The sequence below is a fragment of the Durio zibethinus genome, chromosome 25 (assembly GCF_047325235.1).
Source record: "Durio zibethinus cultivar Kanyao isolate XHJ-2024 chromosome 25, ASM4732523v1, whole genome shotgun sequence".
In the NCBI taxonomy this organism is placed as follows: Eukaryota; Viridiplantae; Streptophyta; class Magnoliopsida; order Malvales; family Malvaceae; genus Durio; species Durio zibethinus.
In genome coordinates this window covers 14,796,735-14,906,167 of record NC_143186.1, presented here as the reverse complement: position 1 = coordinate 14,906,167, position 109,433 = coordinate 14,796,735, and the positions used below count along the sequence as shown (strand labels likewise).

Sequence of the window (109,433 nt, the reverse complement as noted above, 5' to 3'; positions counted from 1 at the left end):
ATTAATAATTTTAATTTTTGTTAATAAAAATAAATTAATTTAATTTAATTAATTTAATTTTAAATAATTTGATTTTCAAATAAAATTATTGGTTGGGCCTAGAAATATAAGTAGGCTAGTGGTTTTCTCTTAGCCCAAACTTTGTATAGTGTATTGAAGCCTCTAAGCCCCAAGGTTTTCACTAAGGTAATCCTTTTATATATATATAATCAAATTGGGTTTCTTGTCCACCTAATTGGGAGAAAAAAGAGCCCATTAACTCAGAGGGTAGCCTTAATTTGAGTTCAAAACTTCAAAACCCGGCTCAAATAAAAGCCCCGTAAATAAAGAATGAAGCAGCTATTGGTCAAAAGTTGGCTTAAGAGTCAGCTAAACTATGGACCTACCATTTCCACAGCCGATGAAGAGTATCAACAAAAGGAAAAACATTGAAAAAGATCAAGAAATCAATGGCTTGCTTACTTGCTTGTGGGGCAAACAGTAGACCAAATTTTGGCTGACTGCTGGTGGTCTCAAAGGCATGATGCCCTTAAATGGGCCCAAAAGCTCCTCTAAAATAACCCAAATGGGGGACAAAGGAAATTCTCAAGGAGCTCTTTGTCCTCGTTTCTAGGAGTGATCCAAAGTGTCTGACGAAATTAAAAATTAAAAGCTTATTTTTTTTTTCTAGTGTAGTCCCCACTGAGCCTTTGTTTCCCCAAAGGTTTTGCTTTGTTGATCCCATTATAGCCATGGCATTGAGAGAGCCTAAACAATCAAATAAGTTGGTATTTTTTAAATTTGTTAATTTTAAATATAATAATATATATGAAAATGATATAAAAAATATAAAAATAATATATTTTAAAATTTTAATAAAATTATATTTAAATTCAACAAAAACTAAAATCTATTTCATATTTAATTTATTAAATGATACAATAATTTTTATATTTTATATATATTTAATACAATATAAATATATAAATTATTATCGAATCTAGTAATTATTAGCATTAAGTTAACAATTGTGTGGATAATTTTTAGTCAATATCTCTCCTATCTATGGTCTAAAAAGTTCTTTTTTGCTTTACATGCAAGAGTATTTTTGGGAGGCTGTGTCAACTCATGGAAACAAAAGCCAGTGGGCTTATATGTTTGATTCCCTGTTAGTCAGTGTATCAAACTAAATCTCATAAGTAAAGTTAAGTGGCTACAATTTTTTACTAATATCTTTGATTCAATGTTAGTCAAACTTTGGGCGCCTCATGTTAGCAATTATATAGCTTAAGTTTTTTTTTTTTTAATCAATTAATTATATCCACCTAAATATTACCATCATATTCTTACATTTTCCTTGGTAAGTGTTAAACCAATGAATTTGGTTACTATATATATAATATTAGTACCTTACGATAATATCAATAAGTGATTAATTTAATTAATTAATATTTATTTTCATTAATAAAAAAATTTTAAATTCGAATCTTATCAATAATCGTTTGTTAAAATTATATTAAATGCATAATTTATAACCGTTTATCTTAAGCTGTCAGATATAATAAATCTTATCTAAATATAAGAAATTAAACAACTTATTTATCTTCAAATTTTAAGTATCAAAGTATTTTATGATAATTAAAATACATTGCTTTAACATTAAGTGTGGGATGATTTAAATTAAGTTTTTAAGTTTGAGATAAGAGCTAATGCTTTCTTCAAAAAACTAAAAAAATATTATATGTAATATGTGAACATCGAAAATTCAACCATTACAATAAATTTTTTGAAAAGAAAAATGCATAATTCATTAGATCAAGGTGATTGAGATCATTTGATTGAATTTTAAGCTATGATCAAAGATGAATAAACCTTACTCTGAATCAATTAAGACACACGTTTAGGGAATATCGCACGCAAACAATATTATTACGACACCAAGCTCTCCATGTGCTAGATCAAGCTTGAGTTGGCAAGAATGACTTCATGATTTACACCACCAAAAACTCATCAGAATCACCCAACAAGGGACCCATATCAGTCCAAGCTGTCCCATCTAGACATAACACATGATTCTCTCACCTTGTTCCTATCATACTATGTATCATCAACTTAATATAAATAAATACAAGTATAGAAGCTTGCTCATGCACCCCCAAACTCCCACACAAGAAAGATTAGTGTAATCAAAATCTTCCATGGAAAATCGTAGGAAGAGGTCTAGCTCTGGTGAGATATTCTCCTTCCCTAGCACCCCAAACCAAGATCAAGATTCCGATTTCGATTTCGGGTGTTTTACCCCTGATTCACCTTCTCAAGATCCATACAGAACCTCACCAGCTGATCGTCCTTTCGTCAATGGCAGACTATTGCCACATGCATTTCCTTTACAACCTGCAACAATGGTTGCAGCTGATAACAGTTCCCGTGGGACAAGCAGAACAAGCAGCATCAACAGCAAGGATTCATTTATGTCTTCAAGAAGTAACAGTACTAACAGCAGAAGCAGTTGCAGCAGTGCAAGAACAAGCTCGAGTGACAATTCAGAGAGGAGATTGTTGTACCATAGCAAAATCCGTGCGTGTAATAAAGCAAGCAAAATGGTAACTGCTCAGCTATATGGGGATTCTCAGAGATGGCAGTATATCACAGCAGTGCCTGTTCTGAAACGTGAGGTTTCCAGGAGGAAAAATAGTGGGGTTGTGGCGAAAGAAGCCTCGAGAGCTAAGAAACAAGTTGATCATCATCAAGAAAAGAGTACAACTAGGGGAAGATCAGGGCCTTGCCTGAGATTTGTGAGGTTATTTTTGTTGGCCTGTAGAGAATGTCATGCCATGGAACCTTCCGGGAAACAATGTGGTGCAAGGAAATTTTAGTGTTGGATAATTTATGAATCTATAATTTTTTTTAAATATATTTTCCCAAACTTTTTCATGTTTGAGTTTGTGTTGATTTTGTGCTATGAACATCATTTGTTTGAGATTTTGGTACAATATTTCTTGTCAACTGGAAAAAGAAATACTTTGAAGATATAGATAGTAGGCAAAAGGAAGATCATACTACTGCAGTGCTGGTTTCTCTATGATTTTGATATCATCAATATGTTATGGAAATTCATTGCAAGATCCTAGGATTATCCAGGATTTGTAATAAGCTGCAGGCCTGCAGTAGCTGATGTTTTTGTTTAAAGGAAGATTGGGGAATGTCAGAACCTGCAATAGCTGATGTTTTTGTTTGAAGGAAGATTGGGGGATGTCAGAGTGTCCTGTTTCTTTTGTAAAAGCATACTTTATAGCACTATATGCCAACCTGTTCCGGCATAGTTTGGGTCTTACAAGCTTACTTAGTAGAAATGGGAAACAAAAAATCACTTCAAATCCTTTGGGCAATGAAAGTTCACAGATTCAGGAAAAAAGATGATATTTAAATTCAGAATTTAATTCAATTAATTCGTACAATTACTCTTAAGAAGTGACGTTAATAAATTTAATATTAAAATCTTAACTCCTACAACTTGTTCTCTTATTTCAAATTATGGCTTCTTTTATATAAAAAATATGTACTCTAGTTAAAATTATTATTATTACCTCATTCAAATAGTAAATTAAAACATAAAGGCAGCTGTGCCTAAGGTCCTGAAGCCAGCTGATTTGAAGTAGCATCCATCATTCAATTTTTTTTTATCAATGGTTCAAACTTGGCATTCAACATTATTTTGGTCATTCTTAGAATAGTAGGACTTGGATAGACCTTTACTTTTAAACTTAGACCCAGAAAAAATGGTCTAGAAAATGCAGGTATAGACGACAGAGCAAATAGCTTGTTTTACTTCTTAAATTAAGGTGCTTGAGTATTTTAGCTTCAAGTTCATTTAATATCGTGATGTAAAAGATTTTTAAACTGTCACAATTGTATTTAATAACTATTAGAATCTTAAAAGTTTAATCATATAATAATATCACAGTATGACAAAAATCCCTCTCATTATATTGTCTAATGAATGCTTAATTAATACATGATACCTTGCACTTTGAGCAGAGTCCGAATCCAAAATTACATTAACGATGGGCCACTGAGGTGAAATGGAAGTTGGGCTCCAAAATACCTGAATAACAAAATAAGCTCAAAATGAAAGAAAACCAACCCAGGAATAAAAGTCTGGATACGAAGGAAAAAAGACCCTGAAATCTGAACAATATAGCCAAAGCCCATAAAAGTGAATGACAAAAGGCAGAAGGAAGGGAATTTTCCTCTGCCCAGGCAAGGCAACCAGTGAAGCGAGTTTACAAATTAAGAGGACTTGGGAAAACTTGGAGCAAGGCAACTTAGCAACATTCCATTGAAAACAGGTAAGAAAGAGGATGTTTGATTGTTGATTCGATTGGATTTTTATTGTTGAGTATTAGAATTGAGTTTAGTTAGGCTTGAACCATGCCAGTTTTGTCGTCATCCCAGTATGATCTTTTGATCAATCTTTTGTTTACATCATTGTGGGTGTTGAATTATTGGTTTTGAATTTTTTGTTTGATATGTGATCTTCCGGGTTCCTTTTTGTTTGGTTAGTGGGAAAACATTTAGGAAAAGAAAGCTGAGATGGAGATGGCAGGTGTAGGAGGAATCACAGAAAGGAGAGAGATGGATATGGATGTTGATGAAATGGACTCTTTGTTTGAAGGGATGGTTCTTTTTACACCATCCCAGTTGGTAGAAGACCATGAGCAAGAGCAAAAGCAAGATCTTTATCAACCTGAACTCGAATCACAGAATTTAACACAGCAGCAGCATCAGGTTCAGGAGCCCCTTGATGAGAATCTGTTCTCTGACCTTATTCTTCAAACCCCACTTGATGAGCCAGAACCTGAACCCGAACACGAACCAGAACCAGAAGCAGGGCCTTCTGCTACTGTGTTCTCTAGGCAGATGTCTTCTACTTATAGAAAGAAAAGGAGAGCTATTGGATTCAGGATTGGATATGGCAGAGATAATCAAATTGATAATAATACTGATGGTCATGATACTGGATTCAGGATTGGATATGGTAGAGATGATACTGATGGTCATGATGATAATCATCCTTCTCTTCACACCAGTAACATGACAAGCACCAATATATCTTTGGCCTCGGACTCAGATTCACAATCACACCGAGTTCAGGCAGAGCAGCAAGAACAAAAACAATCCAGTACTGATGCCGAAGCCCAATTTGAGCAAATCAAGATCCAGATTGCTAATAAACTCAGTCATGCTCATGAATTAGCGGCCTCTATATCTGCAGCTCGCAAGGACTCCATTAGTAGAAGAAGAAAGGCTGCTGATGATCTTCACTTAGTAACTATTAGACTCGGGGACCTTGAAAAGCAATTGGAGGATGCTTGTGAAGCTGAAGATTTTGAGGCTGCTGACAGTATCAATGAGAGCCTTGCAGCTGCTGACAAGGATAAGCAGGCTCTCCTTACTGCTCTTCGAGATGCTGAGGCACGATGCAATGCTATTGATTCCAAAATGCTTGAGGTTCTCAACTGCCAGATTGCTGTTGAGGAGGAGTGTGCCTCTTTGCTCCATCATTTCTCTGAGGTCAGCCATTCAACCATTACTAGTAGTCTTTTTAGATGCCAACCATTTATTGTTTTAATTTTTCTCCGGGTATAGATTGCTCCTTTATGCTAATTAAAGGTTATTATTACAAGTAACTACGTGCTCATTGAGTTATGAGTGGTTTGTATTTCAATTCCTTTCTTCCATTATTACATGGTTCTGCTTTTTGAGTCTGACCCGTACATTCCTCTCCCTCTAGGATGCTATGAGTAATGCTGATCTGGTATTCAAGAAATCAGAAGCACAATCTTCAGAAGAAAGGGAGAAATGGCTTTCTTCAACTGAAGCCTTGGAGTTGAACAAGATAGAATTACAAATTGAGGCACATTTATTAGATGACGCTCGTGCGGTATTCAACACTTCCCTTGACAGCTTGATACAAGATGACAAGAGAGAGAAAGAATTTCTATATAGTCAAAAAGATATATTGAGTGATGAATTGCAAAAGCTACTTGCCTTAGTGAAAGACAAGGAAAGAGAAATTGCCGAAAATGACTCTAAAATCAAACAAGTAGAACAAAGGATTGCTGATGTGGTCTCTGGCTTTCAAGAGATGCAATCTAGCATTGACTCAAAGTGTGACAACTTACTATCTCATCTTTCCCAGATGGAAATAGAGAGTGAAACTCTGTCAAAGAAAAAGGAAGAAATTGACAAGCTTCTCACAGAAGAAGAAGATAGGGGTATTAAGATCAAGGAGCTTGCCAGGATTTCTGTAGATGAAGCAAAAATGTATCAGGAAGTTGTTGGACTAAGAAAAACTTTTCTATCCTCAGTTTTGAAGTCCATGGAAGATAAAGTGAGGCTTGCTAAGACTGAGGAGAAGCTTTCTGAGGATGTCCAAGTGCTTCAACAGGAGGCTTCTACTGCAAGGGTTTCTCTACAGGTTCATTTTTCTTTGCAAAATATAAGAGGGATTTTACTGTATTGATTGTGTTTCATTACTGTATTTTCTTTTACCCCTGCATGAAATTTGTTCCTGGCTCCTTCATCCAATTATCATAGAACTTGACTAACTTAATTAATCAGCATCTTCAATTGATTTTATGGATCTGGTCTTTGATAGCTTCATACTGTTTTTCTCTTTGGAGTCCACAAAGGCTAAAATGCATGGATTCAATCCCTCTTATCTGTTCTGTTTTAAGTATGAAAGAAATTTGCTATATGTTAATGTAAATCACCATCTAGTAGTCCTAGTTTGTCAATTCAAAATTGCAAATGTAGATCGGACTTCTGAGTTCCTGGTGACTGGTCTTGCCTTGGATGAGTGCCTTTTCAACCTGCTGTAAATAGAGAGGCTAATAACTTAATTTCATTACTTAAGCTATAGGTAACCAATTCTTCCTATCAAGCAATTTCAGTATCATGAAAATCAGTGGGATGTTAAACTCCATGATGTTGCACTTAGTAGTTTGTTTCACTTGAATATAGTATGTACTAGCGCACAAGAAGCTTTGGATATCTGTTTTTCTTTCTTTTCTTTTTTTTTCTTTGCCCTTTTCAAATATCAACTTGTCAAAAGGTAAACGCCTGATACACCACATTCTTCCCCTTCTGTGATGCCTGTAATTAAATAAATTTTCCCTCTACTGATTTCAGGAATTATCTTCAACAAAGTCAAGCATTCACCAAAATATATCATCTTTAAAGCAGAGGATCTTTTTCATAGACAAAATAGTTCCAGACCTTGAAGCAGAAAAGAAGGTTGCTGCTGCTTCAAGAAATTTTAAGGAAGCTGCGCGATTAGCAGCTGAAGCAAAATCGTTAAGCATTGAAAGGGAAAGTGTACAAATTGAAATGGACAAAGCAGTGTTAGATCTAGGCAAACTGGAGGATAAGATAAAGGATATAGTGGAGAAATTGCAGGGGATTGAAGGACTGATTTTATCCAAAGAAAAAGAAGTGGCAGTGGCTAGGTTCCAGAGATTACTTCTAATTGCTGGTGCTGCCAAAGCAGAAAGATTGGCTGCTTTAGAGTTGGGTGACCTTGAAGGGGCCAACCTTCTACTTGCAGAGGCTGATTCAGCTGATTCTGAAGCAAAAGAGCTTCAACCAAAATTCAATTTGAAAGAAGAAGAGTTTGAAGATTTACCAAAACACTTCATCTCCCTGGAACTTTTAACAAACCTTGGCCAGAAGAAATTAGCAGATTTAGCTGCATTGTCTGCTGCCTGATGATTCAAGCAGCTTTTGATAATTACAAGTTAAAACCGACTTCAGAATTGCCTTCTTAGATGCAAGATGTGGGTTTGCCATTTTCCCTTATGCAGTTATGCATAATTTCTCAATGCTTCAGCGCCTTCAAAAACAACACAGCACCATCTGGGTTGTGCTATTTGGATCTTTTGCTTGTACTCCATGCCAACCATTTGGATCATTCGATACATGTGGTCACAAGGTACGAGCAACTGAAATTGTCACCATTCATTCATCAACCCCAACGAAGGTTCATTTGGTTTGTTGCACTGGCTTTTGATCTTCTTGTTCATTATCTTCTTGATTCTCTACCCCTAACTGCTATATAATAATGTGTACCTTTTCCTTGGGGGTTTTGTTCTGCCATTTGCTCAATGTGGCTTTGAAAGTTCAAGTTTAACAATGCAAATAGATATTTTGAAGCTTGCATTCTTATTGTTTACAATGCCTGGTGGATTATATATAATATTATATATATTAAAAAACACATCTGGGAATGAGTTTCATGTTTCAACTTAGATCTTATTGCGATAGATTTTTTTGTTGGAATTTGGGAAATTTTGAGTGACCTAAATATATTTAATTGATGATTGACAGGAAAAACTAGAGTAAGGGAATGGGCATGGTGAATCTTCAGGAAATTGTGTTGGAGGCCAATTCAAGTGTTTGAGAACCCCCATTGCTTCAGAAATTATGCTTCTAAAATGGTAATCAAGTTTGAATTTTGTATATTGGTTTTATATGATGATTATAATTCTATTTCTCTATTCCATTTTTTAATTCAAATCTTTGATGTTGCTAAGGTCAATTTTTAAAATTTCATATGCCTCTTTGGAATCAGTTTTCATATGTATTTTTTATTCTGTGAAAATTGATTCCTGAAAGCAATATGTAGCATGACTTTAAAGGCATCATAGTGTGAAGCATCTGAAGTCAGTATAATCATTTATACAAAAGAGACTTGTAGGCTAAAACCTTCCAGACTACATGAACATCATAGGGCTCACCTGTCAGCCTTTAAGCTCTTAAAGAAAGAAGCAATAGAAGATTCTTGAAAAGCATTTCTAGAATTCTACTCCCTGTATCATCCATCAATAAAGCATGTTGATTCTGCACATGATTCCTTGACCGAATAGCAAAATCTATATCGGCCTTGTTATATTAGCATTATCATGAACACTAATCTAAGGCTGTAAAGAACTGGAGCTGAAAAAAGAGATGAAAAAGTATCATGCAAGCATTTACTGCAACTTCATATGTTTTTCCAAATTATTATGATTTATAATATGCTTTCGATCAAGAGCCTTTGTGATGCCTCGAATTTGGCATGTAAAGAGTATACTTTCATTGAAGTGTGCATTAATCCATAGTAAATACAATTCCTTCCCAAATCATTATATCAAATTAGAAATTCTAATTGTGAAATTTCTATTTTGCAGGGGCGATATGGAAATGCAAGATCTGTGTCAGTTTCATCAACAAACAAGAGTGTGGGAAGTTTGTATTTTGGGTGCAATATTCATGTCAACTTGAAAAAGAAATACTTTTGAAAATATTTACCAGGCAAAAGTTATGATTTTTAGTATCATTTATTTTGTTATGGGAAATTCAGTGCAATTTGCAAAATCCTAGGATATCCAGGATTTGTCATATACAGCAGACCTCCAACAGGCAACAGTTTGTACTATTTTTTGCTGAAAAGAAGACTGGGGAGTGACCAACTGTCTTTAAATCCCTCAATGAATCAAGGTTCAGTACATCAGGTAAAACCGACCTGATTTTAAAATGATTGAAAGGCCCCTCATTCAAATAGATTATTTACAGTTCAAGAATATGAAAATGTTAAATTTAATTCAATTAGTTTATATAATCAAGTCATTCTTTTTAAAAGGTGACAATAAATTTGGAAATCCAATCTTAATGTACATAATCTTTTATTTACAGCCTTTGTTATATAAAGTTCAACTAAATGAAAAAAACATGTTTAGATTCAGTTATTTGTAAAACCAAAACATTGACGGTGGCTGTGAGAACTAGCATCCAATCCAACAAATTTAGATCATTGTTTTTTTTCCCTCTCTGTTTTCCTTTTCTAAGGAAAGAAACATACATTGGCATAGTCATACATCTAGGAGAATGTTATGCAATCTCAACTATAGTTTACTAGTTAAAAAATAGAAGGTGAACTTATAAAAAAGGGTCTGAATTAACAATCAAAACGTCATTGTTTGGACAAAACCATTAAGATCTGCAATGTTTTCTTTTATGGAAAGTGGAATAATCTCATGCTTGGAACCGAAGTAACGACATGTCTGGCTGACATTGTATATTGAAAATTCAAATGTCAATATTCAAAGGAAACCTAAACGGAAAAACTTGCGTTAGGAGGATAAACTACAACAAATGATTAGAAAAGTTCAGTTTAATGGATTAGAGAGACAAACGTAAAAGGACATGAAAACAAACACAGTAATTTCAGCAACAAAGAAACACATAACCTTAAAGTAAATACAAATTATCACCCTTTAGTCCCCTCTAATACAACCCTTCTTAAGTTTCATTCCAAGAAGGTTTCCATACCATCATCAGTGTATATCCCTGCCTCGGAGTTCCTGTACTCCACAGGTCGGTGCTGATGATGATCCACAGAAGTTGAAGATGAAGACGTAGCCATTCTTGCAGGTAATGTAAAGCTCCTCTTAAACTTGTTTTCCATCTTCATCGAATTCTCCGGATGACTATCCAAGCTCAAGAACTCATTGGGGTTTGCACCGGCATCTGAATGTTGATTAGAGTCTTTTCCTTCAAGAACAAGTGGATGGTGATTTTGGTCTGCTTTGTTTCCTAAGCTCTCGGGGTTAAATAAGAGCTTGACATCTTCGGTTCGTCCAGTGAGAGCATTGAAGAAACTTAAGCCATTAGGCCATTTGATGTCATTTTCATGTTCACCCATCATATCTTCCATTCGGGTTTCAGATGAATGAGGCATGAGAAACATGTGGGTCTCATCTTTGGCTTGTGGGAATCCAAGTCTAGCAGGGTTCTGGAAATTAGGTGAAGCAAGCATTGGAGTCACTGGCGGAAGTGGCCTCTGGCTCCAGTTGAAGAGTGGAGGAGGAGGCCGGATTGGAACCGCAGACTGCCTTGAAGGAATTGTAGATGAAGAGGAACCGTTTCTGTTTGACGAAAACAACTGCGAGAGATAGAAACCAGACTGATAGCCAAGAGATTCAAAGGTATGCCTCATTCTTAGCACAAAATGGAGGTCTTCAGTTATCTGGGGATACACACAGCATCTCAATAATATCAAAAATCATCAAACAATTTCAGCTATAATATGCATTCACTTTGATCTCAAAAATCAACGGCCAAAAATTAAATTTTCAAGAGCTACTTCACGGTCAACTAAATAACTAGAAATTACAATCCTTAATATCAGACTCACAATCTTGCAGGAACCCAACTGGAGGAGACCATGGCCAGCTTGAATCACAGCAATAGTCTGGTCAAGAGAAATCAAGAATCACCAAAGTAATAATGAAAACATACCAGAATAAGACTAAAAACAGTGAAAAATGAGTTTGTTTCTATTCTGACCTGAATGCCTGACTCAAATTGATCAGTCCATTCAGGAGGAAGCTGCAATTAGATAACAACAAAGGAGAAAAGTTGCATCAAAACAAATAACAAAACCATGGTATAATTGCCTTACACCAAGTTTTCCATTAACAGATACTTGATCATTGAACCCCAAACTTCAAAATAGGACAAACAATTGAAATTTAAAGAAAAAAATAGTGAAAAAAGAAGGGGAAGATAAAGATGGGGTATATGACATACAGCATCAAAGGAACTCTGCCAATAATTGGAGATATTGGGTTCACATTCTGTTGGTTCTTTAAATACCCATTTATGGCACTTATCTGATGCAACCTTTCCCATTAACCTGTCCATGAAATAAGATTTCAACCAATCAATAACACAAATAAAGAAACCAAAAACAAATTTATTTTTTCAACTATCTCTTTTCATGCAGAGAAAGAGTCTGTCAGGGAGGGACAGAACTGAAAAAAAAAAAAAATTAATAACACCTACCCAGCACCCACCCTTCTCCATAATTATATAACTGAATGGACATTTTGCTGAAAGCTTTCCTCACTGGATCTTCTACATCAATCTCTTCCAAACAATCTGTAACTCTTCCCCGGCAAAATCCATCTTCCCACATCAACATCCTTCACCATGAAAAAAAAAAAATCAAATTTTGCAACAAAATTGAACATGAATTTACTAAATTTAAAAATGAAAATGCCTCTATAGCACAAATAAACCAAAACCTATTTCTTAAATTTAATTACTAACTCAAATTTCACTCAAAATTTCCCCATCACTAAATATCCAGATTTCCCCCGTTTTCTATCCCCTGTTTCTGCAAGGAGACAAGTAGCGCCTATCTTTTTTTACTGATAAAATGCAAAGAAGTGTAAAGGAAAAATGAAAACAAATAAGTCAAAATGAGGGACTAAATAATCAAAAGTTTGTAACACTTAAACCCTTATTTTCCTCTGTTTACCCAGGAAACAAACAAAAGTTGTACTTACAAGCTGCCGTTATCATCTCCAACCTTGCAACCATTACCTCCCCTCACTCTCCTACACGAAAACAAAGAAACCCAATGAAGTAAAACAGCTGAAAAAAGCACGAAACTTGAAGAAAAAGAGGAAAACTTTAGTAAGTGATAATCATATAAATTAAAAAAAAAAAAAAAAAAAAGAAAATTTGGAGATTTTGAAGGGGAACAAAAAAAGAAACATACGGGCGAGGACGTATGGTCCAGAAGACAGAGTAAGTCCAGTCTGAGTTGAGACAGACGGCTCTAAGTGCTTCATGAAGGGCCATCATCCCAACAGCTTCTTTGCTCCTATCTGCTGAACCTGAGCCCACCATCTCTCTCTTTCTGCCCTCTCTTTCTTTCTCTCTATATCTATATTTATATGAAAGAAATTATATGTATACCCTTTTTTTCTTTTTTCTTTTTTTCTCTAAAAGCATGCAACTTCCTTTCAAAACACACACACTGCTAACCTTTGCCACTTTCAATTATTTTGTGTTTACCTTCTTTTTCAATTTTTTTTCTCTTTGTTCTGACAAACACTTTTTCTTTGCTCTGCTAATCTCAAGCACAAAGCAAAACTCACTCTCCTCTTTATCTTTAGTACTATTCCTTTTGTTTGTCCCCCAACCAAACCAACTTTCTCTCTTTGTAAGAAACAAGACAAGCAAAAGAAACAATGGGATGTTTTTCGTTTACTTTTGTGTTTTGGTTTTTGGTCTTGATTGCTGTTGTTGTTTAAGGAAATTGGAAGTGAGAAAAATATAGAAGAGCTGGAACAGCTTTTATCTTTGTTTTTTCTCTTTCTTTTTCTTTTCGTTTCTTTTCTTTCTTTGGAGGCTCAAGTTGGTTGAATGTGAGCGTGGGTGGAGCGTGCAGAGGAGCAAAATTAAAAACTTTAAAAAATGGAAAATGGACGGCGGTTGTGAATTTTGATGAGAGGTGAGAAGGGAACAAAATCACGTTGTTGCCCTTTGTATGTGTTTGGAATTTCAGTTGAGGAGCGTTGTAAGGGAGAGTTAGGGGTAACTATGGAGTAGCTAGTAACCTGTTTCTCTTATCACTCCTTTTGTTTAGGGTAAATGAATGGGTCAAGTCCATGTAACTAATTTCAACTACTTTTCTTTTGCTTTGTTTTTATTTGGGTTTAAAACTTTTGAAAAAAAAAAAAAGTTATTCTTACCTGTTAGTAAGATCGAAATATAAATTCATATTATTATTTGAATAAATGAACGTATCATCAAATTTGATATTTAAAATTTATAAATTTGAGAAAATTTAGACATATAATATTTTTTTAATTAGGTATAAAGTTGAGTAAAGGGAATTTAAGGGTAGATAAAAAATTTTGAAAAAAAAATTAAACTATAGATTTCAAATACAAAAGTTTAGATAAATTTGATATTTAATTCAATTAATTCATATAATTTATAGAGTTAATATTCTAAATAATTCTTAAATTATAATAAAATTTTTAAAGTAATATTTAAATTATGAATTTATTAATTAATATGATACTAAAAAAATTGTTTACACATTATGTGTATCATTTGAAAATATTTATATTAAAAATGAATATCATATTAATCAATTGATTTATAATTCAAGTATTATATTAAAAAAATTTTAAATTTAAATATCATATTAAACATTTAACTATAGCTTATGAAACATTCATAACATTAATCTTTATTTATGAAAGTAATATTTAGCAAATTTGTTATTCAAATTACAATATTTATAATCTCTTCTTTTATCTTAAAATTATAATCTTTTTTGTAAAAAATAAATGTAAGAGTTTTGATTTTATGGCATCAATTCATAATAATTGTTAATAATATTCTGATCTAATAATTTGAAATATGATATAGTAACATAATACGAAAATAATATGAATAAATGACACAAAGATAATATGATTTAAAATTTAAAAAAATCGTAAATAAATTTAATAAAATCAAAAAATTATATTTTATGTTTTCGTATTGACATAAACTGTAACATGTAATTTCGTGTAAAATACAATACAAATATAATATTTTATACAACACGATTACATGAATTGTCAAGTCTAATAAATTTAACGTATCTTAATTACAACTCCATAATTTTATGAACCTAATTTCATGAAAGATTGTAATTAAATCATATAAAAATTTCATGAATTTTTATAAAGCCTAAGTTTATGAGATCAAAATTTTAAATATAACTATGTGATATGAAATTTATATAAAATAATGTGTATTTTGATATATAGGTAAAGAGATTTTTAATTGGCTATAATTATAAAGATTAATTTGTTTACTTTCATAAGAATGTTTGTAATTTTGAAAATTTTGTGAAACACCTTCTTGGTTTTTTTTATTTTCAAAATGATTAGAATGTTGATGCAAGTTAAGAAAGTTTTTGGTGAGAAAAATTTTTATTTGGATTTGAGATAATTTGATTATCATTGTGTAATTAGGCTAACAAAAGTGAATGCAATAATGGGATAATGGTGAAAGTAAATATCATCATGATTTGATTTTGTTAATTGTGATTATAATATAAGCACAAAAAAAAAAAAAAAACAACTTATCACTCTTTCACTAAAGTAGACTATGAATAGAAATTCATGGTTAACTTTTTTTGGCGGAAAATTAGGATTGTATTAAACAAAATATTACTATTTTTTTTTCTTTTACCTAAAAATCACTGTTTTTGTTTTTTATGAAAACAAACTTTAACCCAATATCTTTGGCCTTTTGTAAAATTGATTTGGATTATGATTAGCATTTGAAACTGTCCTTAACAACAGTAAAAATGAGTTCAAAAAATATATACCAGCTTAAGCTTTTGGCTTTTTTTTTTTTTGTTAAAGTAAAAATTTTAAAAAAAGTTTTACTGAAAGGTTTTAATTTAATTTCATAAAATTATGTTATGTGTCAAATACAATTATCAATGAATTTATAATTGAGATTTTATAAGAGAATATTTGTCAAGGAGTGTTTTTTTTCATAATATGATAAAAAAATATTCAAGTGTTACTTGAATTTAATTTTTTTATATATTGTAAGAACATATTTTGTAAATTAATTCGTTGCATTCAAGATTTTATTTCCCTTTTTTTTTTTACAAAATTGAATCATAATTGATAAAAAAATCTTTTTTACCAATTAAATTAATTCTTAATTAAAAATGAAATTTAAAAGCCATGCTCTTGTATTTATAGGTGTTCATAATTCGTTTATAATCAAATTAGTTGATCGAATTTATTTATTTATGTTAATTGATCGATTATCGAATTAATTTTAATCGATTATTAAAAATAATTTTTAAAAAAATTCAATTTTTGGTTAATTTAATTTAAAATTTGAATCAATTAAAATATTATAAAATTTATATATAAAACTAAAATATATAAAGTTATATATTTCATTTTATATTAGAGTTTTTAATTTAATATTTGAATATTTTTATTGAATGATTTTATTTGATTTATTTCACATATAAAAAAATAAGAATTTAAATAAGAATTTAATTTAATATATTTATTATTTAATTAATTAAAAAAATAATCAAATCGATCAAATTAATTTTAATAAATTAATTTTAAAATTAAATTTCAATTTAATAAATAAAAATAATTTAATTTTAAATTAATCGAAAGAACATCTCTACTTATACCATGAGAATTAGACTAGTTAGTCACCTAAAAATGAAGTGAAAAAAAGGTTTATTTTATTTTATTTTACCACCAATCACCAAAATTTTGTTGTTAGGAATTATTTAATATTGTTTATTTAATATTATTATAAAAAATTAAATAAAAAGGGTTAGTAACCTGAAAGAGCATGGGATGGCAGAGAATCTTTACTGGTCAAAAGTGATAGGAGATGAGGTGATGTTCTGAAGATCGGATTTGGATTAATTTTTTTATTTTGTCAGAATTGCAAGGACATAACTTATTCAGTACTCATTAATCTTTTGTACGGCTTCAGATAAAAAAATATAACTCATTCACTTGAGCACCCACCCCTTACTTTCTTGCTTTTCATCATTTTTGCCCGCTCCTAGCTTACCTCCTAATTGAGTAAATTTAATAATTTAAAACATAATATGATAATAATATCATTTAAATTTTTAATAAAAATTATATATAAATTTAATAAAATTAAAAATATATATTTTATATTTTTATATCAATATAAATTATAATAAATAATTTTTATATAAAATATAATTTAAATATAAAAATTATTATTATTTATATAATATAAATATTCGAATTATCAAACTTATAACCAAAGCATTTCAATACTTAAAATTACCCCCTTCTCTTTTTTTCATCATTTTGGCATTCATTATCAATTACTATTTCTATATTTAAAAATTTATTAAAATTTAAATTTTGGTCCCCAAATCTTTAGCCTAATTATTAAAAATGCTTAAAAAATATTAAAGATTTAATTTCGAATTAGATCTCTTTTTTTATTATTTGTATTAAAATTTTATTCTTTTAATGTAATAAAAAAATTTTAAATTTTGATTATTAATTTTTTTAATAACAAATATAGTAACTTCATTAAACCAAAGTAGTATCCAAATTACAAATGTTTCCAAGTAGGTGACTCCAAACATTAACCTGGCCTTCTATGCATTCTAGTCTCACAACATAATGAGATAACTTATTTACTGATCTTCTTACATGGGTGAACAAACGGTTCCCTAATTGTGATGCCATTCTAAGTACCTCCATAGTCAAGGCAGTTCCTTCCCAGTAAGACGCACCAACTTTGTGAATTTCCTGTATCACCGACGCAGCATCTGATTCGACTTCAACTTCCATAAAATCATTTCCCCATGCAATTTATAGGCCAAGCAAAACCGCTTTCATTTCAGCCACCATAGAGCTTTATCTTTTTAAAAATACCATAGAGAATCAAATATAAAATCTAAACTCGAATTGTAGTGATCGTGCATGATGTTTGTAAAATGAATATTATACGAGAACACTGTAGATTCATCAATCATTTATTTATTACTGTTTGAAACTCTTGGTAGAAGTTTTGTATGAGATGAATTATAAAAAAATATAATATAAAAAATATAAGGGTAGAAATGTCTTTTGAAAAGTGTGAAAGGGCGGGTGAGGGACTGAGGGGTGCTCATATCAAATGGGAACAAAGCAAAGCCACAATTAAACTAAATGGAATTTTAAACAGAGGTTAATTGAAAAAAAAAAAACAAAACCACACTAAAAAAGGTGTGCTCGTCAGAGACTGGGAGATTAAGGGGTCACGTGTGCACGTGCCATCGGCAGTGAGTCGGTGCATCGTTTCTCATAAAGAAAAATGAAGCGCACGAATTGCGGGGCATTGCGTCCCCTACCTGCGACATCCTCCCTTCCTCCAACACGCGCTTTTTTTACACACGCGCCACTTGAAAAAAATTCCACTAGTAATTATTTACCTTATTTTTGTCAAATTAAACAATAAATCATTATATTTTAGTTAAACAGTAAAACTAGTCTCTTTATTTTAACGTGTTCAAATTAAATTTTTATATTTCAATTAATTATTTAGATAGTCAAATTGTTAAAAATTTAAACTTTTTTCGTTAAAATTAATGATGAGATATTTTGATTTTTTAACGTAATATTTTTTGTTACATGATCGTTAATTTTATCGATGTATAAAGTTTACATAATCAAAGATAATGATGTCATAAAATTTTTTTGTATATCATTATTTTTCACACCAATTTTTTAAAATTTTATGGTTTATTCTTATACTTTGGTTAAATGTTAGAATTAGTTTTTTTTTACCTCAGTATGTATTTAAATTTGAACCTTATACATTAACTAATTATCGAATTTAAGATTTAATTTAAAATAATATATAAAACTTTAATTATTAATTCAACTATATATTTTTTTCATATTTAGATTTTTTTATATTTGAATTATTAATTGGACTTAATTCGATAAATTAGGTTAATTTCAAATTAAGTTATAAGTCAAACATAAACTAAATTATATTTTTTCTTTATCTTTCTTTTATTTTTTTATTTTGATTTTGATTTTATCATTTTTTGTTAATTTTTATTTTCAATATTTTTGAAAAAAAAAATTAAAATAAATAAAAATTAAAAACTTTAAAAATAACAAAAACATAAAAAGTTAAATCAAGAAATTTGTAATCAACAGGCCAATAAACCCATATACACAATTAACAATAAAAGCAATTATAAATGTTTCATTTTATTCAAAAAATTTTTAGATATTAAATAGGTTTTCGAATTTTATCTTGACATTGGGTTATAAAATCGTTTATGGATCAGTTAGGTTTAAATTGTAAAATTAGATTTTAAACTCAAATTTAAAGGTCAAAAGTATTTTATTTATTATTTATTTTTATTGTTTAGTTAGTAAAAGTCAATACGTTAAAGTTAAAAAAAAAATTAAAAATTGAAAATTAAAAAAATAAGGAAAAAATGAAATTTTTTTGGAAAGATTGATTTGAAAAAATTTTGAGAATTTAACAACAATCGACAAAATAACACAAAAAAATAAAACAAAAACAACCAACAAAAACAATTAAAAATATTTTTTTGTTTAGAAATTCTTTTTAAGAGGTTTTAGGTTTAGAATTTTTATGGCATTATGTTTAGTTTTGTTTTAGATGATGATACAAAATGGTGCTATCGATAATTGATTTCTAAGTATTGACGATTTTTTAAATATTTTTTTTTACAATTGTTGAAAATTTCAATCACTGAATTTTAAAAATCTTATTAAAATATGAGTTCCTTAAATGAAACAAGTAGAGAGAATTAAAAGAAAAATAAGGATGAGAGAGAAGTGAAAGAAGGAAAATTAATAAAAATGATTTTTGTTTATTATAACCGGTTGAAATGATACCATTTTAGAAGACAAGTCTAGTGCAACTAGAGATGGTAGCCCAATTTATCCTTCACGAGTTTCGACTTTACCATACATGGTTGGCTTTTTTTTTTTTGGAAAATCGAGTATCGCCTTGAGTTTTAGGTAAACTCATCCTGACTCGACTTGATAGATATGTACAAAATTTATATTTAAATTTATTTATATAAATATATACACTATATTTTGTATATTTACATTAAAAATAATATTTTATTACTTTTGGATTGGGTTCGAGTATGAAAATAAAAAAAAAATATCAAGTCTGGTCAATTTCGGATATCATATGTATAAAGTCAAGTTGGGTTCGATGCAAGTAAAAACTTGTCATGATCCGTTGCCATCTTTAAGTGCAACTTATATGTTGACACATGCATTGACCCTATTATGACTTAATGTATTTGTATTAAAAAGTTTTTTATGTTTTATTTTAGTTTTATTTTACTTATATTTTACTTATCTTACTTCAAATTTTAAATTTAATAGTTAATTAATGTATAAGGACCAATTTTGAACATATATTATGATAAAATTACTAATTTCACCATTTAACTAAAATATAAAAATGAGTAGTACAATTTGAGAAAAGTTGATGGGAAAAATACTAACATGACAAAAAAATTTACCACATCATTATTTTTATCACATGAACTTAATATGTTAGTAAAATCAACGGTGCAACGTCAAAAAAATCGAAATATTTCGTTATCAATTTTAACAAAAAAAAATAAAATCGTTAACTATTTGATTAAATTTAATAATTTATTGAAATATAAATATTCAATTTAAACACATTAAAATAAATGAACTAATTCGATCATTTAACTAAAATATAAAAATTTATTATATAATTTGACCTATTATTTATTACATAAATTTGAGTGAAAAAATTTTACGTGATTATTATTTTCGAAATAAAATTCTAAAGGAATTTCCAAGAGATATATTTTAAGAAATTAGCTATAAAATAATTTGGATCAAGCTCATATAAAATAGAATTTTTGTCAAATATAAACTTCAGATGAACATGGTTGAACTAAAATAAGAATAAGAATTTCAACACATGATACAATTATAGCAAAATAGAAATATATATTCGGGCCTTAAAATTATTTTTAATTTAAAATATTATAATAGAATTAAGGTTTAAAATTCATGAAATTGGTTTTCCATTTCTTAAAACAAAAAGGAAATAATAAATGAAAAAAATCCAACTGCAATTAGTATTTAAATTGGTGCGTGTCGTCGAAGCGAGTGGAAAGGTGAAGATGGAAAGCATAAAAAACGTGTTGCATCAAACCAAATCCAAGGCTCCGCATTGACCGCCCGAGGCCTCGCTTTAACCCCACGACCGTATCTTTTTGGGTCCCACTTTCATATCCCTTGAAATAAATAAATAAATAAATAATTAATTAATTTTCTAAATAATTTCTGCTTAGCTTAACTCAACCTAACTGGCTAATCCTAATTCCTAATCTCTAATTTTTTTTTTTCCATTCTTAAAAATGGAAAACATTGTTTCGTGGCCCTTCTCAAGTGACTTTTTTTTGTTCATCTTCAAATTTTAGTTTTCTTTAATTTGTTTAAAATTTTAATTTTAGGTAAATGCAAAGAGGAGAGATGAGAATAAAAATAGTGTGTAAATAATTGTAAATTTTAAAAACAAAAAATTTATGTCTTATATTTAGATGATTCAAATGGATATATTTTTATTTTTTAATTTTTCTTAATTTTCTTAATTTAAAAATTTGTAATTAGTCAAGCTAAGTTAAAAAATTTTAAAGTAAGTTTGATAAGTATAAATTTATTTGAATAACTTGAAATGGATTTATTCTTTTGGTAGTAATTTTCATAGAATGAATATTAAAGCAATGGATTTTATTTTGGAAATTACATGGAATTAAATTTAAAATAATCAAAATAACATTCTTGCATTAGAAAAATAGGTGTCATCAAATTAAACCAAAAGCAAGTCAAAAGTCAAGAAAAACATGTATAAATCTTTAAAAATAATTAATTGGGCAATTTTTTTATAAAATGGTCGATATTTGAGATAAAAAAAAAAGAATTATAGTTGTTATGATTGGAATTTCATATTTATTGAATATTATTTTTTAAAATAATTGTATGATTTTTTTTAAATTTTTTAAAAAATATGTTCATTAATTTGTGTCATTTTAGACTCCATGAATCTTTGGATGAAGATTTGATGACATCTTCACTTTAATTTGATATAAAATATTTTTATCAATAAGGGTATGAACAAAAAGAATGTGCATAAAAATATGAACAAGAAGAAAAAAAAAATAAAACAAAAAGTCAAGTTGACCAAACCATATGATGCAACCACAAGTACCGAGTCCAAGTAAACCCTAAATATAGGTGAGAAAAATTTAAAATAATAAAATTTCTTTTGATTTTGATCAACTTGTCAACCTATTTTAGTAAATTAAAACCATTTCATTTGCAATATACAATTCATCTAAAGCCTCCTATGTTTTTGGTCATAAACTCATAATATTCTATGATCCAATTGAGCGATAAATTTAGTCAACCAATTAAACTTCCTTGTCATGGATAGTAGACAAATTAAACTTCATATTGATCTCATTTCAGTGGCTGGCAAGATTCCCTTCTTCTTTCAATTCACTCCCTCTGAGTATTTTTAATGCATTGATTGAAGTTTGCAATTGGAGTGGACATTTCCCCATTTTCACTTTAAAATATAGTATGACATAGAACATATATGAGATTAACTAACCCAACCCTTTTTATACCAAGAAACCATTTTCATAGCAATTCGAGTCTTGTTTTTTTGTTAATATGGTTAGAGTGTCTTCAATTTTTGTTTGATCATAATCTTTTATTTGAAGAACGATTGTAAGGGTTTTCTTTATTATATTAAAATAATACATTCAAGATTTTACTATAAAGGAAAGAGAACTTATTTTGTTATTAATTGCACTGACTCGTGTTTTGATGATAAGTTAGTAATTTGCAAATAATGAGATCAAAACTAACGAAATCAACTTTTTTTGAGAAAAAAAAAAGTAACACTAACAAAATGAGATGGATTTATCTAATTCTAATCAATCTAATTATGATATCATTTTCTTTCTTGATTAAATTCAAAGCTCTAATTAATTCCATTATAAGCTTGGAATATAACAATAGTCGGTTAATTGGTAAGAGCATTAGTCTCGTATCTAAAGTATTATTTAGTAAAAGAGGTAATTCTCATCTGTCTTATATATCCTATATAAGAGTTACGGAGACAACAAATTATTTATCTCGAATTTTTTATAAAAAGAATGTCATTTTTGGTATATATGATGATTGATACAATAAGATCATAATTATCTTATCTCATATTTAGTTTGTATCTAAAGAAAGAGATTGAATTATAAGGAAAATTAAATATTCTCTTGATATAAAGTAATTTAATTCTTTTCATTTTGAGATTATTATTTTTAATTAATGAGATAAAATTTACGTGCCATATTACACTCTTAAAAATTATATTAATAATTTAAATTATATATATTGTAAGGAAGAATAGTTTTGACTAATAAATAAAATTATCATATCTTAATTTTTGTATGCATTAAACACAAAACAAAATGATTATATTATTTAATCTAATATTATTTATAATGTTATCTTATCTTATTCTATCATATCATAATATTGTATATCCATCATACTAGAAATGATTCATATTCTACCTTTAATAGTAGGTACATCACACCTCCAAAATCAAAGTTCAACCTTGGAATTTTTCCATCTTAATTCCCAACTATCAAAAAAGAAAGAAAGAAAAAAAGAAAGTTGATCCTTGCTGTAATGCCTTGAGGTTTTGCGTGCATGTGTTAGGAAAGAGTAGGCAGAATACTCCGATCTCACATCAGACATAAAAGTGGGATTATTGGAGTTTAAAAAATGTTGGAGCTACACACCCTGATAAGTCGGTTTTGAAGGGAGAAGGTAATAGCCACATGACAAGTAGTACCCACGTCAAACGCCTCGAGGGAAGGTAGGGTGGTCAGTTTCTGTGATGAAGACGTCACGAAGTTGAGTGGGAGAGAATGTCAGGAAAGAGTGGACAGGGTACTTCAATCCTATATCGGACATGAAATGAGGAATACTAATGTTTAAAAAATGTTGGCACTGCATACCCTGATAAGCTAGTTTTAAAGGAATAGGGTAATGACTATGTGACACATGCAGTTGATAATGCTTTTGTTTTGGCTACATATGTACATGAAAGTGAACAAAGTTTATAAATTCATAAATTCAATCTCAAATAGTAGACTTTTTAACAACATTTACCCATTTTAGAAAATCCAAAGAAGCTTCAATAACTAATTTTGACCAAAATAATGAACATTTCAAGCAAACAAGAGAAGTGTTAAACTGTTAAAGCATGTGAAACATGATAGGAAAAAAAAAACAAGAAAAATGCACTTGAAGTAATGAAGTATGTTAATATAATCCAAAAAAAAAAAATTACAAAATACTTGAAAAGCCACAAAAAGCCAAGCAAATGAATTTCACGCTTTCTTGACCAAAGCTTGCTTCCAAATCCAAATGAAGATATAGGAATATTTTACGATATATGAGCGCAAATTTTGAATTTCGCATGCAGTTTTATTGGAATATATATTATTACACGTGTCATTTATTATTTCAATTCGGTTTGACGATGTACAATTTCATGTTCAAACATCAAGATTGGAATTTCCCTTCCTCAAATAAAAAAAATCAATTTTTTAAATATATGTAAATTAAAGGGTTATATGGCAACTCTCTAACATATTGGTGGAGTTCAAAAATTATACTAGGAGTATATTAGATAATTTTTATTATTATTTTTTTAAAATAATTTATTAATAATAATAATATTAATAAAACTTGGAAATAATGCATGTTCTTAGCATTTTCAAGAAGTTTCTCAAGTTTGACATTTTAAATAAAATTATTGTTCAATTTTCGTTGAAATGGATCGATGGCACATTGATTTCGACATATAATTTTGGTTCCCATGCACAGGTATCGCAGCATAATCAGGCACTGATGTGTGTCAAAAAACGGTTTCAAGAAGCTCAATTTCTTTCACGAAGAACTTGACAAAATCTGAACAAAAAATCGAAATTCTTCAATCGCCTGATACTTTGGACAATGGCGTTAAGAACACAAAAGCAGTCCATGAGCCTTAAGGAATTTAAGTCACATTTTAAAGATTTAGATCTGATTAGGTCAAATATGAATTCTGCAAATAAAGGAGGGTATCTAACATGCATGTTTAGCGTTGAAAAGGAAACATAATTTCAAAAAGCATGTCCTGGGTCGAAAAGCATATATGCAATTTTTTTTTTTTTTTTGATAATTTAAGAGTAACATAACCCTATATTAAAGGTAAAGGGGGAAATGTTAGGGTTCGAACCTTAGTTTTGATGTCTTCTTTAAAATTATTTTGATCACTAAACTAAACAGTTGAAAATAAGTTAATCTTTTATATGAAAATCGCTATTTAGGATCAATAAAATGAATTATAAATGTTATGATTTAAAATCAAAGTAAGTTATGGGTTAGATTAATTTTTGAAATTAAATAATCTTCCAAAAATAATCTTATGCCTAATACTTTTTTGGTGCAGTGCAATGAAAAAAAAAAAAAACTAGAAAACATGATTACTGGAATGGCTTTTGAACTAATTAATCAATAATAATGCAACCTTTTGAACTAAACCCCCCAAATAGTGAAAACAGTCATGATTAGAATTAAATGGTAAGAAATTATTGCTAACCCTTTTTTGCTCTTTGCATGATGCATCAATCAACAATGTCTAAAATAAAAAATTTTCAAATGTTGGTGAAAGTAAAGAAATCCTATGTTTGTGGGACCTCTCCATTTTCCTTTAATTTAGCCTTGACTTGGTTATGAAGTATAGCAATTATTGATTTCTGATTTCTCTGGACGAACCACTATACAAAATTTGCCAAACCAACCCCTAAGTTTCCAACTTGCTCATCTATTATAAAGAACTCATGATCACGTGAGTTGATGCATTAACATGACACATTAGAGAATCCTACGCCTGTCTAGACAAAAAGCTCTTTCTATGTTAAAAATACAAATAAATATAAACCTTCCACCAAATACTATATCAGTTACTTATGAAGCATGTAACCTCTTTAAAAAAAATGTAATTTTAGGATCCATTTACAAAGACGATTAGGTTTAGTATCGTCAGTGAAAGTCACATTGATCTTTTGAATCTTTTACCTTTTGTATTTTAAAATAGTAAAGATAAGTGTCACGACTATTCAATCTCAAATTTTTACTATTAATGAATTGAATTGGGACGTGACGGTAAAATTAATTGGTTTCGATTGCAATTTATATGCATGTATCCTCCATGATATTTAGAAGATGTCAAGTAAAAATTCTAGTGATATATTTCAAAATTAGTTTCAATTCATTTAATTTAGTGAATGAAAAAAAAATTAACAAGAAAAATAGTTTTATCATACAATAACCAGTATTTAGAATGATAATCTTATATATATGAGGAATATTTATCTTTTCAGTGCCATACATAGTTAAGAAAAATGAAAAAAAAAAAAGGAATCACTTTAGAATTTAGATGGGATTTATAAATTAGTTCACACATTGATGCCATTACAATTATTTAACTACGTATATTTGTTTACATGCTATGAAAATAATAATATGTAGGTTTACGTGGTCACTTCATATCCCTACAAAGTTGCTTAAATAGATCGAAATATTAAAAAAAAAAAGTACAAAGCATAATGTTACACTTTAATGGTTGCTAATGTGTTTAGGAACTCTTAAAACTGTAATTATTGTCGTGAAATACTATGATTGTTCAATCTTAATCGAATAACAAACATTATTTTTATGTATCTGTATGTGTGTGGATGATTAGCTATGGATGAGATTGGTTCAACTATGTTAAACTATACTATATGAAATATAGTATTTAACTTATATAATGGTGAAAATTTTAAATTTTATATATTCATTAAGTTATAATTAATTTAAAGAAAATTACCAAATGGATATGTGATGGTCTTATAAATCTACTTGTAATTAAAAAAACGCCACGATCAATTTATAAATATAATCCTTAAACTTATATTAATTTCATTTTTCATCTTTTTCTTTTATTGACATAAAGGAAATTATAATACTGAAATAAGAGAAAGTATTGTATGTATTGAAATTTGAATTTTAAATTTATTAAATATTATTTTTTAAATATGATTATATAAATTAATTGCATTAAACTTTAAATTTCGCTTTCCGTCTTTTTCTTTCAGCTTTTAACTTCCTCCCTTGCACCCCTCTTGGCCTCCCCTTCCAAGAAATTGCCAATGGAATATATGGAATTTTGGTTGGAATTGAGAGTAAAGACTTAAACAAGTTAATTACATGTGTCACACATGTGAATAGTTAGTAAAGACTTAAAAAAGTTAATTACATGTGCCACACATGTGAATAGTCAATTATAAGTAAAGATGTTAATTAACTAGTCCACTAATACATTCAAGTCAAAATACATCTTAATTTTTTGATAATTAACCAAATTTAGTTTATTAGGTTTCACTAGTTTCCCTTGTTAACTATATTAATGCTGATTGTAATTTTTTTTTTTTAATGTTTAAGGTGTCAAAATTTGAATTCCGATCATTTGAATTAAAAGTTTAATATCCGCACATTTGTTGGCTATGCTAACTTGAATTATTGGTTCCAAACAATATCTATCTTGGAAATTTCATTTGACTTCTTAATTAGTTCCTGGTAGACTTAGGAATGATTTTGTAGTAAATGCAGTGCTTATAATTTAAGCAGCTTCAAGCCATGCACCCTACTGACAACTACAATAATAAGGTAATCGAAAATTTGTATTAGGAAAATGGCAAGTGGGTCCAAGCCCAAAATTAATTATGGATCATAATCATGTTTGGTTTAGATTAATATTTTCCCCTTCCAAGTCCAACCCAAAGAGATTTATTTGAGGGAAAAAAAAATCCATTTCTTAAATTTAGCATCGAGAAAAGAAAGATTGGATAACCCATTTTTAGTCATTAACATGCACAAAAAAAAAAAAAAAATGCAACATATAAATAAGGGTCTAATTAAAACATATATTTGAGTTAGGGGGATTCCAAAAATGAGATGACCAGTTTAAGAAATTAGGATAAGCAACCAAAAGCCAGACATTCTTGACAGGTTTTTTTACCATCAAAGTTTGGAAAGACTAAATTTGGTTGAATTGGGAAATTGTTTTAGTCACATCATTTTTCATTTTTTGGCTCATAATCAGCAGACTAGGTTTGTTTTTTGCTAGCTATTGCTCTCAGATCTTAACCAGAACCAGCCTACTAGAACAAAGCAAGATCTGGCTCATGTACTAGATCTTACCAGACCATCAACCCCCACCAACCAAATTCAACTCCTCAATTGCAATCCCACCAAACTTTTTACATCAAATTCTGATCCTTGAAGCTGTCCATAACCATATAAGTTTTCCATGTTAAACATGCAGAATTCCATTGATTCTCTGCAAATAAGGACAAGAAAATCCATGGAGCATTTAAAATTTTGGTCCATAGTGAGGTGGAGATTTAATTCTCACTCTTTGATACAACAGTTTAATTATCTCACCAAATTTAGGTCATAAGTGTTTTCAATCTCAAGCTACTCTGCATCTATCTTACAGAAAAATTAGATTATAACCCAAGAATTTATTAAACATTTAATTTTATTTAAAATCCTAACTGTCATGAATTATTGTTATTTTTTATGAAAGAACATGTAGGACTTTCAGGGTGAAAATACTTTAATGCCAACTTTTTGATCCAACCTCATGATTAATTGGCTTCACCAAATTATGCTGTAAATTAGATTGGGTGATCACCAAGGATTTTGAATCAATGGTAATCCTACATGAGTAAAAAAAAAAAACCCAATTGTTGGTATTTCATCATTTAATATGTACAAATATACAATGAAGCAACATTACATGAAATATTGGTTAATCAACCACTAAAACTTTTTAGATAAATTCTTTTCAAAAACCAAATATGAGGTTTTTTTTTTTTTTTTTTTTTTTTTATAACAAATGAGATTGAAATTTGAAGATAAAAAAATTTTAGGTGTTAGAAATTTAAATTTTAGTTTTATTGAATATCATTTTTCAATAAAGATTAAAGTTATCATATAAACCATTTAGACTAAATTTTGAATTAAAAAAAACAAATTTTATTTTACTATTATTATTTTTCTAAAAAAAATGAAAAAAAAAGTTGAAAATGAAATGACCCAGTTTGGCCATGGGCCTTGTTGAGAAAATTAATGACCTAATTGGGCCGTCCTACCTCGACCCATTTGAGTGTGAAAGAAAAAGAACAAATAAATAGCAGTCAAAAGGTACGGGTCCGTTTACTCAAATAAAACTCCTTAAAACGCTACGTTTTAATTCATCATGTCATGAAATTAAATTTACGAGTAAGAGGAAAAAAAAAAAAATGCGAAGCAGAGAAACTCCATTAACAAACTCTTTGTTTTTTTCTCTCATATTTCTCGATCTCTTTCATTTCATAGCTCTGAAAATTCCTCTCTCTTGACGCAAACAGAGAGAGACGAACATTGAAACAACGAAAGAGAAAGATCTGCCAAAACCCAACAGGTAAAATAAAAAAAAAACAAATTTTCCAAAAAAAAGGGCATAATGAAACGAAAAAAACTACGTTATTGTTTTTTTTTTTTTTTGTAAGACACGTGGGATTGTTGTGGCTTCACTATCAAAAGAAAGTGAAATTTGTAATGTGTAGTTGTTAAATTTGTTTGTAAGAATTCTTTTTGTTTTTGTTCGCCTGTCACTTAAGCATATCCTTTCTTTCACCTAACAGAAAAGGAAATTTTTTATTTCTGTGTTTTTTTTTTTTGGTTGTCTCTTTGTACATGCTATGCTTTCAGTGTAAGAGCTAATGGGCATTTTATGATTTCAATTTTTTTTGGTAAAAAAGTTTATTTTTTGGTTTTTTAATTGGGTTTTCAGATCTTGAAATGTGGGATTTTTGGGGGAGTGCTTTTGTTTTTGTTAATTATAGTTGTGATTTTTATTGGAGAATATTAATGGGTTTTGTTTTAAATATCTGTTTCAGGGACTGGATTTTTGAGGCTAGTTTTGGTAATTTGAAAATGGCTATTACATTGTAATTGAAGAATGAGAGGAATGTGAATGTTTTGAGGGGCTGAATTTTGGGGTGGCTTTGATCTTTGGTGTCAAAGGTTTTTGTATAGAAATGGCTGACATAGCAGGTTTACAAGAAGCAGCAGGGTCTAGATTTAGTCAGGTGGAGTTGATTGGCAGAGGATCCTTTGGTGACGTCTATAAAGCGTAAATCTACTATTTTGATTTCTTTTGTTATCACATTGCTTGAGTGCATTTGCATTGTTTATTTATATTTTGTTATAAGAAAAGAACTTCAATCGAATGCGATAGTGTTGCTTTAGATTGAATGTATCATGTTGCACAATGTAAAAATTGTTCCTGGTGTTTAATTTAGGAGTTGCTTGGTATTTGATAGGAGTAGATTAGTGGAAAGATGGCAAATGATACTAATTCTATTGTTGAATTGAAATCTTAGAGTTTTAAGTTGAAAATGTATCATTTCCCTAAGATTTGAATATATATATATATATTATATTTAAATATAAAGAAAGAAGGTCTTCCTGTGAAGGAGAAAAAAAAGAGCCTCAAGGGCTGTTGGTTGATTAACTAAGACATAAATTGACTATTAAAAATGTATACGCTTTAATTATGAGTTTGTGGAGACATCTGATAACTTTATGAGCATTGTAATAACTTTATTCAATTATGTTTTTTATTTTGTTAATGCTTATTTGATTCTGCAATGTTTGACCTGTTGGATTATCCTGAGATAGGTACATCACTTTGTATGTGTTAATAATAAAATAGGCTTGGATATGACTGTTGCAAAAATAAAGTACTCGTGTGCCATCTAGGAGCATTGCTAATTTTGATGAACTATTAGAGAAGTGCAAAAGAAGATTCAGTTTTTGTGTCATGTGACGGAATCATGAAACTTCATATTTAAGCAGGGTTTAATGGGTGTGGTCCCTCTGATATTGTTGGCTGAAAGAGGCACAAAACAATAAATTTGATGGATAATCTATCAATGAAATGAAAATTTCCACTTTCCTAACCTATATACACAATTTCAAGATCAAAATGTGCATATGAACTTATCAAAGCTGCTCTGTAAAAATGGATTTGCAGACGTGACTTGTTTATCATGTAAAGAAGTTAATGAAATCATAATATTTGATGATTATTTGATGAAATAAACTTCTTTCTGTGGAAAAACATTATGCTTGTAATCAAAGTGAAGAAACCAGAGGCCTATTAAAGAACTAAACGGCAAATAGATAAACTTCTTATCTTATGGAATTTATTATACATGTGAAATTGTTCTTTAGGAAACCATCTATACAACCATTTAAGATTGAAATTTGCTTTCTTGTTGCCCATATATTACTTGTGATTGGTAAACTGTTTTGCCTTCCTTTGGTGTAAAAGCTACTTGGTGTAGTACACTATTCAATGATTTATTTGGCCCTTGTTATGCAGCAATATTTCTTCTTAGTGATGCAGGATAAAGAGAAGCAGGTCGAAGGCTTAAAACTTTTTAGGACTTTATTTAATTACTTTTATTGTATGAGTTTTATTGCAATCTCTAGGTATTTTAGGGTTATATGTGGTTTTTTGTGTTTATCTTAAGGTTTAGGGTTTAGCTTATAAATACCTATATTATTTCTGTTTTTGGTAGCTCTGGATTATAAAACTATTGAGATTTGGATTCTTAATTTGAAATTTCCTCACCTTTGGTTCTCTTTGGTTTTCTCCATTTCTCCTCAAATTTCCTTTGTTCCCATCGCCCCTTATCTCCCTAATTTCTCATTGATCTTTTTTCTCTCTGTAGTTTCCTTTTCTGTTTAGGAATTCAGAAAAAAGGATACATTAGCATGATTTTTTTTGGTCCACGGTTTCTATTATGTTTGTCTCTTACTTGATGGATTTTGGCAATGAGGCAGCAGCATCTTTTTATTCATTTAGTAGTTTTTGACTTCTTGATTCCTATTAGAGGCAGAATGTATGTGCATATTAGAAGCATATCTGGTGCTTTATCTTCTTTGACTATGTAACTGCTGGTTATGAAGACATCTATGCCAATTTCTTACCAGTAACCATGTTAGATTTGTTGTGGCTGTTTAAATCATGAATCATGGGTTGAAGAAAATGTGATGGATAGCTGATGCCTTTCTTGATTTGCAGGTTTGATAAGGAACTGAACAAAGAAATTGCTATTAAAGTTATTGATTTGGAGGAATCGTAAGTCGATACCTTTGTTAAATTTTCTTCGATTTATTCCTTATTCAAGTGTCAAAAGACAGGTGCTTTCTATGAGCAAGAAAGTCTTAAATATGATCTTCTGTTTGTTGTTCATTTGTTAAGTATTAACTTCCTCATTTGCCTCTTCCTCTCTTTCTCTTGGTCTCTATGTATATGTGTGGGGTTTTCTGGTGAACAACACCACTTTTGCTTGATAAATAAATTAATTGCATCAATAGTTTGTGCATGTTCAGCAAAAGAAATTATATTTCCTTTACCAATTTAATCTCTAGAAGTGCATTATAGTTCATCAACTTGCATGGGGGTTTTAAGATGCCTTGATTTGCTGGCAAGTAGATGGGGCATGTAACATCTTTCATTCACTTAGTGTTTATTTTGCTCTTGGTTTTTTTAGCTGTTGCTTATGCTTGCCTTTGTTTTTCATTCTGCAGTGAGGACGAAATTGAGGACATCCAGAAGGTATTACCTTACTTTCTCATGATCTAAGTCTTTAATGAGTAGATTAGTAGGTTTTTCATATGTTTTGTTTTTGTTCCAGGAAATTTCTGTTTTGTCACAATGCCGTTCTCAATACATCACGGAGTATTATGGTTCCTATCTTCACCAAACTAAACTATGGATAATAATGGAATATATGGCTGGGGGTTCAGTTGCTGACCTAGTAGGTTACCTCTATTACTTGCTCCTGCATGTTTGGTGCATGATATTTGATTGAAGATTAACCAGACAGCTTTGCTTCAATTTACATGAACTCTTTTTTCTTTTCTATGTTCACTGTGTTTTTGAACAAGATATTAGTAAATTTGAAAGTGGCCATAACAAAGATCATTGCAAATGTACCATTATAAGGAAGAAATAAATTTAGAAGTGTCATTGATTAAGAATATGGCTTGAATGATAAGGGATGGATTTTAATATTGCTCTCTGTATTTCTTAGTGAGCCTAAGAACTTGATTTGCTATCTTTTTCCTTTTCACTTTTCTAACCTTATTTTTCACATGTATCAAAGTCTATTGACCTTGAACTTCCATTGCTTTTCTTTTCTTTCTTTTTCTTCTTTTATTTGAAAGGGGGGGGGGGGGGGGGGAGGCAGGGGCAGTGGCAAAGGAAGAGAGTTGTTAATACTGATGTTTAATTTCAAAATATTAATGACATTGCCACTAGTCAACTAAAGTAGGTAATGGTAATTGCAAAATTTTGAAGGTATTGCTGCCATTGTTCCTGTTATATGCTTTTAGCTCCAATTTCAAGGCATTTTGTTAGTAGAACTTGGTGGTCTCTTTTCTGTCTTTTTTATTTTTGTTGTTCTGGTGTCATTTGATTATTTTGGGGTACAACACAAGCACCAATTTCCTCATGTTTCTCTGGTTGCATAAGAACCAGTCTTCGTCTGCTTTTATTTGAGTCGGTGCACTTGTTTATTATCTGATTTGATGCGCTATAATTCCTGAATGACATTTAGTTTTTCTGGAAAGCTAATGGCGATTCTTTATGTACAGCTCCAATCAGGTCCTCCACTAGATGAAATGTCAATTGCCTGTATTTCACGGGATTTGCTGCATGCAATTGAATATTTACATGCTGAAGGAAAGATTCACAGAGACATCAAAGGTTGTTTTTCTTCACTCTCTTTATCCACATAGAAGTTACAAATATAGTTGTCACGTAGATAAGCAAAATTTTAGAACATTCAGTTTTAGACACTTGTATGGGTATATGCTCTGCTTTGAATTATTTGTCTCATTTGTTTTTGGCCTTCATTTAATTTCTTTAAGTGTTGTTTGGATTTAGTGACTTATTCTTTGTTCATCACTGAACATTTTTGCTATCACTTATGGCAGCGGCAAACATTTTATTGACTGAGAATGGTGACGTTAAGGTACTTTTCTTCCTCTCAAATTGGCTCACATTTAGCATGAATTATTTTATAGAGTGGCTATACATATAAAATGGATGGAGGTGCATGCATTTTGCTGTTGGAAGTTAAGTTTATGGCCTTGCAACAGGTTGCAGATTTTGGTGTTTCAGCACAATTAACAAGGACGATATCACGGAGGAAGGTACAGTATTTTGTTTTATTAAGAGACGACTTTTTTCCAATAAGCATGAATGCTCTTTTCAGGCTTGGTTGCTGCATTTTGTTTCCTTTTTTTAATTACAACACCTTTAGTGTCTCTATAGACAAGTCCTTTGGTCGGTGATGGTCTCTCTCTCTCTGCTTCTCCCTATATGATCTTTAGCTGCTAAATTATAACATTATTTTTGGCTTAAGTTTTAATTTACTGAAAGCTGTCATTTGTGCTCTTTCCGTTTTAAAGTGAATCTTTACAAAATTGACATCTAGTTTTTGAAAAAGCTTTCACTTTAAGGTATTTTATGCTAGAATTTAGTTTCTTGAAAACTGGTTGATGGTTTTTAATGCCATGAATTAGAAAAAATGAAAAAATTAGTTTTTAATGTATAAAAGTTAAGGTTTTAGGTGTTCAAGAAAGGAAAAAAGGACATAATGTCTGAATGTTGCAAAACTGAAAGTTGGACATTCAATTTTGAATTGGCTGGGTTCAATTTGGTAATGAGTACAAGTGATTCTGTATCACAACCTTTTTTTTTGGTACTCTCCATTTCTAACTATTATCTGTATCTTTCTATACCATCTAATCTGGAATTGTCTTCTCTAGGTAAATTGCTTTATCAAATGGCTGTTCTAGCATGGTATTGTGGTACTTTCACCATCCAATTGATTTTTTCCCCCAATGTATTTACTGCCACCACGGCCTTGGCTCTCTTAGAAAGAAACTTGAATGATATTTATCACAGGATTAAAATTTGCTTGCACTCCATTTACCAAACAATTGATTATCTTTTTTTAGGCAAACAGTGTTATGAATGGTGTGATTGTCATGTGATTGTCAATGAACTAATATGGTGGACATTGTCAGACTTTTGTTGGAACACCATTCTGGATGGCACCAGAAGTGATTCAGAATTCAGAAGGATACAATGAGAAGGTACTTCTAAAAGCTGTGCTTTGGGGTTTTTTCTTGAGTTTTCTTGTGTGTTACTGCTTTCACTTGCCATTCATCTGCACATTCTCCCCCTTAGGCAAATGTGAACAGCCTGCAATATCTTTGTCTGCTAAGCCTTGTTGAATAATGAGCATTCTATCACTTGGACTCTTTGCTGATACAGGCAGATATGTGGTCTTTGGGCATAACTGTGATTGAAATGGCCAAAGGAGAACCTCCACTGGCAGACCTTCACCCTATGAGAGTTCTTTTTATAATACCTCGAGAAAATCCACCTCAGGTAATCTCAATAGTTTTTGTTATCATGATGAAATTTATGCAAAATGATTTATTCTTATGTTTCTCATTCTCTTGATGGAATGATCATGCTTTACGGTTTAAAAATGTAATCAAAATTTCTATCCTGCAGTTGGATGAGCATTTTTCCCGCCCTATGAAAGAATTTGTTTCCTTATGTTTAAAGAAAGTACCTGCTGAGGTAAGCAATTATGCTTTTACATATCCCTCTATTTGTTTTGGGTTATCTAGTTTTTCCCTGAACTCTGTCAGCTGCCAATTAAAGTGCAACGTTACTGTTGGTGTATTGACTTCTAAAACTATTTTGATGCGTATAACTTGGGTGATCCTAGGTTTATTGGCTTAATTATTTCTGAGTGCTGTAAAATGCATTATGCATTTCATTAATCTGTTCAATTTCAGAGGCGTAGTGCTAAGGAACTTCTCAAGCATCATTTTATCAAGAATGCTAGGAAGAGTCAGAAGCTTCTGGAGAGAATAAGGTACCATCTCGTACTAAGTGTCCCATAATTTACATAAGATAGGAATCTGTGTCTGACAGAGTTTTGAGGTGTCAAAGCACCTTGGAACACACTAAATTATGCTTATGGTGTTAGTTATGTTTCTGAAATGTCATGACAAGAGGATTCTAAGCTCAGAGTATCATTCTTACACTGGTTATTATAGTTAAGATGCTTGTATTTTGTGTTCCTAATAGAGAGCGCCCTAAATACCAATTAAAGGAAGATGCAGAAATCCCAATAAATGGCCCCAAAGCTATAGGAGAGTCAACTGATGCTGTGAAGGTGACAAGAGATATAAGAGGTGAAGAAACTGTTCGAGCTAGGTGGGTTGATAGTGTTAATTAGCAGTACTTTATTGATTTTGATGGGATTCTCAGACTTGTTCTGATCAGCAGTAATCGGGGGAAAACATTTAAAAATTCTGGATGGGACTTCAGCATTGGTGGACCACAGAGCACAGGTACTGTCCGAAGTGCTGTAAAACCTCCTCAAGTTAGAGAAAGGAAACTAGAAGTTGCATATAATCAAGCTATACCAAGACCTCCAGAGAGTGGTAATGCGCTTAATGAATTCCCAGAAGTTTCCTTTGGAAAAGACACTGGAGAGTCATATTATGATGAACATCAGGATAATAACCATGATGTAAGTCTCTCTCTCTCACGCACACACACACACACACACACACACACACACACACACTGCATGCACACAAAACTTGAAGCAATGGCAAACTTTTACCTGCATTGTGCCTTTTGGCATCATAAGTTCTTCCCTTTTGTCCTACGCCCTTAGTAAAATGCTATGTTTCATGGGATGATCTAGGGGCCTCAAAGACTGCTGTTGTTCTGAAATTGGCAAAGTGGAGTTAAACATCTATTAAGTTCACATGTAATGTAGTAATATGATTAAACTTTTTGAGAATTGTCCTGTCTGCTGCTAATGGGGCTAGAAATTAAGTTCACTTAGCTGGATCACCCACCATTTCTGTTAAACTAGAGCCCACCATTTCTGTTAAACTAGAGCCAGTTTCATATAATCTGTTGTTTGTATGAGTCATACACTTCAATAGATGATCCTTTTATGGTAAGATCTTGTGACGCTTTGCTGCTTTATTCCTAGGATGAAACGTCTGTCAGTGGGTCAGGAACTGTTGTCATAAGGTCTCCTAGAGGATCTCGATCATCTGCATTGTTTCGTGACCCAAGCTCTCTTGTAAGCTTCCTTCACTTCCTTCACAGCAGTCTTCACAAAAATATTAAGTAGATAAAGTCTCTGTTGCCTTTCGTGTCCCAGCCTTTGATTTTATTAGATTTCAATGTGCTGTGTAGTCTAGCGGCGCATATGCTTCTTTTGAAGATGCTTCTACCAGTGGAACTGTTGTTTTCCGTGGCCCACATGATGACTCCGATTCTCCTCGAACTCCAAGATCCAGGCTTGGAATTCAAGAGAAAACTTCAAGTGCATCAGTTGAAGATAGTGCAGCAAATCTTGCAGAGGTTGTTTTTGTTTTTCATCTTTCTTGATCAGTTTTATTATGCTCGAAAACTTTTTAGATTTTTCTTGTTTAGTTGTGAATTACAATCAAATGGGCTATAGAGTGTATGTTCCATTGATTAATAAAAAGACATTGATATGTTTTATGATATTTGTATAACTTCCACTTTTAATCTGATTACCTTTGCTATTATATATCTCTAACAAACGCTTGTTGGATGGTTTCTTGTTTTACTTATTGTTTTGAATTCTGTCTACAATCAAATACATAAATCATTGTGTAGCTGGAGTTTTCCTAAAACCTTCTGTTGTATGATGTATTTATTATTGGATACTCAAATTCCTCCTGTAGGAATCTTGAGTTTACCATGTAACTTGAATTTGTTATTAGCTTTTCTAGATACAGAGTGCATGATCATGCTTTCTGTTGAAAAGCTCATCATTTAATATGTCGATTCAGGCGAAGGCTGCAATTCAAGCTGGGTTGAGGAAAGGAAATGCTAGGGACAGGTCTGCACTGAGCAAGATCAATAGTCCTGGGCAGGAAAACAGAAGAAGAGATCAAGTGAGTAATATTTCTGATTCTTCCAGGTAAGCCTGATAAAGAACTAACTTTCAATATCTTCAATGCAGAGCTTTATATAGCTTTGATTATTATTTGGTTGTGTTAATATCTCTGAGTATTTTTATTCTATTCCAGAAGTTCTCGTGGATATTTTGATGCACAAAGTGTATTTCCAAGATCACGCCAACCAAGTGATGAGGAAAATGCAAATATAGCATCATCATCTATACCACTATCCATGTTGCTTATACCTTCCCTAAAAGAGGTGCGCACCACTTGATGTTTAGTTAAGTTTTCCCTTGCATTGCATGTGATAGAGGTAACTTCGAAATTTTCTTCCAATTTAAACGATCTTCAACCCAGAGGCTGTATCAAGATGCTTGTAATGATACAGATTTCTCTATATCATGTATGCAATACTTAGAACTTAATCTTGGTGCTGACTCTCATTCATCCAGATCAAAATAGCTTTATCATAATGAATGATTCCATACCAACTTTAGTGAGTAAGTAATTAATAAAAATTATTTTGTAAAGATAGAAGATGGAAAAATCCAGAACTAAGAGATGGGATATTGAAAATGGTTTTGACTAGTATAACATCGATCTATGCTTGTTTCGATTTAGAGGAGCAACTTAATATGAGTAAAATTGTGAGGAAGTCTGAAAGAGGTGATGATTAAATTAGTACATTAAGTCCTTTCCTGTGCTCTTGATGGAGTGGACCTGATCAAAAGTTTGCATGTTTGCAAGTCTTTAATTCATGTTAGGAGCTTGTTTGTGTGAATTGATACGTTTACTCAAAGCCAGCATCTGGACATGGTTGTACTATGGAGCTGTTTACTGTGACACTTACTTCCATGTCCTGTGTTTACCATATCCGCTGCCAACATTTACCATGTCTGCATTAGATTTGTTTACATGTTAATATTTTGCCAATGCACACAATGTAGGTCATTGCTGATGATTCAGAAGGGTCAGTTCTGCGTGCAGTAACAAATTCTCTCATAAATATGGAGCGTACAAAGCCTGGATCTTGTGAAGTTCTTGTTCGCAGGTTGCTTGAGCGATTGGCAAGGTTAGAAATATATACAGAAAGAAAATAATTTAATTTGTGTCACATAGTATCTTCCCTTTTGTACGTAATTGGTCTTGGTCTTTTAACATAATGAAACTCAAGCGGAGGTGAAATTTTGCAGCTCTAAGGAATCTTCAATGAAAGATATGCAGGAGTTAGCAGCTAGCATGTTCAATAAGGGCAAGACTATTCCTGAAGATACGCAAAACACAAACACGGAAACTGACAGTAGGAAAAAGCAGCAGCATAAAGAACTTCATTCAAATTCCAACTTGAGCCCGCTTGCGAGATTTCTACTTTCTAGGTCTGTTGAAATATTATATTACTCCCTTAGCAAATGATTTTTATTTTAGAGGATGAAGTCCCATTTTTACAATGCACCAAACTGTTATGAAATCTTCTCGTGTAATGCAGATGGCAAAGCCAAACATCTCGAGATCCCAACCCAACTTGAAGGAAAGTTTGAGATTGATTATCTCTGTTTTTTTAGTGTGTTTTTCTTTCATGCATTTGTTTTGATGTACATAACATTGTAAGAAGTTGCGCATTTATCATCCATTATGATGCTTTTTACAATTTTGTTTTTGAGGTGGCAGCATTGATGTATAATTAGGTTTTGCTATTATCACATTATAAGATGTAATCAGTAACATTAATCATTCATCAAAAATAATCTCTTTCGTGTAATCTTGTGAGTGAGTTTGCTTACAGTTCATAGTTTTCCTCTGATAATTTTCTTGAATGAATGGATCGGAGACCTCAGCTACCATCGGTACCTTTTCAATTATCTCGAGTTAATGGGCAACCTTCCATGTTCTAATGAATGAAGAAAGCAAGTTTGATGTGGTTATCAATATTCTCCAGTTGAAATTCAAGAATCAGTTGGTCCAGATATGGCTGCCATTGGCGCAATACTTCCACTTCAGCCACTTACATTCTTGAAACATTTTGAGTAAAAAAGATATGCTTTGATGTATGGTTACCAAGTTCTTAAAAGCATGGAAAATTCTAAAACACATTTTTCTAAGAGTCCTTGCATTTCTCTTGGCTTACTGAGTGATGGTGGGAAGACAACTCAACAGCCTCATTTCATTTCGCGTTGGTTCAATGCGATATAATTCACTGGAGCGAGCAAACCATGAATAAAGTTTCCAGTGCATTACCACTTTTCAATATATAAAGCAATACCAAGCAACATGAAAGGCTGTCTAGACACTAGACCACTGCATTACACTAAATGGTGGATTAAAACTGAACAGCAGTAATTCAATAATACTTGAGCACTAAGCCACGGGCAACATTCAATTATAGCAAGTTTTACACAGCACGCACAGAAAGGGGTTTGACTCTAACTTATCAGGCTGGATGAAAGGAGATTATTTTTAAACAACAAAACTAACAAAGCATTGCCCAAAATTCTCTAATTTGAAACTATAGATAGCAAGCATCCATAATGGTTAGGTACAAATTTGGTGAACAGTATGTTTACATGTTCATATTCACCTCTTGAAATTCTATTCGAGTTCTGCACGTAGCGAATTTTAGGACTTTGATTGCCAAGAATCCTTAAACTGCAATTTCAGAATGAATTTGCCAATATCTGGACAGGAAGGGGGTGCATGAGCTTTCTTGATGGAATGTACAAAGTTAAACCAGCAAAACTTCCACACAGGTTAGAAGAGTCATCCGCATATGATTGATAGAATGCAAAACAAGATCCTTTATCACATGTTTATTGTGTAATAATGCATTTTCTATTTTTCATTTTACATGTGCTGAGCAAGACCAGTCACTTAAGCATCATCCAGCAGATAAGCCATTATCCTCTACGATGTTGCTTTCCTTCCTCATTGAAGAAAAGTTGTTGATCTCTTGCCGCAAAATAAAATCTCAAACTGAGGTTGGCCATCTTTTTGTTCAGTTCAAGGCAAATTTCTATTTCCATCTACCTCGAGAAGGTTGCTTTACTGGAGTAAGCTTCCGAAACGCAGCGTGTAAAATCATAACTACAGGGCACATACAATTATAAGCTGATACAAAATAGACAAACATCAATAAAAGAAAAAAGAATATGGAAAACATTTACCTATATAACTAACGCCAAGGGCACAACATAGAGCCATTTGAACATTCAACCATATCAAAATAATTGCAGTAGCTGCAAAAGATGAGATAAGGTTAATGTTATAAAACCAGAAGAAAATAACTTCTATATGCTATCACTCGCCTTTCCTGCAATGTTTATACGCTTACTAGATAGCATTTTACACCTCCAGAGTCGAAAATATTCATCCAAAACATAATATTTTGACTATAATTCCCAGGACAATCTACCTTTTTGCTCAGGCCCCGGCAAGGGTCGTCTTTTGCGATACAAAACAATGAAACGAGGCATTGAGTCATCAAGTAAGCTCTACATGTAATTTCTACGAGCACAATGAACAATTCTTCTTAAATTCACATAAATTTCTTCTACTTAAGACTGTAGTGATAAAATATGAGAACTCACCACATTGCACTATGCGAATCAAGACCTGTTGAGTGACAGGAAATCTATCCAAACCCCATTTATCACTAAAGAACCTGAAGAAATCCCAAAGTGCCAAACTTGATATCAACCCAACAAGAGCAAGCGGCAGCTGATACCTAATAACAACAACAGAAAACAAGTAATTAAAACCATTGTTTTCTTAAGTCATACCTATCTAAAGTTTTTCTTTTCCCACAAATTTCTCGGGAAACAAACAGGAATTACAAAAAAAAAAAAAACCAATTTACCTTATTCTAGAAAGGAACCAAAATAATCCTCAAAACCAATAATAAAACTTCAAAAATAAATGTAAAGAAGAAAAGGGTTTTAGCTTACAGAGAACAAGCAAAGAAGAGAATCAAAAGCGAGGCATAATTTCGGGCATAACGCTTAACATTCTCAAGAACCCTGAGCCGTGCCTGAGAAACCGATGTTGGAAATGAATAGGACCTAAAATCCCCGAAAAACCCTTTAGTCCACGACGGAGTTTCACCGGAGAAATCGTTGGTGGTGAGCTTGGAGAATGGGTTAAGCGTGAAGAGAGAAAGAAGGGTCCATAATTGAGAAAATAAAGAGACCAAATATCCATAAAGGAAGCCGGTGATTGGAATGGTTATTGTTGAGTCAGTGGTTGTGGAGGCATTAGTGGTGGCGGCAGCGGCAGCGGTCTGGTGGTCATCGATGACGTCGAGGTAACCTGAGTCGCGGAGCCATGATTCGAAGGTGTGATCAGGGACGCTGAGAGATAATGGGTTAGAGGAAAAGACCATTCTTTTTTGGCCTAATTTTTTCCCTTCTTTTGGGATTTTTTTTTTTTGCGGGATTCGTTGACTTATAAATTTGGGATTTTTACATTTTCTAAGAAAGTAAAAATTTATTTGTTTTAATTAAGAGTTTTTATTTTTATAGGGACCTATTTACCGCCATGAATTCCAAGTAAACGTTCAAAAAAATCCCAAAGGTCTTACCTTTGAAAAAAATGTCATTGACTCATTTCTTCAAACACCTTACGTTAACCTCTAACTCCTCTTCAAAAACATTAACCCAAAAGCCAACTATTAATTCCCACAAAGATATTGCTGTAAGCTTTTTAATTCAATGATTCAAATTCTAGGTTTTTCTCACGGATTGAATGGGAAATTAACCTTTTTTTTTTTGGGTTTGTTTAGAATATGTTTTCTGAAGCTCTTACGTACTTTGCTGCAAGTTCAACTACCATGGATGAAGATGACTATGGTAACACTTCTAATGAGGTTACCCTTTTTTTTTTTTTCTTAAAGATAGGATTTTGATTGTAAAGTGTGGGTTTTTTGGGATTGTTTTTAAGGTTTTGTGCAAGAAGAACGAGTGACCAACTTGTGAATTTACTTCTTAATGTGTTTAAAAATAGGTTTTGAAGGATGTTTTGAATGATTTGGTATTTTTTATGCAGATATGCACTGAGTCCATGTTTCCTGAATTTGAAAATGTATATGTATGCTACTCACAGTCTGCTGATTCTGTAGGCTTGAAAGAGATATCAAGTTATGAAGTAAAAACAGGTGAGCTATGTGAATGGATAAAGAAAACTCAGGTTAGTTTACTTTTCTCCTTCTTTGTGGTGTAGTACAATTTAGCTTCAAGGAACCTGCTACATAAAATAATTGAGAAAAAAGTTTATTATTAATTAATTTTAATTATTGTAAGGAGAAAAATAGGAAACAGACAGTTGATTTATGTAAAAGTTAGTGTGAGGTAATGACTCTGATAAGGCTCTAAATCAAGGTATTTTTTTAAGGCCAAGTTAATTTAACATCAATTTAGCTGGTGGTTATCATATTAGTGCAGAAACTAAATTGATCATATTGAGTACTTTACCCTTGTTTGGAATGTATTCAATAATTACTTTAAACTTTGGAGGATTTATTTTTGGATCTTATTTGTTAATTGGTTTATGGATAATTAAAGGTGTTCCCAAATTGGTTTAGATGTTTAGTTCTACTGGTAAACTCTATTTTCATTGATAATATAATTTGATCCTTTGTTTCTATCTGAGACAGGAATCATTTGATCCTGTTGAAGTTACTGAAGCACTTTTGGTTGTTCATGAGTGGAAGACTCCCCCAGTATGGTTTTATCTAATTACCTTCTCTTAAGGTTTTGTTGCAATCTTTATTTGTCATACATAAAGAACTCCCTTCTTTGCCATATTTTCAGAATCTAGTTGGCTTACTTGTGTTGTAATAGGCCTTTAAACCCCTTTTAAGTTAGAAAACATTGCAAATTATCAAAGAATCTATTATAAATCAAAGTTTGTGTATATATGCACACATGTTCATACAAAGTAAAATCTTATTTGCTCTGTACATTGAAGAATATTATTATTTTTTAAAAAGTATATAAAAAACAACCCCTCTCCATGGGAGGTTTCATATAGAATTCTTCCTTGTTTCAACTATGAAAAAAAAAAGAAAGGGTGTGCTGGTGCTGGAGATAATTTGTAGTTTCTTTATTGGATTTCAAAGCTTTTAGATGCTCATGTAAACTGTGATTTGAAAATCATTTTGCCTTTTCTCTTGTAAAAAAATTTAAAATTTCCAAATTAGACTTAGCCTTCTCCAAATTTTGTTGTGAAAAATAACAGTTAAAAACTCTTTTGCAAATTTGGGAATGGGATTTAGATTAACAAAAATATTTCAAGAAGATTTTAATCTCAAAGGCTGTTTTATGCGCATACATCTGGGAGTTTGGTATAGCTTTTCCAAATTCCAAACTGATAATAAGTTTTTCTTGATGAAGAGATCCCTTAAATCTTGTTGAGAAATACAGAGTTCTAACAGATAGAGACATGAATTAAAAAAACACTATAAATAACCATATTAAATATTCTTCCATGCTTTCATTTTCCATTTATAATTTTATATCATTTTTCATGACTTACCTGTATCATCACATCAGACATCTTCATTAGCATTTTATAAGCTGCTCTTTGATAAATTCTTTCATGTCGATACCTTCCTGGCATATCTTTAGCAGGTTTCTGTAGAAATGAAAGTGAAATGGAGTATATACCGAAGTTGCAAAGCAGGCCTGCTAGGAACAAGACATATGGGGAGTAAGAACTATCCGAACTTTCGTTTTGCTCCTTGTAGCTTAGTTTGACTTGGCAGAAAGTTCCAAGCCTTCCTTGACCTTGATACTGTTTATTACACTACAATGACTATAAAAGAGTCTTGTGAATGCAAGATCAGGTGGATTGCCTATGTCTCATTTCAGTTGCACCTGCAAAATGTTCAATAAGACAGGTAAGAAATGATTTTATTTGTGGAATCAAAACAGATACACTTGGAAAATGACAAATTCCAAAAATAAATTTGAGATGTATATTGGAGCTTTACATAGCTGATTGTTTCTTCTTCTTTAATGTTACAATGTCAATGAAACCTTCAACAATGCTACGGATTTGTTCACTCACATTTTCCTTTCTGCTCATTAGTTTTTCAGTGGATGGTGTCTCAACTGCTGAGATTGCATTTGAAAGATCCACTGGGAATGAGAGTAAAGTCTCTTATTCTCATAAAGCTGTCCAATCTGCTCTAACTGAGGTGGACGTATCAAGTGAGAGTGAGACTGAAGTCTCTTACTCTGATTATTGCTCTTCAATCGTCCCTGAGTCAATCTCCAACTCTGAAACTTACAATGAGAGTTTTGGGACATTTGATGGGTATGTGACAGGTTATTACACCGGTGGAAATAGAATTCTGCACCCAAAGATCACCAGAATCTCAAATTCATTGTCATTTTAAACCAGATATGTGTCTAAAACTGATGCAAATGGTGTGTCCAAGATTAAGGGAAGCTTAATATTTTATAGACCATATGATCTGTGAAGTCCATTTTATTTGAAGCTACATGGATTTTGGTCAGAATCTTCTGGGAAGCTTTGCATGGTTGGAATGGGGTCTGCTTACTCGAAAGAAGGTAATCTGGTTACTCCTTCAGCAGTTTTCAAGCTTAGCAATCTCAAGAATTCAAGTGACATCACTACTTTAATTGCTGGAACTTTAGAGAGTCTAAGTTCTAGTAATGAGGTTAACTACTTTGAACCAATTTCCATTATCATGTTTCCTTGATTGAATTATGAGTACACTTTTGATTCCAGAGAGTCTGTGGATGAGTTCTCTGCTGAAAGTGATACTGAACAGAATTTGCCTTTGTGCTTCCAAGTAGAAGTTTTTGCTCAATATTAAGCTTTGTAAATGTATTTAAGTTGCAATACTCGAGTGACTGCAACTATGGAAAGAAGAATTGCCTTCCTTTTGGTTGGCTGATTGGCTATTTGCCTCGTTTTCTGTCTTTTACAAGCATTAGGTGTTCAGAAGTTCAAAAGAGAATTCATGTTTTGGTAGAATTTAGAAATAATAGCCATGTTGGAAACTACCGATCTTTCAATCTTAACACAACATTGATTGGAGAAGGCCGTAAAAAGTAGCTCTGGTATTTATAATACTATTCAAGCTGAGGTATCTTAGAAATTGGATTGTTCTTGCAGTAGTTACTGTTTATGGTACTTAGCATCAAATTTAATGCACATTTGGACGTACGATTTTGTTGTTTACTTATTCCCCATTTTCTATACAGGACTTCGTGGCTAAATCTCTTGGTTCAATCAACAAGGTTGAACCTTCTAAGCTTTTATGTGAACAAGAAGGCAGCTTCAGTTAATAGTTCAAGTTTCCAGACCCAAGGTTATCTTTTGAGTTATTCTCCTGGAGGAGCTAGTCTGCCTTTACCTTTGTTATTTTCACAAGGTTCTCAAAGTAAGACGTGTGAAAAAACTAAGAAATAAATCAGTGTGAAAATTGAATGTATATTGAAAAACTACTTATTGAGAATTATACAAGAATCTTAGGTTTATATACAACTAACTAAGGGTTAAATTAGGAAATTAAATTTTTTTAAAAAACTAATCTTATAATTGAGGGATTGTCTATCCTAATTTTAGGGATACAAATACTTAATTATAGAGATACAAATCTAAATATACAGATTACAAGATTACAAACAGCTGTAAATAAGTGTTTTCCCACAAGACGTTGGCTACTTCGCAACATGGATGGAATAGTCAAAATCTTCCATTTGGTCATTCATTGCGGGCTTCACTGGCTGGTGGTTCAACTAATGGTAGTAATGTGAGTCACTCTGATGCAATGAAGCTCCCTCATACAGTAAATCCAGCTTATTGGGATCATTTTAATTCTGCTATACAGAAGCAAATTGGTGCTTGTAGTTTGTTGCATTCAAATTTCCAACACCTGTCGATGCATTAAATCACACTGTGGTTGTGGAGCCATCCATGCATTGGTGGCCACCACCTATGAAACCAAAATATAGTTTCAATAAGCATAATATCTATTCAAGTTTTCCTGATCCAGTTGATGGTGCTTATATTACTTCTCAAGAAGTGGCAGACATCAGAAATCAGAGAAATGTAAATGAAGAAGATATCCTCAACAAGCTCCAACTTTTTAAACAGTTTGATACTGTTGAAGATTTTTCAGATCATCACTATGCTTCCAGTGGAGCTTCAACAAAGCAGGTGACTAGCTTTTCAAGATATATTGAAGTTTTCATGTTCTTTGTTGTTATGTTCTTAATTGTTCAACCAATAAACTTTTTCTTAATTCTATTTGTGGCAGCCACTGAAGAATTTGAAAAGAAATTTGCCAGGTGAGTTTAAGCATTATATTCTTCTCCGAAAGAATTTTCATTTGATGACTTGTTTCTTTTATCATCCCTTTTAAAACAAATTAATACTGCATACATGAATTGTGACTGAAAATGCACATTAGGTTTTCGATGCAATATTAACAGCTGAGATCTTCTGCTGTGCTTGCAACAATTTCCTCGTTTGTTGATGAAATGTATAAATAATTTGTTTCTTTATCTCATTTTTATCTGTTCAACAGATACTTTTTTTTTTGTTAGGGTTTATGAATCAAATAATTATATTTGATTATATAATTGACATATTTTACAAAGATAATTTTTTTTATGAATATTTTATACAACATCATAGTTTATAAATATTTTATAATTTTTTATGCTTTAACAACAAAATAAGTCAAATTATCGTTATAATAAATTAAAAGACTGAATTAAACACAAAATTAAGAATTAATTAATACATCTTATCATATTAAACTTGTTTAATTTTATTTAAAAAGATTTATTTATATAAATTAAATAGTATAAAGATATATTTATATATTATATGTTACGAGAAGATTATAATTGAAAAGAAAATATTGTAATGAATGAATTTTTTTTTTATACTATTTATTTAAACAATGATTGTTATAATTCATTTATTTTTTTTTATTAATTTTAACCATTCAACATTTTCTTCTTTATAAAAAACTTTCTTTTTTTTTTTTTATTAATATCTATCTAAATATAGCTATTTAATAAATATGGGTTGTATTCTAGGTCCACTCAAGAGTCTTTTGTTATTTTAAGCCTATTAATGTATTTTAGTAATTTTGAGTACTTTGTTAAAATTTTGAAAAAGCGCCAAATTTATCAAAAAAAAAAAAACTGCCCTTAGTAAAATCAGCAAAGAAATTGTACATATAATATCTTGTGTTCTGGTTGCGTTAAAGAAGTTAAGAAAACAATATGGAAAACATTTTCCAATTACAAATGGAATTGACAATCTACTTTGTTCCCTTTTTCTGATCTTACTCCAGCCGATCTTCCTCTCTTGTTGCGTTCTAACACACTGAAACTTATAGATTCTAATTTGCATGTACAAAATTGTGCAGGGTTTATTTTCTATATAGAGATATGGCCAAAAATAAAGAGTCTGAATGAACAAATTGTATTATCAACTTGATTCATAAGAATCTAGTAACACTGGCTTCTTACATAATTCCCATGGTAATCAATTTTTCTATTTTTAATCCTTGTTGAAATAGAATTAAAAAATATCTTAGTAACTTACTGGCATGAATGGTCAACTAATGTTACTTCTTTTCTTACTTTTCCCATAAAGATGAATCCAAAAAAGCAAAGCAATTGGATTTTGTAAGTATGTGAGACTGGCCTTTTAGTTTATTCTTTCTAGGTCACATGGAATAGTATTTTGAAGGGAAGTTCTAACAATATCGTGATTGAGGAACTAGTATATTTCATTTTGCTAATATTATTACTCAGTTATTTTTACATTTTTCTCTCTTCCAAGTCTTGTATTTTTCAAATATTTAAGAATGCAACTGCTTTTTAAACTCAATTTATTTTCATTTTTTGTCAATTAGAGATAAACTTGTTGAAGAAAATGCAAAAAGATTTTATTCATATAGAGGAAGTGGAGTTAACTTTCAATTCTCTCCAACAACAACAATAAACCAAGTTTTATATCACGTAACTCTAGAATTTGCTATATGAAGGACCAAAAAGAATCATGCTGGGTTATATATTCAAATTTTCTTGCGCTACTTATTTTTATCTACTTGCATCAATATATTTTTTGGTCTATCTCTAAAAGTTTTACTTTCTCTTATATCTAGAAGCTTACATCTCCTAACTGGTACACAAATAGATTTATATTTCACATGTCCAAACTATTTCAAACGATTTTTTCTTATTTTTTTCTCAATTTAGATTACTCCTAATTTTTTTCGAATATCTTTTTTTTTTAATTTTATCTCTTCTAGTTCTATCACATATCTATCTAAGTATCCTCATCTTAGCTACGCTAATTTTCTTTTCATATTGTTTCTTAATAGTTCAACCCTTAGTTTCATATAATAACACAGCCCTTATAGTTGTTTTATACAGCTTTACGATTAATTTGAAATGCATGTTATAATCATACAACACACTCGATACCTTTCACTACCTCATCTATCTTGCTTGAATCCTATGATTTACATCATTTTACCCTTCACCACCTTACCTATAATCTTATGATTTACATCCCTTTCTACCTCAGCATCGTTCTGAATTATTAATCCCAAATATTGAAAATGTCTACTCTTTGGTACTATCTCAACATCCAACTTAATTACACTATCATTCATTTCCCTATAATCACTAAATTTACATTCCATATATTCATTTTAGATCTACTCGATTTAAAGCCTCAAGACTCCAGTGTATGCCTCAATTATTCTAATTTCACATTAAGATCATTACTAGTTTCAGCAACTAAGATTATATTATCCGTAAATAACATACATTATAGCACTTTGTCTCGGATATGCCTAGTGAGCTCGTTTATAACTAATGCAAAAAATAAATAGATTTAGTGCTAAACCTTGATGCAATCTTGAGGTAATGGGAAAGCTATTAGTTACACCCCTAGCTGTCCTCACATTTGTTACAACATATTCATGCATATTTTTAACTATATTAATGTACTTTAAAAGAACTAGTTTCTTCATTAAGACCTACCAAAACACTTTTCAAGAAACTCTACCATATACTTTCTTCAAGTTAATAAATGGCATATGTAGATCTTTTTTTTTTGTTCAAAAACCTTTCAATAAAAGTCTCAATAAGTGAATTGCCTCTTGTGATGTGTCTTAGCATAAACCTAAATTTATTTTTGAAAATAATGATCTCATGTCTCAACTTATATTCAATTACTCTTTTCCAAAGTTTTATAGTATAACTCATAAGCTTTTTTCTAGATAGTTTGAACAATTTCATATCTCACATTTATTCTTATATATAGGCATTTTTTAGTACGCCAAATTTTATTGAAAAGATTCGTCAACCATTATATTCCTATTTCACCCAAGCATTTTCAAAGATATTCCATCTAGTCTTACAACTATTTTCATCCTTCTCAAAGCTTCTTTAATCTCATATCTTTTAATATTTTGTTTAAACACCATATTGATATGCTTAAAAGGTATGTTAAGCTTACTTATATCATACTCAAAATTGCAATTAAATAGATAATCAAAATAATCTCTCAATCTTTTTTTAATATCCTTATCCTTCACTAGAACTCTTTTGTAATCGCCTTTGATGCATTTTACATGATTAAGATCCTTACCATTCTTATCCCTCATTCTAGTAATTTTGAACAACTATTTTACTCCATCTCTTGTCTCTAATTTTCTATATAATTCTTCATGGATCTTAGTCTTTGAATCTTTAATAGCCTTTTTGACTTCCTTTTTGCTGTCTTATACTTCATATAACTTGCCTCATCCTTATTGTTCATTAAATTACTACAACACTCCCTTTTTGTTTTAATTGCCGTTTTCACATCTTCATTCCACCGCCAAAATTCCTTTGCACGACCCTTAGATTTTTCTAAGTATCTTTTTAGCAACCCTTTGGATTTTGGTAGAAATATTTTCCCACATTAGCTGTACATCCTCATTAGGCTTCCAAACTTCTTTTACCAATCTATCCCTAAAAGTTAGTATTTTATCTCCTTTAAGTTCCGCCACTTAATACAAAGTTCATAACTCTGACGTATCCTGCTTGATCCCCAAAGGTGAAAGACGTCTAGATCTAGAAATTTATGTTGTGTTGTTCCACTCTCACTTGATATAATTTTACAATCCTTATAACTACTTCTATCCTTTTCCCTCAAAAAAAAAAAAATCAATTTGACTAGATTTGACCCACTTCTAAAAGTCACCAAATGTGATTCTCTTTTCCTAAAACACGTGTTTAATATAATTAAGTAAAATATAGTCACAAACTCTATAATATTATCTTCGGTATCATTTCTTTTTCTAAAGCCATATCTTCCATTCACCCTCTCAAAGTCACTATAATCCTTGCCTACGGGACCTTTCATGTCTCCTCCAATAAACAACTTTTTCTCCTCCAATAAACAACTTTTTTTTCATTTGGTATGGCTCACACTACCTTGTCTAATTCTTCCCAAAATTTTTACTTACTTGATCCAAACCTATTTGTGAGGCATAAGCACCGATGACGTTAACATATGTAACCTTAACATAATTTCGTATCTGGAGATGCTTCAAGTAGTTGAAAGGTACCACTTTCATTCTAATATCATGGATGACCATATGTAACCTTAACATAATTTCATATGGATTTCTACTGCTTTATGGCTGTAACAAAATTGGAAGGCATGGTTATTTTGGCTGTTCTATGACTCCATATTGGTTCTTTCGAGTGAAACTCTAATTCCTTGGGATTTTTAATGTAGATATGAAAAGGACCGTATGCATCCCATCCATAATCTTCCGAATGGAAAAGCTTGTTCATGCTTTGCTCATACAGGTAATTCTCATTACTTTTACTAAGAAATTGTTGCCTGTAATTCAGGTTGCGTAACCTTATGTTCTTGCCATTACAGGCTCAGAAGTTGAAGTTGGATGTCAAGATGTAAGTTTAAAACCAACTTATTCTTACATAGATGCTTAAATTTGACTGGCATTCTGGTTTTTCTCAATGTTCTTAATAAAGATTCTCATTGAACTAGGACATTTCTTGAATTGAACACGATTCTCAGAGTTTTTAAAATCTGCGTTCCAATTGTTTTGATCATTTTAATGCATTCATTGTACAGAAAGGTGAGAACACTTCAAAGTTCTACAGAGTTTAGTTACTGTTTTTGTTATTATAATCAGTGAAAAGCTGTTAAATGAAAGCACAACCTCTTAACAGTTCCCGTTTCTTTTTACCTTCTAATTGTTGGACCGACACGCCAAGCAGTCTTCATAGGCAGTCCTCGTCCGGAGGTTGAGGATGTTCATTCCATACCTAGTCGAGGTAATTGGAACAACAGCAAAATTTTTCATCTTAGTTACAAATATTGCATTTCAAATTGATTCTACAGCAATTAGTAGCCTTGACTTATTTCCAAAATATGCAACTAATTGTCATTTTTTTATATTTGAGATTGTCAATGGTTGAATCTTGATCAGAACTGAGAGTCTCACAGTCTATTAACATGCCACATGGTAGTTGGCAACTAATTGTCAATATAATACCCTATAACATTGCAATTTCTATGATATTGATTTGCATAATAAATTTTTATGCTGGTAAATTCATCCTTTGCGGAGTTCATGCAGCATTCAGGAATCAGTGTTGGATTTTTCATGACCATTTTAATGTTTTAACAGTTAGTTGTCACCACATGACCATTTCTTACCCTTTAATGCTTCACAAACAACAACCAGAGACCAATGACCATATCCAAAAACTATCCTACTCTCTTTTAGGTTTCCCTCACTCGTGAATTTGAGTTTTTCAACAAACCAGCTATAGCCCACCACCAACAAAAGCTAGCGGACAAGGACCAATCCCCAGTTTCTTTTTCTTTTTGTCTTTAGGTTGAAATTGAGCTTTACCTATGTAGCCAAACTCTGAGACTGCTTGCCATGAGATTCTTGATGATAGTAAAGTAAGATAATAGCTGTGCTATCAGCCCAGTCAAATGAGCCACTTAGTGGTATAGTAAAGTATGATTTCAGTTACATTGAAATAAAATAAATACTAACCAAAAAATTTATTTAACTACAGGACACAAGAGCAAGACCATGGGTATAACCTGCACTGATGCCATTCTGAAACCTTGGCATGGAGTGTTGTCTGTAACTCTACTCTATTGACATAAGATGATATATAAGTGCTTGAGCAAGGATAGAAACTGTTTACCTGGAAAGAGAATCAATAGTTCTTGTAATAATTAGTCGAAGCTTAGTATAGAGGTTCAACTTGAAACCAATTAGTCCAACTTGAATATTACGTTTGGAAAATTTTGTGTGAAAACTGAAAACATCTTGAACAATATTTTAATATGAAGTGCTTGAAAGCTGGAAAAAAAATACAGATACATCTGGAAGTAGATTCAGAAGAATTAACAACTTTAATTTTATGAGCGTAAAAGTTATGTTGGAAGACAAAGCCAGAGGGAAGTACTAATAAAGCAATCTAATCAAGAGATAATGAAGATTAAGTCATCTTCCAATTGTTTAATCTGGTATCTTTTGTCATGATTACAACTTTTTCTTGTTACCGTATGTCTGATCTGATTACAGGTGAAACTCTAGCCAGGTTCAAGAAAAGACTATGCAGTGAAAGCAAATTCTGATCTGTGTTAAAGATTGAAGGATGGATGATGAGACCATTGAATTTCAAATTTCAATCATTCATAGAGTTTCTTGGATAAATCTGGTTTTCTAACGGTGAGGCATTAATTGAATCCAGTGATGAACCTCTTTTTGATGATGAAGAATATTCTTGACAAAGTGAGGCATAAATGTTGTAAGCATCACGAAAATTTGTGGCCTATACATGTTGGATGATATGGAAATCGAGGTGTGAAGTAACGGTATGGAAGGAGTAGTTATCAGTCTAATTTGCTATTCTAAGAGCAAGGAATGCAATTATGGAGTATTGTAAACTTTTGGAGGAAAAGGAGGTGTCAGGAAAAAGGAAAGATGGTTTGCAAAGTGTTTGTCAGGATAAGTGGCGCTGTTCAGAGGCTGGGTGGTTGAAAGTGAACTGTGATGGGGCATACTGTGCGAGAACAGGACAAGGGAGAAGCAGGGATAGGGGTGCTATTATGAAATGAAAGGGGAGAACTTGTTGGAGGAATAAGAAAGAATGTAAAGGCAGATTCTGGTCTGCTAGCAGAAGGATTAGCACTCAAAGCAGGAGTAGAATTAGCTGCCGAACAGAGAAATCAAAAAGTAATTATGGAGATAGACTCCGAAATACTTTCAAGAGTATAAATAAAACAAGGGAGAAGCAGGATTGGAGGCTTAGGCCTGTTTTGCAGGTATGGGAACTGATAAATGAAGAGAAGCTGATATTGATAAGAAGGCAAGCCAATAAAGCAGCTGACTAAGTGGCAATATAGTCAAAAATGGGGATGAGTGTAACAGGTTGGCTTAGGCAACCTCCACTCATTGGTAGGAATATTGAGTAGGAATGAACTACCAGCACCACTTGATTGTTAATTAGTTTGAGAATGAATAATTGTTGAAATAGAGTTTCTGTAAGAAGATCTCAGTAGGTTTAGTAAAACATTGTCCTGAGTTGTTTTGATTAATAATATTCTTTTTAATTGGCGAAGAAAAAGTTGTAACCATCGATATCACCAACCTCATCATACGGCTTGTCCATGAAGTCATCACATTGTCTTGGATCTTTTCCGTTAACCAAATTATGACACATTTCTATATATTAGCTTTAAGTTGCAGAATAAAAAAAGTTATAGATAGAGATTGGACTTATCATACATAATATTGAACATACCGCAAAGCCTTCAAGATTAATCACCGTTTGATTTATTTATTTATCTAATTTTTTGAGAAGAATGGTGTGAGGAAGCTGAGGCACATATTGACCAGCCTAACTGATTCTCTGTTTATGTAAAAGTGCCTGGTTTTATATCGAGGAACCTCTCAAGCCAGTTTACAAGGAATGTGTAGGCTAAAACAGTAAAGAAATGGACTCAAAAGATAATTTTATTTTAATGATGGAGAATACAATCAGAAATTAATTTGATAATATGGAAGTGAAAAAAAAAAGGGGAGGAAGGTGAACTTGCATGCATATGTAATAAACATATCTTAAATATATATACTTGTACTAATTGGTCGAATGTTCTCTACTCAATCCGCAAAAGAAATCTAAGATTGCCCAAACAAAATACAAAGTTTCAGCATTGGAATATATATATATATATATATATATATATATATAAAGCTTGAGAAGAAATTAACCCATGTATTTCTAGCTTCCTTGTGCCTACTGTTAACTGGTAGGAGGCTTTCGTGACAAATTAGAACTTCACTATAATTTTGAGCAGGGATGTTAACACGCCTACCACTTTTGTTCTTCAGATTGTAATAAATTAGCTTCATATCAGCAACTGTTACCAACACTTCATCACCATTCTTTGAATAAGTTAAGGGATGAAGAACTGGAGCAAAGGTATCATTTCTAAACCCAGTATAAATGTGTGAAACCGAAAACAGTCTGGTCCGAGATTCCTTCTCTCCATACTTGTTCATCACTCACATAACCACAAATGAAAGCTACAAATCACCTAACCGGAAGGCTACAAATCCAAGAATTCGTGTAATAGTGAATTCTTCCCCTTGATTTCCATCTTAGACTATAAAAAATAGCCTCATGCTCCATAAAATGATATTGAGAAACCTAATCACCTTATAATCATCTTTGGCGGGGTCACAACCAAATCCGAATAAATCTTGTAGCAGTAGTATAAGGGAGGAAATTCTCAGGAACGTGGGGTAAAGTCAGGTTCTCCCTGGTAGACATGTTCCACAAAATAATACTACTATAATCTGAAGTGGACAAGCTAAGTATGCCGTTGCATATACCCAACAATTTAATATAAGTTTTGAATAATTGCTTCAAATCCATGATACGATTATAAGCTGAACTGGACAAGAGCAAGTCTTTGCATATGCCCCGCAATTTCATAATGCAGCGTTTGAATAATTGCTTCAAAGAATAATTGACTTCCTCTACTAGATGTACCAAACTAAGTCTAGTATCTTCAACAATTACAAGGCTGCTGTGACTGTTGGTTTGAGTGGATTGTTTGAGATGGAGTTTGATGAAATTTTGATCGTTTATTAGGAAACGCCATCCCTTGGACACACACTTGAAGCGAAGCAGGCTCTTTACAGGTAATACGCAGAGTATGTCGTTTATTAAATCCTATGGAACGTGATTTGCCATGACACTTTCCTGCTGCACCGTTTCTTGATCGCTAGCTATTGTCTGTTTGTGTTGGGGCATATGTTGCAAGGTGTGCATAGACAAGTGTATATATATAACCCTAGTGTTGCTTCAATAAAGTTGCAGGTTAAGAAAAAAAGAAAAGGAATATACCTAAATAAGTCCTTCAATTTTACTACAAAATTAGAAATAAATTTATAATTTTTTATTACATTTACATGAAATTAAGTCTATAATTTTTTATTTTATTATAATTAAAACTTTGACGGTACAAAATATTTAAATTTTTGTTAATTTTTTAAGTTGTAAAATTTAATTTGTAAAAAATATTTAGTTAAATGAGCAAATGACCCTGCTTGTGACTGTATCAATATGTGGTTGGGGCCTTCATTACTATGCTTTGTCAACTGGGGGAAGCATAGTCCAGAGGTTGTCAACCAACGTATGCATAGCCCTCAGGTTGTGTTTGCTTTCCTCCCATGCGGCAGAATACCGCCAGTATTCCACCTGGAAAGACCTAAAATCTTTTTCAGGTTTAATCTCGGATGGTTTTCTTCTACCTCAGATACTGCTCGACATTTTCTCATACTCTAGAGAAAATACTCTCAGCTGTTCATTCTATGTTGGAACCACCTTCATTCGGTTGCTGCCACATGTGTATGATCTTTACAGCAATCATAACTACATTCAACTTAAGGGAACATACATTTTTGTGAATCCTAGTCAAGATTTTTTCTCCACTGCTTGGGATGTCTGTCTTCCACTGGGACTTCTTCTCTTTGCTGCAATTATTTACTTGCAGCAGCGGTTTGGTGGTATTTGCATTATCCCTGGTAGATTTAGAGAATTGAAAGCATATGAGAAGGTTCCACTGATTGGTGAATCATGATTCCAGAAAAATTCCAGCATGTTAAGTGCTATTTGCAGTTGTTAATGTTCCTCCTTTGATATTTAACACAGCAAAGAAAATAGTAGTAGCTTAACAGGAAGCCACATATCAATGTTAATTTTGAAGTATTATCAGTGAACTGAACAGATATAAATGTGTTTGTTTCATTCCTGTAGGATGTAGAAGCACCAAATATTATTCCGAATCCTGAATTGGCAACACTAGATTGTGTTTATTGCTGCTACGGAGATTGATAAAAGGAGCAGAATGCTTCTTACAGTATGGCCATGCACTCAAGGTAATCAATTCTTGACTATACGGTTGGAACATATACTATAATAAAACCTGTCAATCTGAGTTATCTGTAAACATTTCTAAGCAATGATATTCCCTTCCACTTAGGTCACCATTTATTCTATGATACTGTTGGTTATAATTGATCGTGGATAATATTTGATAAATTTTGGGTTTTATTATACGCCTTCCATGTGCATATTACCTACCTTGTGAATGAACATCCCCTAGCGTACAATAAATCAAGTCAAAGTTAGACCAAACTGTTCTTTGCCAAACTTAAACTGGAGACAACATGAGAGGCAGCCACATAATTTACTTTTCGCTTGTCCTTGCAAGGTCTTCATGCCTATATCTTATTCCATTTTATCAACTCATAGGTGCCTTGACCTCATTTTCGATTATGTTTAATGCAGCTTCTCTATATTATAGATCGATATCTCTCCATTCCTGGACAACACAACTGTGACAGAGATTGATAATTGAGCTTGTTTATGTTGTAAAAAGAAAATAATTCTGACCGGCAGCTGATGGACAGTTTCGTGTTTAGACAAGCAGAAACGAAAAAAACAGTCGGTTCACGAGCTTGGTATCCAATGGGCATTATTAGCTGATGTATTACAATCTTTTTGTCCAGAGTATCATGTTGTTGATAACTTTCAATCTGTAAAATTAGGTATGTGCCTAGTGTATCACTGAGAAAATATGTAACTGAATTTTCAAGGAAAACTTTTGAATTGAAATATGGTCAATTCTGTTGTCCCAAGTTTGATTTTGCTTGGCCATATGAGCAGCAGTTATCAATACATACAAATTTTTAAGCAAATCAGCTAAAATATTATGACACTGAAATGGAATATAGAAACCAATGTTACAAAATATGATGCACCATCTATTTCCCCACTTCTAAAAGCTATAGCTGCTGTAGAAGAGGTCAATCAGAAATCAAAAGGTCTGCTATCATTTACCCTTTCTCAGCGGAAATATTCTTCAACTGATGTAGCAGGCAAAAATTATAGTCATCTGCAGCTCTCAAGTCATCACAAAACTTGCCTCCTTGCGTCAAACCATTAGCTAAACCGTCAGCGCTTGAGTTGTCTCCTAGCCAAAGCAGGGGCTCTCTTAGGGATATAAACCTGGTAATTCACCTGGAAAAAAAAGATTTAACAATATTATATTAACACCTTAAAGAAATCAATAGATCAATGCTGCCATGTTAGGAGATTGATATACAAAAATTTATGATAGGTTAAAACCTAACCTGTACCATTTCACCACCACGCATCACAGACATTGTCTTTTGCTGAAATTGTGAACCATCCTTGGTCTCATCTTCCAGTTTATCTGAGCTGATGTCTCCAGAGGTAGATATTGAAGAAGAGGATGGCTTAATGCAAGCAGAATCAAGGGTATTATTAACTTTACCATCATTATTGCCACACTCAGGAGGTTTCACAGTTTGGGCAGTTCCTAAACCACCCTCATTCACACTATTTTCAGTTACCAACTTAGCTTGAGAAGATTCTAGTGCAGCAGATTCTTGTTTTTGGGTGTTATAAATATGAGGTGATTCCTGTCTTATTCGTGATTTAACAGACTTTGTCCTAATAGAAATAGAAGCTGCATTATCCTTGGAGGGTTTCACAGTTTGGTCAGTTTCTAAAACAACCTCACTCACGCTACTCTTTGCTAGGGAAGGTTCTTGTGCAGCAACTTTTTGTTTTTGAGTGGTGTCAGTATTAGGTGCTTCCCGTCTGGTTCGTGACATAACCAACTTTGACTTATTAGAAACAGAATTAATAGCTTTATTAACCTCTACTCTAGGTAAATCAGCAGGAACCACCTGAGCAGGTGGAGAAGCAACATCACTCCCCACAGTCCCAGAATATTTACCAGCATCATTCAGATGTGATGTCTTCTTATCATTCTTAGGAAGTAGGGTAGAGTCTCTTCTAACTGGACACTGTTTAATCTGTTGACTCACTTGGCTTGCAATTACCACTCTAGCATCATCTCCCATAGGGGTTTTAATCTGAAACAGGTCAGTGTTTACAGAGGAAGGTGTTTTAACATCATCACTCTTATCACTCAGGGTAATTGGAGGGTTTATATTGGTCTGGAGCCCTCCACGAAATTTTCTTAAGTTTTCCAGTGCACGCTGTCTTAAAATCAATTCCATATCATCACCATTAAAACCACCAGTGGCACTTGAAACCTTTTTGTTTTCGTCCAAGGCATCATTTTCCCCAACCCCATCATACCTAGGTTTACCATCCTTGCCACTTTCTTCAACACTGCTTGTTCTGATGTTAGAAACTTCTCCATGTTCATCATCTATGGGCCTTTTTGTCTCAGACACAACATGGGATCGCTGAGGTAACTCCCTCTGGCCACAGCCATCATTACTATCATTGCTTCTGCAGGATGGGTAATCATCATAATCATATACTTCCTCTTTAGGCTCATCAGCATTCAACTCTATGCAGCTTTCATTTTCTCGTTTAGCAACAGTAATAACTGACTTCAGCCGTCTTGAATTGCTCTCCTCCATCACTCCATCCTCAATTGGACAATCACTACCTTCATTGTATCTACTGCAAGAAGAACAACTCCTTGATCTGTCACTATTTTTTTTGCTTCCTCTTTTAACCTTCTCCGGCATTTCGCTACCTTCATTATATCTACTGCAAGAAGAACAACTCCTTGATCTGTCCCTACGCCTTTTGCTTCCTCTTTTAACCTTCTCCAGAATTCTTCCATCTTTCTCCTTCCTTTCCGATCTGCCCCTTCTCTTATCATATCCAATCTCATCACTGCTACTCCTACAAGTTGAGCAACTCGATGACCCACTACTCCTAAAACTCACACTCACATCTCTCCTAGACTTCTTCCTCTTGCCGGCTCTCTTCCTTGTTTCATAACCACCATCCCTCCTTGAACCTCTACGTTTCTTTATACAAGGAGAATCCTCACTACTTTCCCTACCGGAGGACCGCCTTCTAGCCCTCTTCTCACCACCTTTCACATCCTTCCTATAACGAGACCGGGACCTTCGACTTCTATAATCATCCTCCGAACTAGAGGATGAAATAGACACCATACTTCTCGAGTTACTATCACCCGAATAAGAAACAGAATCATCACGTTGACGTCGAAGCTTCTTGGACTTGCTTCTCCTGCTCTTAACCTTATTTCTCTTCCTTGTTTTCGACTACCATGAACAATGCACATACATACAAAATTAAGAACCCATTTTCCGCCGAACTCTTTATTCAAAGATTAAATGTTATTTTTTTGTTATTACTAACAAAAGGGTCATTCAAAAACCAAACGAAATCACCCAATTAAGTACACACTAAACCAATTTTAAATTTTATAAGAAGAAAATACAAAAAATATCAGTCCAAATTTCTCAACCTTCAGTTTCCTAGTGCCAAATAAGCCAAAGTTTAAATTTTCAATCATCCAAGTAAAATATACTAAAAAATGAGCCTAAAGATCTCACCTTTCCTTGATGTTCCTAAATTTTCTAGGCATCCAAACAAAGGGTAAATCTTTAAACCACTCAACTATAAATTAAAGGGAATAATTGACCAAAAAATTAACACACAAAAAACCATAAAAAATTATTCACATTTAAAAGAGAGAAAGAAAAGAAAGTACCTGGGACGAATTTTTGGAACGTTTTTTCTTTAAGGAAGACGATTTTCCCATCTTTGAGTTTTTGCTTTTTCTCTATCTTTTATCTGCAAAGAAAAAAAAACCCAAAAAAGTAGAAAAGAAATCAAACGAGAAAAAAAAAGATTTATTGATGACAAATTAAAGGGAAGAGAAGAAAATTGGCAGACAGAAGAAGATGAAAGCTGAACTTTTTTTTTTTAATATTGTCTTTTTGGAAGAGTTGGGCAACCGGCAACCTTAATAACCGATAAAAACTCGTTAGCTCTTAAAACGATCAACCGGCTTGTCGTTTTTATGGTTCCCGTAAAAACCGTTTTATGTAAAGTAAATCATAAATAAATGACAATTTTCTTGTTTTTTCTTTTTATTTTATGTTTTAATTAATATAAAAGTTATTATCTTTTACGTCAAAAATAGAGTTTCTTTTAATTATAATTTGTAGTAAATTAAAAAATGGACAAAAAGTATAACTTCTGCCTATAATATAAAACTATTTATCTATCATTATTAAAAAAATTAAACAAAAATATGTTTTATATTTATTTATCTTATTTTTTTATCTCTCATTTTTCTCTCTTCTTATTGTTTCTTTTCTTTTTTTTTTAATTATTTTAAAAAATTTATAAATTGTTATAAGTTAAAAAAAATGGATAAAAAGTATAACTTCTGTCATATAATATAACAAATATTTATCTATTTTATTATTAAAAATTTTACACAAATGGCAACAAGCTTTTTCTAGGTTTTCAGGTAAGGAATGTTGGGTGATAGGCCAAACAGAGCATAAAAATGTATGTATCAGAAACATCAAGGAACTGAGAAGTTACAGAAACAAACACATGAATTAAACTTATAACAATTGGAGTACTTCGTCACAGGAATCAAGTTACAATATCTGATCTTCCTTGGCAATTATTACATTGTTCGTAGAAACATGCAAAAATTATTAGTAGATGTACTTCAGAAGCAGAGGTTACATCCTAAGCATCTTCACTGTCACTCATACTAGGAAGGGTATCAATGTATACTTCCGATGAGAAGTTGATTTCATTAACGATCCTCCCCCTGCCCCATGCAAAGAACAGATAAACCTATATGATGTTTCATTGTCAAGAAAAAGAAATGGAACCAAAGGTAGAAGTGCTACCTCTCCAGGACAAACTTTCCTTCTTTGTACTTTTGACTCTTCTCATGTGCTGTCTCCTGCCCAGTAAAGATGGAATATCAATGGGAAAGCAAAGTTACTGAGATTTGATGCCAATCTCAATTTATCTGAATAAGTACGTGCGTATGCGTGTGAGAGAGAGAGATTATGATTTCCAGCCAACAATTTGTCCACAACAGCAGCAAAATATATCTGCGACAGTATGCATTCCAGAAAGCATCATCCTCTCCACTAAGGCTCCAACTGTTATGTTCACCCTGAAGCATGAAACTCTAAATGGGTAAACCAACTCTAAGCATCCATCTGATTATGAAATATTTCTCAGGAAAATGTCACTTATGAGATTTTGAAGATTTATGGCTTTAGAAAAGATCATGGCGGTATAATATGAAAATTTCAGTATTGCACAAATACTAACAGCTAGAAGAATTAGCCAGCAGCTTTAGGCGGTTGAATAAAAACTGCATAATCTTTTTTAAGAAACCAAAATGATCAGCACAACAAAATGAATTTTCCATCAACAAGAAGAAACTATGAGATCTTACGCATTATTGAAGAGGTAGGCTTTCCCCCGGCGACAATGGAAAGACTGAACAAATAGTGAAAATGGCAAAGAGGTGGTTACCAATCTAACATGGAGCTGAACTGTATGAATTGTTTATACCAGAATTTAAAGTGAAAATAAAAACTTCATAACCAAGGCATGCAACGTGGGAGAAATTAAATGTATATAAACAAACTCTGTCTCTCTCTTTCCCCCACATGCACACAGCTCAAAAAACAGAACAGAAATAGGTGCGAGAGAGCAACAGTTAACCAATTAACCATCTAAAAATATATATAAAAACATCAATTTAACAGATATTTATTAAAAAGTAATAGTCTGCAGCACATCTGCAAACGTGTTTAGCTGAGCCTCTCTATCTTTATGCTGAAGATATGTTAATATTTAGCTAATCTCATGGATCTCAAAATGCAGCATTTATATTCTATTTAATTTTCAGGACTGAATATACCATCTTGTGTCTTGAATGGAGTCATTGGAAAAGGTGGAAAACATCTCCATAAATAATGGGATTGGGGAACAATCTTGGTAATTCTTCTATTCAAGGTTCAATGGAAAAGGTGGAAAACATCTCCATATATCGGGATTGGGGAACAATCTAGGTAATTCTAGTATTTTCCTATTTCGAAAGTTTTTTGCTTGCTTCTAGCATAGGATTGCCAAAAGAAAAATAACCAGGATTCCAGGAAAACATATGGAAATAATTAGATTCCCAAGGTATGAAAACAAACTCCTTAAAATTGCTTAGAGATTAGGAAATACCAATTACCTTTGAATAAATATATGAATTAATTTTGTTACTACCAGAGAATAATAGTTCCATCCAACCATGTTTAACATAAAAAAAGAATCCTTATTTTCACACCATGCATATTCTGTTCTCTTGGAACTCTAAGGTATCTCAGCAGATGGCTTTGAGGGCTTCAATCATAAAAGAATAGCCTACCATAACCTGGATACTATCAGGGTTTCTCTACCAGAGAAGCAGTGCTAGTTGGAATAGCCCATTACAATAGAGAAAAAGAAGCAAAGGAGAAATAAATAGTAAAACAAAGGTTTTCAACATGGAAGGTTTCAAGATCCCTATACTGCAGACAACAATGCCTAGAAGCAATGTATTCCTAGAATTGAAAAAGCAATGTATCTTTAGAAGGCAAATCAAAGACTTCATTGCACAATAGACGCACAAAATAGTTGAATAAAAACCAACTGAGGACGTTAGGCATAATTGATACATCAAACAATAGCTAACTTTTAAAGCAAATAAATCTTTAGGTATGGTGATCTAGAGAACACAAAGCCTTTCCATAAGGCATAAATGATTACATCAAACAAGCAATTTCGCCATCTTAAGAGAACATGAGGCCATTAGCTAAGGTAATTTTGGTTCACTCTTTTTCATGTAGTCGATTCTTAACTTTCCTCATTTGTGGTTCTCATTTTGCCCCCAAATAAATCAACGGAATTCGATCACAAAACTACTAATTTAAATCCTATTTGAAAAGTAAAACCAATAAAAATTCTACAGGAAATTTCACATTTTTTCCCGATTCACCACCTCTCTTACTTCTCTCCATTGTTCGATTCTTGCATCCAAAATCCTAAACTTCATCTTTCCTCAAATGCCAACTAGATTCGCACAAAAACTCTTATTCATTTCACAACTCATCATCAACAACCATCATAAAACCAATAACACTAATTATTTACCATGTTTCTAGTGTAATCTTGCTAAATAACAGGATCCACACATCAAAAGTTCTAAACTTTAAACTTGCTTCCATCAATAATTGCTAAAAGAACCAACTTTTACAACCAAAAAAGAAGTATTTGATGATAAATGCAAAACAAATGGCTGAGAAATGAAAAACGCAGAAAGATAAGAGAGAATAAAAAGTGGGGTACCCTGGAAACAAGATCATCAGGGAGAGCTAAGTGAGTTCTACAAAACTTGCATCTATAAGACCTTCCATCAAGCTCAACCACAAAAATACTTTCCATTTTCCTTGTTTTTTCTTCTGTTCTTTTCACTGCTATAGCCAAATCTTAGTGTCTAAGATAGGGAAGAGATTGATGAGGTGGGGAATGGGTGACATATTTACATGCGTTGTACATTTGGTGATAAAGTTTTTGGCGGTGACAGGAATGAGGGAGTTTTGGGGTGGAGCCCATGAACCATTTTAGTTAAGTTTCATATTTGGTTAAGTTGAATTGGGCTATTGTATCCAAAAGACTCCAAAAAATAAGTTGTTTATGAGATCCAGATCCATCCATTGGATTTGTTCTTCACTAAATAAAGTAAACATTAACATTACGTTTATGACCAAGAATCATATGGTTTTATTTAGCGTTTTAAAAATGAGTGAATAAGAATACTCTTTTAAGATTATTTTTTTTGAAAGAACTTTTGTATTAAATATCACAATTAATTCATACAATTATTTGCATTCTAGCATATTTACAATTCAAATTCTAACATTTACAAAATAATTTTAGAGAGTATTTTAAAGGAATTCGTTAACAAAATCTTTTTATTTATACAAAGAATGAGATTGTCCAACTCCAATAAAAATTTAACTTGCAAGAGTGCCAAATTGCTTAAGGGTTATTGATTTCTGATTCCCTTTATAGCTATTAATACCAAACTGAACTTGAATAATTAATGTTTTAACATGTTAACTGTTTGATCCATTTTTTAGAATATTGATATAAATAATAAAATCTTAGTCATTTTCCATTCAAAATTCTTATTTTTAAGATTTTATTAACTCAAATAAACAACTCAATATGAATAGTTTAACGAAAGGAGGATGAGAAAGAGCAAAGTAATGGGTTCGACTAAAGGATTGAGGCTTAACTAGATTAGGCATCTAATCTATTGTATTTGGTGAAAAAGGCTATTGCTCAATATTTAATGAACAATTTAATGCTTTTTTTTTTTTTTTTTGTATATAAGGAAGTGATTTGGATTCAATACATTGTAAACGTCATAGATTATTTAGTTAAATATAATGTCACCAAATGGTCATTCGATTTATGATTTGATTTTGAGGAAAAACAAAACAACAAAAAGAACACTAATTTTGGAAAATAAATAAATAAAACTAAACAATGACATTTAATCTAGCACCAAACCCTAATGAAAATTGTCAGGGAAAAATGAGAAACAAATGACTAACAAACAGATGAAGTGTGGAAATTTAAAACTTTTATTTTTGTTTTACACTTAAATTTAAAAATTCGTATATTTGTTTTATATAAAAAATTGATAATTCATATATTTATGTTATATTTTATATGAAAATTATTTATTATTATTTTATTTTATATAAAAAATAGGAAATGTATTTTTAAATTTTTTTAATTCATATATAAATTTTTTAAAATTTTAAATTGTATCATAATCATATACTTTTATATTATTTTTATATGTTATTATGTGATATTTTAAATTAATAAATTATATCATTTTATGGGTTAAAGCCCAAAATGCTACAAAAGGCCGTGTAGAACCTTTAAGGAAGGAATTTTCCACATGACTTCTACTCACAAACACAATGTGATATTTGACAGAGGTGATAAATGGTTTGGGTGTTTTAAATGTTAATAATATTATGAAATTTAAAATTTAATTCGAATTTGAATTAAATATTTATTTTATTCGAATTAATTTCAATTAAATTTTATTAATTTAATTTATTAATTTTTATGTATTATTTTAATATAAAATTTTAATATATTTAAATAATATATTTTTTTAAATTTTTATTTTTATTTTATAAAAATTAAAAAAATAATAATTTGATTCGATTCAATTTTTTTAAATTTTTTATCTTTCAATCTAAAATTCAATCTGAATCTAATATATATATATTTAATATCCAAATTTATTTCAAATCAAATAAAAAAATCAATTCAAATTAAATCAAACATTATAATTTTAAATCAAATTTTTGAATTTTTAATTTTTTTCTTCACCTTTAATATTTGATAGATAAACACTGACCTTGAGGTTAGGTAAGAGCACACCTAACATTTAAGGAGTTTAAACTAACCGAATATATAAGAATGAATTTTATTATATTTATGATTTGTTTATTTTATTAATGAAATTATGTTTTTTTTTATGTTTAACAATCATAAAATTAAGATTATTTTTTTTTGTCTTTATCTTAATTTTTATATAAAATAGAAAAATGTTCATTTAAATCAAGTGTTTAAATGAATTGATGATATTATATTATAATAATATGATTAAATTAAATGTCTTAAAATATTATAATAAATTGATGACATTATTTTTTATATTTTTAAATTTATTTATTTAATTTTTAAAAATATTACATATTTATTTTATAAATTATTAATAGTATTATTATATATAAATTAATATATATTAATAAATATATTTATATAAAATCAAAATTTTTGAAAAAATATACTAAAATAATTAATATTGACATATATTATCTTTTTAAATCAAAACGTTGTTTGATATTATATAATAATCTTGATTTATATTGATATCAACAAAAAGATAAAAGTTAAATTAGATATTTAGAGAAATTATTTAAATAAAATTAATAGTTCAAATTGTTTATAATATTTTAATGATTACTAATTAAAGTATTTTAGGCAACGGAAAGTTAAAAAAAAAAGGAAAGTATTACTCTGATAAAATTAGATTAATTTTATTTTACAGTTCTCATTAATATTTGAGTAAAGAAACAGGTCGGTTACCCGACACTCCAACAAACACGCAGCTGTCAATGGGGTCAGTCTGGTAGCGTCACACAGCAGTGACAGTCAGCAGCACTCCTCAGTCAGCCGCCCAAACTCTACCAAGAGCCCGGCCCCTCCTTTTCACACTAAAAAAATTCCACTACGTGTCGCACAACCGCGTTCCCAATCTCATCAAACAGGGGTCCCACTATCCCAATCCCTCGCCGACGCGCCCGCTTACCTGTCACTCACCTTCGGACATGTCACCCCAAGGCCACACCCCCTTTGTTTTTCCCTCAGCCGCCCTCGCCCCAAAAGCATCCGTACAAAAGTTCACGTGAATGCGGACAGGTGGCGACTGATGATTGGCAAAACGAATGATTTTTCAACGTGAGACTGTGGGGCGGAATTTATCACAAAATTATTTGTGGGTGACTGAACAAAAAAAGAAAAATGTTTTGTTGGCGGATTCAAGACGACACCAAGACTGGGTCCCACTCCAAAAGTGGCCGCCAGGGCCACCTCTTTGAAGATTGTTTCACGTGTGAACCCTATATATATATATATATATATATATATTTTTTAAATGAGATTTATTAAAATAAAGAATTTATATCAATAAATATTAGCAACACAACTTTTATAAAAATGTAAAGATTAAAAAAGAAAGGCTAATTTATTAATGAGATTAAAAATTATTTTTGATCTAATTTAAATAGTAAATAAAAATATTATTATTTTAGTTTAAAAACTATAATTTGGAAAATGTACATTAAAAAGTTAGTAAGAATTTGTTCATCGGTTCAATTGCAATTTTTATCATATGATTTTATATTTTTATATTTCTAAATTTTTTATTCATACATTTCTTTATATATTTTAATTTAAAATTATGAATCATATTTTTTTCATTATACTTTTTTTTCAATCGATAGCAATCTTAAATTTAGCTTTAATTATAATTTTAGAATTTTTTATAAAAATATTTGTTAATGAAATTTATATATTTTTATTGAAAAATATCAGAATATTTATAAAATAATTAATTATTAAGATAATACGTAAAATTTTTTATTTAATGTGCCAATTTAAGAAATAAGTTTTAAATATAATTTCAGCAAGTATCAATAAGCAAGTATTAGTATTTCCCATGCCAAAACCTAAAATTAAAAATATTTTGAAATCCATTTTCGCTGCCAAAGTGCCAAGTGTTAGGCCAATCTAAATGGATAAACAAAGGGAAGAAAAAGTTATTATTGCTTCTCTGGTGCAATTCCCAATTATAATTAATTTTTTGGCCAATTCATTAATAATAATAAAATAGTATATAATTAATTGGGCGGCGAAGCTGCACGAGACGACTACCGAAATCTCGACATGAACCTCGTCAACACGGAATTACTCCCCACCCCAAAAACTTGGGCCCCACTTCCCATTTCCCATCACAATTCCCGCCTCACACTGAACGCCGTCGATTCCTCTCTTAAATAAAAATTCCAAAACAACCGCGTCTAAAGGGAACCTCACTGTCTTCCTCTTTTCTCAACCTTTCGATCCAAAACCGCCCATTAAATCAAATCAACGACTGTTTTGATAACGTGAATCAAGCAGTGGTTGATACTTTTTGTTCGACGCAGCTGATTTCGGTTTCTACTACAAACTCAGTGCGGTTCCGTACGAAATGGTACCATCGGTGACGTCATCAAACAGATTTTCTAACAACCGCCGAACCTCTCTCTAAGCAACGCAAACTATGACGTTTACTTGTCGCTCGCTTGCCTGGATCGCAGATTCAGTAATAATATAAATAAAATAAAATTCTCAAATTCAGTTCATCTTTGTGTTAATTTTTTAAACTTTTGTTTAGAGATAGTCATGTTTAATTAATTTTATAATTTTTAATATGTTTTAAAGACATTCGACATTTTATTAATTTTTGTTGATAAAATCTATAAATGTTATTAATAAAAAGTATTTTTTAAAGAAATTATAAATTCTATTTTTTCAAAAGAAATTTTCAAAAAGAAAAACAAAAAAAAAAAAAAACTGTTAACTAATGCTTGAAAATTTGATGTTTAGTTTAGTAATTTTATATAACCACATTAATGATTTTTAAATTTTAACATTTTCAGCATTTATAACCCGTCTTTTACTCTCAAGCATCGCCTTCTATGAAAAAAATTATAAAAGAATTACTATTTAATGCAATTTGTTAATTTAAAAATGAAATATATTTTTTTATAAAATATAATGTTAGTGAATTATTTTTAAATTGGGCATTTATTGTTTAACTAAAATCTTTGTTGCCAAGAAAAAACAATATTGAAGGGTTATTTTGAAATTAATTTTACAACCAATATTTGCTGCAATCTTTAAAATATTTTGACAGTCATAAGTATATGACGATGAAAAATAAATATAACAAAAATAAATATCTCAATTTGCATCAAGATATAAGAAAATAAAGGAGATAAACAATAATAACATTATGATTTAAATTTAATTATAATAAAGTAGAAACAACAATGAGAAAATTTTCTCAAAGTTGCCAAAAATAGAACTCTAGAAGTTACATTTTCCTTATATACATTACATGTCAGCTTTTAACCCAAAAAAACAAAGGAAAGCCAAAAACGCAGAGAATCAAAGCTCAAAACGGTATCCGGCAAAAACAGAAGTATCATTCCATCTCAGCTGGCAACTGATTAAGATCAAGATCAAGCACTCTTCGTTGCGCCCCTCCTTCAAAATCAACAACCGAAGACGACGAATCTGAATCGCTCTGGGCCCCACCTGAGTCGGGACAACCCGAACCGGCAGAAGCAAAGGCGTCAAAGAAAAGCGTCGGACGATTCGCCGTCACGGGGAGAGAAAAACACGCGCTGGCTAAAGTGAGGTCCAACGGCGGCGGAGAAGAAGACTCCACGGTGCTGCTCTGGCTGGGACTGCGCGTGAAGTTGTTGACGTTGTTTTCCATGAAATTTGTTTTGGCCTTAGCCCCACGGAACTCTCGTGCCGCCGTGTCGTAGGCACGCGCTGCTTCCTCAGCCGTGTCGAAGGTGCCAAGCCAGACCCGGGTCTTTTTTCTCGGGTCCCGAATCTCGGCGGCGTAACGGCCCCATGGGCGCTTTCTAACACCCCGGTAACGGATCTCCTTGGAATTCGGGTCGAGATTCGGGTTAATCGGGCTGGGTTTTGATCTAGGAGCCATGGTTTTTCCGGCGTTCTTTTTTTCCTTTATAAAGAATAGTGAGATGAAGGAAAGAGAATTTAAGTTACGGATAATGAGGAGGATAGGTGTCCTTATATAGGAGGGTGAGCGTTAAAACGCACCGGTTCGGCGCTTCGTTGTGAGCAGTGAAAGCAGGATTTATGGGAGTTGATTGTCTGTTGCACGAAGCACTTTAGTTCAATTTTGACTTCCAATCATTTTGCACCATGTGTTTGGTTGCTTTCTAATATTAAATTTAATCATATATATGCTGAAATAAAATTTTAAAACAATTAAATTATTAAATTTTTCTTTCTATATTAAAATGATTTGCTCAAGCACGTGTACGTGCATGTTATAAAATTACTTAATAAAATTTAAAAGATAAATGGAAATAAAAAAGGGTTCTTCCAAGAAAAACCTTGGACGTACTCCAAAACCGCGTTTTCATTTTAAACAGGATAAAATTTTAAGGACCCACACGCACTTGAGCATCACAGTCTACACGTGGGAAAATCTAGAGTTTATTCCATACTATCGGTTGCACCAGATTCTACTGACTCAGTCAGCCAAGTCTTTGACTGCACTAATCCACAATCAAAGTATTAAGGAAAATAATTAATTATTTATAATTAAATAAATCCCAACTCATAGCCGCCCTGCCGCAAAATAAGCACAGTGGCCCCCTTGCAATAAATCTAAGGAATCCACGTGTCATTAGTGCGATGGTTCTATCTAGGGCGGCGTTTGTTAACGGCGGTTAAAACGGCGATTTTACAGTTACTTTGTTTTGTTGTTGTCCGAATTAACGGAAAAGTATTCAGTGACTGCGGTTGTTTTAATTTATTTTTTGTTTAATGTTTTTGGTCGGTATTATATTGGGGCTGTGTCTGATGCCGCGTGAGAAGGATCTCGTAATTTTCTGGAAACTCACTTGGAAGCTGCTGTCGGCTTTGAAGTGGTCAATGGGATCCAACGGTTGTAATTGATTTTGTTTGTTTGTTTATGTGTTGACACGTGTTGAGTGGATACAAATTTATCATTTTATTTTTAATTTTTATTGAAACAATCCTTATATTTTTAATTTAGTTTAAAATTAAAATTTAGTATCGTGTACCGTCGGGTAAAGGCTGCCATTGTTGGCTCTAAGCTCAGGCGCCTGACAAGCAATCTTGGTTAAGATTTTCGAAATGGGAAGAAGGGGCTGTGTCAATTGAATAAGCTTCGGCTTATCAAGGAGAATGAGGTCTAGTGCTCCGGAATACCATGGAGAGAGAGCAATAGAACAATACTAGTAATCTAGGTTTTTCAAATCCTAAACCTAATTTTTAATCTTCACCGTCAAACAATTCCACTCTCTCATTTTCATTTCTCAACAATGCGCCCCATATTCCGATCCCAACTATTAAAATCCATTTCGCAGGACACCATACAACGGAAATTCAAATTCAACTTCCCATTTGATTTTCCAAAATCCCATTTTCACTTCACCCAAATTCCTCAAACCCATGCCCAAAACCCCACCTTTAATTCTCTGGGTACAATAAAAAAGCATGGTTTTCTTCATTCACTTGCAAATTCTAATGAAAGCATTGGCTTTCAGCAATACCCAGAAGAAAAATATTCTTTGAAACTCCAAAGCATTTTAAAAACCCATAGAAATAGCTCAATAGAAGAGATTGAGCAGGCTCTTGATCAATGTAAGGTTACAATAACAGAGGGTTTGGCCTTGGATTTGGTTAAGCGAAACCAGTCTGATTGGAAACTAGCTTATGTTTTCTTCCAATGGGTGTCCAAAAATGGTGGAAATTCACTTGGTTTTGATGTTTACAATGAAATTCTAGACATTCTTGGAAAAATGCATCGGTTCGAAGAGTTAACTAAGGTGTTCGATAAAATGTCTGAAAGAGAAGGACTTGTTAATGAAAGGACTTTTCGGATTTTGCTTAATAGGTATGCCGCTGCACATAAGGTGGAGGATGCGATTGGGGTGTTTGATAGGAGGAAAGAATTCGGATTGAAGGATGATTTGGTTGCATTTCAAGTTCTTTTGATGTGTTTATGTAGGTATAAGCATGTAGAATTTGCGGAAACTTTGTATCAATTGAAGAGGAGAGAGTTCGGTTATGATATAAAGACAATGAATATTGTTCTCAATGGATGGTGCGTGTTGGGGAATGTACATGAGGCTAAAAGGTTTTGGAAGGATATAATTGAGTCGAAATGTAAGCCGGATTTGTTTACATACGGGACTTTTATAAACGCGCTGACAAAGAAGGGAAAGTTAGGCACTGCGATGAAGTTGTTCCGAGGAATGTGGGAGAAAGGGTGTAATCCAGATGTGGTGATTTGTAATTGTGTTATTGATGCTCTTTGTTTCAAGAAGAGGATTTCTGAGGCTTTTGAAGTGTTTAGGGAGATGAGGGAACGTGGTTGTGTTCCAAATGTTGCAACTTACAACTCGCTTATCAAGCATCTAAGCAAGATTGGGAGGATGGAAAAGGTGTATGAGATTTTGGATGGGATGGAAGGGAAGGCAGAGTGTTTCGCAAATAATGTAACTTTCAATTACTTGCTCAAGTCCTTGAAGAAACCAGAGGAAGTTCCCAGTGTTTTGGAGATGATGCAGAGAATTGGTTGCAATATGTCTTGTGATACATACAATTTGATCTTGAGGTTGTACATTAAATGGGATCAGGAAGAGAGAGTTAGACATACGTGGGATGAGATGGACAAAAGTGGATTGGGACCAGACCGGCGTTCTTATACAATTATGATTCATGGGCTGTATGACAAGGGAAGGATTGAGGATGCTTTGAGCTATTTTAATGAGATGACATCTAAAGGAATGGTGCCAGAACCAAGGACTGAGATCTTGGTGAATGCCATGAAGAACAAGTTGAAAGAGCAAGAAGATACAAAAGAAAAGAAAGATCCAGGGGAAAATGGCAAATCACCTAGCCCTAGGTCTAAAAGGTTTAAAAGAAGACAAAAGCTGGGTAATGCTTCCTCTAAAATTAAACCATTAGGTAACTAATAGAAGCCTAGAGGAGGCTTTAATGCTGTGCCAATCCTATAGATTATCAATGAAGAAAACCGATATCCTTTTACCCAATTCCAAAGGGTATAATAATCTAATCTTCTGGTGCTTGTTTAGTTTTTAGAAATCATCCATGCAAGTTTACTGTGATTGCTTGAGAGCTTGACTTCCAAAATACATTATATCCACTTCTAACCATCCATCGCTAGCTGTGCTTTGCTTCATATGGAACACTGGCAGCATCAATGATAGATTCCCATGGCCTTACCTTATCAAAGCATATTTGGTATTTATATGCTTTCGTAGAAAAAAAAAGTGAAAAATAGTTTTTAAGAAAATGCTCGAAATTGAAAACAATTTATAAATTTAGTGTTTAAGAAGAAAAATGTTTTATTCTTTTTATTGAAAAGAAAAAAAAGCATTATTTTTTTAAATTCATAATTTACCATTAATTCTCTCAATTTATCTCGTAACCTATCTGAAAAGAAAATATTTTTTTCTTTTTATTTGACGCTTTTGAATTTTTTATGATTATTATTATTATTTTTATTCATAATCTACCATTAATCCCCCCAATCTATCCACATAATTCACCTGAAGAAGGCATTACGGACAAACCCTCAATTCAGCTGCAAAAGACATCCGGCAACTTCCAGAAGTTTAGGAGTTTGTTATTATAGAATTCCATAAGACAAAGCATGTTGGATTTTTACTACATGATTCGTGCCACATCATGCTTTGCGGACTGCTGGTTCTGTTGAAGGCTCATTAAAACAGAAAGAGAGTGAGAATGGTTAACGAGACAGATTCTGGGACTGATACAACTAGACATGCTGGTTCATTCAAGAAGTGTTTGGTAATATCCAGAAACTTTACAAACTCAACATAACATGATCCTCAAATTAGAGATAGAAGAGAAAATGTATTAAGAGGCATTTAAAAAACAAAGCAGAAAATGGTGTAACAAAAGATAACAGTTTGTGTTTCTCTGCCTAGGAAACAAAAGAATGATTTCTTAACATGCTCCTCCCTCTTCTATGCGGCATTTGCAGCTGGAGCAGGGGTATACCAGGCATGATGGATCTTTATAGCTTTCTTTCTCCTAGCAAGACGCGACTTTCTTTGTGCTCCAGTGTTCCTATACAGTGTTCCCACTTTTACTGCTTTATCTATCACTGAATAGGCCTCAGCAAGCAGTTTCTCAATTGGGAGGATTTCTTCAGCTTGTGCATCACGTTTCTTCCTCAGCACATCCAGTGCCTGCAAAACCTTGAACAAAAAAAAAAGTCATTAAACACTTCGTGGAACATCATGAATCATCTAAGAACAGGTTATAAAACAGATTGCTTATTTCTTCTGTTTTATTGGGCATTAATCATTGAATTGAAGTAGCAGAAGATGATAATAAAGGCATGGAAAGGAACAAAAGTGCAGATAGAAAGTCAGATATCTCTCCCATAAGGTGTGATCACATTCCAAACTAAAGCAAATATGCACCCCAGGTAGGCAAAAATGGGAAACCATATCAGGAGTCTATCCCAGCAAGTGGCGGACGAGATTTTTCTGCTTGTCATTTCGGTTAAGCTTAGGTTGCATAGCACTAAAAATAACTCTTCTAAACACTACAACTGTTACATATTCATCCATTTCTTCCCCTGATCTCTAATTTCAGCAATGCTTCCCACCAAAAGTGAACTTAGAAACAATTTAATTGGCTCATACATTTAGCCCTAATGAACATGTACAATACCATCCACCAATGAGAATCACACACATTCTAATTGGCAAATCAAAGATTTTGGATTGAGACGAGAGATGACTGCTTAACATAAATGGTACCATCATGCATATGCTTCATGGCCATGTAATCAAATTATCCAGCAAGATTAATTTTGGTAGTAATAACTCAACCAAGAGATATACAAAACCCATACAATTAGGCTAATCCGTTCTGCAAAGAGTAAATCTTGTATATCTTTGTGGCCTAGATTAGCTGAGTTTGAACTGCAGAATATTTCATAAGAATCTTGTGAAATTACCAGAAATATTGGGTTTTATTTCTACATAATGGCTTAAGTGCGGGTTCTAAACTAAGAGCCAAAGAAAGTTGATATTAATTACTAAATATAAGTTCTCTTCTCTTAGATCATTCAAGACTAGGGATCATCCAAGGAAAAGGCCATAACACAGCATGAGCCACCCAACTTAAACCTTCCTTTCTATCTTTGTAAATAATTAAGATATACATAAACCACAACATATAGCATAATCTATGACAACCTTAATGTTAAATTATGTTCGATAAAGCAGAGAACTCCGCATTCTTTCCCTTGAATTTTACATAGGGCCCAAGACTCATCCAAGAAATAGAAATAAAATTCTTTTCACACCCTATAATATAACTACAATCGAATTCCAGACACAGCAATTTGTTGTGGTTTAATTCAATGAAAAGAGGAATTCCTTTTAACTACAACTACAGTTTTTGCCTTTGTTATTATCTCATCTTTAATCTGCTCTAAATATCATAGACAGTGGATATAATAAGAGGAACATGTAATGCAAAGTAACATGAGACACATAAAAGTCCAGCACTCAGCATTCCTAAAATCCTATAAACACAACAATAATAACCATTTTAAGCAATCAGGGAAATAAATGCAAGGACTAGTACCTTCTTCATCCGGGTTCTGACTTCAGATTTCTTTGCTTTGTTCTAAATACGTCTTTTTTCAGCTTGACGAGCCCTCTTAGCAGCTGAATCAGCCTTCTTGTTTGGTGCAGCCTCACAAACAACAGAACGACGACTTGGTTTCTGAGTAATTGCACTAAAAGATAGACTGCCTAAAACAAAACGCCATATTCATCATCTCAACTTACATCAAAAACTTAAGAAGCAGTTAATATCTAAAATTTGATTATTTATTAACAAGTTCATTGAATTGTCAAGAAAATCTACTATAAAAACAAGTAATGGACTAAAATGAGGTTTGGAAATGCAGAAAAAAAAAAAAAAAAGAATGTGTTGCAGTGAGATCACATGAAGAAATCTGCCCAAGCTAGCAGCAATTACCCATCAGCTGAAACTTAAACTTACTAAGAATTTTCATTATGATTTTCACTTCAAGTAAACAAAAGAGAAGTGGGTATTGCATAAAACATGATAATATGACAATAGAAGAAAAAAAGTTACCTTGGTAGAAGGCAATGTGAGAAAGGGCATTGGAGAAACTGACAGTCTTAAAAGCACTGAAATTTTCATGCAAAGCATATGAAGCAGAAGAAGGGTTGATATTGTTTTTAAGTGAGAGTTTTGAGCTTAGATTGAAGAGTGAAGCATGAAGAAGACAAGCAACAGTTAACTGCACTCGCCATTTCTTTCTTCCCTTTCCGCTTCTCTAAACAACGAAATTTGAGCTTTATGTTTTGCTTTATCCAATATCCATAGGCAAAAGAGGCCGGAGGAAAAGCTTGAGTGGATTTTTAAATTCCTATTTTCCGTTATTCTCTCAAAACAACATGCCGTTTAGGAGCCCTTTCAATGCCTGGGAAATGAGAATCATGCTTTTATGAGCATTTAAGGTTAAATTTTTTAGCATGCAAATCAACATTCAACATTCAACATGCAAATCACATAATTCTTTTATCGTAAATTTTGACCCCAAAAGAAAATCATAATGAAAATTGTCTTCATCTTGAACTCAAAATTAGTTCATACAATCATCATCTCTTTAACGAGTTTGAAATATCGGGCAACGCCTTTTTCTGTCCTCGAAGGAGAACCTCCTTAAAAAAGAAATTTTGGGTAGTTGGAACTCTTTCACACATTTTGATATTTCTCATAGAAGAACATAAGTAAATTATCAAGGGTAAACAAGAATCATTAACATTTATAATTCAGTAAAATATTATAAGTTCCTTTTTCAAGTGAAGAACCGGTATTATCTCAAAGATATAAGCCCCATAATGAATCTAATTTGCTTGCAAAAACCTAAAATCTTTCAGCTGTCTTTACTACTGGAGCTGCTTCAGTATGTTTTCTTGCCAGATATGGACCTCTCTGAACAGCTTCTTGCAACTACAAGTGTAAAAGCAAAAGGACCAAAAGTGTCATACAAGGCATGATAATTGCCATATACAAGGGGCAAACAAAATTGCCAATGCATATCAGAGTAAATCTATGGATGTCATGAAAAGGGTATAAATTACAGTCTCCAAATCACAAACTTGGTATGAATATGGGATCTATTTTCACATCACTGTGGAAATATTGTCCTGCCATTGATTAACACTACTCAACTGCAAAAGATAAAGGAGGTAGGAAGCATATCAGTTTACAAACTAACCTTCCCAGCTATTCCCGAGAGTGCAGGGTCGCTAATGAGTTTACTTGCCATGAATGCCCTGTGGATTGCCTTGCAACAATTATGTCTAGCCTCCATACCTGATAACAATAAAGATCAGAATGCATTGGAGTTTGGGATTCTTTTTAATGCTTAGAAGATTTGCCAAGGAATAGTGCAAGATCAGTTTAGGAAGTATATGGGAGAGTAGGGTTGTTCAAAAGAAAGGAGACATTTTGGTTGGACTTTCACATTCAATTTGCATAAAGATAGGAGGTAATCTTTGATGACGTTAAAAGAAACGTACCTATTTTTGTAGTTTCAGTAGCTGGATCAGTCACCATGTTTATTATCTCCTGTTTTGAGCAAATCTCCATCAAGCACCATAATCGAGCAACTAACCCTGTTATCACTCTGTACCCCTGATATCAGCAAAAGCAATACATGTTAATTTCTTGATGAACGGTCATTTCAATATATATTCTATGTATATATACACTAGTCAGATAACTAATATACATTTTTTTAGTTGCCTCACCCCAAACCCTAAAATCAAATGTTAACCACTGGGTCATTTAGTAAATATGTGCACCAATATAAAACAAGATATTAGTAGAAAAAAAAATACAGACACCTGTTCATCAGCCAAAGCTCTTATAATTCATCTTATGCAGTGAGCACAATATGTAAATAAAGGTATATTCTTATTCTTCAGTTTGTTTCACTGAAGCACACTGTTGGCCTTTTCTTTTGGTAATATAGCCATGTGAAAGCAGTAACCACTAATGGAAACTAAACTTTACTTTCAATCCTTAGATAAGGAAATGGTTAGCATTTAAAAGTTTCTTTACTTGAAACTAGAGAACTTAAAAAAAGGAATGATTCCTACTGGTAATGTAAAAATAATTTAAACAAAAAGATAGGAGCTGGAAACAATTTTGGGGGCAAAAAATTATAGTACAAGCCAAACATATTCCATTTTCCCTTATCTTCTTGGTGACTAACAAAGCATTAACAGAAATCCATGACTAAACTTTAGTTAATTTCAGCCAAATATCATGGTAAAAATACCTATTAACGAAAGATTACAACAAGGGATATGGAAAGTAAGAAAGATATATCAAAAGTGAACATAAATAAGGCCCAATATCAGTTTTGCTATCAGAAAATGCTTAAATAGGATCCCTTGAAACTAACTGGTTTCAATTAGGAAAGAAAACTGGATTTGGTAAAAAATATATAGATTAATTGTTGAGATGAAACACTCACTGCCAGACGAAATTCTGCAGCCTGTTGAAGAACTGATAAGAAAAGACCCTGCCAATCATGCAAAAAAGGTTAATAAAGCATTTTTGTGGGGAAAATATCAATGGTGCGAATGTTTTTAAGAAATACATAGCATTTTATGCATAAAATAATGATACAAAATAATGACATACCCCCAGAACCTTAGAGAAGAAGACAGGTAACTTTTTGCCTTATGCTTACTAGATAATTATTAATTGCAGTCAACGGACTGATGTAAAAAATGTCCTTGAAAATAAACAGATACCAAACTTAAGCAACCATGCAATCAAAGCACAAGAAAAAGAGATAATTTTAATTAATTGCTTACAGATGGTGTCAACTTTGAACTTCCTGATGCTACTTCATAGATCAAACGTCTAAGACTTTCTTCTGCATCACCATTTAGGATTATACTATCCTCAGGTCGGTTTTCTCCCGTGACATTTCCCAAAGCGTGTAATGCAGCCTAAATTGCAATGTAAAATCCCTCAGAAATATTAAACAGAAGATGCAACCTGTGATGTTCTTATGCAGAATATGCTCCATATAAGAACAATTCAAAAACATAGTTTGCCAGTTCAGCGATAATGCTTCAATTAAAAGTTGCATCCCATCAGCCCAATGAAAACCACTATTTCCTGTGAACTCCTAGAACATTTTAAACATTAGGGTCCAACATTTCTCAAGGTCCAAGAAGAAGCAACAGGTTATAGCTAAAAGGACCACAGGAATAGCTGAAAGACAAACAAAGTTAATGAAAAAGAAACCAAGGGAAAGGTAATAGCTAAATTTACACAGCTAACACAACTAAACTAAATAAATAAATAATCCTTATTCACATAGATGACCTCTAATTTGAACCTCCAAGCTCTTAGAGAAAGGGTCATGCATGCTGATGGGCGAATTAAAATAGATAGTTTAGGATAGCTCAGGGAAAATTGGAAGGTTATCTATGAAAAATTCTTTTACCGGTTTGGCAACCTCTACATTGAGTCAGGTCTTTTTAAGAATCCACCAAAATATCACAAATCAAGATAACATAGAATCATGTGCATAGTTGTATTAATGCCATGTTTTTTTGTTCTTAATCAACTAATTCAAAGAGCCTTCAGAATGTGTAATCTGTTATGTGCACGGAAGCATATCAAGCAAAATGAAAATAAGAAATTAAAATGGACATTAAAATAGAAAAAGAATTTGATATGATTACCAACTGTTTACCACGCCCTTGCCGATCAAAAGCAGCATGAACAATATGCCTTGCAGCAGGTGGAAAATTTGACAATAGCAACACGGCCCCTTGGATTGCTAAAAGCAGAAAATAGGAGGGGAAAAAAAAAGACATAAACAGTAATCATTTCAGGGTTATTAAACAAAATGGAGAAGTACTCCAACTTCAACTTTTTATTGGAAAAGCATATAAGTAACACAAGCACTCTTTTTCCGATAAAAACCAAGTGCAATGCTCATTAAAACAGTTCTTATAGACATAATAAAGTGTTTTAAGCATCCAACTTAAAAACCATTGATGATAGATGTAGAAGCCCAACCATAATATATGACAACAATGTACCCTAAACCAAACAGATGTTGATATAACATGGAGCATATACTTTGGAGAAGGCATCAATGTAAATGACTAGTAATTGAAATGAACCATTTTTACTAAAACCATATAGAGCAATTAAATAATTACATGGAAACTAGGTCCAACATAAAGCAAACTGAACAAGTTCTTAAGACCATGATAAGAATAGGAATAAATTCAAATTGAACTAACTACAATATGTTAAGACTATCAATGGAGCAAGTTAGTTCATCTTATGGTAGTCATTTGCAATTGCACAACCTAATCATGTTACTTACATGATCCGATTTGTCCAAGAGCGTCAAGTGCAGATTCACATTCATCAGTATCTTGACTGTCCAACAGCCCAACTCTGACATCAATGGCTGAAATCACACCTTTGGCACCTGAATATAGAAGAAAAAAAAATCTGAAAAATCACATTTCTAGGTGTAAAATATCCAGGTCAAGAAGTAAGGTTTATATCCTTCATAATAGTAGGCAAATTTAATTATCAACACGATTTTTCTTTTTTGACTTGGTTATAACTTTTTCTTGCACCAGCATTGGTGAAACAGAGAAACCTACAGGTGGGTGCAAGATGCTAAGACAATATTGCCTACAGCACCCAGAACAAATAGGACTAAATATATTATGCATATCCAATGAGAAGAAGGGAAATCAGTACAAAAGATAACAACAATAATTGCATGTTCAATATTTTACAAGAATTAAGAATGCTTAATTCTAGGTGAAATTAAGCAAGAGGCTGTCTCTTTAAAGAATGAATTTCAGAAAGCCTTACTTTGTTCATCAACAAACAGGTATATGTTCTCCTTGGATAAAAGCCTTCCACTTATCATCATTGCTCTTGATCTTAGAATTGATTCCATTGATGTGTTGCTATAAAATAAATAAAGGGGGTTTACGGAGAAAACAAGGAAAAACAGGTTGTAAAGAAAGCAACAATTGCTTTTGTAAAAGGAAAACAAAAAGAAAAGAAACACCAATCGAGAAATGTAATTAATCCTCAAATAATTACCTGATTATAGAATGAAGGAATTGAAGGGTGGTCCTTGACAAGAACTCAGTACCATGCTGGATTTGAGTCAACTGCATATCTGTCTGGTCAACATTCCATATACAAATGCACATGGCAAATGATGTGTGTTTTAAGGGAAGGGGGGGTAAAAGGCTAACCTCATACAAGAGCTCCAAAGTATTTAGGGTTGCAAGGTTATCATTTGAATTCCTGATCTCTGCCTCCAATAAACTGAGCAGATTTGAATTGTATATTACTGATGCAATGGAGCTCGAAACAGAAAATAATTTCACTATCAATGATAAAACCCGCACACGTCCCTGAAAGAAGGTTTACAAGGTTAGTGGGGAATACAACTGTAAGCAAATTTCCAGAGAGCATATATGATTATACACCATATAATATGTCAAATTTTAGATTTGGTGTTTAGCAGTGGGCTTGACTTCTGACCACTGCAAACATCTAAAAATGATAAAAATAGACATTGACAAAGATTATCTTTCTCAAACTAAATAAAAGACCAGCCATTTTTGCAATGCCAATACAGTCAAAAGAGCTACAATGTCAAGTACAGGAATTGACTAAGCAGCTGATAGGCTTTCAATAATATGCCTATAAATATAAGAAAAAGATTTTGAAACAACACGGAAGACCAATGAGACCAATTATGAAAAAAGTCAAACTGCACACAAGAACAAAATAATCATACCGGTGATGAATCATACCAGTGATGAACATCGTGATGCTAAGTTCCCAAGGTGCGTAACTTCGTTGATATTAGATGGGAAGATGATGCCCTCCATTAAGTTTCACCAAAATTGAAATGTCATTTTAGTAAACTGAAACTATAGTAATTCCACGCATTAAAAAGATTAAACCTCACAGAGCAAGTAATTGAAGGTAGAGTCCTAACCATGCCTTCAGAAAACTGAACTAAGTTCTTGATTGCATCAATTGCAGCAGTTGCAACTTGTTCATTGCTACAGGCGAGTAACTTGACATCATTTTTTGCAGAAAGATAATCTCAAACAACAAAATGATGTTAAAAGCAATAATCTATTAGACATACAAGCACCTAGAAATTGTTAGAAAAAATAATAGAAACACTAAGTGATATCTAGCATGTTCTTCCACCGCCCAATCTCCCTATCTTCATTCTTCCACTTCCCTCTCTCAACTATAGCAAATCATTTCAACATATACCAGATTTTTGTGGTCAAATCTAGAACAGTTTCAATTTTTTTCTAACAAATCTAGAACAGTTTTATATCCTCCACATTACAGGTGCAAAAGAATGTACAAAGCACATTTCCTTCCTGATCAAGGCATACAGTGATAGGCTCTTACCCATAAATCAGGCAGTCCAGTAAGAGTGGATATATATCATAGTCAATTATCAGCTGTGTGGCAGATATAGATTTGTCATCAAAGTTCTTTAAAAAGGATGAAACCTGGATGAAGTTGTCAACATTCAGAAAGTGAACAAGTTAGTTTACAATGGTAGATTAATTTTTTCTTAAAACATGTAAATAAGCATATTCAGTCGTGCTTTGCACATAGAATCCACTGGCCATATAACGTGGTAAATCTTACACCTGCCAATCCCTTCCTATTCCAAAAGGAAAAATCTTATAAGAGATTTGAAAATAATCAGTTATGCAACAAATACTTAGAATTTTGTAGACATTTAAACTTAGCACAAGTACAAGAAGGAAATATTTTAAGTAAGAATTCAACTTAATAAGTGCAAAAATAATAAAAGAAAACAATGAAAAATATTTTGAGGAGCTGAACACATACCGTCTTGCATGCTAAACCACGAACTATTTGAGAATCTGCCTTGAGGCCAACTTGAACAAAAGGCTGAAGAAACAGCGAAGACATCTTCAATCTCATTGTACATTCACAAGCATAGGTAATGAAGACATTATATAGTCTTAACTGTTAAAATGCCGCTTTAGACTAACTTATTCAAGATCTAAAAATATGTCAAAAACTGTGTAAAATTTGAAGCATTTCAAAAACAAAACATAACTACTAAGAAATAATCGCTAAAAACTCAAGCCCACCTTCAAAACATCAGAATGTTTCCTAATGCTAATACAATCTGAAAATTTTCATTTCAACAAGGCATCCAACAATTTACATTACATGCGAATCAAATCAAGAGCTTTTCACAAGTGACAATCAAGCAATTAATTTACTAAAGACCAAATGCATACCATGTAATGTGGAATCAGTGAGGCACCATACTTAGTCTTGAATAACCTTTCCAAACAAGCAACCAGAGTATTTTCCAGGCCCGGCACATCAGCTTTGGTCTGCAAAGCACTGCAAAAGAGTTTGTAAAAGTTAAAGCCCATTACTTTAAGTTAAAACTTAAAAACCCATTAAGCTAAAACCAATTTCCACGATGAAAAGTGATTCCTTTCCTAATGAAAACAACCAACAAATTTATAATTCCATTACATATATAAACATTTATCATATTGCCAAACTTGAAATACCCATTAAATCAATCTCCGTAAAACACCCAAATTAATAAAAAAGGAATCATAAAAGAAATTTAAGTGAGGTAAAAAGGAACAAAAAAGAGTCAAATCGGGGTTACCTGATGATTACAGGGAGGGGAAAACGGTCAAGAAAATCTTTTGTAGCGGCGTCATCTTGAACACCAGGGTGATGGGCGAAATCAGAAGCTGATTTGAGTAACTGAGATGGATCGTCGAGTGAGAATTCTTCTTCCATAGCGGTTCACTGCTTTCGATTCTTCGACAGTGAAGTGTCGTTGACAGAGACCAAAAAAAAAAAAAAGGATTTTGAGAGCAAAAGTGTGGAGAGCCGCGTGGCAGAAAGTTAGCAATGACGCGTCGCGTTCCCAAAACGCCAACGCAGTGAGCCCAAAGCCAAGCGGCCGAAAAAGTGGGAATCTGAATTAGTGGTCGCTTCTTTCCCTTTTCTTCTTAAATAGTTAACCCCAATTGTTGTATTTATAAATTTTTTTCTCCATTTTATTTGTATTTTATAATTACAAGGGAAATTAAAGACAATAAGATGACACATATTTTTATAAAATATGTGAAAAATAACTGAAAATTAATATAATAAAACTATATTATCAGTCTTTTAATTTTGTTCATAAAATTTAAAATGGTTCAACTTCTTAATTTTCATACTTCTTTTGTTTTGTAATGATTAATTGTTACATATGGTTCAATTCCTTTCCTCCTATATAGTTTTGTTTACCAAAACTTATGGCATTGTGCCTACAATAATTTATATTACATCTCACCTATCTATAATCATCACTTGGACCAATACCAACTAGCATTGTTACATCTGAATTAGTGATTGTATGAATGTATATTCTCGTAAATTGTATCACATATTCATGATTTATGTGCAATATTTTATATTCATTTTTAATCCATAATTTTTTTAAAATTGTTCTAAATTCATTTATTCTATCAATAATTATTTAAAAATGACAGAATTTGTCTACTCTACATTACATGAAAGTTAGTAAAAATGTTCACATGATAAAAAAAAGGATTACGTTTAATTTTTTAAGTTAAAAATCATGCAATGTGAGCGTTCAATTGACATGGATATGATATATTTCACTGAATTTTTAAATTATTTAACGAAATGGATGGATTTAAAATACTTTTAAAAAATCAATAGATCCAAATTTAATTTTAAAGATCAAGGATTAAAATAAAATATTATACAACCATAAATGATTGGTGACAATGTAAACATACATACATATAAACATATATTTTCATTGAAGTGTAAGGTTTTTAAAAAATAATAATATTTTATGGCAAGCTCAATATCACAATTCTTGACTGATGGGTTAGGATCATGCAAACAATATGTTAAAGCATAACAAGAAAAACATGAAAAGCAAACACTAGAACTTACATGCCTCAACGACGAACCACTCAAGCATATTATCTTTGTGTTCTTCGAGCTGCCTATCACACCTTATATATTAGTATATATATACTGTATGCCAATTATTTATTTACACTATCTTTTAACTATCAAACAATAGCTAAATATATGTCTATCGTAACAATTTTTTTTTCACCACATATATATATATATATATATTTAAGATGTTGGAGGATAATTAAATATAATATCTAAAGGCTTTAACATTTTATTTGGAAGTAAATTTAAGCAAAATAAGGCTTTTATTATGGTAAAAGATTTTTCAAGGCCTGGCTTGGTTGGAAAGCTTGTGGAAGAGTTTGGGTTTTTGGTTTACAACTATTGGTATGTTAGTGAATTATCAGATTTTATTTGAAGGAGATCATCTTTTCGTAAAGTAGGGTTTTCATGAAAATTACTGTTAGAAGAAGAAACATAAATGGGAGATATTTATTTAAAGAAAACAATGGATTTCGGAGGAGAGTGATTGGTATTGTCATTTAGGTTTGCACTTTATGACAAGATTTTTGGTTGAAAGTTAGAAGCAAAGGATTTTTTAATATTTATTAAGAATCATTTGAGTTCCAAAAATTTTTTTGGTCAAAGATAGATTTTATTAATACTTAATAAAAAAAAGAATTGAATTTTAAAGTTAAAAAACTGACCTAACTCACATAACATCTCAAGATTATAAACATTTTAAAGAAAATATCATCAAACATAAATATTATTACAATCAAACAGCAAACACTTCATTACTATCCATCGCATTGACTTCAAAAATATATTTATTTCTTTAGTAACATTTTGTACGATGCTTTTAAATCAGGCGTCTTCAACTACTTTCATGTCACAAATATAAAATTATACATCAAAAATATCTTCAATGATTTGTAATTTTTGTAAATTTATATCGTTTGTTTCAAATTTATGTATCTTAGGCAACTCTAAGATAGCTTGTTTGGCAGCAAACTATTGAGTTTCTTCAATTAAACATTCTATAGCGATGCTTGAGACTGAGGTTGTACTGAGGTGATTTGTAATGCATGAGACTGAGGTGATTGTAGTGAGTTGTTTTGGTTTTAATTCGGAGGTAGTCTAGTAATGTAATGCTAGACTTGTATTGATTGCAATCTTTAAGTCAATTTCAATTATTAATAAATTCTGATTTAGTAAAAAAAATTGAACATTTACATAAAAGGTATTGGGATTTTCGAGAAAAAATACTTGAAAAATAATTAAGAATAAATATGGGTTCATTTGAAAAGAGTAATAAATATGGATTATTCTACAAAATAATGATAATAATAAATGAAATATAAATAGTTAACTAATTTTGAGATGAGAATATGGTCCACTAGTGAAATCCGATCGTTGGAATTTATTTAATGGGTTAATATTGGCTTTATATATAAAAGATCTAACGAGAATCGAATAATTAATTTTAATTTTAATTAATTGATTTATATAATTAACTTAAGTGATAATAATAAAATTCAAATTCAAATTTTAATACATATAATTTTTTTATTTGAGGTTATTTTTATCTCCATAAATGATATCCCTTTTAATTAAGGGTATTATATTAGATAGTAATATCTTTTCTCCTAAAATTAATAAAGTAAATAGTGAGTACAACATTTAATATAAAAATATTTTTATAAATAATAATTCAATTAATTTTTGAAAAAAGTCGTCATGTACGAAAAATCTAATTTTTGAAAAATAAGACATGATTAGCCCTTTTTTATGATGATTAGGCCTTTAATTTTTTATTATAATATTAATTATCATAATGTATAAATCTGTAAATTTATAACTACATCTGACTTAAAGAGTCACCATCAATTTTTTATTAAGGTGTGATTGACCACTTAATTTATTCATATCTACGAAACTAAAATTAGATTTAAAAGTACGATTATGTGTGAAAAAGTTATAATACCCTTATATCATCCACTCAAAAGATGATACTAATTTCATGTCATCCAAAGCCTAAAAACTTACCAAATGATTTAATATAAAAAATTATCATTAAATTACTCTAATATGTTGATAATAATTAAAAAACATTCCCTTATTTCGTGAGTATTCAAGGAGATTATTTATCACACTTTGAAGAAGCTCTGTCGTCGAATTAATTTAATTTTTTAAAAAAAGTTTTGTTTGTGATAATTGAAATTTTTGTAAGAATCTTGATATTGAAAATCTTTTTTAAATTCTTCAATATATTGATAAAATTTAGAAATGATTTCTCACCTAAAAATTTATATAAAGACTGCTCTTTGCAACACTCTTAGTAATTTTATCATTGGAGATTCAAAATCTAATTTTATGAAAAAAATTTTTATTTTCAGAAATATCTTTCAATATGTTAATAAGATTTTAAGAAAATTATTTGTTTTCTAAAAATTTATTTTTATATTTAAAAATAATAAGAATTTTCAATATGTTCGTAAAACCTTATTTTGAAAACCAAGCTACCTTCCAATACATTGGTAAGGCTTTATTGAAAATTATTTTTTTGTTGAAATTTATTTTTTATAAAAAATTAATAATTTCTCTAATAAATTGGTAAATTCTTATTTTAAAAATTAAAATGTCTTCTAATATGTTTGTAAGGTTTTTTGTTTTATTAAAACAATTTATTAAAAATTTAAATATTCCAATATATTAGTAAGATTCTTTTTATTTAAACATTTATTTTAAAAAATTTGAACCATTTAATATATTGGTAAGATTATTTTTAAAAAAAATGTTTTTGTCCCTTTTTTTTCCCTTTTAAAAAAATATTTACAAATAAATAAATGCATAAATAATAAAATAAATGAAATAAACAAATAACTAAATAAATAAATAAATAATTATGATAAAATACAAAGATAACTAAAACTTAAGAAAAAGACAAGTAAAAAGTAAATACCAAATATTGACCCACAATTGATTTCAAAACATATGGGCCTTTGTAATTGTATTTGCCCACTTTAATTTGCTAGTTATTGAAATTAGTTATAATTTGGGCTTCTTATTGGATTGGATTCTCAAACTGGGTCAATCCCTTTTTACTATTCTTGTTTATTCACCCCCTTGTCTCTTTTCTTATTTTTTTAAAAAATACTTATGCTACCAAAATTTTTTTATAAATATCTCTCTTTTGTATTTCTTCTCAACTCATTTATCTAACATAGAACTCCTAAAAGAAAATCCTAATTATCTAAACCCAAAACACCATAAAAAATATTATAAAAAAACTCCTAATTTTTTTACTTTTTTTTTTTACTCTTTCTCCTTTGATTTTTTTTATTGATTCTTGATTTCTAATTGATCCTAATAAGGTCTTTTTATAAGCCTCTAATTACAATAGAAAAAGGAGTTTTATTGGTTTAAATCTCCTAATCAACTTCAACCTTAGATTTTTAATCCAAATCCATCTCTTAAACAAATTTCCTTTTACAGTCTTTTTTTATTTAGAACATTTTTAATTCAACAACCCAATTAAAATTAAATCCTCTTTAACTTTCAACAAAATAATTTCTCTTCTTTTTTTTTTTAATTATAATAACTCTAAACTAAATACAATACAAAAAATAAATAAATAAATAAAATTCAAAGCCAAATTTTAAAATATAAATTAAACCCAGACTAAATGGGATATCTATAGCTACCTTTCTTTGCATATTTTTTTGTGAAACAGAAATTGTACAAAAATATAGACACCCATTATGTCCAAATTTGATACAAAGAAAAAATCTAGAGATTCTCATCCACAATAAAGACTCGAAATTTGCAATTGAAATTCAAGGATTCCTAACTTGAATATCAAAGGTTCGTAATTAAATTCAAAGATTCTCAATTTGAATTTAAAGACTTGCAAAACATTCAAGGTTCTCTACAAAATTCAAAGATTTGCAATTAAATTCAAAATTTCACAAACAAATCAAAGATTCTCAAGATTCAAGATTTGTAAAAGATTCAAAAGTTTACAAAAAATTTCAAGATTTGCAAAAGATTTCAAGATTTGCAAAGGTTCCAAGATTTGTAAAGAATTTCAAAATTTCATAATTGTAAAGATTCACAAAGATCAAAGATCTACAAAGATTCTAAAATTCGTAAGTTATTCAAGATTCGCAAAAATTACAAAGAATTTTTAATTTCGTAAGAATTTTGATATTCGAAAAGATTAAAAATTCATAAGAATTTTAAATTTATAAGAATTTAAATTCGCAAGATTTAAATTTTTCAAGAATTTAATTCTTAAAATTTTAGATTCGCAAGAACTCAAATTCATAATTGAGATATTCACATCCAACATTTAATTCAAAGATTCGTAAGAACTTAAATTCGCATCAAAATTACTAGTCTCACATCTAACATTTAAAGATTTACATTCTAAAATTCTAGAGATTCATACCAAAAGTTAGAGAATTTTATTTAAAAAAACTTTAGGGATTCACTTTCAAAATTTCAAAGATTCTAATTCAAAATTTTAGTTGTTTCACATATGATATTTCTCATTTGAAAACTTCAAGATTTCATCAAAAATTTCAAAGCTTCTCATTCGAGATCAAAGATTCTCACTTGATAATTTTTAAAGTTTCACATATAAATTCAAAGGTTATCATTCAAAATATTTAAGGGTTCACATCAAAAATTTCAAAGCTTCTCATTCTAATTTAAAGATTTTACATTCGATAATTTTAGAGTTTCACATCTAAATTTAAAGGTTTTTATTCAAAAAATTTAAAGGTTTACATCTAAAATTTCAAAGCTTATCATTCGAGTTCAAAGATTCACATTCGATAAATTTTAGAGTTTCACATATAAATTTAAAGGTTCTTATTTAAAAAATTTAGGGGTTCAAATCTAAAATTTCAAAGGTTTTCATTCGAGTTCAAATATTCACATTTGATAAATTTTAGAGCCTCACATCTAAATTCAAAGGTTCTTATTTAAAACTCAAAGATTCTTATTTAAAACTTCTTAAAAATTTTCATTTTAAAAAATAAAGATTCTTATTCAAAACTCCTTAAAGATTCTCATTTAAAACTCAAAGATAAAAATTCTCATTCAAAAATTTTCATTTAGAACTTCTTAAAGATTCTCATTTAAAACTCTTTAAAGATTTTCATTATTTTTAACTTTAAAATGCTCCTTTAAAAGGCTCCACAACTTTAAAATTCTAAATGTTTTTCTCATAATACATTTTTTCATTCGAGGATTCCCAACCTTATATTAAAAAGCTTTCCTCAAAAAGTTCAAAATTTCTTATCATGAAAATTCTTAATCTTTCATCAAAGTTAAAATTTTGTATATAAAGAATGTCATGATAATGACACAAATGTTTTCTTAATGATGCGAATGCAACAATCTAGATTCTCACAATAATATAGATATCATACTTTAAACCATAATTTAAATGTTCACTACATGATGCAAACGTATGGCCAACCAAGATTCAAATATTCACTAAGTTATAAACATGTGTGTGTAAACAATAATGCAAACACAATGCATGGAATGTAGATGTCACTAACATTAAAGTCATGAAATTTTAATTAATTGTGGTAATATGGTTTTCAAGACTCCATTATTTGATATTTCCTTTTTAGCTTCTTAACACTAACCATTTCAGAACAAATTTCATCCACTGATCCACATTATTTTCATTATCTAATCATAAATCATAGGTTTTATCGATCAATCCATCACTATATTCATCACTTGATCACCCCATGTGTCCCTTCCAATCATCATTTTAGGTTTTTTTTCCATCTTTTCATTTTTCTTTTGCCCTCTGGATTTTTTTTCAAATGAATGCATGAACCTTTTCTAAATATTATCAGTCATTCATTATCATTTCAATTCTTGACAAATATAATACAATCATATATTTCATCGATTTATTATGGGAATGCAAAAATAAAAAAAGTACAAGATGAATTAAGAGAAAGGTAATCAATATAAGAACGAGTTTGGTATAGAATAAATGGGCAAAGGAATAAATTCAAAACATATCATTAGGGATGGTATTTGAATGGTACAACAATGTCCAAATAATGAATATTCAAACAATTCTTAATATTAATCCAAAATTCTTTTTCAAAAACTCATTCCATTGACTTTTAAAATCATTTTGAGCTCATCAAACTGTGCTTCAGCTTTGGAGGATCTTTGGATAACATTGATATTCCATATATTAAACTATTCATCCAACTTTTAGCTCAGATTTTTTTTACCTAAATCACTCTTTTGAGGTTTCAATTTAAGTTTCCGTTTTCTTTCCTTTCACATTTTTTTTCACATTTTCATTTTCATTTTTTCACTTTTTTCATTTTTTTTTATTTTTTATTTTTTTACTTCATTCATTATTGATATCTTCCACACATCAATTTCTAAAATTCTATGACATAGCTCGATTCCATTACTCCATTACAAGCATGCCTTAGCTCAATATATAATTATTCAATTTGAACATTCACATTTAATTAAAATAGACTTTTAAGATTTGTAATGTAGGCTATGATAAAAGATCATGAAAGAAATGGATAAAATAGGCTTAAAACACATGTTTAAAGGGTTTAAACCAAAGCATCATTTCCTATCATGTGATGCAATTTGGCATTTTGTCCCATTCCACATCATTTCACTATTTTTTTTCATTCATCTTATTCCTCACAAAAGGATTCTTATTACTTTACACCAACTCATTAATGGCATTCATTTTTTTTTGTAAGGGTTCTTCTTTCTTTTTTTACTTTCTATCTTTGAAATTTTTTGTGATCTTTTATCTTTTTTTTTTTCATGTAGGTTCTTTTCAAAATTTTTCTCTCAGTATGAAGAGTGATCCTTAGTTAGAGTTCTTTATAAAAAAATCATAATAGGCTCAAAAGGGACAACAATGGATGGTTTTATGAATAATAAAAGAAAGACAATCACTTTTCATCTCAAACCATTTATTGAACAAAGACAAACCCATGGATCATTATAAAAGACTTACACATCTTCAAGATATATCTATTTTATATTGGCTAGTAACTTACTTATTTTGTTCAAATAGTCTTCACAACTTGAACTTTATCAATGTGAATGAGTTTTCAAAATTAAATCCTAGAATTATTGTTATTATTGTCTAAACATTCATCATTTAGATTCGAGAACGAGAATAAAAAGACATAGAAAAAACAAAACATGGAATAATGGTTTGAATGAAAGAGAAAATGTAATGAAATGCATTAACTTACCTTTTATTAAAATGATAAAAAATGAAATCTTATTACATAAAAAAAATCCTAACATTACTCTAAAAGAATTCTTAAAATGATAAGCAACTTTCAACTAGCCTTAACATCCTTATCCTTTTAAAAATTATGCCATTGTATGATCAGACGAAAGATTTTTATTGACATCTAGCCCTCTTGATTCGATGAAGCTCATCAAGTCTTTTTGGATCAAACTTTACACTTTATGTTAAAAAGTAAGGCAGGTTTCAATAGAATAACTCACGTTCCTATTATGGTAATCACATATAGCATTAGCATCATATCATTTAGGATATGGTGACTTTAATGGTTCTAGAATAATTGGAGATACCAAGTTATTTTTTATCAATTTTAAAAATATCTCAATGTAAGTCATGGGAACAGGATCAATATAAATATTTTTTTGGTTATTTTCGATCTTTTCAAATCACTCACTTGGTTATTAGGCCCAAAAACTGATGTAATAATATGACTAGACCTATATGCAGATATTTGAAAGGTTGATTGATAGGTTTATAAGTAAGTTGGTTGTAGAACAGGTTGGTAAAAGACTTGCACAATACCATTAATTATGAGGTAATAAGCAGGATGAACAAGTGGTGGATATGAAGCATAACTTTTGAATTGTCACTTATTGAAATTTACAGCTTAAGCTTCAATTTTTTTCTTTTAGACAACGCTCTTTTTTTAGTTTTGGTGGTATCTTCTTTATTAAGCTTACCACTTTTAATGATATTTTCAATTTCTCTTGAAATCATCATATCAACGAAGTTTTTTATTACATTTTCTATCATCTTTTCATGATAAAGAGATTTTAAAGTACTTACAATAGCACAATAGTCTCTTTCTCAGTCAAAGGTGGTTGAACTTGAGTAGCCATATCTTTTTACTTATTGGTATACTCCTTAAATGACTCAGTCACTTTTTTTCCATATTTTGCTAGGAAAAATGATTAGGAGATAGATCTATTATGTGTTAGTATTGATTGATAAAGTCATAGATTGACTCTTGCCATATGTGAATGCAGAACTAATCCAACTGAACATACCATGTCATCATAGAGCCAGTAAAACTATCTTGAAATACATGCATCAAGAGCTTTTCATCACTAGTATAGGTAGTTAATTTTTTTTATAGTACATGATAACATGAGTTATTTGACACTTTGCACCATCGTACTTTTAAATTCTAAAATTTTAAATTTTGGAAGAATAACAACATCTAGAACTAAATAGAGGCCAACAACATCTATTGAACTACAAAAACTAAAATTTTCCACTGCTCATAACCTTTCTTTAAACTTGTTTATTTTTGGGTTAGCTTTTGAGTAATTTAATGACTCAACGACTTTTAATGTTAACTTTTTCTTCTTTTTTGGATCATTCAAATGGGGGACCTGAATTGGTTCTAAGGCTTTCTCCCCAAAGATTGATTGACATAACTTTGAAACTGACTTTGGGTAGTAATAAATTGCATTCCTATATGGGTGTATGGATATGCTTCAAGAAAATATGCTTATGTCCCTTGAGAAGGCTGGCCTTGATAAAGGCTAAATCGTAGAGGGTATAAAGGATCAATAACATCTTACACTAGATGCTCTAGCTGACATGGAGTTTCTTCCACCCTTTTTTCATTTATTCAACTTATTTAGGGCATCCAAGATTTTATTTAACTCTCGCATGAGCTCTTTTTGAGCTCTCTCTATCTTGTCAAAATGATTGATATTTTTTTACTCTATTTGTTTGGTTTGGGCTCTAGTGTTGTATTGGTGGTGAATGGAGTTCTTAAACAGTGGAGCTATTCTTGAACTTTTTATACCTCAATTAGCATGCACATATTACTAAATGTTTATGCCAAAGTTTTCAAGATTATCCTAACTTGTTTAAGAATCCTATATGCATAAATGAATAAATACATGAATACTTGACACAATAAATTATGATACATAAATGCGTGATTGTATACACAATAATGTATGAATGGGTAAATGATACATGTACATGATGCATGGATGAATACATATGTTAGTGATACTGGACTAAAATACAACATATAACAACTTAATACTAAAAACAAGATAAAAAAAGCTTAAAAAGTTCACTCATATGTCCTAACTAGAGTTACATTCTAATGATGGGTAGAGATAGCTCTAACCTAAGATTGGCGTATTATATTTTACTACATGTGGTTTGGGTTAACTCTAAAAGTTCTCAAATTGTTCACACATCATTGTTCATCACAGATTAATAATACGCTACAATCCTTGCCCATCATAGGCTATAAGCGAAAAGAGTTCAATTTGAATGAGAATATTTCGCTAACTCAAATGAAAATATAAAATCTCTCAATAGCATAAGTACTTTACTCTCTCTTAAAGGACAGAGTTTGGGTATAAAACTTATATTATACAAATATAAGTGAATAATATAATATGGAATAATTAGAAATAGATAAACCATTCAAAGAAAAATTCTTTATTTTAACTTAGGCTTTTAATAACACAAGTTTATTGGCTTGACTCTCGACCTTCCTGATGGAGTCACTAAACTGCCATAACGTATAGATCCGTAGACTTATAATTAAACCTGACTTAAGGAGTCACCATAAATCTTTTATTAAGGTGTGATTGATCACCTAATTGATTCATGTATGACACTAGAACTAGGTTCAAAAATACAATTACGTGTGAAAAATGTTATAGCACCCCTGTATCGCCTACCCAAAAGATAGTACCAGTTTAATTTCATGTTATCCAAAGCCTAAAAACTTTTCAAATAATTTAATATAAAAAACTATCCCTAAATTACTCAAATATGTTGGTAATAATTGAAGAACATCCTCTTACCTCAAAAGTATTTGAGGAGACTATTTGTCACGTTTTGAAAAGGCTCTGACATTGGATTCATTTTATTTTTGTAAAAAAACTTTTGTTTGTGATAATTGAAATTTTTGTGAGAATTTTGACATTGAAAATCTTTTCTAAATTCTCCAATATGTTGGTAAAATTTAGAAATGATTTCTCACATAAGAATTTACATAGAGACTACTATTTGCAATACTCTTAATGATTTTATCATCAGAGATTCAAAACCTAATTTTATGAAAAAACTCTTTATTTTCATAAATATCTTTTAATATGTTGGTAAGATTTTTTGCTAGAAATTGTCTTCCAAAATGTTGGTAGAATTTTATGAAAATTATTTCTTTTCTAAAAATTAATTTTTATATTTAAAAATCATAAGGGTTTTGAATATATTGGTAAAACCTTATTTTAAAAACTAAATTGCTTTCCAATATGTTGGTAAGGTTTTATTGAAAATTATTTTTTCTCTTGAAATTTTTTTTTATAAAAAATTAATAAGGTTTTTTAATATGTTAGTAAAACTTTATTTTAAAAATCAAATTGCCTTCCAATATATTGGTAAGGCTTTTTGTTTTATTAAAATAATTTATTAAAAATTTGAATATTTCAATATATTGGTAAGATTTTTTTATTTAAACATTTATTTTAAAAAAATTTAACCCTCAATATGTTGGTAACATTCTTTCTTAAAAAAATGTTTTTTCCTCTTTTTTTCTTTTTTTAAAATATTTACAAATAAATAAATGCATAAATAGTAAAATAAATGAAATAAACAAATAAACAAACAAATAAATAAATAAATAATTATGATAAAATACAAAGATAACTAGAACTTTAGAAAAAGACAAGTAAAAATTAAAAACCAAATATTTAACAACAATTGATTCCAAAGCACGTGGGCCTTTGTAATTGTGCTTACCCACTTTAATTTGCTAATTGTTCAATCCAGTTACAATTTGGGCTTCTTATTAGATTGGATCCTCAAACTGGGTCAATCTTTTTTTACTTTTCCTGCTTTATCACCCCTTTGTCTTCTTTCTTGTTTCTCTACAAAATAGTTTATGGGTGAAACTCTCGAAAATTTTGCTATCAAAACTTTTGGATGAATGCCTCCATTTTGTGTTTCTTCTTAATTCGTTTCCCCAACACAGAACTCCTAAAAGAAAATATTAATTATCTAAATCCAAAACACCATAAAAGATTATAAAAAAAAAAACCTCTTAATTTTTTTTGCTTTTTTTCTAACTCTTTCTCTCTTAATTTTTTTTATTGATTCTTGATTTCTAATTAATCCTAATGGGGTTTTTTAATAGGCCTCTAATCTTAATTACAATAGGAAATTGAGTTTTTTTTTGTTTAAATCTCCTAATCAACTTTAATCTTAGATTTTTAATTCAAATCCATCTCTTAAACAAATTCCCCTTTATAATCTTTTTTTAATTAGAACACTTTTTATTCAACAACTCAATTAGAATTAAACCCTCTTCAAGTTTCAGCAAAATAATTTTTTCCTTTTTTTGTTTTTAATAATAATAATTCTAAACTAAATACAATACCAAAAATAAATAAATAAATAAATTCAAAGCCTAATCTTAAAATATAAATTGACCTTGGACTAAATGTGGTGTCTACATTCATTAATTGTGAACTTAATTTTATAAAACATGAATGAATAGGAAAATCTAGATGGTTAAATATCCCATTGAGATGATATGCAGGGCAAAAATTAATCTCATTAATTTAGTGAAAACCATTATATATATATATATATAAATAGATTAGACAAACATAACATAGTATTATCATACGAAAATAATATAAAAAATAAAAAAGTGATATGATTTAAAATATTAACAAAAATTATATATGAATTTTACAAAAATAAAAAATATGTTTCATATTTAAAATGTAAATATAAATTATAATATAATAAATTTTATATTTTACACTTATTTAATACAAAATAAACAAACAAATATACATGAATTATCAAATAAAAACAAACTATACTTTTAATTTTCTGATCTTGGAAAGAACCAAAACCTAGAGACAAGAAAAAAACAAACTGTACTTTCAAAGCCCTCATGATTCGCATCTTCCTTTAGTCCTTTACAAAAACATCCAAGTCCCAGCTTTTAATGCTTTGAGTGCCCACTCAAGAGTAGTCATAATCTCCTAAGCTTAACACAAATTTGGTACATTGGCGTGCTTTTGCTGTTTTCATGCAAATCAAGTCAAGGGGCCATAGCAAAAACTGGGTTCCATGTAACCAAAAGATTTTGTTGGTGCTTTCGACCTGTCAAAATGCCTTAATTTCTGCATGGATTTGTACTATATGTATGTGTATATCTCTGAAATAATGTTGAAAACGATTCAGGCAATCAAGTTGATGACCTTACATTTTTGTCATTAGTATTTAGTATTACTTGTAGCTTGGGAATAAGCAATGCAATATTGCAATTTTCTTTTATGAATTTCATTAGCTAATGATGATAAAAGTCGGAGGAGAACTGTCAAATCGAAAAAGTTGGGAGAAATCTACCAATTGAATAATAATTCCTAACTTTTTTTACTTTTTTTTTTTTTTTACTCTTCTTTCTTGTTTTTTTTTTAAGGATTGATACGCATTGTAACATTTTGTAATAATCAAATAATCAAATCAACTTATCATTCAATTAGAAATGGATGACATGTCTCAAATTGAGATTTTAATAAATTATGTAATACTTAATTAATAAGATTAAATCGAATTAGTTTGAATGGAATTTTAATAATTTATTTAGTATGCTAGTTATTTATCATATTTAATATATGAATTTAGATTTGATAAATTATCAATATATATTTTATATACTGTCTCGGTATATATTTTATACGATGAATGGATAAGATAATGTTACTTTATTAATAAAGTGAATAAGATAATAACACATCATTAATGAGTAAATTTTAAAAAATATATATTAGTTTTTGTGTATTTATTTTAAGGGTTGATATTTGTTTATTAATAAATTATTATTGTCTAATTCACTAATAGTGTATAAAATTTATATATTAATTTTTATACACTAATAATGTATAAGAGTTGATATTTGTTTATTAATTTATATATTAATTTTTATACAAAAAATATTAATTTTTGTGTATTTATTTTAAGAGTTGATATTTGTTTATTAATAAATTATCATAATCTAATTCACTAATAATATATAAAATTTATATATTGATAATGAATCAAATATAATGTATAAAATATATTCATTAATGAGTACATATTAAATGATAAAATTTGTTCCTTAAAGTAATTTAATAATAATGCAATGGGATTGACCGGTCCAACCATTTGAATCGGAAATCAGACATCCAATGAATTCCATCACCTATCCCATTATTAAAACATTAAATAATTCAGTTCCTTCCCTCTTACTCTTGTTTACCAAAAGTTATAGCATTGAACTTACAATTTATGTCAATGTATCTCACCTATCTATTATTATCACTTGCAATATTTAAATCCAAGTTGCCAATTGACTAGGCTGTGTCCAGCAAAAGTAGATTGGGGATACACCGTGCTCGGTGAAAAAGTACCTACCATTTAATTGTTAGTGAGAAAAGCCTATTTTGACGCAACAAGTGATAAACTAACTACGTACCACTCACCAGAAATAGATACCCTATAAATTATAACAATTTATTATTTCAATCCATTTATAAGTAATCAGATAGTGTAATCGTTGAATCAAATAGCATTATTTTATTTGTAATATTATACGTACATAAATGTATTTGTACATATATAGACGTAGAGGATAAAGCCAGCAAAGTCTTTAAGGAAGCGCCAAATAGTTAATCGAATTAAAAAAAAGGGGTCGAGTCCTATATAATTAATGAGTTTAAGTACTGTAGGATAATATTATCAAAAAATTTTGGGGGTCATGACCCTTGCTGTCTCCTAGATTCACCCGTGTAATATAGACTGGTAGATATGCATATTCTATGTTGAGAGAAAATTATAAGGTTTTTCATTATCTTTTATGACAAGATTATTAATATCACAATTCTTGGATGATGGATTTGGATCATGCAAACATTGTCTGTAGACTAAATAGAATGCATGACAAGAAATTAGAAAAGAAAAAGCAAACAGTAGAACTTAGCATCCACACGCTTCAACTACCAACTGCTCTAACATCTTATCTTTGTGTTCTGAGCTGGTTATCACATCTTTTATATTCTTTGCAAGTATATATAAGTATATGTCAATTGCTACTTTAAACTAATTTTAGCCATCAAGCAATAATTGTATATATGAATTTACCCTCATACAACTCGATACATTCATTTTTTTTTTATATTGTTTGAGATGTTGGAGGATAATTAACAGTTATATATAAAGACTTAGAATGGATTAAATGGGAACTCGTTTTTTTTACTTATAAAGTTCAAGTTTAGAGATAGAACAAACAATTAGGTTCCGAAATTTAGGCAGATGCCTTGCCTTTTAAGGTTACATATAGTTCTCTTTTTTCTTTTTTTTTTTTTTCTCTTGATATTATTTGAGATTCTGGTTAAGTGGATAAATATTTTTGGAATATAGCTTTTTTGCTTATCTCTACCTTTGAACTTCAAAATTCTAATTCGAGTTATTATGAGAAAGGAGTTGTTTTTGCTTAAAGCCATTCCATTTGGAAACATTAAGTATTTGTATTTTACAAATAACTTTTTTGTGTGAGGATCATATTTAACAAGCCTTAGAGCAAACCTGTTAGGAAACATTAAGCCTGTATATTATAAATATTTCTTTTATGGGAGGATCATATTTAACTAGCTTTACCACAAAATCCACAAAATCTATTTGAGTTTGCTATATATGGTCAAGAGAAGAAGAATTTGAAGCAGTTAAATAAAACCGAAGAATCGCATTTATTCTTGAAATCTTGTACTAATATCCATTTAAAATTTTCAAAAAGAGATGGAGATTAATTTATTTTTTATCTCATAAATTCACTCCTAGTTTATTCTCTTCAATATTAAAATATTTTAAGATCTTAAAGTTAGAAATTTTAAATTTTATTAGATTGAAATGTCTCATTTATTTCTATTATATTTTACTTTAAATTAATAAGTTTTTTTTTTTTTTTTAGTATTAGCATCAATACAATCTTTAATTGATGGTTTATGTTTGTTTTTATTTTATAACAAAATCTGAAGTAGTAGTAGTGATCTTAATAAACAAAAAGTTTAATAGAAAAAGTAAGTTCTTAAACAACTTGCACTTTACTCAGGTTATCTTAAAATGCAGAAAAATGACAAGAAAATTAAAAAATTAAAAAAAAAAAAAAAAAACCCTTTGAGTAGTATATATCCGAGTAACACTCTTTTTTTTAAAAAATTATAATACTAACAATATACAATAAATGGCTTTAATATTTGTCTCTACCAATGTAAAAGATATCAATTCAGTTTCAAATTTATAAAATACCCAAACAAAAAAATTTATGAGGTAACAAAATAAATACATATTTGAAATTTATTTTCATCTCCAAAGGACATGAGCCAATATGTTGTCAGTGGAAAATCTGTAATAGTCTATCTTTGTCTTCAAGAATACTATATTAATGATTTTTTTTTTCATTTTTGCTACTAGACTGACAGCCAATGCCATTTATTATTCAAGTTTACATAATTAATTTAGTTTCTGATGAAATATACTTGTTTCTTTTTTTTTGCCGACATATATAATATATTGCAGGACATGTACCAATATATAATTAAGAACTATTACTTCCTATATTTATTAATTTCAAAAAAAAAAAAAAAAACAGAAGTGCGAATTTCTTCAATACCAGAATAAAAATGCTATTTAAAGTGTGCCAAATAATGGTTTTGATTTGATACATGCTCCAAAACTTTGGATAGGGAAAAAAGTTGGAATTATGAAGTGAGAGACAGTTATCTCCCTTAGTATTATCTTAATTACAATTTTTTATACAAATAAATCGTATTTAATTTGAATGTTCAAGACAAAGAATTTTTTTTTCAACTAAAAAATTACACTATTATTGATAAATCTCATGAGTTTCGACATGTATAAATTTGAATGTTAAAAAAACCAGAAACAAGTTATTAAAAGTTTTTTTTTTTTTTTTTTTGGTATGAGCACAATCAAGCTACAACAAAAGTAGCTATATTAATTCTACCTACCATAATCATCTAAAAATAAACAAAAATGACGTACATGGGAGTATTTACTCTCTGCATTATTTTGTAGTACTTCAATAACTAAGAAGTCAATAAGAGAAATGATGGTGCAAAGGAAAAATGTTGAGACAACATATTTTATGTAGCTCACAAAGTAATCAATGCCCTGCCTAAATGGTCCCTTTACCTTCCAATATTATGTTGACATGAAAGAGTACAATGTTAACAGGAGAGTAATAAATTTGTCCCTTCCACAAGTAGAGGATGACAAATAGGGCTAAGAGGTCGTTCTTATATACCAACACTTAATACATAGCTGAGAGCCTCCCACCCCCCATGTGATCAGAGAAGCTGAATCTCGATAGAAATGGAGAGATTTGGGAGACCCCAATTTTTCACACCTAACTCAACTGCCCATTTAATGTTATTAGATAGACATCCCTTTCCTTTGGGAGTAACTTTTAATGCAAGAGAAAAAACAGCAAAATATTTCCATTTCGAATATGGATGTTTATGGGTTTTATTTGTTTGATGAAACAACGAGTCATTTTCCTAGAAACCCAAAAACCAGACATGAATCTTATCCAGGATAAGAAAATTAGATTTGCCCAGAAAAAAATTTCGGCGGGGGGGGGGGGGGGGGGGGGGGGAAGAATTGACTGTTGTGATCACAGCATATTTGAAACATACTTATCAGTTGTGGATAAGTCACTTTCATCTAAGCAGCAAAAACTAAGATTAATTAACAGTAATAAAGCACTATATTACAGATAAGAAATTGAAGTCTAAGCTGACATTTAATCATGATCAGCAGTCCTTTTCCATGTCTACTCCTAATGACAACATACTCAGAAATTATAATGAAGTTCAAACACAAACGGGAAACTCATTTTCTAAAGTTCTAATTAGTAAGTCCACATGCAATCAAGCTCAGTAGGACCCAGTGATATCTTGCCACCAGCACCGGAACCATTGTTACCCTCCTCGGATACAACCCCCCAGTTAACAGATGAACCACCGTGAAGTGGTGGTGCCGCCAATGTTGGCTGGGAGAAAAAGAAAGGGAGCTGCAAATTCTCCTGAAGAGACCTCAAGCTTGGAAACACTGAAACATCCACATTTCTTGAATACCTTGCGATTGAATCAAAAGTGTTGTTGGTCATTTGGGGTGGAGGTGGCAATGCAAGGTCGAAACCAGGGTGGTAGGCAGGAGGGTTGATAGAAATGGTGGCGGTGACAGCAGCAGAGGTAGCCGCAGCAGCAACGGTGGAGAAACAGGACACGTGCTCAGATTGGGTATGGCTGTCGAAGGAGCAGCTGTCACGGTCAGTAAAGGTAGTGCCGGTTGTGGCAGTAGTTGTTGTGGTGGGATCAAGGAGGGGTGGTAGGGTGACTGAGGAAGGAGAGCTCAGTTCTTGGCAGAAAGCGATGGAGGCGCTCATTCGGGTCTTCTTGGCTCCTCCGCCAGTGCTGCTAGTGGCACCATTGACAGAGCCACTCTTCTGAAAGACCCTGGATATCACCCATTCATCCTGGAATAATAAAATCATAGCATTTTAGCGAATACTGAATACTTTTCTTTTGATTCAAGTAAGCGGTGGTTAATGCAACAGTGAAACTAAGGATCAATGTGTATTTTATGGCATGGTATAGTATATACATGAAACGAGAAACAGTTAATTGCACAAAAATTAGTGCAATTGCGTAAGCAATAATAAAAAATGCCCATCATCCATACAAGAGACAGTAAGAAAACACTATACAAATGAGAGTTGGGGCGTTTCCATTGGATTTCGAGACAGAAGAGAGAAAAGTTTAAACTGCATATCACTGAGATCTTGCATTTTGAATAGTAATATGAAAAAAGTTGCTGGAAAAGCCATTGGAGTGTAAAGACATAAATAGAAAGATACCATTTGCTTTTAACAGACAGATTAGAGATTTAGTTCATTGCTAAAAGTCCAAATGATTAAAACACTTTTAAGCTATAATATTACTGTTAGATCTTTGCATTTCAGTGTTAACCTGAAAAATAAAGCTGAACAGCTCATGGAGTACAGGCAAAAAGAACAGTAATAGAACAACGCTTTTAACAAAGATTAGTGAGTTTCAGTTCATTGTTCAAAGAAGAACCATTGCTTTAACAGACAATATTACTGTAAAATCTAAGATTTTGAGCAGTAATGAGAAATGGGATTGGATTTAACATTGGAATGAGTGCAAAATAATGAAATTTACAATTTAAAATAGGTAGTATAATTGCTTTATGGAATAATGATGCAGAAATTGTGGGCATTTAAATCCCAATGAAAGACAAAAGCTTTTCCATTGTCTGCAAGGCAGTGCAAATGCTATTAAGATTTCCCAACATACCTTTTTTCATCTCCTTAGATTAAAAAAAAATAGCATACAGAAACATTAATAATTTGCATTTGTAAGCAAAACCATAACTACCATCAACTTACTACAATACAGACACCATTGCTTTAAAAAATTTCAGCTCTAAGAAGCAAAAGTGAATCAAAATAGTACGGGTACGGTTACCAAATGGACCACGGATTGACCAATAAACAAGATATGAACACAAGCCTAACCTCATTTTATCAAAGATTCCACCCCAAACCTCGTTTAGAAAACATTGTTCAGGGTCAGGTTCATTAAAAACTTCATATATTAGATGATCAAGTTTAGACCTCATTGAGTTGGATACAACCCTAACAGATTATCAAACAAAAGAAGCAATGATGTGAAGAGAGAGGAGATCAGAGAGACCTTGGAACTTCTGGAGAGAAAATGGTAAGCAAATTTGCCTTCAAGGCGATATTCATGCATGACCCAGTTGCTCTTTTCACCTTTTGGGGCTCTTCCTCTATAAAAAACAAGAGTTTTCTTCATTCCAACAAGTGCACAAGTCTTTGAGCTATAAATCTCCCTATCTTTCCCAGTAGCCTTCCAATAACCAGCTTCAGTAGCTCGGTTAGTTCTCAACCCAGTGGGGTATTTCCTATCTCTCAAACTAAAAAAGTACCACTCTTTCTCTCCCATCTTCGCCTTCTCTGCCATATTCCATCAACAAAAAAGAGTTATTAACTTTGTTATTACAATAATTTATGTCTAACAAAGAAAAGGGTAGTCGTAAAAAATGTTGATGATTACTCACCAGGAAGTTCCCACGGCTCACACTTGTTAAGGTCAACTTCAGCTATAGCTCTACCAGTAAAGCTACCATCAAGAACTTTCTTTAACAGATAGTAAGTAATAAGCTCTTCATCAGTTGGATGGAAACGAAAACCGGGAGGTAAATAAGTATCACCGTTGTCAAAATGATGGTAACTATCCATGTTGAACACCAAAAAGTAAACCCTTGTGAACGTCAAAGTAAAAAAGCTTGAAGTAGACAACTTAAAACCCTAAAATTCAAAACCAAAGTTGAGCAAGATGAAGCAAAGAAAAAAGGGTTTGAGTTTGATGAGCCAAGGAGTGAAGAGGGGATGTTATATTGGGGTGTCAATGGGAGGGGGGGATTTGATGAATCAAGCGACAGAAGAAAAAATGGAAAAAATATATAATATGGTGGAGGATGATGTGGAGCTGAAAAATTCTGTGTTTTTTCTCTGCACTGTCCTGTTCCGAAATCTTTCTCTTTTCCTTTCTCTTTCTTCCCGAAGAGAGAGAGCTATGGATTATGAAAGAGAGAGAGAGAGACGGGTGATGGATAGGGGGGAGTGGGCTCCGGGGTGGGTTCTGTTTTGAGTATGCGTGCGTGCGTGAGAAGGTGTGCAGGTATTCTCTGTCAGCGAAGAAAATGAAAGGAAGGGAACAGAAAGTAGTTTTTAGGAGAGAAAGTCCTTTGGTTTTTATGAGAGGAAAAGGGGAGAGAGATGGAAGGAAGCTGAGAGGAGATGAGATTTTTCACCATGGATCGATAAAGCTGTTTCATATCTCTCTTGTCAGCACAGTACAAGATTAAAATTATCAACTTGACACAGACATTGTTATCACACGCCACCTTCTCCTCTTCCCTCAATCTTTCTCCTCCTTTCCTTTCTCTTTCATCAACAAAAACCAACACCTTCCCATCCTTGTACTTGCTCTTCGATTAACTTAAAAAAGAGTAACATTAATCAACATACAATCACATTGAGTAATTTTATTTTAAAAATTCAATTAATGGGTATTTATAGACATTAATTAGATTTTATATTCAAATATATTTTTTATTAATTTACTATTTTCATCATATTCAAAAATTCAATATCAATATTAAAATTTAAATTTTAAATTTATTAAATATTTTTTAAAAATAATTATATAAATTAGTTATATTAAACTTTAAATTTTAAAAATATTACTCCTGGGTAACTTTTTTCTTTGGATCCTTAAACATACCTTGAGTTTATGATGTGTTTGTATAAAGATTACCTTATTTCAAAAGGCCTAATGTTAATGGATTATAAGGATTTAGAATTGTTTTTATTATTCTTTACTTAGGGTTTTTTATATGTTTGTTTGGATTCAAGGATGGCCACTTGTTTTAGTTTTTTTTTTTGTTCATTTGCGTGACCCTAAGCCAGAAGTGAAAAAGCCATGGTTTGGGCGGCCATTTTAGCATCCAGAAATTCCAATCAAACTGAGGATTCACTATTTCCACAGTAAAACTTTTGCTAGTTATTTTCACAATTAATAATTTTTTAAAAGAAATTTGCTACTTGATATATTTATGCTATTGAGGGTACAATCACAGTTTGACAAATAAGACAAAAAAATTTCCACAGGAAGCAAGCAAAAAGCAAGGTGCCAAAGGAGATTTCCTTTTTTACCCCCTTCCTTGCATTTTCTTCTAGGTGCCCTTGTAGCTATGAAATGGCCAAATGGGTTTGGGGGCTTTTTTTTTTATATTTTTCTTTGATATATATACAATAATACAAAATGTGAATTTGCTTTTATTTTTATAGGGCTTTTTTCTTTTTAATTTTTTTTCTGTATTGAATGCCGAGTACTGGGTTAGGTGACATTCATAGCTAGGCAAAATAAAAGAAAAAAAAAGTAATAAAATGTTTCTGAAAATTTTCAGACCGAAGTATGGACATCCATAAAGTATGGGAAAAATCATTTAAACTTAGCTTCATTGCCAGAGAATTCATATCAAATGCACAATTCAATGAATTAAATAAATAAATTGTCAGTCCACTCTTAAAAAAAAAAAAGACTTAATATTTATATTTTATATATTTGACTGTCACAGTATAATATTAGTAATATTTATATGTAAAGGTTTATATATGAACTGAATCCGGATTGTTTTTTTGGGCGAAAGAGTGAATTAGTGTTTTTTATAGTTTAATATCTTAAAATATATTTTAAATTTAAATAAAAAAAATAAACAAACATACTGTTTATGAATAAATTTAATAAATAATTATAAATAATATTAAAATTTTTTAAATGAAATAAATAATAAATAATATAATAAAATTTATTTATTTTCGATTGCTTTACTTTATAATTATATTGGACGACCTCTAAGAATTCGTGTGGTGTCTGAGACAACGGGCGACCCATTTGTCGGCCCTCCCAAACCAGTGCTAAGAATGAAATAAAACTGTAGAAGCAATGCTGATATTATAAAAACGTTTAAAAAGGACAAAATTAAACAGTAAGGCTTTCTGATCCTCAAATCATAGGAGTACTTCACTATGAGTTGTTTATAACATAGACTATTCAGATGATGGTCCTCCTGCAAAATCATTATTTATTTATTTTTGTTTTTGAAATAATGAGAACTTTCATTTTCCAACTACTGTAACAATGAAGAGATTGCCAGACACAGTATGATTCTGTAACTAATGAATTATCTTTCATGGTTTTTGATTGATCCAGTTTATCGTTCATTCTGCTGTATATATATCAGATTGAAAATCTCATAAATTTTCTAATATTACAAAAAAGATATAATATCCATTGCCCATATCTTTCAATAGCAGAAATCCTATCAAAATCAATGGGATTTAATTTTTATATTATGATTTTCATTAAAAATTCAGAAAAAAAAAATTTGTGCCAAAGAAATCCCAATTCTCAGCCTTCTTTGCCATATCTACACTGAAAACCGCATAATCAAACAAAAAAAAGATTTATTGAATGTAGACAAGTTCCTAAAATAAAAGCGAATAAAGAGAAATTAGAAAAAGCTGAGAGTTGTTGGTGAAATAGACTTGTTGATATTACAGCTAGAGGACATTTCATATATGTACAGGCTCCTTGCTTCTGTCCCTATTTGATTTTTCTTCGTTTTTTACTTTTGATTTTATTTTTTCACTTCACAAATAATGAAATATTTTATCTTGATTTAACCCTGAAATCAACTACTACTTTAAATTATCAAAAAAAGAGTTCAATTTTAGCATTTAGGACTTTTAACAAAACTTGAAACTAGTTTATTAAGTTGACAGAAGTTATTAGTATCTCAAATTTTTTCTAACATTTTTACATTATAAATTCAAGTTTGAATTTCAAATAATTAGATTTTAACTTATTAATTATAAATTTTAATTTATATATAATTATTAGATTATGATTTGTTTTTTCCCAATGTATTTAATAAAAAAAAGGTTTTGTCTTAAAAATTAAAAAGGGATATTTTAGTTTTTGAATTTTAAAAAATGGGTTTTACTTTTGGATGTGGTTTTTTTATTTCGGTGGATTGGAATTTCAACTCATGAAATGATTAGATTACCATGCATGCATCAATTCAAGCAATCCCATCCATCCATCACCAATGAGAAAGAAGAGGTTGATGATATGAGATTTGGACGCGTCATGCTCGGATTTTGAGATTGTCGACAGGCTTTACATCAAATCATCTCATCAATCTGCATGCTTAGGTCTTTCTTTTCTTTTATGTCTTTCATTTCAATTACCCAATACCATGCTTTCTTTTTTCTAGTTGTCAAGGCTTCTCTCACAGTAGTTACCCAAATAAGCCAAAAAAATCCCCCATGATCTTCTCCTATTTTGGCCACCCCCCAAGTTTCTCCAGTTTTTCAACACTGTGGGAGCCCAGCCCCAGCCAGCCTATTGGCATTTACAGCTCCATCGAAATGCTAACCAAATCACTGCCTCTCCCCAACCCACCACCCTTAATTTGTTTCTTGAGGATTGGCCATTTGCAAATCCATGCAAAATTTTACTTTATTTTGAAAACACGATCATTTCCAACACCTTCAACTTACTTAACCGAGTAAGGGACTGTTTGGATGCAACCAGATCCCCTGGAGAGGAGCCAGTTGCCATTCATTTTCATGCCTATCAGTCAATATAGACCCAAGCCGATGCGAACTTGTTACTTAATATTTTCCAAAAAGATTTGTTAACAGGGTTTTCACATTTAGCAAGTTAA

The 109,433-nt window shown here is 31.2% G+C and overlaps 12 protein-coding genes, 1 long non-coding RNA gene and 1 pseudogene across 33 annotated transcripts; 6 read left to right on the top strand and 8 right to left on the bottom strand.

The window, feature by feature from the left end:
* Window positions 1–2,082: 2,082 nt before the first annotated feature.
* Window positions 2,083–3,373, top strand: LOC111276233 (uncharacterized). The gene has a single exon (XM_022862009.2). It carries the CDS (start codon window positions 2,178–2,180, stop codon window positions 2,853–2,855), a length of 678 nt encoding a protein of 225 aa, XP_022717744.2. The 5' UTR covers window positions 2,083–2,177; the 3' UTR covers window positions 2,856–3,373.
* An 860-nt stretch (window positions 3,374–4,233) lies between these two features.
* On the top strand, window positions 4,234–9,421 carry LOC111275850 (uncharacterized). 3 transcript variants are annotated; one of them, XM_089754227.1, is made up of 6 exons: window positions 4,234–4,328; window positions 4,543–5,553; window positions 5,774–6,460; window positions 7,174–7,972; window positions 8,368–8,477; window positions 9,210–9,421. In XM_089754227.1, exons 2-4 carry the CDS (start codon window positions 4,573–4,575, stop codon window positions 7,747–7,749), a joined length of 2,244 nt encoding a protein of 747 aa, XP_089610353.1. In that variant the 5' UTR covers window positions 4,234–4,328; window positions 4,543–4,572; the 3' UTR covers window positions 7,750–7,972; window positions 8,368–8,477; window positions 9,210–9,421. The 3 variants fall into 3 exon arrangements, with proteins under 3 accessions (XP_089610353.1, XP_089610354.1, XP_022717146.2); XM_089754228.1 differs by having other exon boundaries at window positions 7,174–8,020; window positions 9,210–9,358; XM_022861411.2 differs by having other exon boundaries at window positions 7,174–8,029; window positions 9,210–9,358.
* Window positions 9,422–10,221: 800 nt separating this feature from the next.
* LOC111275851 (Serine/threonine-protein kinase WNK (With No Lysine)-like protein) lies at window positions 10,222–13,289 on the bottom strand. Of its 3 annotated transcripts, none has more exons than XM_022861415.2 (7): window positions 12,587–13,289; window positions 12,372–12,422; window positions 11,866–12,005; window positions 11,611–11,716; window positions 11,368–11,409; window positions 11,216–11,272; window positions 10,222–11,047 (listed from the first exon to the last, which is right to left on the bottom strand). In XM_022861415.2, exons 4-7 carry the CDS (start codon window positions 11,710–11,712, stop codon window positions 10,328–10,330), a joined length of 921 nt encoding a protein of 306 aa, XP_022717150.1. In that variant the 5' UTR covers window positions 11,713–11,716; window positions 11,866–12,005; window positions 12,372–12,422; window positions 12,587–13,289; the 3' UTR covers window positions 10,222–10,327. The 3 variants fall into 3 exon arrangements, with proteins under 3 accessions (XP_022717150.1, XP_022717147.1, XP_022717149.1); XM_022861412.2 differs by having other exon boundaries at window positions 11,877–12,005; window positions 12,587–13,254; XM_022861414.2 differs by lacking the exons at window positions 12,372–12,422; window positions 12,587–13,289 and adding an exon at window positions 12,133–12,265 and having other exon boundaries at window positions 11,877–12,005.
* Window positions 13,290–28,863: 15,574 nt separating this feature from the next.
* Window positions 28,864–39,423, top strand: LOC111275852 (uncharacterized). Of its 3 annotated transcripts, none has more exons than XR_016333623.1 (21): window positions 28,864–29,022; window positions 29,501–29,736; window positions 31,696–31,752; window positions 32,205–32,232; window positions 32,312–32,434; window positions 33,273–33,384; window positions 33,615–33,652; window positions 33,780–33,833; window positions 34,713–34,781; window positions 34,963–35,079; window positions 35,209–35,277; window positions 35,499–35,578; window positions 35,794–35,922; window positions 35,995–36,241; window positions 36,719–36,811; window positions 36,928–37,095; window positions 37,554–37,684; window positions 37,794–37,923; window positions 38,612–38,736; window positions 38,889–39,040; window positions 39,151–39,423. XR_016333623.1 is itself a non-coding variant. In XM_022861416.2 (21 exons), the coding sequence occupies exons 2-21, from the start codon at window positions 29,642–29,644 to the stop codon at window positions 39,188–39,190; spliced, it is 2,088 nt and encodes a 695-aa protein (XP_022717151.2). In that variant the 5' UTR covers window positions 28,864–29,022; window positions 29,501–29,641; the 3' UTR covers window positions 39,191–39,423. The 3 variants fall into 3 exon arrangements, 2 of the variants coding, with proteins under 2 accessions (XP_022717151.2, XP_022717154.2); XM_022861416.2 differs by having other exon boundaries at window positions 38,858–39,040; XM_022861419.2 differs by lacking the exons at window positions 36,719–36,811; window positions 36,928–37,095 and having other exon boundaries at window positions 38,858–39,040.
* Window positions 39,424–40,142: 719 nt separating this feature from the next.
* LOC111275855 (PRA1 family protein H) lies at window positions 40,143–42,085 on the bottom strand. Of its 3 annotated transcripts, XM_089754427.1 has the most exons (4): window positions 41,603–42,077; window positions 41,246–41,382; window positions 40,823–40,894; window positions 40,143–40,742 (listed from the first exon to the last, which is right to left on the bottom strand). In XM_089754427.1, exons 1-4 carry the CDS (start codon window positions 42,034–42,036, stop codon window positions 40,672–40,674), a joined length of 714 nt encoding a protein of 237 aa, XP_089610553.1. In that variant the 5' UTR covers window positions 42,037–42,077; the 3' UTR covers window positions 40,143–40,671. The 3 variants fall into 3 exon arrangements, with proteins under 3 accessions (XP_089610553.1, XP_089610554.1, XP_089610552.1); XM_089754428.1 differs by lacking the exon at window positions 40,823–40,894 and having other exon boundaries at window positions 40,143–40,766; window positions 41,603–42,082; XM_089754426.1 differs by lacking the exons at window positions 40,143–40,742; window positions 40,823–40,894 and adding an exon at window positions 40,908–41,162 and having other exon boundaries at window positions 41,603–42,085.
* A 9-nt stretch (window positions 42,086–42,094) lies between these two features.
* LOC111275854 (uncharacterized) lies at window positions 42,095–46,840 on the top strand. 7 transcript variants are annotated; one of them, XM_089754421.1, is made up of 9 exons: window positions 42,095–42,347; window positions 42,436–42,519; window positions 42,699–42,839; window positions 43,306–43,371; window positions 44,279–44,360; window positions 44,497–44,550; window positions 44,750–45,226; window positions 45,887–45,993; window positions 46,708–46,840. In XM_089754421.1, exons 1-7 carry the CDS (start codon window positions 42,246–42,248, stop codon window positions 45,049–45,051), a joined length of 831 nt encoding a protein of 276 aa, XP_089610547.1. In that variant the 5' UTR covers window positions 42,095–42,245; the 3' UTR covers window positions 45,052–45,226; window positions 45,887–45,993; window positions 46,708–46,840. The 7 variants fall into 7 exon arrangements, with proteins under 7 accessions (XP_089610547.1, XP_022717156.2, XP_089610550.1 ...); XM_022861421.2 differs by lacking the exon at window positions 46,708–46,840 and having other exon boundaries at window positions 44,750–44,969; window positions 45,080–45,226; window positions 45,887–46,115; XM_089754424.1 differs by lacking the exon at window positions 46,708–46,840 and having other exon boundaries at window positions 42,436–42,502; window positions 42,772–42,839; window positions 45,887–46,115.
* A 107-nt stretch (window positions 46,841–46,947) lies between these two features.
* Window positions 46,948–57,716, top strand: LOC111275856 (uncharacterized). 2 transcript variants are annotated; one of them, XR_016333624.1, is made up of 8 exons: window positions 46,948–46,975; window positions 51,447–51,520; window positions 51,597–51,625; window positions 51,908–52,012; window positions 55,099–55,189; window positions 55,865–56,875; window positions 57,032–57,153; window positions 57,566–57,716. It is a non-coding gene; the product is annotated as an uncharacterized LOC111275856 (long non-coding RNA). The 2 variants fall into 2 exon arrangements; XR_016333625.1 differs by having other exon boundaries at window positions 46,950–46,975; window positions 51,956–52,012.
* Window positions 57,717–57,857: 141 nt separating this feature from the next.
* LOC111275857 (transcriptional regulator ATRX-like protein) lies at window positions 57,858–61,052 on the bottom strand. Its single transcript, XM_022861428.2, has 3 exons — window positions 60,813–61,052; window positions 58,411–60,360; window positions 57,858–58,297 (listed from the first exon to the last, which is right to left on the bottom strand). Exons 1-3 carry the CDS (start codon window positions 60,861–60,863, stop codon window positions 58,232–58,234), a joined length of 2,067 nt encoding a protein of 688 aa, XP_022717163.2. The 5' UTR covers window positions 60,864–61,052; the 3' UTR covers window positions 57,858–58,231.
* Window positions 61,053–61,653: 601 nt separating this feature from the next.
* Window positions 61,654–64,698, bottom strand: LOC111276234 (protein yippee-like At5g53940). 4 transcript variants are annotated; one of them, XM_089754429.1, is made up of 6 exons: window positions 64,466–64,698; window positions 62,541–62,584; window positions 62,329–62,355; window positions 62,148–62,297; window positions 61,978–62,037; window positions 61,654–61,922 (listed from the first exon to the last, which is right to left on the bottom strand). In XM_089754429.1, exons 1-6 carry the CDS (start codon window positions 64,559–64,561, stop codon window positions 61,811–61,813), a joined length of 489 nt encoding a protein of 162 aa, XP_089610555.1. In that variant the 5' UTR covers window positions 64,562–64,698; the 3' UTR covers window positions 61,654–61,810. The 4 variants fall into 4 exon arrangements, 1 of the variants encoding a protein (XP_089610555.1); XR_016333626.1 differs by lacking the exons at window positions 62,329–62,355; window positions 62,541–62,584 and having other exon boundaries at window positions 61,654–61,895; window positions 61,978–62,252; window positions 64,466–64,624; XR_016333627.1 differs by lacking the exons at window positions 62,329–62,355; window positions 62,541–62,584; window positions 64,466–64,698 and adding an exon at window positions 64,271–64,457 and having other exon boundaries at window positions 61,654–61,895; window positions 61,978–62,252.
* A 5,055-nt stretch (window positions 64,699–69,753) lies between these two features.
* Window positions 69,754–70,575, bottom strand: ERF4 (ethylene responsive element binding factor 4). The gene has a single exon (XM_022862265.2). The coding sequence runs from the start codon at window positions 70,491–70,493 to the stop codon at window positions 69,963–69,965; it is 531 nt and encodes a 176-aa protein (XP_022718000.1). The 5' UTR covers window positions 70,494–70,575; the 3' UTR covers window positions 69,754–69,962.
* A 1,015-nt stretch (window positions 70,576–71,590) lies between these two features.
* Window positions 71,591–73,994, top strand: LOC111275858 (Tetratricopeptide repeat (TPR)-like superfamily protein). The gene has a single exon (XM_022861429.2). The coding sequence runs from the start codon at window positions 71,872–71,874 to the stop codon at window positions 73,528–73,530; it is 1,659 nt and encodes a 552-aa protein (XP_022717164.1). The 5' UTR covers window positions 71,591–71,871; the 3' UTR covers window positions 73,531–73,994.
* A 355-nt stretch (window positions 73,995–74,349) lies between these two features.
* On the bottom strand, window positions 74,350–76,908 carry LOC149511667 (small ribosomal subunit protein bS20c-like; annotated as a pseudogene). The gene is made up of 3 exons (XR_016333823.1): window positions 76,727–76,908; window positions 76,208–76,377; window positions 74,350–74,802 (listed from the first exon to the last, which is right to left on the bottom strand). The product of XR_016333823.1 is annotated as a small ribosomal subunit protein bS20c-like (transcript).
* A 41-nt stretch (window positions 76,909–76,949) lies between these two features.
* Window positions 76,950–84,565, bottom strand: LOC111275859 (uncharacterized). Of its 2 annotated transcripts, none has more exons than XM_089754787.1 (16): window positions 84,384–84,565; window positions 83,995–84,103; window positions 83,573–83,635; window positions 83,120–83,223; window positions 82,686–82,752; window positions 82,498–82,569; window positions 81,931–82,092; window positions 81,773–81,843; window positions 81,536–81,633; window positions 81,030–81,137; window positions 80,374–80,471; window positions 79,492–79,629; window positions 79,146–79,193; window positions 78,184–78,298; window positions 77,880–77,977; window positions 76,950–77,078 (listed from the first exon to the last, which is right to left on the bottom strand). In XM_089754787.1, exons 1-16 carry the CDS (start codon window positions 84,518–84,520, stop codon window positions 77,043–77,045), a joined length of 1,524 nt encoding a protein of 507 aa, XP_089610913.1. In that variant the 5' UTR covers window positions 84,521–84,565; the 3' UTR covers window positions 76,950–77,042. The 2 variants fall into 2 exon arrangements, with proteins under 2 accessions (XP_089610913.1, XP_022717169.2); XM_022861434.2 differs by lacking the exon at window positions 76,950–77,078 and adding an exon at window positions 77,340–77,611.
* An 18,164-nt stretch (window positions 84,566–102,729) lies between these two features.
* On the bottom strand, window positions 102,730–106,051 carry LOC111276523 (protein CUP-SHAPED COTYLEDON 2-like). The gene is made up of 3 exons (XM_022862266.2): window positions 105,195–106,051; window positions 104,807–105,090; window positions 102,730–103,566 (listed from the first exon to the last, which is right to left on the bottom strand). The coding sequence occupies exons 1-3, from the start codon at window positions 105,373–105,375 to the stop codon at window positions 102,940–102,942; spliced, it is 1,092 nt and encodes a 363-aa protein (XP_022718001.2). The 5' UTR covers window positions 105,376–106,051; the 3' UTR covers window positions 102,730–102,939.
* Between the last annotated feature and the right edge of the window lie 3,382 nt (window positions 106,052–109,433).

Coding starts and splice junctions, on each gene's coding strand:
- LOC111276233 (XM_022862009.2), top strand. CDS start 2,178: ATGGAAAATCGTAGGAAGAGGTCTAGCTCTGGTGAGATATTCTCCTTC.
- LOC111275850 (XM_089754227.1), top strand. CDS start 4,573: ATGGAGATGGCAGGTGTAGGAGGAATCACAGAAAGGAGAGAGATGGAT. Junction 5,554..5,773: donor TGCTCCATCATTTCTCTGAG/GTCAGCCATTCA, acceptor CTCTCCCTCTAG/GATGCTATGAGTAATGCTGA. Junction 6,461..7,173: donor CTGCAAGGGTTTCTCTACAG/GTTCATTTTTCT, acceptor TACTGATTTCAG/GAATTATCTTCAACAAAGTC.
- LOC111275851 (XM_022861412.2), bottom strand. CDS start 12,717: ATGGTGGGCTCAGGTTCAGCAGATAGGAGCAAAGAAGCTGTTGGGATG. Junction 12,423..12,586: donor TGGACCATACGTCCTCGCCC/GTATGTTTCTTT, acceptor GTTTTCGTGTAG/GAGAGTGAGGGGAGGTAATG. Junction 11,273..11,367: donor AATTTGAGTCAGGCATTCAG/GTCAGAATAGAA, acceptor TCTCTTGACCAG/ACTATTGCTGTGATTCAAGC.
- LOC111275852 (XM_022861416.2), top strand. CDS start 29,642: ATGGCTGACATAGCAGGTTTACAAGAAGCAGCAGGGTCTAGATTTAGT. Junction 29,737..31,695: donor TTTGGTGACGTCTATAAAGC/GTAAATCTACTA, acceptor CTTGATTTGCAG/GTTTGATAAGGAACTGAACA. Junction 36,242..36,718: donor ATCAGGATAATAACCATGAT/GTAAGTCTCTCT, acceptor CTTTATTCCTAG/GATGAAACGTCTGTCAGTGG.
- LOC111275855 (XM_089754426.1), bottom strand. CDS start 42,036: ATGGTCTTTTCCTCTAACCCATTATCTCTCAGCGTCCCTGATCACACC. Junction 41,383..41,602: donor CTCTTCTTTGCTTGTTCTCT/GTAAGCTAAAAC, acceptor TGTTGTTATTAG/GTATCAGCTGCCGCTTGCTC. Junction 41,163..41,245: donor GATTCGCATAGTGCAATGTG/GTGAGTTCTCAT, acceptor TTGTGCTCGTAG/AAATTACATGTAGAGCTTAC.
- LOC111275854 (XM_089754421.1), top strand. CDS start 42,246: ATGTCATTGACTCATTTCTTCAAACACCTTACGTTAACCTCTAACTCC. Junction 44,361..44,496: donor AGGAACAAGACATATGGGGA/GTAAGAACTATC, acceptor ATGCAAGATCAG/GTGGATTGCCTATGTCTCAT. Junction 44,551..44,749: donor CAAAATGTTCAATAAGACAG/GTAAGAAATGAT, acceptor TTAGTTTTTCAG/TGGATGGTGTCTCAACTGCT.
- LOC111275857 (XM_022861428.2), bottom strand. CDS start 60,863: ATGGGAAAATCGTCTTCCTTAAAGAAAAAACGTTCCAAAAATTCGTCC. Junction 60,361..60,812: donor GTTCCAAAAATTCGTCCCAG/GTACTTTCTTTT, acceptor TGTTCATGGTAG/TCGAAAACAAGGAAGAGAAA. Junction 58,298..58,410: donor GTGGTGGTGAAATGGTACAG/GTTAGGTTTTAA, acceptor TTTTTTTTCCAG/GTGAATTACCAGGTTTATAT.
- LOC111276234 (XM_089754429.1), bottom strand. CDS start 64,561: ATGGAAAGTATTTTTGTGGTTGAGCTTGATGGAAGGTCTTATAGATGC. Junction 62,356..62,540: donor GCCTACCTCTTCAATAATGC/GTAAGATCTCAT, acceptor TCTTTTCTAAAG/CCATAAATCTTCAAAATCTC. Junction 61,923..61,977: donor GGAAAGTTTGTCCTGGAGAG/GTAGCACTTCTA, acceptor AAACATCATATA/GGTTTATCTGTTCTTTGCAT.
- ERF4 (XM_022862265.2), bottom strand. CDS start 70,493: ATGGCTCCTAGATCAAAACCCAGCCCGATTAACCCGAATCTCGACCCG.
- LOC111275858 (XM_022861429.2), top strand. CDS start 71,872: ATGCGCCCCATATTCCGATCCCAACTATTAAAATCCATTTCGCAGGAC.
- LOC111275859 (XM_022861434.2), bottom strand. CDS start 84,520: ATGGAAGAAGAATTCTCACTCGACGATCCATCTCAGTTACTCAAATCA. Junction 81,844..81,930: donor CTTTGGAGCTCTTGTATGAG/GTTAGCCTTTTA, acceptor ACAGATATGCAG/TTGACTCAAATCCAGCATGG. Junction 81,634..81,772: donor TTCCTTCATTCTATAATCAG/GTAATTATTTGA, acceptor TTTATTTTATAG/CAACACATCAATGGAATCAA.
- LOC111276523 (XM_022862266.2), bottom strand. CDS start 105,375: ATGGATAGTTACCATCATTTTGACAACGGTGATACTTATTTACCTCCC. Junction 105,091..105,194: donor TGAGCCGTGGGAACTTCCTG/GTGAGTAATCAT, acceptor GGAATATGGCAG/AGAAGGCGAAGATGGGAGAG. Junction 103,567..104,806: donor TTCTCTCCAGAAGTTCCAAG/GTCTCTCTGATC, acceptor TTATTATTCCAG/GATGAATGGGTGATATCCAG.